Source organism: Oncorhynchus mykiss, chromosome 7 (genome assembly GCF_057628025.1).
Source record: "Oncorhynchus mykiss isolate SJ-2025 chromosome 7, ASM5762802v1, whole genome shotgun sequence".
NCBI classification, from domain to species: domain Eukaryota; kingdom Metazoa; phylum Chordata; class Actinopteri; order Salmoniformes; family Salmonidae; genus Oncorhynchus; species Oncorhynchus mykiss.
The window spans coordinates 58,369,318-58,486,654 of NC_143028.1; the positions used below are offsets into that span (position 1 = coordinate 58,369,318).

A 117,337-nucleotide genomic window follows, 5' to 3' on the forward strand; every position below is an offset into this window, starting at 1 on the left:
ACAAAAATACTAAAATGTGGGCTTTGGGGTGAATACTGTGGGTTCATTGATCACTCGACCTCTGCAATTAGCATTCCATCTCTAACTCTCAATCCGTTTGGTCTCAAGTTGAACACACATCATACAGATACTTTATTAGAGTCAGATAGAAGGTGAGTATGTATTTCTCTATGGATACTGGGTGTGAACAGGAGCTGAGGCAGTTACAAAACCATTTTGGGTGGAGGTCAGCTAAGTAGAGTGAGCTCTAATATAGGACTTCCACTTTCTCAGCTGAAGTGAGGAGACAATGGGATAAAAAGAGAATCAGAGTGTTCAGACAAGCCTTGGGTCGTTCGGTCTCGGAGTCAAAATAGAATCTCAGTGATGAACTATAAATAGAGTCTGAAGCTGCACTTCGGTGAAAACAGTCTAGACATTACTTTAATTTCAACAGATATTGATCAAGTATAACACAACAACAAATCATGACCCAGTGCCTCATATTTATAATATACATTATGTGCATCCATATAAGGGTATGAATATTGGATGTGCATTTTCACATATGCACACACACACACACATTTTCTCATGTCATAGAAGCTATTAAAAATGAAAATGCTATTACCAGTAAAAAGTGAGTACAGTGGCCTATTTTAAAGAGGTTGTACAGGGTAACTTCTTTCCCTTTCTGTAATTTAGGCTCAGGCCTACATATTATGGGAAGAGTGATGCTGCAACCTCTCTCTGCCATTTGTAAATAGGTTCTCAAACACTTACTTCATGCTCAGTTATCATAAGTTCTCTGAAATTACACCACTTTCAATAGAAACTATGGAGGTTGTCGGTCATGTAAGGGACATGGGACATGACAATCCTAGCTTTCGAGAACCCATGGGGCCTGTCATGCCAAATAGTGTCCCCTCTACGTCACATTGTTATTCGATAAACTATTAGTGTCCGGTGTGACAACCTAATGATTCAAATTTTGGAGATCATTACAAACTAAATGATGTTATTTTCATCATCGCTATGCAAACAAGGCTGATTTCCGAGACAATTTTGCTGTTTAAACAAGTTTGTTTAGCTAATAAAATGGAAACATTAATTTGAACTACTTGTGGGCATCTTGTTATCATTACAACATGAAATCCCTGTCTTAAACGTTGCTACGTTGCAGAAATGGCAAAAAAAACATACTCTGCTTGACACATTAAAGTTACATACATTACAGATCATGAAGTCAGCTAATTTCCACTCTATTCATATGCAAATCCATTTGATTCATACACTGGCTTGTCTGGCTGTCATGTTTTTATCTTAAACTACACTGAAATAATATAATTTCAGTAGTCCTCTATTTTTCTATTATTAGTAGGTCCTAGGATACGACAATGAATAATGTGGAACAAATAAATACCATCAAAAGATACCTTACAACTTACAATAATGATGAAACTTAGATCGTTTTTGGTAGTTATGTCATTAATTTATTTTCACATATTTTTTGTACACTCACATGGCATTCATAGACTAAAATACTGAATTCTGGTGTGTGGAATTCTGCCTATCACTTGTTCTCAACAGGCAGCCAGTCTCAGAAGGGGGACTTGAAGAGGGAGACAGCAAAGTCCAGGAACTGCTGCTCTCTTTGTTCTGAGTGTTTGCAGTGCTAGTGTTTTTAGTTCATCTGTGGATCTCACATATTATGTGCCCAGAATGATAAGAGCAAGAAAACTCTTAGCAGATAATGACAACATGACAACAACAGTAGCTGTAGATGACGTAATGAAAAGTTGGAGGGTGGTTGGTAATGGAGGACATAAGGTGGATCCACGTCTGGGTGTTGGGCAGAACCCCTAGGTACTGGAGAACAGGAGCAGAGTTAAAATGAAAAGGGTAGGAGACAGAGAAGTAAACAAGCAAACACACAGGTTACACTTTACTGTGAGAAAATTTGATGGATTACTGCAGCGTTACAACATAAATTAACAGCGGGCAATCACTTTTCCTGGTCAAAAACCTCCACATCTGTCACGAATCCCGCCGAAGATGGTGCCTCTTCCTGTTCGGGCGGCGCTCGGCGGTCGTCGTCGCCAGGCCTACTAGCTGCCACAGATCCCCTTTTCTGTTTCATTTAGTTGTGTCTGATTAGTTGCACCTGTTTTGTGTTTAGGTTGTGATTGTGAGCTATTTAAACCCAGTAAGCCCGCCGGCTTTAGTGTGGGCTTGTTTCTCTGTTTGTTTTGTGGATGTGATATTTTCTGTATTTCTCCGGACTGTTTGTTTGTGTCCTGTTTTTGGGCCGGTCATTGTATGCGCCTGGTGTTTTGGCGTGACCTACTTTTCTCCGGAATAAATACAGTTGTCCTTTACCCTCTGCTCTCTGCGCCTGACTCCTAGAAGTCGTAACAACATCCTTCTCAGTCTGTGCCTGAAGGTGGTACTCGAAGGCGTTCTAATCTGGATCGACAACTTCCACCACATCAGGTGGGGTTTCAGAGATCTGAAAGTAAGTTATAATAGCAAAAAAAAAAAAAAATAGCAATAGACAAACACTAAAAGTCACTCACAAATTTGAAAGACTACAGTATATGCAATAATTCTATATACAATTGCATTGTTTACCTTAGACAACAGCTGCGGCTCCCATCCATACTTGGCCAGGATGCTGCTGTTGTGTGCAAAGAGAATTACCTTCAGGTTGTTCTCCCAGCCTTCCTGGTATCAAGGGACTTGCCCATGGCAGTGTTGAGGGTCTGGTTTGTCCATCCACCAAACCTGGTGGAGGGGGTAGAAAAGCGATATCTATTGACAACGTAAGATATTAAAATATGTCTGATTATGTACCATGGAATAACAAATTGTAAAAAACAAATAAAACAAACCATTGTTGACAGAATATAACATTTTACATCCGTACCTTGTTCATGACCTCGGTCACTCAAGATGACCTCAGGAGAACCGTGGGTGCTGAAGATAGTCCACTATCGCCTTGGAGGTGGCCTCGCTAGTCTCGTCCTTGATGGGTTTCATACAAAACAAAAATCTATTTTTGGTTCCAAGCACCCTTTTTAATGGGTTACATTAGGGAATTTAGAGTTAAGCACATACTCTTCCTTTACTGACCTTAATGGGCATTGCCTCCACCCACTTGGAAAGTGATCGGTCGCTGGAAGACACCAGCTGTTGCCATTCCTGGATTTCGTGAAGGGTCCAATGAGTTCCACCCCTAACATTTAAAAAGTGTTAGAGAGAAGATGACTTTATTCTTACCTGTATCTGTGTCATACAGTCTGCAGATTTTTGTATTTGTAAGGATACTGACACACACACACACACACACACACACACACTATAATATTGAACTATGCTGTGGTCAAAAAAATAAACCATTCCAAAACAACTTACCAGGGCAAAATTTTAATTGGGAGACTTACCGATCATGTGCCATGGTGAACCGATCATGTGCCATGGTGAAACAACTTTGATGGGCTTTATCTCCAGTGCCAGTCTTCGCCCTCTCAAGCTTCTGGCAGGCTAGACAGGGTACTGACCTTTAAGCAAAAAGTGACAAATGTAAACATTGTGTGCTCTCTGATATGACATTAATTGAAATCATAATCATTTCAGATATAATAGATACCTCCCACTCCCTCCTTTCTCTCTCATTTTCTTCCTCCCCCCCCTGTCTGTCTAATGAAGACACCAAGTTTAAACCTATCCATTTGATTGATCAGGTTTAACTTATAGCTAGACACCTCAATATGACATACATATAACTGTATCAGTGGAGGCTGCTGAGGGGAGGATGGCTCATAATAATGTCTGGAATGGAGTCAATTGAATGGCATCAACCACATGGAAACAACGTGTTTGGTACCATTCCATTTACTCCATTCCAGACATTATTATGAGCCATCCTCCCCTCAGCAGCCTCCGCTGAACTATATGTATAGCTAACAACTACTATAGCTAACGTTAGATGGAAAATGGTTGTTGAAAAATTGTTATACATAGCTAAATATGTCCAGTTATCTAATTGAAGTTAACTGCTTAACGTTACCCTGAATTTCTCTGAATGTTGCGCCTCTTGTCGACATCAGTGGTGTCTTCATAGTACTTCCTCAGGTTGGAAAGATAAAAGAAAATCTCCTTGAGGGTTGCCATTGAAGCGCAAGCTACATACAAACAGAAAGCTGCAACAACAGTTATAGTAGCTTGCTTGCTATCTAGCTAGCTAACGTTAGCTTAGCTAAATAAAACTGTCTGGCTAGGCATGCTGAGGTATAGAAGTACAGTATCTAGCAACGTTGATCTATAAAAACAACAAATTATGTATTCCTATTTGACAATATGCACAAATACATGGTAAAGAAAGTGTTCTCTTTCCAGTCCTCTGAGGCAGCAGGTAGTCACCGTCAAATACACCGTCCTTAGAGAGCAATTTTGAGGTAATAATTTTGCGCGGACTAAGCGAGCGTTTTAAACGGTGAACTATAACTCGAACTGCCCGCATCCCCTACGAGGTCAAATAGAGCCAAGCAACCAGCATAGCAACGGACGCTATGGTTCATTACGTATTCCGGTCAGAATTTTGCAAGTTCAAGCAATAGCCCTAGCAACAGAAGCTAGAATGTATCGAATCCTATTGTGACGTAGAGGTTGGACGCTATTTGGCATGACAGGCCCTCTTTTGGGTTCTCAGTTGAAAGTATGGACCACAGATGGTTCCAGGTGAATTACAATCCCCAGACTCTATTTGGAACTTAACTTTCATACCAGCGAGAACGAATCTTTCAAATACAGAAGATACACGTACTGTATGCAGTTTAGCAAAGTTGCATCTGGCTATAACAGTCTCCTGCCGAGATATGAGACATCTTCTCACTTTGTTGCTGGCATTTCCATTGGACCATTCTATATTTCTGGTTGCAAACACGTGTTACTCAAAACACAGCCAGGTGCAACTTTGATAAACTGTTTACAGTAAGTGTATCTTCTGTATTTATAATTCATATGAAAGTTAAGTTCCAAATGTTTCCAAAACTGTATCGCAAGGCGTATTTTAGTTTAGATCTAGCATTTTGGCAGCGTCGGGCATTTCTCTCACAAGGCTAAAGGGTACGTCCAATGACCCAATGTAATACAATGGAATTGGGAGTCATGATATGAGCTAGCTAGACACCACCCTGCACACAGTCTAAAAAGTCTGACAACCAATTATTGTGTAACTGAATAATTTGAGCAAGGCTAAAGGAACAGATGCAATGCCATATCAAGCTGCCAGCACTTTTAAATTAAGTTTTAAATGGGTTCATTTTCGTTACAGGTAGGCTATAATTTAATGTCAATGTAAATGCACCCACGATTTTTGCGTGATAAAGTAGGTTGATGGGAGCCAATAGCATGCCCTGGGGCTAGGCCTATTGCATTGCTTACCTTGGATGCTGTGAAGGTACACTTTTAAACCAGAGCGAAGCTGTTGGTCGTCGACCCTTTCCAACTGATTGAACACTTTGGCAAAGTTGTTCTGTACAGTTTCATGCCGCCGTACCTCGGCCCGAATCGCATTGCAAAGCGATAACTTGTTACTGCTGTTCATCTTGACACCTGTCTCCGGAGATTACAGGCGCGTGATTGTCATTCGTTTTCCAATTGAGCGCGCTTCTCCAAACACTTCAAGCAAGGCTAATCGAACCTTTGCATTTAGCTTGAGAACGTCTGTCTGTAGCCTACATCATTAATAAAAAAAAATACTTTATTAATTTCAGCAAATTTCCTGTTGCATGTTGAAATATCTCCGTTTGTGCCTTACAATGTCTACTTCCTTGTTTTAAAGCACCGCATTAATGGTGATGAGTTTTGTTTTGTCCTCGGAAAATATGTGACACCATATGAAGAGAATATGTGTGTGCAGTGTGTGGCTTTGTTGCTATACATATGAAGTATATGGCATATCATATGATATGTTTCAAGTTTTAATGTCACGTGCACAAGTACAATGAAATGCCTTTCTTGCAAGCTCTAATACTAAAAATAACATAAGGTTGAACAAAAACACACGATAAATAAGATATGAGAAGAACACGAGAAAGTAAGTAAGCATACTATATCCATGGTCAGTCAGTTCCAGTACCATATTTACAATGTCCAAATCAAAGAAAATTGTAACATGCTCCGAATACAACAGGTGTAGTAGACCTTACGTGAAATGCTTACTTATACAAGCCCTTAACCAACAATGCAATTCAAAAAATGGAGTTAGGAAAATATTTACAAAATAAGATGAAGTAAAAAATCTAATTAAAAGTAACCCCACTCACCATCAATTCTCGTTGCTGCGACTTGCTTGCTAGTTGAGATTTCACTAGTAATGTCAAGGGCGGGTGTTCGGCAACGCCATTGCGGACCCAAGCCAAATATTTTCAGACTCCTGAGGGGGAAAATGTGTTGTCTTGGTGTGTTTGGACCATGATAGTTTGTTGGTGATGTGGACACCAAGGAACTTGAAACTCTCGACCCGCTCCATTACAGCCCTGACGATGTTAATGGGGGCCTGTTCAGCACTCTTTTTTCTATAGTTCACGATCAGCTCCTCTTGTCTTACTCACATTGAGGGAGAGGTTGTTGTCCTGGCACCACACTGCCAGGTCTCTGACCTCATCTCTATAGACTGTCCCATCATTGTCGGTGATCAGGCTTACTTACCACTGTTGTGTCGTCAGCAAACTTAATGAGGGTGTTGGATTCGTGCTTGGTCACCCAGGTGTGGGTGAACAGGGAGTACAGGAGGGAACCAAGCACGCACCCCTGATGTGTTGTTGCATACCTTTACCACCTGGGGTGCCCCGTCATGAATTCCATGATCCAGTTGCAGAGGGAGGTGTTTAGTCCCAGGGTCCTTAGTGCCCACAAAGCTGATCAATAAGCTATGTTGTTGAACGCTGAGCTGTAGTCAATGAACAGCATTCTCACATAGGTGTTCGTTTTGTCCAGGTGGGAAAGGGCAGTGTGGAGTGCGATTGAGATTGCGTCATCTGTGGATCTGTTGGGGCAGTATGCGAATTGGAGTGGGTCTAGGGTTTCCAGTATGATGGTGTTGATGTGAGCCATGACCAGCCTTTCAAAGCACTTCATGGCTACCGACTTAAGTGCTACGGGGCGGTAATGATTTAGGCAGGTTACCTTTGCTTTCTTGGTCACGCGGACTATGCTTGAAACATGCAGGTATTACAGACTCGATCAGGGAGAGGTTGAAAACGTCAGTGAAGACACTTGCCAGTTGGTCCGTGCATGCTTTGAGCACACGTCCTGGTAATCCGAATGGCCCGCGACTTTGACCTATTTTAAGGTCTTGCTCACATCAGCTACGGAGAGCGTGATCACACAGTCGTCCAGGAACAGCTGGTGCTCTCGTGCATGCTTCACTGTTGCTTGCCTCGAAGCGAGCATAAAAGGCTTGTCTGGTAGGCTCTCGTCACTGGGCAGCTCACGGCTGGGTTTCCCATTGTAGTCCATAATAGTTTGCAAGCCCTGCCACATCCGACGAGCGTCAGAGCCGGTGTAATAGGATTCAATCTTAGTCCTGTATTGACACTTTGCCTGTTTGATGGTTCGTCTGAGGGCAATGTGCAGGGATCCTTGAGTCAGTTATCGCATGGTTGACCTGTGTAAATCGACTCGAGCTTCGCAACAATATTAGCTGTCATAAGTGTACAGCCGGATAATAATTTACAATAATTCCAAATATGGTTAGGAAAAAAAGACGTTGCGCAGTGGTCTAAGGTAGCTGTAGCTGTGTTCGAGTCCAGACTCTGTCGCAGCCGGCCGCGACCGGAAGACACATGGGGCAGCGCACAATTGGCCCAGCTAATCCGGTTAGGGGAGGGTTTGGCCGGCAGGGATGTCCTTGTCCCATTGCGCACTAGCGACTCCTGTTGCGGGCCGGGCGCAGTGCACGCTGCCATGGTTGCCAGGTGCACAGTGTTTCCTCCAACACATTGGTGCGACTGGCTTCCGGGTTAAGTGGGCATCGTGTCAAGAAGCAGTGCGGCTTGGTTGGGTTGTGTTTCGGAGGACGCATGGCTCTCGACCATCGCCTCTCCCGAGTCTGTACGGGAGTTGCAGCAATGAGACAAGACCGTAACAACAAATTGGATACCACAAAATTGGGGTGAAAAAGGGGTAAAAGTAAAAAGAAATGTAAAATACAAACAATTATAATTATAAATCCCAAAGCATATGTGTTGACATATGCATGGATATATTTGCAATATTTGATCATTTATTTGTAGTACATGGTCTCGACCATGATGATTGGTTGAAATATATAATTGTTGATATATCTAAACCAATGACAGACAAGTGAGAGCCTCTCTCACCACGCCCACTGATATTGACAGAGACAGGATAGAGGGTTGTATTGTTGAAAGAGTGAGCGGTGCTTCCTCAAGCTTCGGTTTCGTGAAAGTAGACAAAATAGTGAACAACGACCAGAGGGAAATATTCCTTGTAGTTGGCAAAGTTAGATAGAATATCTTCAAGATGGTTTGTGGGGGATTTACGTGTTCTAAAAATGCTCTTTGTTCTCTCAACGTGGTGTACATGGTAAGTGTCGCTAACTGGCTGTTGCTAATGTTTCCAGCTAACGTTAGCAAAAGAACGATGATGCTAACAGTGGTAGCAGCAGTACTAGCACAGAGCTAACTAGGATCAATGTCCACTATTGTTTCACTGAGATTTAGCTAGAAGCAAACAATGGACTCCAATTTACTGTCATCTGCAAATGTTGTCACTATCAACAAGTTAGCTACTAACATTTATCTATGATTTCTGAAGGAGTAACGTTAACCAGCTAACGCTAGCTATGATATGATTTCACAAGATATTGAAAATGATTACACAAGGATGTGTGGCGCTCACAACAGGCAGAACGTGACAAATCATTTCTGATGATTGACTTGATTACCCGTTAGAGGTTGAATTGTATTTGTGTCGGGTATAAACATGATGGAAGGGTAGCTAGCTACTGTACGCTAATTAACATTTGATTGTATTTGTACCCATTCAGAGGGCATCAGATATGCTCTAGCTAACTCTATACTTTACGTTTGTCAGATGACATAGCTGATTCTGTTGACAAGTGACGGGTAGCTAGCTATGTCACAGACCTCGTGATAGTAAACATAGACAACAGCATTATCTCTGTAATGTCAACCACAGCCATAACTAGAAATTATCTGTATGTACGAGTCATTTGAGGGTTGAAACTCCAGTCATCATACATAGCTAACTGTTATTGTCCCCTTTAATGACCATAGCCATAATAATACGTTTCATTGCATTGCTACTGCACAGGGAACACATTGATATAAGATTAATTATATTGCTGCACATCTTGACAAGTGTTCAATCAGATATCCTGTGTTGGAAAATCTAAATGGTTTACATAGTCAATTTACACATAGCACTGACACACTTACCTCCCCAGACATGCCACCAGGGATATTTTCAAAGGCCACAGGTCCAGAACAAATTCAAATAAACATACAATATTATACAGAGCCAAGATTGCATGGAACTTCCTTCCATCTCATATACCGCAAGTGAACAGCAAACCTGGTTTCAAAAACCAAATAAAGCAACACCTCACAATGCTTCTCCCCCATGTGACATACCTTTTGTGTGTTTGTACTGACATGTATGTGTAACTGATAGATGCACATGGACACTATATGTTAATGTTTTTAAATGTATGTAAATTGTAAAGTATTTTGTCTGTAATGTCTTTTTCATCATGCGTCAATCCTAGTAAGGCTAGCTTTCGCCATTGGTATCAGCTAATTGGGATCCTAATAACATTAACAACAAAATCTCATGTATCAAATCTGTTGCATACGACTTGACACAATTAGATCATAGACATGTGAAGGTCTTGTGGAAAAAATAAATGTTAGCCAAGCACACATTCACAATAAGGTCTTGTCTCGTACCTAGAAGGTATATACCCCCTGACTGTTTTGCGGACAACCATTTTAAAATAGCAACCAATAGTCTCTGTGTTCAAGGTGCATATTAGATTAGCTAGGCCAATTTTCTTTTTTTTCTGGTATAGCCTGGTTGTCACTAATAAAGGTTTACTTGTAGTTCATAGACACCAAGATGGACAAAAGTGTGCGTGCGTACGGGCAATAGTCAGTGTCCGTTTCTTTGCTCATGATTGTATGTATTAGGGATTCATATTTCCCCGAAAATCAACCAAATTACAATCTCCGGGAATAATTCATATTTATCCTATGGGTCCTGGGAAATACTGAAAAGATTATAAGTGCCCATTTTAAAGCGTTTGAAAGCTAGATATGGTCACTATGCCAGGGTTCTCCTCAAATAATGGGTGCTGCACTGCCTTGTCGGCTTGGCTGCACCACTATGTAAAGATTGTAAGTGTTCCCGGGACAGTCCCGGGATCCCGGTTACTCATGTTATTCTCTAGTGTGTAATGTGTCAGTGTTTGTCTCATTCTCCCCTCACTTAGTTTCTCTTTCTTTAACCCCAGTTGGTTGGTCTGTTGCTGATTGGCGTGGCAGCGTGGGGGAAAGGCTTCGGCATCGTGTCCAGCATCCACATCATCGGCGGGGTCATCGCTGTGGGCGTCTTCCTACTGCTTATCTCCATCGTGGGTCTCATTGGAGCCCTCAACCACCACCAAGTCATGCTCTTCTTTGTATCCTTTATATAAAGGGCGTTTACAATCGCAACACACTTTACAATAAAACAATACAATTAAGGAGATCTTCACTGTTGGCCCTATTCATACCAGTATGGGCAGGCAGAGTTGGTCTATAATGTTCCAACAGTCTTTGGTATGGGTCACTGTGCGAGTTTCGTTTTACTTGACTGAATATGGGTCAGTAGTAAAAATTTATTCTCTCAGTCTGTGTGTGCAGCCTTTGAATGTTGGTCTGGTTCCTTGACTGCTTCTCTCTCAGTACATGGTCATTCTATTCCTGGTGTTTCTTTTCCAGTTTGGTGTGTCCTGCTCCTGCCTGGCTATTAACAAGGGACAGCAGGTGTGTGTGTGTGCGTGCGTGTGATCTCTTCCAGCTCCTGTTTTCTATCTTATGTCCCATCGCTCTCTGTCTTTCTTATTGCACACTGCTCTCTATATATGAACGTGTGGTTGTCCCTTGCCTACTTCCGGCGCGTTCCTAGGAAACTATGTATTTTTTATGTGTTATTTTTTACATTGTTACCCCAGGTAATCTTAGGTTTTATTACATACAGTCGGGTGGAACACTTGGATATAAGAGCAACGTCAACTCACCAACATTACGACCAGGAATACGACTTTCCCGAAGCGGATCCTCTGTTTGGCCTACCACCCAGGACAATGGATCGGATCCCAGCCAGCGACCCAAAACAACGGCGCCGTAGAAGGGGCAGACGGAGCGGTCTTCTGGTCAGGCTCCGTATACGGGCACATCGCGCTCCTGAGCATACTACTCGCCAATGTCCAGTCTCTTGACAACAAGGTAGACGAAATCCGAACCAGGGTAGCATTCCAGAGAGACATCCGAGACTAACATTCTTTGTTTCACGGAAACATGGCTCACTCGAGACACGCTATCTGAGTCGATACAGCCATCTGGTTTCTTCACGCATCGCGCATTTCTCTGGTAAGAAGAAGGGCGGGGGTGTATGCCTAATGATTAACGAGACGTGGTGTGATCATAACAACATACAGGAACTCAAGTCCTTTTGTTCACCTGACTTAGAATTCCTCACAATCAAATGCAGACCGCATTATCTACCAAGAGAATTCTCTTCGATCATAATCACAGTTGTGTATATTCCCCCCCCCCCCCCCCAAGCAGACACATCAACGGCCCTGAAATAACTTCATTGGACTCTATGTAAACTGGAAACCACATATCCTGAGGCTGCATTTATTGTAGCCGGGGATTTTAACAAGGCTAATCTGAAAACAAGGCTCCCCAAATTCTATCATTGTGCTACCAGGGCTGGCAAAACCCTATACCACAGTTATTCTAACTTCTGCGACGCATATAAGGCCCTCCCCCGCCCTCCCGTTGGAAAAGCTGACCACGACTCCATTTTGTTGCTCCCAGCCTATAGACAGAAACTAAAACAGGAAGCACCCGCGCTCAGGTCTGTTCAACGCTGGTCCGACCAATCGGATTCCACGCTTCAAGGTTGCTTCGATCACGTGGACTGGGATATGTTCCGCATTGCGGCGAACAACAACATTGACGAATACGCTGATTCGGTGTGCGAGTTTATTAACAAGTGCATCAGTGATGTTGTACCCACAGCGTCTATTAAAACATTCCTAAACTAGAAACTGTGGATTAAACTGAACGCGCAAACCACTGCTTTTAATCGGGGCAAGGTGACCGGAATCATGACCGAATACAAACAGTGTAGATATTCCCGCCGCAAGGCAATCAAACAAGCTAAGCGTCAGTACAGAGACAGTGGAGTCGCAATTCAACAGCTCAGACACGTGAGATGTGGCAGGGTCGACAATCAATCACGGACTACAAAAGAAAAACCAGCCTCGTCGCGGATCACGATGCCTTGCTCCCAGACAGACTAAACAACCTTTTTTCTCGCTTTGAGGACAACACAGTGCCCCTGACACGGCCCGCTACCAAAACCTGCGGGCTCTCTTTCACTGTAGCCAACGTGAGTAAAACATTTAAACGTGATAACCCTCGCAGGCCCAGACGGCATCCCCGGCCGCGTCCTCAGAGCATGCGCAGAACAGCTGGCTGGTGTGTTTACAGACATATTCAATCAATCCTTATCTCAGTCTGCTGTCCCCACATGCTTCAAGAGGGCCACCATTGTTCCTGTTCCCAAGAAAGCTAAGGTAACTGAGCTACATGACTACCGCCCTATAGCACTCACTTCCGTCATCATGAAGTGCTTTGAGAGACTAGTCAAGGACCATATCACCCCCACCCTACCTGACACCCTAGACCCACTCCAATTTGCTTACCGCCCCAATAGGTCCACAGATGACGCAATCGCCATCACACTGCACAATGCCCTAACCCATCTGGTCAAGAGAAATACCTATGTAAGAATGCTGTTCATCGATTACAGCTCAGCATTTAACACCATAGTAAACTCCAAAGTCGTCATTTAGCTTGAGACCCTGTGTCTCGACCCCGCCCTGTGCAACTGGGTCCTGGACTTCCTGACGGGCCGCCCCCAGATGGTGAGGATAGGTAACATCTCCACCCCGCTGATCCTCAACACTGGGTCCCCACAATGGTGCGTTCTCAGCCCTCTCCTGTACTCCCTGTTCACCCACAACTGCGTGGCCATGCACGCCTCCAACTCAATCATCAAGGTTGCAGACGACACTACAGTGGTAGGCTTGATTACCAACAACGACGAGACGGCTTACAGGGAGGAGGTGAGGGCCCTCAGAGTGTGGTGTCAGGAAAACAACCTCTCACTCAACGTCAACAAAACAAAGGAGATGATCGTGGACTTTAGGAAACAGCAGAGGGAGCAGCCCCCTATCTACATTGATGGGACAGTAGTGGAGAGGCTGGAGAGTTTTAAGTTTCTCGGCGTACACATTACGGACAAACTGAAATGGTCCACCCACACAGACTTCAGGAGGCTGAAGAAATTTGGCTTGTCACCAAAAACACTCACAAACTTTTACAGATGCACAATCGAGAGCATCCTGTCGGGCTATATCACCGCCTGGTACAGCAGCAGCTCCGCCCACAACCGTAAGGCTCTCTAGAGGGTAGTGAGGTCTGCACAATGCATCACTGGGAGTAAACTACCTGCCCTCCAGGACACCTACACCACCCGATGTCACAGGAAGGCCAAAAAGATAATCAAGGACAACAACCACCCGAGCCACTGCCTCTTTACCCTGCTATCATCCAGAAGGCGAGGTCTGTACAGGTGCATCAAAGCTGGGACCGAGAGACTGAAAAACAGCTTCTATCTCAAGGCCATCAGACTGTTAAACAGCCATCACTAACATTGAGTGGCTGCTGCCAACATACTGACTCAACTCCAGCCATTTTAATAATGGATGTATGTAATCAATTTATCACTAGCCACTTTATATAATGTTTACATACCCCACATTACTAATCTCATATGTATATACTGTACGCTATACCATCTACTGCATCTTGCCATCTTGATGTAATGTATCACTAGCCACTTTAAACAATGCCACTTCATATAATGTTTTCATACTCTACATTACTCATCTCATATGTTTATACTGTACTCTATACCATCTACTGCATCTTGCCTATGCTGTTCGGCCATCACTCATTTATATATTTGTATGTACATATTCGTATTCATTCCTTTACACTTGTGTGTGTGTGTGTATAAGGTAGTTGTTGTGAAATTGTTAGGTTATATTACTTGTTAAATATTACTGCATGGTCGGAACTAGAAGCACAAGCGTTTCACTACACTTGCATTAACATCTGCTAACCATGTGTATATGACAAATACATTTGATTTGCCTTGTGTGTTACAGTCTTTGCCATTCCGCAGCACTCCTGTCACTGTCCTCACCTGTGTGTGTTTGGTCTCCAACCCAGGTGAAGCTGTTGAGTGCTACCTGGGCATTGATGAGCAACGACACACGGCTGGGCGTGGAGAACAAGTTGAACTGCTGTGGGCTGCTGAGCAACAACCAGAGCAAAGAGCAGTTCAACGAGGACGTGAAACTCTGCAATGCGGTGAGGGAGACACACCAGTTTGCTCTCTGCGCTCAGCCTTTAAGGCCTTTCTCTCTGGATGTGGTTCTCTGCATGTGGTTTAAGCCACTCTGGTTACTCTCTGCCCTCAACAGCTTTCCCAACCTGTCTTAACCATTACAGATCAAAAACAAAACCAGCACTGGACTGCCTATTATAGGTAGAAAGAAATAAATAAAAAAAACCAGGATCGCAGTAGACCGTAATCTTATGGTTGGCCTTTTACTCTTTATGCAGATGCAGTCGTATGTTTGGACTTCCTCTCTTTATGTGATTGTTGTCTCATTGAAGGCTTTCTCGCTCCCTCTCTGTGTAGCCCTGTAAACATGGCGGGGAATGTTTCAACTGTGGGGACTTGATGCTGCAGCACGCTGCAGAGGCTCTGAAAATCCTGGGTGCAGTAGGACTCTTCTTCAGCTTCACAGAGGTCAGGAAACCGCTCCTGACTATACCTATAAGAGCTAAAATACACACATCACAACACTCGCACTCATCCCTAAATGCACAAAGGGGGGAATTCCGACCTGAGTTAAGCACATGTAAATGGTTTGTAATTCTCTTTTTTATGCACTTTTCTCTCCATGCGTATTCTGACCTTGAACTTAAGCACGAGAATAGCATACTATTCATTTGGGTGGAGATTTAAGAAATGACGATGTCACACTGAATTCTGACCTTGACTTAATTCCCCTCATAATTCCACCACCTTTACGCGCGATTACTAAGGTTGAGCAACACCATCTTTATTTTTTCCCGGAAGAACTAACACCATACTCCATGCACTGTAATTTACAAATTGATAAAAGCTAGGTAAATGAGTAAGCCATTTGGATAAGGGGATTGTAAATATAAATTACAATTGTTTGAGATCTATTTTATCTTATGATCACTGGAGACATGTGAAACCAGATATATGGCAGCAAACTGAATCATATCAACATATTTCCTTTTCTACAGTGAAGTTATGAAATGTTGGTTTTATACAGTAACTTGGGATGAAATTTGGAGGCTCAAGCAAAAGGCCTCTGTAGCCATGCGCAAATGACAGTATAGCGCCAAACCTATAGAGTTGATTTATGATTTCTACAATGTTTTAATTATAAGGCCAGACTTTTCAGAATTATTTTTTATGTTATTATTATTATAATATTTTTTTTGTATTGTGTTAGCTGCTTTCGGTAGCCACCATCAGTTATAGCCAGTCTATTTGAGTCATTATGGAACTCAGATCACACGTAGCAGGTTAAACCTGGAGCCTGGCGCACTGTTCACAATGACTGGATTTTGTCACCATAGTTGCATGATTATTAGGGTCGATTTATAGGACTACTGTTCAACCCCTATTGTACACTTTTTTTCACCTTCCAATATTTCATGGATCGAACGATTTGAATATGTAAACTTTCAGGATGAATCAAACCACTATTTGATTCACAAATGTATTTTGTGCGTGAAGGCTCTCTAAACCAGCTTTTTATTATTCATAAATACTATCCTAACGCTAAATTGTATACAAGATCAGAGCTTCTTTTTTTTTTGCCCAATTGGTGCTGAAAAGGAGACGCGTGTATATTTACATGGCTTTCTTTCATTGAGCCCTAATATTCTGAATTGTTCTCCATTTATTTTAGTGAATCTGTCAAATTCTAATTTAAAGGTAATCCATATTTAAAGGGATGGCTTTAGATAAATGTACTGAAAACTCCATCTGTTGGCCAGCAAGTGGGAGGGTTTTCAGCGGTTTAATTAAATATATTCAGCAGGCGCAAGGGCCCACGCCTGTAAAGCCCATTACACCGCTGCATAAGGTAAATCTGAATACAAACTACGGAGAAGTGTGTGAGAAAGGCGTACATTTCCTTGGTCTGAATCGGGGCCCATACAGTACAGGTGAACACTATCACCATATACAGACACACATACACACTTCTCATGAATGTTGTTCTGTTTCAGATCTTGGGTGTGTGGCTGGCTGCACGTTACAGGAACCAGAAGGATCCAAGAGCCAACCCCAGTGCGTTCCTATAAGAGCAGAGCGTGAAGAGGTCCACAAGTTACGCACCATGATATAGACATACACCAGGGTACCAAACATGCACACACACAAAATACAACATTGGAGATACACAGATGTGCCAATATGAAAAGAACAACACACACTCGCAGCCTGATGCCAATTGACAAGCCACTAAGTACCTTCTGGTTCTCACATGTGCATACACCCGCACTGGGGAAGAAAAGGCCATGTTGGTCTGTACAGTTTCTTCTCATGTATGATAGGATTGTTCAACAGCTTTTTTTTGTATAACTTCTGTATGTCAGTGTTTCTCAACCTCTGGTCTGTGGACCTGCACTGCTCTTTGGGATAATGGGGACCACTCCCTCAGATGCTAATACTTATTTACTTTGTTCTTAATTAGAAGTTTTAAACAACACAGTTCTCCAGAGGTATATCTGGTTCATGTTCATTAGAAACCAAACAGAAGAACATGTACAGAAACAAGGAGGGACCTGCACTTTTCCAATAAGAAAGTTTTTATTTTCCTTTCTACGTTTTGCTACGGTGTGCTCTAATGAATATGAGCCTGTGCTCACTAGTCCCTGGGACCAAACCAGTTGAACGACCCCATTCAGAGACCACTCTCCCTGTCTGTCCATGATGTGGTTAGACTACACAGACGCAGCACCCTGTGCACCAACTACCAGCATAGCACTGTGTGTGATGGCATACACAGAATTTATCTTATTTTAACCAAGAAAAATCATTTATAATTTAAGGGTTTTGTCTATGCCACAAAATGTTGCAATTGTGACAATTTTACATAGTAGGCTTCTATTCATTTTTAACAAGATGTCATTATGTGCGGTGTGGCCATCAATATTTCTTGACAAAGAGAGGTGCCATATAGATCATGTCATGTTAGTGCCTCGGGTGGGAATTAGATTTTGTGCCAAACTATTGATTAAGAGGGGATACTGAATTGGATAGTCTATAGCTACATTTCTCTTCCTTTGGAGCTAAAACATAACACTTTAATGGAGTTAAGAATGATGAGACAGTTCAGACAAATGTGGGTGTAATTCAGTTAACCCCCCCCATCCATCCATTCACATAACACTTTAATGGAGTTAAGAATGATGAGACAGTTCAGACAAATGTGGGTGTAATTCAGTTAACCCCCCCCATCCATTCACATAGCACTTTATTCAACATGCATATGCTCCTGTATAATATTACATTTGTTTTGTTTGTGGTACTATGGACACTAGGGGGCGTTTGAACCTGAGTAAAAGTTGTCATTAAACAATTCATCTGGACCACCAGAGTTAATTGTGGAGATGCTATGGGAAATGCAACATGTTTTTCTCACATCTCTCCTTGGCCTGTCCTGATATGCACCACCATCAAGTGCAGCCAGTTTCAAAAGTTGAGACAAACTGTAGTCTGGAGATTGTAACACTTTGATTAGGAATATACAATGAAGGGAAATGTAGAACTACAGCACAAAGCAATGGGCAGCACAGTTTTTGGATGATCTAGCTTAAGTGGTGTTCCACTACCAGTCTTCATATATTGACACAACCATTTCAACCATCTGATCCTTTTCTGTGCATATTTGTTTCCACTTGATCTATTTTGTAATTAACCTGAAAGTGTTTTCCTAGTGGCACTTTGCCTGATTTTATTTATTTGCCTGTCATTGGAGGAAATCATTTTCTATGGCCTAATTGTTGCGATCTTGGAGGAAGTTTAAAACTAGGGATGTGCCTGTAGCTTTTAACCACCTGCCTAAATACTTAGCATACCAGTGACTGTTCACAACAATTGTCAATTTACAGTGTCTTAAAACTGAGAAGAGTTGAGGAATGAGTTTTATTAAGTATTGCCCTTAATGGTAACCCTGCTAAAAGCCTTTGGTTGCACAGTGCCTCTGCACAGCAATGGGTTGTCAGAGTTAGTATGTTAGTCCCGTGGCACTTCCAAAGGCTGTGAGACTGCCACTATACGTCCTGACTCAAGGTTTTAGTTCCCCTAAAGTTTGTCCATGATTGACAGAATGACTCATGCTCACCCTCAGTGATTATGACAATGACTCAGCTTCCTGTTGCTTTTCACCCAAATGGCACCCTATTCCCTATATAGTGGACTGCTTTAAAGTAGGGCACTATATACGGAACAGGATGCCATTTGGGACTCAAACGTTCCTACTGTGGACTTGATTGCCTGCTTAACCTTAAGGTTTCTTTTTTGTGCAACACGTTTTTCCTATTAAATGTCATGATTCAGGAGCCTGGCTTGTTCAGTCATTTCATTCACTTCTCTGAATTTATAAATCTGAAGTCATTTCAGATTAAAGAAGCAAACAAGACATTAATTAACACACTTTGAATTAACCTAGAAATTGAAAAGGGATATAAAATGTACAGTTAAATGCCTGTTAGTTGATTGGAGCAGCTTTATTAGTCTTTGCAACACTGATACATTGGGATGCTTGGTACAGAAAAACACATTTGGCCTGTAAACCTGTTCAACAAATGCCACTTAGCTACTGTGTTCATGTGTGAATTTACAAAAATACATTAAGCTTTAATATTAATGACAGTTATTCCGTGTTGTGTGTATGGGTGCACATTTCACTTGGGGAATGAACGAGTCAATCCCTCTTCAGGTTCATATCCATATGGTCCTAAAACCCCACTTCTCACCTTACATTCTCCAGGTGGTCCACTGGGTGTGACTAGCTTGTGTAGTAAGAGTTTTTTTTTTTTTTTTTTTTTAAGGACCCACAACAGGAACCTGGCCTGAAATGCACTGAATGACAATTACACAAATGGAGTCAGGGTTACCATTCCTCATGGTACCGTCCTTCCATGTCATTAACTGCATTTCAATCATTTGTCACTTCCTCCTCATTCTCCTGGAAGTAAGGATGTTCTAGAGCATTCAGGGCAGAGATTCTTCTTAGAGGGTCAAAAGTTAGCATTTTCTGTGGGAAAAACAGAACACTTGAGTTTAAAAATGTGAATCAAGTAAGACAATTACAAGTAGGGTTTGTCCTATCTTGTATAGGCCATAACTTTATTTCGTTAATCATAGCTTTTACAAGCATTGGTCTGGATAATAAAATAATACTCTTTTGGCCAGGATTCACACTAACCCAAGTGGATGCTGGACCGGTTTATACAATTCTACCATTTTGCATTTCAATGCTACCAAAAAGTTTATTTTCAAACCGAATACCTTCCACAGCTGGTTAGAAAACCAAGAAGTCTCACCAGCAGCAACTCTGTCCCCTGTTTATTGATCTCTGGTGCGTAGTCGGTGATTGGGCCGGGGCTAATAGGACTGAAGTTGTGTCGTGAGAGGGTGACATCAGCAGGCCACTCCTCCTCAGGTGGCAGGCCAATCACACTGTGGAATGGCAGACAGGAAGGTTCAAGCCAGCCAGTCAGACAAGCATTGAATTGACAGAAGACTGATCCAAAGTGACAAGATGGTTACGTCCCAAATGGCACTTGTCAAAAGAAGTGCACTATATAGGGTGCCATTTGGGATACAAACAAAGAGATTCCAGCCCATACTCACTTGAATATCTTTCCCAGTTGGTCCACTTCAGAGTCTCCACAGAACAATGGTCTACATGAGAGAGTTTGGATTTGGGTTAAAGTGCTGTTGGCCAATTTCCCCAGCTGTGAAACGAGCAGTACCGTCTGTCTATTATATGCCCCCAAATGTCCCCATTTTATTGTACCGACCTATGGCCATGTCTGTGGGAGATTACAGTGGCCTGGCTGACCATTCTGTGTAGATTGGTGTGGCCTGGTCGTTAGTGTGGGACCATAATGATAAGAGAAGAATCCCTGAGTGCCACAGCAGTAGTCTGCTATACTGCCATTTGACTACATGGTGGCAGCATAATCACAGAAATGAGTGCTCGGTCACACTACAGCCAGAAACAAATTGGGTTTGTCTTGCTCCATATGTGACTCGTTCCAGGAAACTAGGCATATGTCGCTACTTCACAGGAGAGCCATTTGAACAAACATTTATTTTTTTAAATCAAAATGTGTTTTTTGGCAGAAATGCCTTCTGAAACACGTGAACTTTCATGTGCCTTAATAACAAATGTGTATGCCATCTGTAAATACGAATACAATTGTTAAATTACAAGCCTATCTGGTAAAGCCACAAAAAAAGTGAACAACCTTCTCACTAACCATGATTGGCTGGGATTATGAGTGGGCTGGACATGCCGAGAGGAGTTCAGATTGGTCTGCCATACAGAAGGTTTCTGTCTAATTGAGCTGATAAGTCTGTTGGTAATCCTGTCCTTCTACACATTTCTGCCATCATATGCTATCTGGGGGCCCCGGGGCATGTACCCTGGGTGCCTGTTTGATAATCTGGCCATGAGTGTTAACTTTGCCGTGTGGAATATTATCGATAAATCCAATGGGAATCATGTTAGAATGTCAGATTAAGGGCCTCCCGAGTGGCGAGGTGGTCAAAGGCACTGCATCGCAGCACTAGACCACCTTTATTCCACACACAGAGACGTGTACAAAGTTCTCCCCCCATTTGGCAAATCTGACCATAATTCTATCCTCTGGATTTCTGCTGTCAAGCAAAAACTAAACAGTGACTCGGTCAATAAGAAAGTGGTCAGATGAAGCAGATTCTAAACTACAGGACTGTTTTGCTAGCACAGACTGGAATATGTTCTGGAATTCTTCTGATGGATTTGAGGAGTACACCACAACAGTCACTGGCTTCATCAATAAGTGCATCTGACGTCATCCTCACAGTGACCCTAAATTCATACCCCAACCAGAAGCCATGGATTACAGGCAACATCCGCACTGAGCTAAAGGCTAGAGCTGCCGCTTTCAGTGAGCGGGACTCTAACCCGGAAGCCTATAAGAAATCACGCTATGACCTCCGACGAACAACAAAAAACAGGCAAAGCGCCAATACAGGACTAAGATCGAATCGTATTACACCGGCTCTAGTTCTCGTGCCCAAGAAAGCGAAGGTAACCTGCCTAAATGACTACCGACCCGTAGCACTCACGTCTGTAGCCATGAAGTGCTTTGAAAGACTGGTCATGCTCACATCAACACCATTATCTCAGAAACTCTAGACCCACTCCAATTTGTATACCGCCCCAACGGATCCACAGATGATGTAATCCCTATTGAACTCAACACTGCCCTTTCCCACCTGGACAAAAGGGCGGCAGGGGTGGTGGGTACCCTAGTGGTTAGAGCGTTGGGACAGTAACCGTACATTGACTCTGTATCGGTACCCTCTTTATATAGCCTCGCTTGTTATAATTAAACAGCAGCAGTAAAATGTTACTTGTATTTTCTATTTTTTACTTAACCAAGCATTGTTGGACATCCAGCCAATTTTATATAATTGGGACGCATTGGAGTCAACATGGGCCAGCATCCCTGTGGAACGCTTTCGACACGCTCCATGCTCTGACCAATTGAGGCTGTTCTGAGGTCAGGGGGGTGGGGGGGATGCAACTCAATATTGGGAAGGTGTTCTTAATGTTTTGAACACTCATTGTACATTACGAGTCTCAAAAGATAAATACAGGTATTTCCCAGTACATCAAATAAGCCTTCACAAGCCCTGACCACTCACTTGCGTCGGAACATCTCAGCAAAGATGCAGCCCGTGCTCCAGATGTCCACAGGTGTTGCGTAGGTGGACTGGAGCAGGACCTCAGGAGGCCTGTACCACAGAGTCACCACCTGAGAGTCATGGAGGAGAGAGTTGGTAGTATTATGAATGCATATTAATTTTAATGCATGAAAACTGAAATCTGCCATACCGAATTTATACCAGCATGTCACCTGTGCAATTAGACGCAAAAATAAAAAACACTCTAGATCACCTTTACTCCACACAGAGACACATACAAAGCCCTCCCACATCATCCATTTGGCAAATCTGACCAGAAGTCTATCCTCCTGATTCCTGCTTAAAAGCAAAAACTCAAACAGGAAGTACCTTTGACGAGCTCAATACGGAAGTGGTGCTATGAAACGGATGCTAAGCTACAGGACTGTTTCTCTAGCAAAGACTGGAATTTGTTCAGGGATTCATCCTGTTTGTCTATGCTGATTGCCTAGTCACTTTTACCCCTACCTACATGTACAGATTACCACAACTACCACCCCTGCACATTGAATCAGTACTTATACTCTTTGTATATAGCCTCGTAATTTTTTTGTGCTACTATATCCTTTTATTTTTTGCACACACAAAAATACTGTCTGCATTGTTGGGAAAGGGCTCATAAGTAAGCATTTCACCATAAAGTCTACCCTGTTGTATTCGGCACATGACAAATAATTTTTTTTCATTGAATATTTAAAACATACAATATACTTGCAGTGAAGCCGCTCAACAACTACATCACATTAGTGATGCAACCAGGGTCAACGTCCTGCTCAAGAGCACGTCGACAGATCTCCCACAAGGTCAAAAACGGGGACCTGAACCAGCGATCCCTCAACCCAAGCTCCCAAACGCCAGCCCTCCAAGACCCCCCCAAGTGTAAAGCATAAGTAAGCATTATGGTGAATGCACAGAGACCCCTTCAATGCTCAACCATAGTGTGTGTCTTCCTACCACAGGAGTGAGGGCCATGTGGTAGCTGTAGATCCTTGCCAGTCCAAAGTCGGCCAGCTTCACCTGACCACGGCTGGTGACCAGGATGTTCTCTGGCTTCAGGTCCCGGTGCACCACGCGGTTCGAGTGGAGGAATGCCAGGCCACACAGCAACTGACGCATCAGGTCCTAACACACACAGGGGGACACATTTAACCTGCGTACCATGCTCAACCCACTCAACAGTCTTCCATCACAACCAGCCAGGTAGAATGAGAGGGAAACCTATACTGACTGTACAGCTGGTCCTGTGTGTAAACAGGCCTGGATAGGGCTGTGGTGGTCATGAAATTCTGTCAGCCGGTGATTGTCAACTGCCGGTCTCACGGTAACTGACAGTTAAATAACAAACACATTTAGCAACTCCTAGCTTCCACGCATAGCGTACCAGCCATTGATGCAGACCTTTGGAACATATACATTTTAAAAAGTCTAATAAATCCATGTAATATAACCTACACTATCACAATAAATCCATTACATATTTTAGACGGGTCTAAAGAAACATGATATGAAGAAAATGTCATCTACTTCAGAAGAACAGAATAGCATACTCTGAGTTGTCCTTATGTTAGGCCCTGATCTGGCTATGCCATTTTTTTTTATTTAACTAGGCAAGCCAGTTAAGAACAAATTCTTATTTACAATGACGGCCTAAACCGGCCAAACCCTGAAGACGCTGGGCCAATTGTGCGCCACCCTATACTCCCAATCATGGAGTATAGGGTGAAACAGGTCCCTCTATATGCTTAATTTAAGTTATTTATGCAACTTTTGTTGGCTGCATGATGCGACTAATGTTCTGCTTTGTTTCCTGCACAGGCTGTGCACACTTCATCAGTCTCTCATTCACAATTTGAAAAGCACTTGACAATGCCTCGAATTTCCTGGCGGCATCCCCCTAGTGTGGCCGTAATGACCCCTAAAAAAATCCATGCTTTTTGCGACCAGTGGCTGTTGTGCCCTTGGGCTGAATATAATCATTTTTATTCCCTTCTCCCGGCTGAGTGTTTCGAAGCACCTCTCACTCAAAAAAATGGCTCTCTCAGATATCGCAATTCTAATTAGCCAATGCCCGTCACGTGATCGGGTTCTTCTCACAGGCATCTATCTCAGCTCCGAAGTAGGCAAGTGAAGACATACATCTGGGTTGCAAGTGCACGCTTCCTTCTTATCAAATTCTGAGATGTTAGAAGAACTGTCCACATTTCCCTTGTCGTCAGCCAACAAGACGAGTCGGCCTAACGAACAACAAAACCACTAGCCTATGTCAATCTACTAACCCCCATAGTACAAAAGTTGACCTATTCTATTCATCAGTGGATTAATGTGCTTAATTTTAAAAGTAGTTATTTGGCCACTTTAGTTGTCAAATCAAAATCAAATCAAATTGTGATACAGTTGTGATACAAACCTTATTAAAACATACAGGCCGATGGGCTAGGCTACATGAAGTGTGGGACTATGATTTGAAAAGGTCGCAAAAAAAGGCATGCCCCATTTTCTGCCTTACTGCACACAAGCTGGGCATCATTCACAAGTGATAGGCTAATATTGTCACTCAACAGACTATTGTTGATTAAATATTGTCTTTACAAATACTAAATAATATATGTGTGAAATTTGTTTTGATTTAGAATGGACCATTATCATGCACCTGTCTCGGAACAGGGGCCCAAAAAAAACAACATGTAATCTATACACTTAAATAGTGAATGGAGGACGCTTTTCCTGTGGTTAATTTTCATGCCAGCCAGGTAGGCTATACTCCTGTTGTAAAGCGAAGCAATGTGCTTAATATTAGGAAAGTTGAGAAATAAATATAGTAGGCCGAGCCTATAGAGAGCTGATGGGATCCTCCTAATTTTAATTAAGGCCATCAAAACTCGTTTCACACGCATTTCCATAGCCTATAGAAACGTTGCGCAATATGAGCTCATGGGCTCTCAAAGAGTTTGATTAGATTTTTGATTACATTGATGTCAGAGTGATTAGAGGGACAATAGAGCCTGGTAGCAAGGGTTAGGCTACCAAGCCTTGCCTAATGACCATCAGCAGCATTAGAGCTTGGAGAAGCCTAGTTAACGTGACTAAACGGTCACGTGGAATTTGACTGCGGTCATGACTCGTGACTGTCGGTAAAATGGTCACTGTAACAGCCCTAGGCCTGGTTCCATTTCAGTCCCTGGCCCCTAGACCTTACCGCTTCGTTAGCAATGTGGCAGAAGTTCTACTTCAACTATTGGAGGTATAGTACTGCTATCCAAACGCTTCTGATTACCAAACAATGCAGGTGTGTGGAGCCAAAGAGCAGGGACAGTCTTGGTCAACTGACAACAGCCAAAGTAGGTGGAAGATCATGCAAGTGTATAGTGTTGGGTGGACTACCTCTTTAACATGGTTTACATGCAGACGACACCATTCTGTATACTACTGGCCCTTCCTTGGACACTGTGCTATCTAACCTCCAAACGAGCTTCAATGCCATACAACACTCCTTCCGTGGCCTCCAACTGCTCTTAAACGATAGTAAAACCAAATGCATGCTTTTCAACCGTTCACTGCCTGCACCCGCACGCCCGACTAGCATCACCACCCTGGATGGTTCCAACCTAGAATATGTGGACATCTATAAGTACCTAGGTGTCTGGCTAATCAAATCTAGAGTCGGCTTTCTATTCCGCAACAAAGCCTCCTTCACTCACGCCGCCAAACTTACCCTAGTAAAACTGACTATCCTACCGATCCTCGACTTCGGCGATGTCATCTGCAAAATAGCTTCCAATACTCTACTCAGCAAACTGGATGCAGTTTATCACAGTGCCATCCGTTTTGTTACTAAAGCACCTTATACCACCCACCACTGCGACCTGTATGCTCTAGTCGGCTGATCCTCGGTACATATTCGTCGCCAGACCCACTGGCTCCAGGTCATCTACAAGTCCATGCTAGGTAAAGCTCCGCCTTATCTCAGTTCACTGGTCACGATTGCAACACCCACCCGTAGCACGTGCTCCAGCAGGTGTATCTCACTGATCATCCCTAAAGCCAACACCTCATTTGGCCGCAATTCCTTCCAGTTCTCTGCGGCCTGTGACTGGAACGAATTGCAAAAATCGCTGAAGTTGGAGACTTTTATCTCCCTCACCAACTTTAAACATCTGCTATCTGAGCAGCTAACCGATCGCTGCAGCAGTACATAGTCCATCTGTAAATAGCCCACCCAATCTACCTACCTCATCCCCATACTTTTTTTATTGATTTACTTTTCTGCTCTTTTGCACACCAGTATCTCTACCTGCACATGACCATCTGATAATTTATCACTCCGGTGTTAATCTGCTAAATTGTAATTATTCGCCTACCTCCTCATGCCTTTTGCACACAATGTACAGTGCCTTGCGAAAGTATTCGGCCCCCTTGAACTTTGCGACCTTTTGCCACATTTCAGGCTTCAAACATAAAGATATAAAACTGTATTTTTTTGTGAAGAATCAACAACAAGTGGGACACAATCATGAAGTGGAATGACATTTATTGGATATTTCAAACTTTTTTAACAAATCAAAAACTGAAAAATTGGGCGTGCAAAATTATTCAGCCCCTTTACTTTCAGTGCAGCAAACTCTCTCCAGAAGTTCAGTGAGGATCTCTGAATGATCCAATGTTGACCTAAATGACTAATGATGATAAATACAATCCACCTGTGTGTAATCAAGTCTCCGTATAAATGCACCTGCACTGTGATAGTCTCAGAGGTCCGTTAAAGCGCAGAGAGCATCATGAAGAACAAGGAACACACCAGGCAGGTCCGAGATACTGTTCTGAAGAAGTTTAAAGCCGGATTTGGATACAAAAAGATTTCCCAAGCTTTAAACATCCCAAGGAGCACTGTGCAAGCGATAATATTGAAATGGAAGGAGTATCAGACCACTGCAAATATACCAAGACCTGGCCGTCCCTCTAAACTTTCAGCTCATACAAGGAGAAGACTGATCAGAGATGCAGCCAAGAGGCCCATGATCACTCTGGATGAACTGCAGAGATCTACAGCTGAGGTGGGAGACTCTGTCCATAGGACAACATATATTGCACAAATCTGGCCTTTATGGAAGAGTGGCAAGAAGAAAGCCATTTCTTAAAGATATCCATAAAAAGTGTTGTTTAAAGTTTGCCACAAGCCACCTGGGAGACACACCAAACATGTGGAAGAAGGTGCTCTGGTCAGATGAAACCAAAATTGAACTTTTTGGCAACAATGCAAAACGTTATGTTTGGCGTAAAAGCAACACAGCTGAACACACCATCCCCACTGTCAAACATGGTGGTGGCAGCATCATGGTTTGGGCCTGCTTTTCTTCAGCAGGGACAGGGAAGATGGTTAAAATTGATGGGAAGATGGATGGAGCCAAATACAGGACCATTCTGGAAGAAAACCTGATGGAGTCTGCAAAAGACCTGAGCCTGGGACAGAGATTTGTCTTCCAACAAGACAATGATCCAAAACATAAAGCAAAATATACAATGGAATGGTTCAAAAATAAACATATCCAGGTGTTAGAATGGCCAAGTCAAAGTCCAGACCTGAATCCAATCGAGAATCTGTGGAAAGAACTGAAAACTGCTGTTCAAATGCTCTCCATCCAACCTCACTGAGCTCGAGCTGTTTTGCAAGGAGGAATGGGAAAAAAATGCAGTCTCTCAATGTGCAAAACTGATAGACATACCCCAAGCGACTTACAGCTGTAATCGCAGCAAAAGGTGGCGCTACAAAGTATTAACTTAAGGGGGCTGAATAATTTTGCACGCCCAATTTTTCAGTTTTTGATTTGTTAAAAAAGTTTGAAATATCCAATAAATGTCGTTCCACTTTATGATTGTGTCCCACTTGTTGTTGATTCTTCACATAAAAATACAGTTTTATATCTTTATGTTTGAAGCCTGAAATGTGGCAAAAGGTCGCAAAGTTCAAGGGGGCCGAATACTTTCGCAAGGCACTGTATAAACATTGGCAGTACAATGGCCTTACTGAAAAGCTCAGTGACTTTCAACTTGGCGTCATCATAGAATGCCACCTTTCCAACAAGTCAGTTCGTCAAATTTCTGCCCAGGTCAACTGTAAGTGCTGTTATTGTAAAGTGGAAACGTTTAGGAGCAACAACGGCTCAGCCGCAAAGTGGAAGGCCACACAAGCTCACCGAACGGGACCGGTGAGTGATTAAGTGCGTAGCGCGTAAAAAAAACATATCCTTGGTTGCAACACTTCCTACCGAGTTCCAATCCAAACTGCCTCTGGAAGCAACGTCAGTACAATAAATGTTAGTCTAGAGCTGCATGAAATGGGTTTCCATGGCCAAGCAGCCGCACACAAGTCTAACATCACCATGCGCAATGCCAAGCGTTGGCTGGACTGGTGTAAAGCTCGCCGCCATTGGACTCTGGAGCAGTTGAAACGCATTCTCTGGAGTGATGAATCACGCTTAACCATCTGGCAGTCCGACGGACGAATCTGGGTTTGGCGGATGCCAGGAGAACGCTACCTGCCCGAATGCATAGAGCCAAATGTAAAGTTTGTTGGAGGAGGAATAATGTTCTGGGGCTGTTTTTCATGGGTCGGGCCCCTTAGTTCCAGTAAAGGTAAATCTTAACGCTACAGCATACAATGACATTCTAGACGATTCTGTGCTTCCAACTTTCTAGTTTGGGGAAGGCCCTTTCCTTTTGGTCATGTAGTGTATTTATTAACATGGTTTACGGGGACCTAATAGGTTATATTTAACATGGTTTACGGGGACCTAATAGGTTATATTTAACATGGTTTACGGGGACCTAATAGGTTATATTTAACATGGTTTACGGGGACCTAATAGGTTATATTTAACATGGTTTACGGGGACCTAATAGGTTATATTTTACATGGCTAACGGGGAACTGGGGGGCTTCTTACTTGGATGCGGCTGGGAGGCAGTCCTGGGGCGGGGGCCTTCTCTAGGTAGGTCTTAAGGTCCTGGTCCACGTGCTCAAACACCAGGGTGACTTTAGTCTCCTGATCCGTCCTCAGGGTAGCACACACGTCCATGAGCCTGACGTACACACAAACACAGAACACACACGCCCATGAGCCTGATGTACACACAAACACAGAACACACACGCCCATGAGCCTGATGTACACACAAACACAGAACACACACGCCCATGAGCCTGATGTACACACAAACACAGAACACACACGCCCATGAGCCTGATGTACACACAAACACAGAACACACACGCCCATGAGCCTGATGTACACACAAACACAGAACACACACGCCCATGAGCCTGATGTACACACAAACACAGAACACACACGCCCATGAGCCTGATGTACACACAAACACAGAACACACACGCCCATGAGCCTGATGTACACACAAACACAGAACACACACGCCCATGAGCCTGAAGTACACACAAACACAGAACACACACGCCCATGAGCCTGATGTACACACAAACACAGAATACACACGCCCATGAGCCTGACGTACACACAAACACAGAACACACACACCCATGAGCCTGACGTACACACAAACACAGAACACACACGCCCATGAGCCTGACGTACACATACAGAGTGTGTGAGTGATATGCACACATCCCTAACTTTCACACTAGTGCTGGGCCATCCACAACCCTAGATAGAGAGCAAGCCCATTGTGTGTGCTGCTCTCAAGGGATTTAATTTAACCTGCACTACAGTTCAGGTAACATTTCAGCTGCCATGCCTTCTCAGAGATTAGTCATTATTGTGGTGCAGGTTAAAATCCAATCACCTGACAGCAGCACACATACCATGTGTGGGATCGCTCTTAATACACAGTCAAACAGACAAGTTTATGGTAATTCATCATTATCTGAATGAGAGGCATGCCATGGTGAGTCCGTCGCTAGCTAATAACCTTTATAGAACCTACTTATCAAAACATACCAGTCAGTCTTTAAGCATTACCCAGTTCTGTGGCTATGTGGGCGGAGGGTTGTAGAGATACAGGTGATCAGGTCAAAACTGAAGTCTCAGGCTACAAGTCACAACAAAACCAACACCGACTGTGTGATTGAGAGCGTTTGTGACTGTGTTAATGTGTTTGTGCATGTTTATGCAGCTCAAAGGCGCTATTGGTAGAGAGGAACAATTTACGTGTATGGGTGTGTTGATTACTTTATGGCATTCATTCCTTTTTTAAAGTACTTTTTTTTCTTTCCCTTTTTCATGATATCCAATTTGTAGTTACAGTATTGTCCCATGGCTGCAACTCCCGTACAGACTCTGGAGAGGCAAAGGTTGAGAGCCATGCGTCCTCCGGAAAATGACCCTGCCAAGCAACACTGCTTCTTGACACACTGCTCGCTTAACCCAGAAGCCAGTTGCACCAATGTGTCGGAGGAAACACCGTAACGCTTGCAACCGTGTCAGCGTGCATACGCCCGGCCCCCCACGAGTCGCTGGAGCGTGATGGGACAAGGACATCCTGGCCGGTCATACAAGCAAACCACACAGTCCAAATGTGCACTTCACATTTCCATATCTGAAAACTCATGTAATTTACAGCATCAACATTTATGATCGCTTTACAGTATCAACAATTCCAAGAATGACTTGTCATACCCTGGGTCGTTCTGACATTAATTAACCTGTTTGTCGTATTGTGAAGAAAATTTGCCTCGGGAACCCACACTTGAATGCACTCATGACTCCATTCCATACGCACCAAATTACAATTTGTTTGTCTGGAGTGCCTTGTGAAACACTATGATCGTATTTTATTACTTAGCTAGTCATTTTGGCAAGAAGTTTTCAAATGATGCCCAGCTGACCCAGATTGCAAATTATAATAAAACGATTTTGGATTGCGTAAACAGTAATTGTGTGATGGTGGGGATGCAGGACTGTGTTCCAAACAAATATTGTGCTTGCCTCAGTTCCTTCATGGCAGAGCTAGGAGAGCTAAAAAAAAACACCTTATAGTTGAAGGCTCTTTCCTTGAGTCATAAAAGTGCATTGAAATGACTTAGGAACTGTGCACAGTTTGGAGAGGTGTGGCCACTTGGAGACACCAGTTAGACCTTTTTTCCCTCAAACCCTTGAATTGTTCTTTCTTATGTTGCACCTACCCCAAAATGTACATGAATCTACTGGCATTTGAAAGCAAGAGTATGTAACCAGTATGTGTGTTTATCGGTCATCAAAGGCCTAGGTGTAGGTGTGTTGGTTTTCAGACCTCGAAAGAAGTCTCTTTACATTCCAAATGGGGTTGAGGCTTATACCGAGATCTACATACAAGTTGCATGGAACGTGAACTCATCTGAAAACTAGACCCCTTTCCTGGCCTGAAAACATTTGACAATCTTTGATTTTGGTGTGAACTATCACTTTAAATAAAGGTTCAATGAATGAATGTGTTCTAACTTGACCACGTTGGGATGGTCAAACTGCTCCAGTCTCTTCAGCAGGGCCACCTCTCTGACTGTGGAGATAGGGAGGCCATCTTGGTCCGTCTGGACGCGAACGCTCTTCAGAGCTACAAACTGGCCGCTCTCCAGGTCCCGAGCTTTGTACACCGTCCCGTATGCACCGCCTCCGATCTCTGCCACCGGCTCGTACTGGACCTCACTGCCCTGGGCCATGGCCTGGCTGGCAGACAGAAAGAGAAAAATAGGTACGGTGTGACTACAATGTCCTTCTACAGTAAGACACTGTCCCCTCCCTGCCACGTGCTTTCCAAAATAGAGGTCCACCTGTCTTAGGTCCAGCTCATTACCCCTCCAACAACCTTTCACCTTCTAGAGCACTGGACCTCATTAGCTGGGGTAACCTCTGCATTCCAGAGTGGAAGAAGCTGTCAGAAAGATTGTGTATGTGTTAGTGATGCGCGGGTTGACTCATAACTCATGGACAGTTTAGGGTCACTACTGTGTGGCTGAAGGGCGGGTGGGTGGTGAGTTGTATAAAGAGAAACAATACCTTAAACCCACAAATGTATAATTCTTGTGCAATTCATATAGGCTACATTGAAGTTTTTCTGTCATTATTTTAGGCTATCTGGTATTAGTGCATAAGCCTAAACGTTATGGCTTAATTGTAAACACACCAAATTGCCTACACCAAATAATGCTTTTGGGAACGGGCAGAAAAAGTTAATATAATTCCACAGAGGCAAAAAGGTCATTTTCGAAGTTTAACTCAATGAGACAAAAGCTGCAAAAGGAGAGTTGAAAATAAAGAAAAGGGAGAGCCAGAAAAGTAATGTTTGGAAAATATTTGGTGAAGTGGTTAAAGAGGATGATAGCAGTGCTGGCTGGCTATGTTATGTTTGATGATTGTGAGGCGCTATACAAATTCGACAGTCACAAGACGGGACTTGAAATAGGCCTATGGCATGTCAAAGGAACTGTAGCCTACTGTTTAGATGGGTTAAATGGAAACTGAAATCTAAAACACTATTTCAATAGAGATTCACCATATATAATGTCTAGGCTTAATCTGGGTCTGGGAAACCAGTCCTTAATGTTTTTACCAAATTGCCATCCTTAGCTACTCCTAGAGCCAGCAAGTATACAATGGGTAGTCTCCTGGTTGACAACCAGGCCAGGAAGGGACATATAACAAATTGGTATTTTTTCTATATTTAAAATGGTTCAAACAATGGTACATCAAATACATCTGAAATATTTCCTAATTCCTAATATTCTACCCAAGAAAACAAAAGGTTGGACAACTTTCATTGTTAATTTACCTATGTCCATATACAATGGTAATAACCATCATGTAATATGTAGTTGTCCTAGTATTTTATCACCAGAATAAACTTCTAAGCAAGCAAAATTAGGTAACGCTAGCAAAATATTGGACAGAACTTGTGGCATAAGGCAGGAAAACGAAAGCCCCCGCCCCCCCCGAAACGTGTGATTCCTCCATAACTCTTTTTTTGTTAATTAAATCAGTAAACACAGAATCGATATGCCACAATAACTCTAAAACGCAGTTTAAGACGTGCCAAAAAATATTTAATCATGGTTCCACACTTCTCTTTGGCATGGCAAACATTTGTAGAGGCAATAGGAAATCCATGCACCAAGTTGTGCAGAACTTGTGTGGTCAGGCCTATGATCTGACACTAGTGCCCCCAAACTAGCAGAAATACATTGCAACTAGCGACATCTGGTTTTTAAACATATTTACAAGATGATGTGAACAGTGTTTTAACTAAATTGGATCTAATAAGCTACTTACCACGTTTCTTGATGTTTTCGTTAACGTTAACTGGCTATACTGCTACATTTAGTGCATGAACGAAAACATGTTTTTCACTTGGTTCTTTAGTATCAAACTACATTCGAGATAGGTCGCACATAGATTTCACACTAAACTTGCGGATGTCTTCGATCAAATCCTTCGATTTAACTTCGGCCTTACTTCACTTTTCTTAAAACAGGCAAATCACTTGGTAGTGGAGGCGCTTCCTGTCGCCTTACAAGGCGGAGCCAAACATCTATTTACCCCCCCCAAAATAATCATGACAGCTTTAACATATAACTTAGCCACCCACTAAGTAGTTCTGTTGTATGATACATCTGCCAATTAGCCTACATGTTCAAATGTTTATAAACGTTATGAGTGAGTGAATCTTTAATAAATAATTAATTCTATGACATGCTAATTATTGAACTTTTTTTTCTCATGTAAAACATTACCTGGTTTATTTCCTTTATAGACAATTTACACTAGAAACATTGAAGAAGAGTTTGTGACTCAGGTCTGCTCCGGCGCGCGCAGAGCTCCGCGAGTGATGAATGAGGACCGCGCACCAAACCCCTCCCAGCTCTTCATCGCGCTGCTATTGGCGGATAACTGCTGTTGCTAGGCTCATCTACTACTCTGGTTTGCTGTGAGAGCCCAAACCCCCATGCATTCCAAAGGAAGTATTCAGAATGAGTTATTCAACTGAAATGATTCTGTATATTCATTTGGTTAGTGCTCTCCGTGATCTTGGGATGTCCATACCCTAACCCTATCTGTTTATTTTATTTTATTTGGATAACCATTAGCTTTTGCAGAAGCATCCGCTACTCTTCCTAGGGTCCACAAAAAAACACAAAACATGACAAGACAGTCATTTAAATGTAAAATACGATATACAAACAATACAACAACAAAAAAGAATACAAACAATACAACAACAACAAAAAATACAAACAATACAACAACAAAAATGATGTGTGTGTTAGACTGTGTGTGCCTGTGTTTGTGTATCCTGCCGTTCCATGAGGTGTTATTTAATCCGTTTTTAAAGGTAATTTTGCTGTTTGCTTGAGTAATTGGAGATGGAAGGGAGTTCCATGCAATTATGGCTCTGTATAATACTGTGCGTTGCCGTGAATTTGTTTGGACTTGGGGACTGTGAAGAGAGACCCCTGGTGGCATGTCTTGTGGGGTATGTATGGGTGTCTGAGTTGAATGTTATTTGATTATGCAGACAATCTGGAATTGTCATCACAATAATATTTCTAATAAAAACTAGAAGAGAAGCAGTTAATCTCTCGTCGACCTGACTGGTATGCATGTTGTTGATTTCAGTTCTGTATGTGCAGTTAAGGGCAAGGCATGCTGCTCTGTTTTGAGCCAGCTGCAGCTTTGGTAGGTCTTTCTTTGCTGCACTTGACCATATTACAGGGCAGTAATCAAGATGGGAGAAGACCAGAGCCGGAACAACTAGTACAGGTGATTTCTGTCGAAATCACAGAACATATTTTTATAACAGACATACCCCTCTCCATCTTCACAACAACTGTGTCAATATAACTTGCCCATGATAATTGATCATCCAATGTTATACCTAGGAGTTTATCTTCCTCAACTTGCTCAATGGTCACACACTTTATTCACAGCTCCAGTTGAGGTTTAGGTCTTAGAGAATGTTTTGAACCAAATACAATGCTTTTAGTTTTAGATCTGTACATAAGACCAGTTTATTACCATTCTTATACTGATTGTAACCAGTAGTGGAAAAAAACTCAATTTTTTTTAAATACTTTTGATACCTAAGTACATTTTAGCAACTATACCTAGACAAGATCCCACAAAGCACAAAGGGGAAATGGCTGCCTAAATATGATCCCCAATCAGAGACAACGATAAACAGCTGCCTCTGATTGGGAACCATACCAGGCCAACATAGAAATATAATCACCTAGATGACCCACCCTAATCACACCCCGACCTAACCAACATAGAGAATAAAAAACTCTCTATGGTCAGGGCGTGACATTCCAACTGGTTTGAAATTGGGAATGTCCTCAAATTGTTCAGAGAACATTAAGAAACAACGTTCTTCTTTGAGAATTTCAGTACTTCAGCATAACGTTTCCTTCAGGTTTCCTTATGGTTCTATTTAAAGTCATGTTCTCACATTGTTCCAAGAACATTAAGAAAATATCCCATAAAAACCACAAGAAAACTTTAGTAACGGTCAGAAAACGTTATACGAATTTTATTTAAAAACATATACAGTGCTTTCAGAAAGTATTCATACCCCTTGACTTATTTCAGATTTGTTGTGTTACAGCCTGAATTAAAAATTGATTAAATATACTGAACAAAAGTACAAGCACTACATGTAAAGTGTTCAGTCATATGTTTCATGAGCTGAAATAAAAGATCACAGAAATGTTCCATACGCACCAAAAGCTAATTTCTCTCTAATTTTGTACACAAATTTGTTTACATCCCTGTTACTGAGCATTTCTCCTTTGCCATGATAATCCCTCCATCTGACAGGTGTGGCATATCAAGAAGCTGATTAAACAGCATGATCATTACACAGGTGCACCTTGTGCTGGGGACAATAAAATGGCACTCTAAAATGTGCAGTTTTGTCACACAACACAATGCCACAGATGTCTCAAGTTTTGAGGGAGTGTACAATTGGCATGCTGATTGCAGGAATGTCCACCAGACATGTTGCGAGATAATGCAATGTTAATTTCTCTACCAACGTCGTTTTAGAGAATTTGGCAGTACGTCCAACCAGCCTCACAACCGCAGATCATGTGTAACCACGCCAGTCTAGTATGGCATCGTGTGGGCGAGCGGTTTGCTGTTGTCAATGTTGTGAACAGAGTGCAGTGGTGGTGGGGTTATGGTATGACCAGACATAAGCTACGGACAATGAACACAATTGCATTTTATCGATGGCAATTTGAATGCACAGAGATACCGTGACAAGATCCTGAGGCCCATTGTCGTGCCATTCATCCGCCGCCATCACCTAATGTTTCAGCATGGTAATGCACGGTCCCATGTCGCAAGGATCAGTACACAATTCCTGAAAGCAGAACATGTCCCAGTTCTTCCATGGCCTGCATACTCACCAGACATGTCACCCATTGAGCATGTTTGGGATGCTCTGAATCAACAGCGTGTTTCAGTTCTCACCAATATCCAGCAGCTTCGCACAGCCATTGAAGAGGAGTGGGACAACATTCCACAGGCCAGAAACAACAGCCTGATCAACTCTATGCGAAGGAAATGTGTCGCACTGCATGAGGCAAATGGTGGTCACACCAGATACTGACTGATTGTCTGATCCAGACGCCCCTAATTTTTTTAAAGGTTTCTGTGACCAACTGTAATATATTTCAATTGACTGATTTCCTTATATGAACTATAACTCAGTAAAATCTTTGAAATTGTTGCACATTGCGTTTTATATTTTTGTTCACTGTATATTTTTTCTCTCGCCCATCTACACACAATACCCCATAATGACAAAGTGAAAACATGCTTTTATGAAAATTAAATACAGAAATATGTCATTAACATCCGGATCCACACCCTTGAGCCAATACATGTTAGAATCACCTTTGGCACCGATTACAGCTGGAAGTATTTCTAGGTGAGTCTCGAAGAGCTTTGCACACCTGGATTATACAATATTTCAACATTATTATTTTTAAATTCTTCAATCTCTGTCAAGTTGGTTGTTGATCATTGCTAGACAGCCATTTTCGTCTGGTGAAGGAGAAGAGGACCAAGGTGCAGCGTGGTAAGTGTTCATTTTAATAAACTGAACACTGAAATGAAAAAATTAATAAAGAGTGAGAATGAAAACGAAACAGTTCTGTAAGGAATACGCACAAAACAGAAAACAATCACCCACAACCAAAATGGGGAAAACAGGCTACCTAAGTATGATTCTCAGAGAGACGGAGAGACAGCCTGGTGCATGGGACTGCCACCGGAGGCCTGGTGCGTGGAGGAGGCACGGGATGGACCGGACCGTGGAGGGATACTCCCCGTAGCCCGGCAAGTTCGGCGGGGTGGAACAGACCGAACTGGGCTGTGCTGGCAAACCGGGGACACCGTGCGTAGGGCTGGTGCCATATACCCCGGGCCGGTGCCATATACCCCGGGCCGAGGAGACGCACTGGAGACCAGATGCGCTGAGCCGGCCTCATTTCTCCTGGCTCGATGCCCACTCTAGCCCGGCCGATACGAGGCGCTGCGATGTAGCGCACCGGGCTATGCCTGTGCACTGGGGACACTGTGCGCCTCGCAGCATAACACGGTGCCTTCCCGGTCCACCTCTCTCCACGGTAAGCACGGGGAGTTGGCTCAGGTCTCCTGCCTGACTTAGCCACACCCAAGGTCAGGACGTGACACAGTGTCTGTTCAAAAGCAGACTGAACCAGGTTTTCCTCTAGGATTTGACCTGTGCTTAGCTCTATTCCATGTATTTTTTCCTAAAAAACTCCCTAGTCCTTGCCGATGACAAGCATACCGATAACATGATGCAGCCACCACCATACACATACTCAGTGATGTGTTGTGTTGGATTTGCCCCAAACATAACACTTTGTAGTCAGGACAGTTAATTTCTTAGCCACATTTTTTGCAGTTCTACTTTAGTGCCTTATTGCAAACAGGATGCATGTTTTGGAATGTTTTATTCTGAACAGTCTTCCTTTTTTCACTATGTAATTTAGATTAGTATTATGGAGTAACTACAATGTTGTTGATCCATCCTAAAAGTTCTCCTATCACAGTCATTATACTCTGTAACTGTTTTAAAGTCACCATTTGCCTCATGGTGAAATCCCTGAGTGGTTTCCTTCCTCTTCATCAACTGAGTTAGGAAGGACGCATCTATCTTTGTAGTGACTGGGTGTATTGATACACCATACAAATTGTAATGAATAACTTCACCATGCTCAAGGGGATACTCTATGTCTCTTTGTTTGTTTTTGCCCGTCTACCAATAGGTGCCCTTCTTTGCGAGGCATTGGAAAACATCCCTAATCTTTGTGGTTGAATCTGTGTTGAAATGACCTTACAGGTAATTGTATGTGTGGGGTATAGAGATGAGGAAGTCATTCAAAAATAATGTTAAACACCTATTATTGCACACGAAGTGAGTCCATGCAACTTACTATGTGACTTGTTAAGCAAATGTATACTTTGAATTTATTTAGACTGCTATTACAAAGGGGTTGAATACTTCTTAACTCAAGACATTTCAGCTTTTCATTTTTTATTAATTTGTAAAAATGTCCAAAACCATAATTCAACTTTAACATTATGTGGTATTGTGTGTAGGCCAGTGACACAAAATCTCAATTTAATCCATTTTAAATTCAGGCTGTAACACAACAACATTTGGAAAAAGTCAAGGGGTGTGATTCACCGTGAATACTTTGTGAAGACACTGTACGTTCCGTTCTCTGCATCAACAAAACTCTCTCTATCCTCTATATTGTTAAGAGTGTTCAGGTGTGTTGGCCATGGCCACTAATTAACTACACCGGATCTTAATGAGTGCTCGTTTCCTTTTAAATGGGGTATGTTTGAGTAGACTGAAATTAACAGCTTTGTTTGAGTTTAAAAAAAACATGGCATACTAGATCCTTCCTGGTGGCTCAGTGGACTAATTCCATGGATTGAGAACAGAAGATCATAGGTTTACCTCTCACTGATGCCGTGCCACAATAAAAAATAAATGTGTTTGCATGATTAATGCTTAGGGAAATAAATGTCTTTCTGTGCTTGGAGTTCAAAACAGTTAAGCTAGCAGTGTTGTTAAAAGTCTTATTGAAACATGTTCTCAGAACGTTATTTAATTATCTTCAAATAAACTAGAATTTCCACTCTCAAAACATTATTAAAACCCCAGGAAAACTTTCAGGGAACCATAGTAAAACATTCTGAGAACCTCATTAGCAACTTAAAAATGTATGTTCCCAGAACAGGAAAAATATTCACTTCCATTCTCAGAACGTTTAAAAAACGTTTGCGTTTTAACATTTAGGAAACATATGGCTTTGTTCCCAGAACCAATGGGAAACCAAAAGCCTACGTTCCCACAACTCCCAAGGAACTAAATGTGCTAGCTTGGCACAAAAACATTTCTCTAATACCTTCAATGCTGTTCTATTTGTACTTAAGTTAACCGGGCTTCTTAATGATCCTATTATATACTTCATCATGACCCAGTTGGGTCTGAACACCTATAACGATAACATTCTGAAGGAGGGAAGCTCTTGTCTTAGTAAGTTGCCAACACCATGGTGAAGTTGGGTGCTCTCAGGCAAACGAGCACAGGGCCCTATCCTGTCTGCTGGGCCTCCAGTGGGCCCTCTGCCAGGACCCTCACCGCCATGCTGTCCCATATGCCAGGGTATATTTCACTCAGAGTGGCTGGCTGTAATAACAGTTGCGGTAGCACCACTGAGTTGGGATGACCATCTGTCCACCAGAGAGCTAACAGGGCCTGGGCAGCCTGCAGCCTGTAAACTACTAGACCAGAGAGTAGAACGATCTCCAGTCAGTTTGTTTGAGGGACCAAGATTATCCAGTAATGCCTACTTTTAAGTACTCTTATAAGTCATTCTGTATCCTATTTTGTATCATTTTCACTTTTAGAGTTTATTATTCCACTCTATTTGTTTGTTTCTGATGGTAATATATCTAAACCACAGCAAATGACAAAGAGTAGTCAGGCTGATCATTGATTTATAAGGACCCACAATAATGGGAAGAGGATAATTGGGTGAGAAGTTCAGGGCCAGGGAAGATAAGTCTTGGTGAATGTAGTATTTCTGGTAAACAAGCTAGACAGCTGAACTGAGAGAGTTTTCTTTGTACTTTGAACACGCTGCCTTGCCAGTACAATCTGTGTGCATTTCGTGTGGGTGACGTGGCTGAGTGTAGACAGACTGTACTCAGCCAGGGCGGTGTGTGTGTGTGTGTGTGTGTGTGTGTGTGTGTCTGTCTGTGTCTGAGTCTGTGTGTCTGTGTGTGTCTGTGTGTGTTGGTTTGAGTGTCTAAGTGTCTGTTTTGTGTACCTGTGTCTGTATCTTGTCAGTGTTTTTTTGTGAGTGTCTGTAGTCTTCTAGTGTGCTGGTGTGTGTTATTATTCAGACTGATGGTCACAAAGCTGCTCAGCCCTTTGCAGATAACCTATGAGACATAATGGTGTTGCTTTGTTCTTGACCAATAGCCAATATTACTAATGTCTCTATGACATAACCACCACCCTCTTTCACCCTCTCTCTTTGTCCATCTGTTCCTTTAAATTTTACACTATCTTTGTTAATCTCTTCCTTTGAATTTTACACTATCATCTTTCTTCCTTTTGTTGTTTCTGCTTTCTCCCACGGTAGTTATCTCCCAATTACTTAGCTAACATTGTGTGCTGTAGTGGTGTCTCTCCCACTGACAGAATCTCAGAGTTAGCCTGCCTGGACAATCCACTGGCCTTTTCAAAGGACATTACATTTGACATTTATATTTAGCAGACGCTCTTATCCACAGTCAGTGCATTGATGTTGTAGTCAACAGTTAGCCTGTTGATGTCAACTGACTGAGCTTATTTAAACTTCATGTTCTTAAATAGATAGTATGAAATGTGATGTAGGCCTACCTATCGGTTGTTGATTTTTTTTAACACTCATACAGACAGTGGTTGTCAATTTTCCATTGTAGACTCTAAACCTAAATCTATTTTTCTCTCTACTTCTGGGTCTCCCTGTCCTCTCTTGGCTCTTGTCCTCCACACAAATGATCTAATTTCAGCACTAATATGTCAGCATATAATGAACTGTACTGGTTACAATTATCTTTAACACTCTTGTTTCATCTGTTTAATTGATTAATACATTTAGTGGATGGGAGAGTGTGAAAATACTTGAAGTCACTGAAAAGTTTGTGTTATATTGTAACGCTGAGTATAAAGCTGAGTTATTGAAGTTTAAAAAGTAGGCACATTAGTGATCATGACACACAATGTTTTGAAGCTGGGTGCATCCATATACTGGAGAGATCCATTTTAATGTGGGCCTCCACACAGTTTGCCCTTTATCATGAGTTTGATTAAGAACCCATTCTGTTTTACAACAATGACGACCTGTCGACTGTTGCAGTGGGAAGATGAGGATTAAAAATGACGTAGTTTAAAACTGCCAGCAGGTTGATTTGATAGCAATCAAAACCAGTATCAGAGGCCAGGTAAGACATTGGGTCAGGACACAGGGGTAGCCTACTCCTCTATCCAATTGGTTTTAGTATTACATGTTTTGTTTATTTTGGTTGCGTTTTCCTATTGGTAAAGGGGAATGTTTTTTGTACAGTTTTGTCAACTTTGGTCCCTCAGGCCCAGGAGGGACCTTGCTACCGAATGTTAGAATTGAATGGTCTTCATTTCAGAACCAAGGACAGCGTCCGTTAACCGGATGCCCCCAGGTGGACTAGGAGCTTCTAAAAGCACTGGGTGAATAAATGGAAGAGGAAATACACAAAATGGCCTAACAAAAATCTCTGATGGATAATTGTTTGATTCCCTAAACATATCTTTTGCTAAGCAAAATTGTTTTTCTTGTCACGTGACCATGGAAATGCTTGCATATTTTATATGAATTATTATTTTAATTTTCTTAAAATAAAATAATGTGCTTAAATACTTGTTTGTTTTTTTCCTGTTTCCGTAGGCGAGTTTGGTAGTTTTGTGCCTTACAGAGGAATCACTAAACTGCTTTATTTTTCTGCTAATTTATTATTGAGTTTAAATCTGTGTACACGTGGGTTCGGTTCCATATAGGCTGCTGCATGTGGAGCCGACAGAGAGCATCCGCCCCCTTGAGAGTTCGATCCGGGGTGCCTCTCGGCGGGGGTCCGGCCCCGACAGACAGCGCTCACAATACACAGAGGCTTTACCCTCCTCACATCCTTGCTTTCATATCTCTGTGACTAATGTTTTCATATCCCTGTGATTCAACTCTAATCTAGTTATGGCATGGTTAATCTATTCAGTCGTTGGATGCTGCTTGGCCAAGTTCTTTGAAATTCGTTCATCATTTTCTTTGTGTCATTAAATAACACATGGCTGAACTTCATGAAAGAACACAACAGTGGTTGGGTAGCCAGTGAAGCAATGTGTATTATTACAACATTCATGTAAGCCAAGAGCCTAGTATCTGTTTAGATGATAGGCCTAGACTTGTTTGAGAGAACGTTGAATAAACTATGCACAGGCATATGTAACAAGAGAGAGACATTTGAGAGAAGGTTCACCCCATGGAAGTGGCAGACTACTAATATCAGTCCCTGTCCTTTGACATTACATACACCGTTTAGATTTCCCGGGATACACTGACTAGCACGTGGCCGCAACGTCACATGAAAATCAGAACCTCGGATAGCGGCTTCTGCCAATGCGCAGCCATACGGCAGATATTTTTTTCCTTCGCGGATAGACTGAGGAAGGAATAATCATAGGAAAACGAGGTGACAACAACGATACAAAAAAACACATATGTGTTTCAATTAGGCTAGCATGCATTTTTATGGCAGGATCCTCTGTTTGTCCGCCCACCAAATCAATTTCGATGGAGGCACTGCTGACAGAAGCGAGTATGTATACAATGCCACGTAAAATAGCGTTTTATTGTTGTTGAATGAACGTAATTAGTTATTGGTAGTAAACGAACCCGTTATTTGGTGGCAAAGTTGATCTGGCATGGCGATGTAATCGGTTTGCTTCGTTCCCATACTCTGGGGAGTTATTCCCTGGCATCTCTGTTCTTCCTGGTGTGTGTTTTGCAGGAGTCGCTGCAGGAAGAACAAAAAACAGCATGGAATTTCAATGGCAAAGGGATGTGTGTTCTTCTACAGGTTTTTGGTGTCTCGTCCTATCCTGTTTAAAATGCGAACACGTTGGATAGTGAAGTGGCTCTCGGACTTATGTGGAGAGGGAACCGTGTGGGACATATTCTCTATCTATCAGCCAGAAAAAAAAACAGTGAGGAAACAGGGGAAGAGAAAAATACGGTGTTCTGAAGTCTAGCATGCCATTGAGGGACAAACAAAAGAGATGGTTGTCAACTGGCCTTTTTTGTACGGACTAAACAGATGAAAGCAACACCCAAAAATGACTCAGTGGAATTACTGATGACATAGCGACATCTGTTTTTTAATAACATTGTATATTATCCCTGAGCCTTCAACGCTACCCGCTCCACTCTATCTTGCTCCCTCTCAGCTTGCGATATAATTTTCTTTCAGAACCTTGGACAGCTCCCGTTAAACGCAAGCTTTGCCATTGTGCCGTAAGTGACTGGATCGAAAATGTTCATGAGGGGATTCAGTTTGATCCTATTGCTGTTTGGTTGTGCTCATCGCTCACACTGAAAGCTATCGGGAATTGTTGTATCGGCATCCGTTGAATCCCAAAAGAAACTGCCCATCCATGAAAAACTTCCGCATTGTCTATCGGCTACACATGGTAACAGAGAAAATGTAACAAGGAGTGATACAATCTATTTACATTGTAATATTTTGATTTCCGTTGACCAATATATTTTGGTCGGCAGTCATGCTTTTTATAGAAACCTCTGATATTTTTGTTTTGATAGTATAGCCCATAGCTAGAGAAGGCGATTTGAACCAAATAGGTTTGCACTTTGTAATAATAATAGGCTACTTACAAAGCCCATTTTGGCTCTCAAATCGTGCATAAGAAATGCCTGATTTATACAATTCAATTTATTGATACCTTCTATTTCACCCTACAGCCCCATTTTGCCTATGTGGGCTAGTTCATGATGTTAAAGTACCGGATCCGTATGTTTTTCAATGAACTGAAAGTGCTGGTTTTGATGCGGTCTGGCTTAAGACGGGGGACCGATTCTGACACAAACCCAGACAGGCGAACAAGCAGCATGCGAGGGCTCGGGGTAGGAGGCTGCGGGTGGCCACCCTTCGACTGCTCTACCCGGGACGACGAAGAAGAGTACTATGGCACCAATCCCCGGCCGCGGAGCCTGGCATTCGAGGAGAAGAATGCGAAGCTCCAAGCGAGCCTGGACACTGTATCGCTCACAAGCAGCTTGGACAGTGGCATGCGCTCACCGCAGTGCCGAATCTGCTTCCAGGGCCCCGAACAGGTAGGCTTTCCTGTCCTTCACCTATCTATCCACGTCTAGGCTACAGTTCCCTAGGCCCCTGTTGGTTACCTATCGTCTCCCCATTGTTTCCAGGGATATGCCTGTAAGTCCCTTCAAGGCTTCAAAGTTGGTTCTTCACATGTATTTCAGGTCTATACATAAGCCCATACTGCAGGGAAGCTCAGGTATCACCCACCGTATGGGCTAAGGAAAACAAGCATGTCTTTGATCAGGGCAAATACCAAACTTTTCTACAATAGATAAAGTCAACCTTTGTCTCCAAAGACCCCATAAGAGATACATTGGCTCCATGCAGACTGTTACGTTCTCCTGGAATCCAGAATAACTAATGCTGATACAAAGCTTTTAACTAAAACTTTGTTGACATGTTTCTGCATCCTCATGTTCCCGCTGCAGCCCAAACAGACAGTGATACAGCTTCCTCCCATTGAGGAGCATAAGCAGGGTTTTCCTTCAGTGACTAACAGTTACTCCAGTTAAATTTAAGCTCTGCAATTGTGACCCCATTAGGGTGCCACAAGTTTGGTTTCATGAAGCAACTCATGAAACATAAAATCTGTAAATGTCTCCAATGGGTCAAACTTTCACAAAGTGTTATAGAGAATTTACATCATGGATGGCTATCAGTGCTGTGCCAATGTTAAACATTATTGTATTGTTATCCTGTTTGAGGGACAGTTTTCAATAGACAGCACATTTTTTTTCAAAATAGTTGTTCGTATTTGGTTCCATACATTGTTCCATACACATATTGTTCCATACATACAGTACATGCAGTACCTGTCAAAGGTTTGTACACACTTACTCTTTCCAGGGTTCTTATTTATTTTTATTATTTTCTACATTATAGAATAATGTTGAAGACATCACAACTATGAAATAACACATATAAAATCATGTAGTAACCAAAAAAGTGTTAACCAAATCTAAATATATTTTATATTTTCAATTCTTCAAAGTAGCCACCCTTTGCCTTGATGACAGATTTGCACACTCTTGGCATTCTCTCAACTAGCTTAATGAGGTAGTCACCTGGAATGCATTTAAATTAACAGCTGTGCCTTGTTAAAAGGTCATTTGTGGAATTTATTTGCTTCTTAATACATTTCAGACAATAATTTGTGTTGTGACAAGGTAAGGGTGGTATACAGAAGATAGCCCTATTTGGTAAACAACAAAGTCCATATTATGGCAAGAACAGATCAAATAAGCAAAGAGAAATGACAGTCCATCATTACCTTAAGATTTGAAACTCACTCAATCCGGAAAATGTCAAGACCTTTGAAAGTTTCTTCAAGTGCAGTCTCAAAAACCATCAAGCTCTATGATGAAACTGGCTCTCATGAGGACCGCCACAGGAAAGGAAGACCCAGAGTTACCTCTGTTGCAGAGGATAAATTCATCAGAGTTACCAGCCTCAGAAATTGCAGCCCAAATAAATGCTTCACAGTGTTCAACTAACAGACACATCTCAATATTAACTGTTCAGAGGAGACTGCGTGAATCAGGCCTTCATGGTCGAAATGCTGAAAAGAAACCACTACTAAAGGACACCAATACGAAGAAAATACTTGTTTGGGCCAAGAAACATGAGCAATGGACATTAGATTAGTGGAAATCTGTCCTTTGGTCTAATGAGTCCAAATTTGAGATTTTTGGTTCCAACCGTTGTGTCTTTGTGAGACGGATGATCTCTGCATGCGTAATTCCCACCATGAAGCATGGAGGAGGAGGTGTGATGGTGTGGGGGTGCTTTGCTGGTGACACTGTCAGTGATTTATTTATAATTCAAGGCCCACTTTACCAGCATGGCTACCACAGCATTCTACAGCGGTATGCCATCCCATCTGGTTTGGGCTTAGTGGGACTATCATTTGTTTTTCAACAGGACAATGACCCAACACACCTCCAGGCTGTGTAAGGCCTATTTAACCAAGAAAGAGAGTGATGGAGTGCTGCATCAGATGACCTGGCCTCCACAATCACCTGACCTCAACCCAATTGAGATGGTTTGGGATGAGTTGGAACGCATGAAGTGAAGGAACATCAGCCACCAAGTGCTCAGCATATGTGGGAACTCCTTCAGGACTGTTGGGAAAGCATTCCAGGTGAAGCTGGTTGAGAGAATACCAAGAGTGTGCAAAGCTGTCATCACGACAAAGAGTGGCTACTTTGAAGAATCTCAAAAATAAAATATATTTTGATTTGTTTAACACTTTTTTGGTTAGTACATGATTCCATATGTGTTATTTCATAATGTTGATGTCTTCACTATTATTCTACAATTTAGAAAATAGTTTTAAAAATTTAAAAAACCCTTGAATGAGTCCAAACCTTTGACTGGTACTGTAAATACATACATACTGTACATAAATACATACATGTTGTTTTATATATTGTGCCAATGCAGATCTTTTCAGGTTAAAACAGGCAGTGGTTCCACCACCAAGAAGCAGATAAAGATTAATACTGTAGCTATATAACAAGTAGTGTAAGACACTATGAAGAAAACAATTGCTTTAATATTTATTGCTCAGAATTTTAAACAAGGAACAATAACCTGTAGGCCTAAGTGTACAAACATAGATTTTTTTTACATAGTTTGCATAAATAGCACAGGAGGTTGTTGGCACCTTAATTGGTGAGGACGGGCTCGTTGTAATGGCTGGAGCGGAATTAGTGGAATGGTATCAAATACATCAAACACATGGTCCTCCTCTCAGCAGCCTCCACTGATAAATAGAGATGGATAATGCTAGCTAACTCCTGTGCATACCTCCTGTGCATACCCGGATATCTCAGAGGCCTTTTCGTGTGTCATGTTGCAGATAACATGGGTAGAGCAGAAGTGCTTTCAATAATAATCTGATTGTTATGATTTGATTCACTGTCAGTCTGAACCTGACACTACTGTGTGTCAGCTAACCCACTGGGCACAGACATCATTTCATTGTCTAGTTTTGTGTTACATTTGGTTTAGTTATCAACAAACATGAATTTACATGAAATCAACAAAAAATGTCACCATGTCATTAGATTTAGGTTAAAAGTTAGTTGATTTTTTAAAAACTTCTCTTACCCAGTGGGAAGATCCTGTGACTTCATCACAGGCAGAAAGGAAAACACAAATAACGTCAAAAGAAGTGTGAAGGACCAACGATGACAATAGGACATCCATCAGATTGAATACAGTAGGACATACAGTAGATACATTGAAATACAGTAGTAAAGTGCATCATGGGGTAATGCATTTAATGACATTTGCCCATTTATCATGACATCGAATCACAACTAATCAACAAAGATTCTTGTCTGTGCAAAATATTTGAAACATTGGCAAGAAACACATACAAAAACAACCCTTAAAAGTCTATTAGTGATTGTGGAAAATGTATTTTTCTCAACCAAATACTTTTCTTGTATACTTGAGTGAATGAAATTAAAATATGTTTTGTTAGAATTATTTGACTATTTGTTTGTTTAAAAGCAACAAAAAAAAAAGCCTGAGCTACGTCTCCCAGTAAGCGAGCCTTGGGCTGTAATATTATAGATAGAAACAGTCTCTGTTGCAGCACCATGTCCCATGATATAAGCATCCACTGAGGGAATCAAATGAGACAGAACCCCTGAATACTTTTAATTAGCCTTGGTGGTGTCCTTTGAAAGGAGGCACGTGGATCCATTGATAGAACGGAAATGACAACATTGTGTGGAGTTGATTTATAGGAGTGTCGTGATGGGGACTTACTGTGCAGGAGAATAAGAGAGATGAAGAGAGGACTGTGGAGTCTGCAGAAACCCTGTAGCTAGGGGTATAGTGCCCTAACCTTATCACAAATCTACATACAGTGTATTATTCCACCGCTGCACTGGGGAATGATAATCCTTTCAAACTTCTAACTGTACATGTATATTAAATGGGTAAAATGTTCTCATTAGTTGAAAGACTGCAGATAAAGAAAAGCTTAGGAAGGGGGTTTCAAATGGGAGGTCGAGGAGTCTCTTATCCTAGATGAGAACATGTTTTGAAAGTGTAGCAAGTATAGTTCTAAGAACATCCTTGAAACAGCTGGCTATAGCTCTATGTTATTTGCAGTGAAGTGGTGGTGGTGGTGCACGTGTATGGACCCAGGCTCTGCTGGTTGGAAAGGGCTGATGTGTAAGGCATTGGACTGCAGGCAGAGTCTGACATTCATCCAACATCACTGGAGAGACATGCTCATGGAACCTATAGTGCCCACAGTGGATTGTCAAGATGGACAACTCCCACATGCAATCCCATGGTTTTAGCTGAAGCTCATACCATGAAGATTGTACTCACTCCACCCTTTGTCTTCCTACACATTATTCTATATACCTGTGTATTAGTTCTCTAAATAGAAACGATACAGAAAGTGGTCATTATCATATGGGTGGAAGAATCTGATCACCTTGTGCATGAATAAATATATGCTGTTTTTTTTCACACTGGTCTAGTCAGAGAGGAATGGTGTAAATCATGTCCCCGTCTGGTGTTTCTGGAGCAGTAGTAACTCTGGAATTATGCACATGTCAAAATATGTGTGTGTACGTGTGTGTTTGTGTGCGAGTGTGTGCCAGTGTGTGAATGCATGCGTGAGAGTGTGTGTGTGTGCGTCTCATTTATATGGTACATCCCAAATTATATGGACCAGGGCGAGAGCAAGATCATAAAGTAGAGATGATAAGAGATGGAGAAAGAGAATGGGAGAGGGGAGGGGAAATATACAAAAGGGCTTCAGAGAAAAGGGGGGAGAGAGATGGACAGTAAGGTAGAAGAATAGTACCGTGGGGAAAGAACAATAGAATGGGGAAAAAGGTGATGAAAATAAAATGAATATTTTAGGCATTCTCTTATCTCTTTAAACCACATGGTTAATTGAGAACCTACATTTTTTACATTTGCCTTTGCAGCTTTTGTCATGATGATTCTGTGTAAGCTATTCACAAAGACTACTCTTTGGCTTTGATATTGTTACAGTATGACATTTCCATGCATCAGCCCATTCTATAGCTAGGTTATATTCAACTTGATAAACACTTGAATGCCAGTTATTTTTTCAATTCAGGAAGTAAACTAGAATTCCAATTCCATTTCCAAATGTTTCTCATTGAAAGCCATTGAGGGAACAAGCAGAGTATTTGGAAGCGCACAACATTAATCACATACAATACCACTACAACAACTATATCACTCCTCTATAAGAGTTTCTCTAGTACAGTCCCAGAAAAAAGAGTGATATGTAGCACCATTTGTCCCTGCAGGAGAACCCTGTGAAAATAGGCTCCAGATAGAACCCCTTTCAGGTCAGATAGAAGCCTTTTGAGTTCCAAATTGAACCTGGGTTCCAAATACAGATGTAGGATCTTATTTTGAGGCAGTTTGCCACAGCAGGAAAATTACCCTGCAGCAACAGGAAATGTAGTATATGGATTATAATTAATGGATATTTTTGTAGTGTTTGATACATTTTTTTGTTAGGGCAAATCAAGTGTGACATTTCAAAAGTGGAAATTGCAAACTTTAGAAGCCTAAACCAAAAGTTTGCATTTCTCAGCAACACAAGAGTGACATCTGTAGAGCCTGTTAAAGGGTGCTATTTAGAACCAGAAATAGTTCTATCTGATCTTAAATTATTCTGTAGGGGAATCTTTTTGTAAAGGGCTCCTCTATAGCAGGGGTGGGCAGCTCCAGTCCTCGAGGGCCTGATTGATGTCACACTTTTTCTCCATCCCTAGCAAACACAGCTGATTAATGAAATTACATTCTGAACTGAAGATCATGATTAGGTGATTATTGGAGTCAGGTGTGTTAGCTGGGGCAAAACTGTGACACCAATCAGGCCCTCGAGGACTGGAATTGCCCACCCGTGCCTTATAGGGACAAATGGTGCCATATAGAACTATTTTTTTTCTGAGAATGTAGTCTATTCTCTCCTCTGTCTCCTCATCGATTTCTCAGGTTAAGTGTCTCAACAGATGATGGCCCAGCCTCTCTGGCGTTTGCCATTTACCTTCGACAAACACAACTAGCCACCTCATCAGGTGGTATCAAATATTCATGCTCATTAGCAGGCCACCCTCCAGTGATGGGGGTGACTCCCTGTTGACACTGTCAACCTGAGACGGAGAGATGGACATGCTGTGTCACTGTGCATCAACCTGGCCTGGGCCTGTATTCACAAAGTGTCTCAGAGTAGGATTGCTGATCTAGGATCAGGTCTACCCTGTCCACATAATCTTATTCATTATGATCATAAAGGAAAACTCCCTCCTGCTCTGAAACTCTTTCTGAATACAGGCCCTGATGTGTGTCATGTCATGTAAACTGTCTGTCTCAGCCTCTCACATTCTGTACCTTTATTGCTTTCTCTGTGTATTGTTTTTCTTGTATCTGTCGTTTCTATCTTTCCCCATAGTTCTACAATTGTTGCTTCTGTTCTTCCATGTTCCATACTCCAAGCTTCTAAGGCTGTTGTGTGCTATTATACCTGGCCTATAAGTACATTTCCTTGGTTACTAAAAATATGTTGTTGGCATGAAGGGTATGTCATGCCTTGGTCCATCAATAACCTTTGATTAATGATAATATTATCACCTAGGGCCATATGTATCAAGAGTCTCAGAGTAGGAGTAGGAGTGCTGATTCAGGTAAATGTTTTCCTTTTTTATCACAATGAATAGGATTACATGGACAGCGAGAACCTGATCCTAGATGAGCACTCCTACTCTGAGACACTATATAGACATGGCCCCTTATCTGCCTATCTATAGCTTCCAAATTATAAAGACATCCTCCGCATTTCATAGTCATGAGATTATCACTCCAGCTCACAACATTGCATCAGGCTTATATCAATATCAACAGGCGACACCATTGAATTCATGAAGACATCACTGTTACACCGATCTCCTGGTATCTTTCAATCATAATGTCATCATTGGTCCACCTGTCTCTCCATAACATCACATTAACAAAGACCATTGGTTCACCTAGCTGTCCACTTTATTTGATTCATTAAGGCATTATGCCCAAGGAGCAGATTCACGTACCCTTGACTTACCCCGTTTAATGTTGCTGGTGCTTTTTTGCCCCAGTCCCTTCCGTCCTTGCCAGCTGAACCATCAACTCGCGTGGATATTTACATGCCCTGAAACAAATCATATTTATATAACGTTGTTGTGATGGGCACTCTGTGCGTGATTTGAGATGGGAATCAAGTTTGGTCCCAGCCATGCCCCACACCCCCTCCCATCCCCCACACGCACCCAAGCCCCACACGGCCACTCCCTTCCCTAACCCCATATTCTTTATCCGCCAAAACATCATAGGGACAGAAAGGCAAAGATACATACTGTCACGTTCTGACCTTAGTTATTTTGTTATGTCTTTGTCTTAGTATGGTCAGGGCGTGAGTTGGGTGGGTTGTCTATGTTCTTTTTTCTTTGATTTGGGATTTCTGTGTTTGGCCTGGTATGGTTCTCAATTAGAGGCAGCTGTCAATCGTTGTCCCTGATTGAGAACCATACTTAGGTAGCCTGGTTTCACCTTTGAGTTGTGGGTGCTTATTTCCTGTTTAGTGTGTTTGTCGTTCACGTAACGGTTCATTTGTTATTATTGTTTTGTTCAGTGTTCTAGTACGTCATTAAAAGCTATGAACATTTACCACGCTGCGCATTGGTCCTCCTCTCTTTCTCCCAACGATGAACGTTACACATACAGTACAATCCAGCTAACAATTGTTGGTTCTCAGAATGTTCATAGGTATTTCTATAATAGATTTGTATCTGCGTATTCAAGGAATGATCATGCCAGATACATTCCATGAATAGGTCAGAAACGTTTTCATAACTCCGTGGAGACATTCTTTGAAAATGTCATTAGCATATGAAGAGAATGTTTTCTATTGACCATGTCTGTGAGCATCAGATGCTTGCTGAGACTATTCCTTGATTGACGATGAATTCACTGTTGCTCAATTACTACACCCAGACATCTTACTTTATTCTTACTGAACCCCAAGACTGCGATACACTTGCTTTCAGGTTTGAAATACAATAAAATTTTCACAGAATGAACAACAAGGAGACCAATAACACTATTCAATGCAGAGAACAAAATATGTGCAATAGGGGTGAGAGAAATTAGTCATACTATTTTGGATTACTTAGAGGATTGATCACAGTGGAAAAAACTCCCTCTGTGATGTCACTACTATTGAATGAAGGCGCTGACCAGCACTGACAGACTGATTACTCCACATAAAATACGGCCATGAAAAATTTACCACATTAAAGCTCAAGTGTGTTTTGCAAGTGTGCGTGATGGTAGGGTTTTCATGGCACAAGCCATTGGCTTTCAGGATGGCCATGCCACGCTGACAAACAGGCAGTGAGCTGACTCACCGTCCACCCCTTCCTCCATCCCCCTCCCTCCCTTCATCCGTCCTCCCCTCCGCCTCTCTCTCCTCTCTTCTCCTCTCCCTCTCTACAGCAGCCCTGTGGCTATCTGGAACACACAGAGAGAGAGTGAGAGAGAGAGAGAGAGAGAGAGAGAGAGAGAGAGAAAGAGACTGCAAAGACAGAGCTTTAACTAAACTCACAATAACATGGGCTTGCCAGAGAGAGGAGAGGAGACATAAGAAGTGAGAGATGGAGAGAGGGGGAGAACAAGAGAGAGAGAGAGAAAGGTAGCGGGAGAAAGGGAAACAATGAGAGAGGGAAACAGGAAAGCGAAAGGAGAGAAAGAGAGTGAGGGGGGAGAAGGAAAGGGGGATGGGAAGATAAAGCTGTTTGCACTTTAGGCATTTAGAAAAGAGCAGGAAAACGAATGGGAATCATTATCGCTGTGGTAATGAGAGCATTTACAAAAACATACAGGCTTATTCCAACACACTCCTCTGGTAGCCACTGTCTTTTCATTCATTATCCCTGTTACATTTAGCTGTAATCCTCACAGCCAGCCCTTACCATTACACTCCATCTCCGTTTTTCTTTATCCCTCTCCTGCCCCATGTCTGCTTTCTCAAACCCAGACAAATGACAACAGCAACAACAACAACAACGATTGTACACAGTATGATGATCAGAATTGTGCTCCAAACATATCTAGACTTTCACTGCTACTAATACTGATTTTATTTTTGAAGATATATCCTGTGAGTCTGTTTTTAGGAATGGTGTCAATGATTTTCATTTAATATAACGTTAGGGTAGTTCGGCGGGAATCTGGATTAGCAGCAATGCCATTCTCTCTCAAATCATGTTCCACGAGTACACATTCTTTAAATCAATACATTCTTGGCATTCTTATTTACATTTTTGAAAATATTTTCTGGAATGGTGCCAATCATTTCCAATTAATGTGGGGGCTATATCTGGATTAGCAATGTCATCCTCTCCCAAATCATGTAAAACTATACATTCTCTCCCATGAACATCCTTGATTATCAATCATGAGCTAAGATCATTCTCAGCATTTAACAATTTCCTTTCATGTTCTGTGCTTGTGTACAGTAACCATAATGCAAACTTCAATGCCCCCGTCACTTATCCACTGACATTTATATGCCTCTTACTGTATACACCTGCTTCCATCACACAACATGGCACTTAACCTTTATGTACAATTACTGTACTCAATTTTGTAATGTGTTGTAGTGGGCTATCCTGGCGAATGTATACCATCTTATTACCATGGAAATGCTTGTCCTCTTCCATCCTCCATCCTTCCTCTACCACAGTGAATAATGTCCGGCACTTGATGGCAGGACATAATGGAATGGAATCAATTATCTGACCCTGACTTCTCACCTCAGCCAGTTGCTATATGACATCACAATTTTAGAAAGCGATCCAGGGATATTGCTAGATATCAAGTTGTAGGTGTACTCATGTGTGTCTCAGATGACAGATGGAATGGCAGAGGCTGTACAAACAACACCCTTATTCAGTGGGACAAATAAAGAGAAAACCCTGTGTACAGCAGTGCGTCTAGAAGTCCAGGTGCTGGTTTTGGCAGGAACAACTAGTATTCCAAAACAAGTGTAAAAATCCCACATGTTTTAGAACATCCGTGTCAGCTTCACCAACCATTCAGTGCTTACCCAGCTAAAAACGAACATTCCCACATAGAGAACGTTCCCTTTAGGTTTCATTAGGTCATTAACTAACGTTTTCAGAGGAATGTTCCTGTGATGTGCAAGGAATGTTTCCAAGAGACCATTCCCTTAATGTCAAATAGAACTTACCCAAAACGTGGTTACAATTTCTCAGAACTTAAGATATTAATGTTATAAACACATTTCATAGGAAGATTGTAAGAACATTCATGTGTCCAGTTTTCTGTGGGTTAGGAGAATATTCCCCTAACTGTCACGTTCTGACCTGTATTTCCTTTGTTTTGTATTTATTTAGTATGGTCAGGGCGTGAGTTGGGTGGGCAGTCTATGTTTGTTTTTCTATGTTTTGGGTTATTTCTATGTTTCGGCCTAGTATGGTTCTCAATCAGAGGCAGGTGTCATTAGTTGTCTCTGATTGAGAATCATACTTAGGTAGCCTGGGTTTCACTGTGTGTTTGTGGGTGATTGTTCCTGTCTCAGTGTTTTGCACCAGACAGGGCTGTGTTTGGTTTTCCACGTTTGTTGTTTTGTAGTGTTCGTGTTTATCTGTTTTGTTATTAAACATGAATCAATATAATCACGCTGCTTTTTGGTCCGCCTCTACTTCACCACAAGAAAACCCTTACACCACCAAATATACACAGAACATGGTTGGCATGTTATCAGAATATAAAATAAGGTTTTAGAAACATTTCAAATCAAATGTTATTGGTCACATACACATGGTTAGCAGATGTTAATGCGAGTGTAGCGAAATGCTTGTGCTTCTAGTTCCGACCATGCAGTAATATCTAACAAGTAATTTAACAATTCCCCAACAACTACCTAATACACACAAATCTAAAGGGATGGACAAAGAATATGCACATATAAATATATGGATGAGCGATGCCCGAGTGGCATAGGCAAAGTGCAATAGATGGTATATGGTACAGTATATACATACAGTGGGGCAAAAAAGTATTTAGTCAGCCACCAATTGTGCAAGTTCTCCCACTTAAGATGAGAGAGGCCTGTAATTTTCATCATAGGTACACTTCAACCAACTCGAGAGAATGAAGATAGACTACTCACCCGCGCCACAGATTATGGTCAACAAGCTGAATTTGAACATTCATGTGTCCAGTTTTCTGTGGGTTAGGAGAATATTCCCCTAACTGTCACGTTCTGACCTGTATTTCCTTTGTTTTGTATTTATTTAGTATGGTCAGGGCGTGAGTTGGGTGGGCAGTCTATGTTTGTTTTTCTATGTTTTGGGTTATTTCTATGTTTCGGCCTAGTATGGTTCTCAATCAGAGGCAGGTGTCATTAGTTGTCTCTGATTGAGAATCATACTTAGGTAGCCTGGGTTTCACTGTGTGTTTGTGGGTGATTGTTCCTGTCTCAGTGTTTTGCACCAGACAGGGCTGTGTTTGGTTTTCCACGTTTGTTGTTTTGTAGTGTTCGTGTTTATCTGTTTTGTTATTGTTGTAGTAGATAGTAGCTACTATCTTGTCTCATTGCTACAACTCCCGTACGGGCTCGGGAGAGACGAAGGCTGAATGTCATGCGTCCTCCGATACACAGCTGCGCATCCAACCCGGAAGCCTGCCGCACCAATGTGTCGGAGGCTACACCGTGCACCTGGCAACCTTGGCTAGCGCGCACTGCGCCCGGCCCGCCACAGGAGTCGCTGGTGCGCGATGAGACAAGGAGATCCCTACCGACCAATCCCTCCCTAACCCGGACGACGCTAAACGACGACCTCCCGGTCGCGGCCGTTTACGACAGAGCCTGGGCGCGAACCCAGGGACTCTGAAGCCACAGCTGGCGCCCTTAACCACTGCGCCACCCGGGAGGCCCCTAGAAGCTTTACACACCGGAAAAGGCTGCTGCGTTTATTGACTCTCTCGGGTAAATAACTTTACGCTGCGGCTTTGCAGCATTGGATAACTTCACTCAAGTCTGGTCATGAAGCAGTGATGTGAGTTCTCAAGTGCTCTTGTTCAGTAACATTATTTGTATTATTTTTATTGCTACAGTAACTGCCATCATAGCTCAGACTGAGATCTGTGAGATCTGTGCCTTCAGAAAGTATTCCGACCCCTTGACTTTTTCTACATTTTGTTACGTTACAGCCTTATTCTAAAATGGATTAAATAAATCTTCAGCAATCTACACAGAATAACCCATAATGACAAAGGGAAAACACGTTTTTAGAAATGTTTACAAATTCATAAAATAAAAAACTGAAATACCTTATTTACATAAGTATTCAGACCCTTTGCTAGGAGACTTGAAATTGACCTTAGGGGCATCCTGTTTCCCATTGATCATCCTTGAGATGTTTCTACAACTTGATTGGAGTCCACCCGTGGTAAATTCAATTGATTGGACTTGATTTGGAAAGGCACACACCTGTCTATATAAAGTCCCACAGTTGACAGTGCATGTCAGAGCAAAATCCAAGCCATGAGGTCGAAGGAATTATACGAAGAGCTCAGAGACAGGATTGTGTCGAGGCACCGATCTGGGGAAGGGCAACAAAAATTGTCTGCAGCATTGAAGATCCCCAAGAACACAGTGGTCTCCATCATTCTTAAATTAAAGAAGTTTGGAACCACCAAGACTCTTCCTAGAGCTGGCCACCCAGGCAAACTGAGCAATCGGGGGAGAAAGGCCTTGGTCAGGGAGGTGACTAAGAACCTGATCGTCACTCTGACAGAGCTCCAGAGTTCCTCTGTGGAGATGGGAGAACCTTCATAAAGGACAACCATCTCTGACGCACTCCACCAATCAGGTCTTTATGGTAGAGGAATGGCCAGACGGAAGCCACTCCTCAGTAAATTAAAACCTGCTCCAGAGTGCTAAGGACCTCAGACTGGGGCTTAGATTCACCTTCCAATAGGACAACGACCCTAAGCACACGGCCAAGACAACACAGGAGTGCTTTGGGAATAAGTCTCTGAATGTCCTTGAGTGGGCCAGCCAGAGCCTGGACTTGAACCCAGTCGAACATCTTTGAAGAGACCTGAAATAACTGTGCAGCAACGCTCCCCATCCAACCTGACAGAGCTTGATGATGGAACAAAAAAAAGAGACAAAAACACGTTTTTTTATTTGTATTATCTTTTGCCAGATCTAATTCGTCTCCAACATTAATTTCACATTTCCACAAACTTCAAAGTGTTTCCTTCAAATGGTATCAATAATATGCATATCCTTGCTTAAGGTCCTGAGCTACAGGCAGTTAGATTTGGGTATGTCATTTTAGGCGAAAATTGAATAAAATGGTCAGATCCTTAAGTTAAGAAATTCTTTTTTGAAATATGAGTTTGGTAAGTCTGTGGCCCCAGACTCATGCGATGGTGCCTGGAGAGCAGGCCAGCAGCGGAGAATATCCTCTCCACACTTGCAGAGCCACTGGGGATGCTTAACACCCGTTTGGCCCTCTTGCTAGGCTGGGCAGAGATGCATAGTTCTTTTTAAAAAATGTCTATAGGTAGGCCTAAATGTTTTTAGGCAAAATAACCCAATCAAAATGGAAAGCTCCTTGAACGTAGGAATATGTCTGGCCTACTGGGCTATAATCAATTATGGCCTATTGAGCAGCGCTCAACGTTGGACTCTCTCCTAACACAGGATGCTGACAAGAAAATAAGATTTGTCAAAAGCTTTATGAACATGGCGATAAACCAGGAAGATATTTGGCATGCCTAGCTAAAAAGAAAGTAGACTCCCATTCAATTGTTACTATTACTGATTCTGATGGCAACCATTTATATTAAAATAAATGGATAAATTAGTAATTTAAGAAATGTTTTGCAAATCTTTGTGCCTCAGAACTGACAATTGATGCACCCAAACTAATGCAGGACTTATTTTCTAAGATTGAGCTCCCTACTATTTCCGAAGAACAGAGCTCTCGCCTCAATGCCCTTATTTCCAAGGTAGAATTCATGTTTGCAATTGAGAATCTGCAAAAAATATATATTTTTGAAAATGTATCCTTCTTTAACTAAGTCAGTTAGTTAGTTGAGAACAAATTCTTATTTTCAGTAAGATTATTTTCAATAACAGCCTAGGAACAGTGGTTTAACTGCCTCTTTCAGGGGCAGAACAACAGATTTTTACCTTGGGGATTTGATCATGCAACCTTTCAGTTACTAGGTTACCAACGCTCTAACCACCTGCTGCCCCAAAATGGCAGGGCACCAGGACCAGACAGGTTTTGTAGTGAGTTCTATAAGGAGTTCCATGGCCTGATCCTTGATCCAACTCTGAGGGAAACTAACATATCACTTATTCTCAAAAGTTGTTCCTCGTACAGACCTATTGCCCTTCTGAACGTGGATAGAAAATTGCTATCTAAAATCCTTGCTGCATGACGAGAGGACTTATTGCCACTAATTGTGAAAGGGGACCAAAGTGGCTTCGTTAAGGGAAATAACGTCAGGCGGCTTCTTAATGTTATTCAAGTTCTTAATGTTATTCAAACCTATCAACGAAGTGTTGTGGATGGTCTTGTGCTCTCCGTAGATGCTGAAAAAGCATTTGACCGGTGTGGAATGGTCTTACCTATTCTTTGCACTGACTAAATTTAGTCTAGGTGACAACTTTATAGAATGTGTTAAGGTTTTATATGATGACCCTCAGGCTGATGTCCTTACTAATGGGCTAAGGTCAAATAGCTTCTCCACACACAGAGGTACTAGACAGGGCTGTCTTTTGTCCCCTCTCCTATTTGCGCTCGCTGGCCGAGGCCATCAGAGTAACGCACGCTATATAGGGTCTGCTCATTGGTGACGTTCATCATAAAATAAGCTTGTATGCTGATGATGTTTTGATATTCATCTCTAGCCCTGAGACTTCAATTACATCTCTTGTTAATATTATTGAATTATTCAGTGTATTCCCAGGCTACAAGATTAACTAAATCAGAGGCTATGCCACTTGGTAGTTTTAGCTTTGTACCTACTACCGCTCCCCCCTTTCCTTTTAAAATGGTCTCCCTCAGGTTTAATGTATCTGGGTATTTTCGTAACTCCCAAATTCTAGCAAATGTACAAAACCAATTTTGTTCCATTATTTGACACAATAAGACAGGATCTGGAGTGCTGGAACTCTCTTCCGATTTCATTATTGGGTAGAATATCCCTCTTGAAAATGAATATTTTACCTAGACTACTTTACCCAATCCAAATGATGCCAGTCTTACTTTCCAATAAGGTAATAAGATATTTAAAAGGCTGGTTAAGTTCTAGGGGACTTGGATCTGCCCAATATGAGCTTTTATCAATGGTATGCCCACTTAAGTTATATTTCTGACTGGATTACAAGTGATGACTCCTCTATTTGGTTAGATATTAAGACTTATTTTTCAAAAAAAAAAAACTTGCATAATCTTTTATTTTTCAGAAGCTTCAAATCTGTAAAAGATTTCTGCAATAATCCCATCACACTTAATACACTCAAAGCATGGAGGTCAGTTCAACATTTTTTGGGAAGGTCCAAACTAACCTCTGCTCTTACCCTGATTCTTAACAACCCAGATTTTGGACCAGGATTGCTGGATGCTGGCTTTAACATTTGGTTTAATAAGGGTTTAGGCAGACAAAATAAATTATTCACTGATAAGATGTTATTGTAATTTGAGCAGATGAGAAACAGTGACTCCCAAAACAGGACTTTTTCTGCTTTCTACAAGTCGGACATTATATTTTGAAGAGCACCACCTTGATTGGCAACCCTGATGTATCTGTCATTGAAATAATGTTTTTTTTCTTAAAAAGGAAAATGTATGTGAGTGTATTTTATGATGTTTTAAGGTCCTTTTCTACTGTTAACACACAGGGGGTCAAGCAAGTGTGGGAGAAAGAATTGTCTGCTACTATTGACGAGGTGACGTGGGAGGACATTTGGCGATATGCAAAAACAAGATCTGTAATCGTACTAGAGCAATCCAATTAAGAATAATACACAGATTGCATAGATCCCTGAATCACAGACATGCTTTTAGCATGCTCTTCCTCTTCTCCTCAGTGTCTCAAATGTAAAACTGATACAGGCACCCTAACACATTGTTTATGGTCATGTTCCAAAGTACAAAGGTACTGGTCTAATGTTCTTCAAGAAATCCTAGGGCCGACCTAGAATTGGACCCAGTTTCTTTACTATTAGGTCTCCCTAGTAGGCATGTTACTTCTGTGGGTAAGAGGAGGCTTTATAACATCCTTACCTTCGCAGCGAGGAAAACATCCTCTTACAGTTGATTAGTGACAAGGTCTCTTCTATTAAAATTGGAGTAAGATAATATTTGAATGGGTTCCATTTGAATATTTGACTTGTACATTACATTCTAAAATAGACAAGTTCTACAAAGTTTGGGGACATTCTTTTATTTACCTAGAACCTGATTTATCAGCTATTATGCTGCAAGGATTTTCTAAGAATGTCTCAGGATTACACTGTATGTTCCATGTATTTCACATAATTCCTTTATTTAAAAATGTGTGTTTAATTTCTGTCTGTCTGTTAATTTAATTTTTGTTTTTTGTTATTCTTATTTTATCTTTATCTGTATCTCTTAATGTGGGAGAAAATTGTGAAATTCCAATAAAAATACTATTCCAATAATTACTGTAAAAAATGAACATGCACAATGTAATCATGTATGTCAAAATGTGTCAAAAATGTACGTTGAAAACACTGTATGTTAAAAACACTGTGTGTGTGTGTGCGTGTGTGTGTGTGTGTGTGTGTGTGTGTGTGTGTGTGTGTGTGTGTGTGTGTGTGTGTGTGTGTGTGCGAGTATCCCCAGTGCTTAATTTGTAAATCGGGAGGTGCCGGAACAAAAAGTGAACGTGAGAGGGCGGTGACCTCGGGAGTGCTGAGGTACCGGAACGCATGAGAAAACAAAATCACCTTTATAATAAAGCATTGCATGCATATCATCACATTTGAGTAGTTGCATAGAACATAGAGTAGAGGCACTTACAGAAGTTGCAAACATGGGGAACATTTTTATTAGCCTACGGTCCGGGAAAATGTTGGCCTTTTATAAACGCATTTCATGCAATTATACGTCATTTTACATGTCTGGAGACAATGGCAGAATCTTTTTTAATACCGCAAAAATGATTGAATTGCCAGGCTACATTGACTGACAAACTGAGAATTTGAGATCAATAAAAACGACCTTGTCTTGAATCCATCAATAGCCTAGGCCTAGCTGTGTGAAGACACACATTGTAGGACAAAATATGTCGCCAAGAACACAGTGGCCTCCATCATTCTTAAATGGAAGAAATTTGGAACCACTAAGACTCTTCATAGAGCTGGCTGCCCGGCCAAACTGAGCAATTGGGGGTGAAGGGCCTTGGTCAGGGAGGTGACCAAGAACCCGATGGTCACTCTGACAGAGCTCCAGAGTTCCTCTGTGGAGATGGGAGAATCTTCGAGATGGACAACCATCTCTGCAGTGCTCCACCAAACAGGTTGAGCACTGGTCTGATGAAACTAAGATTGAACTCTTTGGCTTGAATGTCAAGCTTCACGTCTGGAGGAAACCTGTCACCATCCCTACGGTGGAGCGTGGGGGTGGCAGCATCATGCTGTGGGGATGTTTTTCAGTGGCAGGGACTAGGAGACTAGTCAGGATCAAGGGAAAGATGAATGGAGCAAAGTACAGAGAGATCCTTGATGAAAACCTGTTCCAGAGAGCTCAGGACCTCAGACTGGGGTGAAGGTTCACCATCCAATAGTACAACGACCCTAAGCACACAGCCAAGACAATGCAGGAGTGGCTTCGGGACAAGTCTCTGAATGTTCTTGAGTGGGCCAGCCAGAGCCCAGACTTGAACCCGATCTAACATCTCTGGAGAGACCTGAAAATGGCTGTGCAGCGACGCTCCCCATCCAACCTGACAGAGCTTGAGAGGATCTGCAGAGAAGAATGGGAGAAACTCCCCCAATACAAGAAGACTTGAGGCTGTAATCGCTGCCAAAGGTGCTTCAACAAAGTACTCAGTGAAGGGTCTGAATACTTATGTAAATGGGATATTTCAGTTTTGTGTTTTTTTTATTAGTCATTAAGGGGCATTGTGTGTAGATTAATGAAGGAAAATAACGATTTAATACATTTTAGAATAAGGCTGTAATGTAACAAAATATGGAAAAATCTTGGTGGGGCAAATTCCCATAATTTTTTTTATACATGCCAGCAAAGTCACTGCACAACACAACACAACACTAAACAATACATTAATTAGACTATAACAGTGAAAAACGGTGCCCGCAAGCTGTTAGGGCCTACATAAAGCTGTCCCAACAGCAGAGTCCCAACAGCCGTTCCAATGCCTTACCACTATTATAGCTGCCTTGTCTTGCAACGAAACAATTAATTCAGCCTTATTAATTGCCTTTAAAAAAAGGCTGACTTGCTTAAACAAATGTGGTTTCTACTGAGAATTCAGATGCACAAACTATGGCATAAGGGGACGACGAGTGGATAAAAGGCAATCCGTAATTTCCATTAAGACATTAATTAGCGAGCTAGGACGGACGTAGTCAATATAACTATTTGTTCAGCACTTTTGAAATGTACAGTGACAGACTTCAGAGTATGAGCGATTCTTACAGTGTTCTCTGTACACCAAGTCAGAACCGTAGGATAAATAAAGGGGGCATATAAGCAAACAATGAAAGCTATTACAGAATTCGATGATGATATTTCTCTAAAACAGGCTATAGGCTACATGTGCTCCACCAAGTCAGAAGAACAGTAGGCTAAATTATGAGGGGAAACGGGACCAAATTATTAGGAACAGGCACATAGGCTACGAACAGTTTACTACACAACATACACTTAGTATTACTTTCTTTGCTACAGTATATCATTTACATTATTTATGCCACATCATACAATACATTTATGGACTCACCTTGTTGTGCTCACTTGAACAGGAAGGTGGTGCTGCAGTCCTTCGTGTGGGGCAAATTTTGTCATTAAACTTTGTCATCAAAGTCTGGCATTCTCTGGATTTATGGTGTTTTCAAGACAACTGGGATCTTGGAAAAACAAGATTGAATCATGATGTTAGTGATCCTGTACACCTGCACATTAACTCGGTACCGGTACCCCCTGTGTATAGCCTTGTAATTGTTATTTCATTGTTGCTCTTTTATTTTTTACTTTAGTTTATTTAGTAACGACTTTTTTCTTAACTCTTATTTTTCGAAAAAATGCATTGTTGGTTATGGGCTTGTAAGTAAGCATTTCCCGGTAAGGTCTACTACACCTGTTGTATTTGGCGCATGTGACAAATACAATTTGATTTGATTTGAAGTCAGAGCTCTAGAAAGAGGCCCATGGATGAGTTGGATGACCATTCAAAATGTATTTTCCCAGTCGGAGCTCGTTTTTTTCCAATTTCATAGCTGTCATGAACTCAACTGAAGTCAGATTCCAGTTGTTTTGAAAGCGGCTGGAATGACAGCACGGCCAATGTTGAATGTTTATCCTTTTAAGCTTGGAAAAGAGACCCTTGAGGGCTCCCGAGTGGCGCAGTGGTCTCAGTGCAAGATGCGTCACTACAGTTCCTGGTTGAAATCCAGGCTGTATCACACCTGGCCGTGATTGGGAGTCCCATAGTGCAGCGCCCAATTGGCCCAGCATCGTCCGGGTTTGGCCGGGTTAGGCCGTCATTATAAATAAGAATTTGTTCTTAATTGACTTGCCTAGTTAAATAAAGGTTCAATAAAAATAAAATAATAACAATAATTCAACCCGGACCTGGACCAAACATCCAATCCACTGAATAGCAGGCTAGTGGTTGCTTTGCAATGCTTGCAGTTAGCCATAGATTCCTTCCAAACCACTCATTGTTGAATTTGCGATTTCTAACTTGTTGTGTAATGTTTATGTCCAATGGCCAATGAGCACCGATGCATTTTATCTATAACTTCTCTTCATAATTTCTCTTCATATGACAAGGGTTGAAAAGGATTTGCCAGTAGATTGTCGACATGATTCTTGATGATGCCTTCAAGCTTGCAAGCTAAAATTTTGGAAGTATGATGTTGACATGATGAGTCCAATCAAAGCTACTGTACATATTAGAAGATTGGACATAACTTTATCTGTGGTCAATGACATTGAGCCTTCTTCGATGGCCACTTCTAATGTAACTCTATGGCAGCACCCAAGAGGCTTACATTTTCGAGCTCTCCCTGTTGATTTTGCGGTGACATAGTGTCCCCATGAGTGACAGAACACTGAGCCAATCATGGTGCAACTAGAGAACATAGCCAACCCCTATGCTCCGTATTTCCCTTCCAACCCCACCATCACAGACAGCACTGAGCGAGGCTGAAACGCCTGCATTTTCGAGCTGCCTTACTCAAGAAAGCAAACATTAGACCATGTTTGTATGTGGCTTTATTAACTCAATTATGTTTATTTTTATTTTGTACATTGTTTGCAAACTGGTATCTGACACGCATTAATGGGAAATTAATATGCTTTTAATTTTTTTTTTTATGAATGATTGGTCGCCACTGATTGTATTAGAAATATTGCAAAAAAACTTTTTTGTTGTTGTTTTTTTACTGACAGATATCCACCGCGTTCCCGACTGTAGGCTATTCCTTGTTATTGGGCTACAGTCAACAGCTAGGCAATATTTTTTTTAAAAAAAGTTATTGATCCCCTGTGACTAAATTATAGGCCTTCTCATGGTGTAGTAGGCTATTTTGAATGATTTCATTTATTTCTGAACAAAGCAGTACTTCTATAATTTTGGAAAATGTATATAAATTCATCGGGGGTGCTGAATATTAGGCCTTGGCTGAAAATCTGAAAATCTACTTTATCACATTATGTTTTTTGTGGGGGCAGGAGAATTAACGAAGAGGCAACTCAAATTCACTTTGATCACTTTTATTAGAATTTTTACATTGCAAAATGTGAAAATAAATGTTCATGCCACAAGAGGTACGGGATATAGCCAAATACACTACTGGTCAACACCTACTCATTCAAGGGTTTATATTTATTTTTTTACTATTTTCTACATTGTAGAATAATAGTGAAGACATCAAAACTATGAAATAACACATCATGTAGTAACCAAAAAAGTGTTAAACAAATGTAAATGTCAGGTGCGTGAATGAGGACCCAAAAGCGAATTAACAAACAGAGTTTCTTTAATGATGAACACACGTGGGCTCAGATGGACAGGTAGATTCCGACAGGACAGGACAAGGTTGCAGCAAACACGATGATAGTCTGGTTCAGGCATGAGACACACAAACAAGAATCCGACAAGGACAGGAACAAAAACAGAGAGAGATATAGGGACCTAATCAGAGGGAAAAAGGGAACAGGTGGGAAAAGGGGTGAATGAGGTAGTCAGAGAAGACAAGGAACAGCTGGGGGAAAGAGGGACAGAAACGGTAACCTAGTACGACCAGCAGAGGGAGACAGGGTGAAAGGAAAGGACAGAAACAAGACAACATGACAATACATGACAGTACCCCCCCACTCACCGAGCGCCTCCTGGCGCACTCGAGGAGGAAACCTGGCGGCAACGGAGGAAATCCTCGATCAGCGCACGGTCCAGCACGTCCCGAGAGGGAACCCAACTCCTCTCCTCAGGACCGTACCCCTCCCAATCTACGAGGTACTGGTGACCACGGCCCCGAGGACGCATGTCCAAAATCCTACGGACCCTGTAGATGGGTGCGCCCTCGACAAGGATGGGGGGGGGGGGGGAGACGAGCGGGGGCGCGAAGAACGGGCTTGATACAGGAGACATGGAAGACCGGGTGGACGCGACGAAGGTATCGCGGAAGAAGAAGTCGAACTGCGACAGGATTAATGACCCGAGAAATACGGAACGGACCAATGAACCGCGGGGTCAACTTGCGAGAAGCCGTCTTAAGGGGAAGGTTCTGAGTGGAGAGCCAAACTCTCTGACCGCGACAATATCTAGGACTCTTAGTTCTACGCTTATTAGCAGCCCTCACAGTCTGCGTCCTATAACGGCAAAGTGCAGACCTGACCCTCTTCCAGGTGCGCTCGCAACGTTGGACAAAAGCCTGAGCGGAGGGGACGCTGGACTCGGCGAACTGAGATGAGAACAGCGGAGGCTGGTACCCGAGGCTACTCTGAAAAGGAGATAGCCCGGTCGCAGACGAAGGAAGCGAGTTGTGGGCGTACTCTGCCCAGGGGAGCTGTTCTGACCAAGACGCAGGGTTGCGAAAAGAAAGACTGCGTAAGATGCGACCAATAGTCTGATTGGCCCGTTCTGCTTGACCGTTAGACTGGGGGTGAAAGCCGGAAGAGAGACTGACGGAAGCCCCAATCAAACGGCAAAACTCCCTCCAAAATTGAGACGTGAATTGCGGACCTCTGTCCGAAACGACGTCTGACGGAAGGCCATGAATTCTGAAAACATTCTCGATGATGATTTGTGCCGTCTCTTTAGCAGAAGGAAGCTTAGCAAGGGGAATGAAATGAGCCGCCTTAGAGAACCTATCGACAACCGTAAGAATAACAGTCTTCCCCGCTGACGAAGGCAGTCCGGTGACAAAATCTAAGGCGATGTGAGACCACGGTCGAGAGGGAATGGGAAGCGGCCTGAGACGGCCGGCAGGAGGGGAGTTACCGGACTTAGTCTGCGCGCAGACCGAACAAGCAGCCACGAAACGACGCGTGTCATGCTCCCGGGTGGGCCACCAAAAACGCTGGCGAATGGAAGCAAGCGTACCCCGAACGCCAGGGTGGCCGGCTAACTTGGCAGAGTGAGCCCACTGAAGAACGGCCAGACGAGTAGGAACGGGAACGAAAAGAAGGTTCCTAGGACAAGCGCGCGGTGACGGAGTGTGAGTGAGCGCTTGCTTTACCTGCCTCTCAATTCCCCAGACAGTCAACCCGACAACACGCCCCTCAGGGAGAATCCCCTCGGGGTCAGTGGAGGCTACTGAAGAACTGAAGAGACGAGATAAAGCATCAGGCTTGGTGTTCTTAGAGCCCGGACGATAAGAAATCACGAACTCGAAACGAGCGAAAAACAGCGCCCAACGCGCCTGACGCGCATTAAGTCGTTTGGCAGAACGGATGTACTCAAGGTTCCTATGGTCAGTCCAAACGACAAAAGGAACGGTCACCCCCTCCAACCACTGTCGCCATTCGCCTAGGGCTAACCGGATGGCGAGCAGTTCGCGGTTTCCCACATCATAGTTACGTTCCGACGGCGACAGGCGATGAGAAAAATACGCGCATGGGTGGACCTTGTCGTCAGAGAGGGAGCGCTGAGAAAGAATGGCTCCCACGCCCACCTCTGACGCGTCAACCTCGACAACGAACTGTCTAGAGACGTCAGGTGTAACAAGGATAGGAGCGGATGTAAAACGATTCTTGAGGAGATCAAAAGCTCCCTGGGCGGAAACGGACCACTTAAAGCACGTCTTGACAGAAGTAAGGGCTGTGAGAGGAGCTGCCACCTGACCGAAATTACGGATGAAACGACGATAGAAGTTCGCGAAGCCGAGAAAGCGCTGCAGCTCGACGCGTGACTTAGGGGCGGGCCAATCAATGACAGCTTGGACCTTAGCGGGATCCATCTTAATGCCTTCAGCGGAAATAACAGAACCGAGAAATGTGACGGAGGAGGCATGAAAAGAGCACTTCTCAGCCTTCACAAAAAGACAATTCTCTAAAAGGCGCTGGAGGACACGTCGAACGTGCTGAACATGAATCTGGAGTGACGGTGAAAAAATCAGGATGTCGTCAAGGTAAACGAAAACAAAGATGTTCAGCATGTCTCTCAGGACATCATTGACTAATGCCTGAAAGACAGCTGGAGCGTTAGCGAGGCCGAAAGGAAGAACCCGGTATTCAAAGTGCCCTAACGGAGTGTTAAACGCCGTCTTCCACTCGTCCCCCTCCCTGATGCGCACGAGATGGTAAGCGTTACGAAGGTCCAACTTAGTGAAAAACCTGGCTCCCTGCAGGATCTCGAAGGCTGAAGACATAAGAGGAAGCGGATAACGATTCTTCACTGTTATGTCATTCAGCCCTCGATAATCTATGCAGGGGCGCAGGGACCCGTCCTTCTTCTTAACAAAAAAGAACCCCGCTCCGGCGGGAGAGGAGGAGGGGACTATGGTACCGGCGGCAAGAGCTACAGACAAATAATCCTCGAGAGCCTTACGTTCGGGAGCCGACAGAGAGTATAGTCTACCCCGGGGGGGAGTGGTTCCCGGAAGGAGATCAATACTACAATCATACGACCGGTGTGGAGGAAGAGAGGTGGCCCTGGACCGACTGAACACCGTGCGCAGATCGTGATATTCCTCCGGCACCCCTGTCAAATCACCAGGCTCCTCCTGTGAAGAAGAGACAGAGGAAACAGGAGGGATAGCAGACATTAAACATTTCACATGACAAGAGACGTTCCAGGAGAGGATAGAATTACTAGACCAATTAATGGAAGGATTATGACAAACTAGCCAGGGATGGCCCAAAACAACAGGTGTAAAAGGTGAACGAAAAATTTAAAAAGAAATGGTTTCGCTATGATTACCAGAAACAGTGAGGGTTAAAGGTAGCGTCTCACGCTGAATCCTGGGGAGAGGACTACCATCCAGGGCGAACAAGGCCGTGGACTCCCTTAACTGTCTGAGAGGAATGTCATGTTCCCGAGCCCAGGTCTCGTCCATAAAACAGCCCTCCGCCCCAGAGTCTATTAAGGCACTGCAGGAAGCTGACGAACCAGTCCAGCGTAGATGGACCGACAAGGTAGTGCAGGATCTTGAAGGAGAGACAGGAGTAGTAGCGCTCACCAGTAGCCCTCCGCTTACTGATGAGCTCTGGCTTTTACTGGACATGAAGTGACAAAATGACCAGCAGAACCGCAATAGAGACAGAGGCGGTTGGTGATTCTCCGTTCCCTCTCCTTAGTCGAGATGCGGATACCTCCCAGCTGCATAGGCTCAGCTCCCGAGCCGGCAGAGGAAGATGGTAGTGATGCGGAGAGGGGAGCAACGGAGAACGCGAGCTCCTTTCCACGAGCTCGGTGACGAAGATCAACCCGTCGCTCAATGCGAATAGCGAGTTCAATCAAGGAATCCACGCTGGAAGGAACCTCCCGGGAGAGAATCTCATCCTTTACCTCTGCGCGGAGACCCTCCAGAAAACGAGCGAGCAAAGCCGGCTCGTTCCAGCCACTGGAGGCAGCAAGAGTGCGAAACTCAATAGAGTAGTCTGTTATGGATCGATTACCTTGACATAGGGAAGACAGGGCCCTGGAAGCCTCCTCCCCAAAAACAGATCGATCAAAAACCCGTATCATCTCCTCCTTAAAGTCCTGATACTGGTTAGTACACTCAGCCCTTGCCTCCCAGATTGCCGTGCCCCACTCACGAGCCCGTCCAGTAAGGAGAGATATGACGTAGGCGACACGAGCAGTGCTCCTGGCGTAAGTGTTGGGCTGGAGAGAAAACACAATATCACACTGGGTGAGGAACGAGCGGCATTCAGTGGGCTCCCCAGAGTAACACGGCGGGTTATTGATTCTGGGCTCCGGAGATTCGAAAGCCCTGGAAGTGGCCGGTGGATCGAGGCGGAGATGGTGAACCTGTTCTGTGAGGTTGGAGACTTGGGTGGCCAGGGTCTCAACGGCATGTCGAGCAGCAGACAATTCCTGCTCGTGTCTGCCTAGCATCGCCCCCTGGATCTCGACGGCTGAGTGGAGAGGATCCGAAGTCGCTGGGTCCATTCTTGGTCGGATTCTTCTGTCAGTTGCGTGAATGAGGACCCAAAAGCGAATTAACAAACAGAGTTTCTTTAATGATGAACACACGTGGGCTCAGATGGACAGGTAGATTCCGACAGGACAGGACAAGGTTGCAGCAAACACGATGATAGTCTGGTTCAGGCATGAGACACACAAACAAGAATCCGACAAGGACAGGAACAAAAACAGAGAGAGATATAGGGACCTAATCAGAGGGAAAAAGGGAACAGGTGGGAAAAGGGGTGAATGAGGTAGTCAGAGAAGACAAGGAACAGCTGGGGGAAAGAGGGACAGAAACGGTAACCTAGTACGACCAGCAGAGGGAGACAGGGTGAAAGGAAAGGACAGAAACAAGACACAACATGACAATACATGACAGTAAAAAAATATTTTACCCACCCTTTGCCTTGATGGCAACTTTGCACCCGCTTGGCATTCTCTCAACCAGCTTCATGAGGTAGTCACCTGGAATGCATTTCAATTAACAGCTGTGCCTTGTTAAAAGTTAAATAGTGGAATTTCTTTCCATTGTAATGCGTTTGAGCCAATCAGTTGTGTTGTGACAAGGTAGGGGGGTATACAGAAGATAGCCCTATTTGGTAAAAGACCAAGTCCATATTATGGCAAGAACAGCTCAAATAAATAGAGAGAAACGACAGATCATCATTGCTTTAAGACTTGAAGGTCAGTCAATCTGGAAAATTTCAAGAACTTTGAAAGTTTCTTCAAGTGCTGTCGCAAAAACCATCAAGAGCTATGATGAAACTGGCTCTCATGAGCACCGCCACAGGAAAGGAAGACCCAGAGTTACCTCTGTTGCAGAGGATAAATTCATCAGAGTTCAGTAGAGTTACCAGCCTCAGAAATTGCAGCCCAAATAAATGCTTCACAGAGTTCAAGTAACAGACACATCTCAATATCAACTGTTCAGAGGAGACAATGTGAATCAGGCCTTCATGGTCGAAATGCTGCAAAGAAACCACTACTGAAGGACACCTATAATAAGAAGAGACTTGCTTGGGCCAAGAAACACGAGCAATGGACATTAGATCAATGGAAATTTGTCCTTTGGTCTCGAGTCCAAATGGGAGATTTTTGGTTCCAACCGTTGTGTCTTTGTGAGATGCTGTGTGGGTGAATGGAGGATCTCGGCATGTGTGGTTCCCACCGTGAAGCATGGAGGAGGGGGTGTTATGGTGTGGGTGTGCTTTGCTGCTGGAACTGTCTGATTTGTATAGAATTCAAGGCACACTTAACCAGCATGACATCCCATCTGGTTTGGGCTTAGTGGGACTATCATTTGTTTTTCGACAGGACAATGACCCAGCACACCTCCAGGCTGTGTAAGGGCTATTTGACCAAGAAGGAGAGTGATGGAGCGCTGTATCAGATGACCTGGCCTCCACAATTTCTGACCTCAACCCAATTGAGATGTTTTGGGATGAGTTAGGGTGCAGAGTGAAGGAAAAGCAGCCAACAAGTGCACAGCATATGTGGGAACTCCCTCAAGACTGTTGAAAAAACATTCCAAGTGAAGCTGGTTGAGAGAATGCAGAGTGTGCAAAGCTGTCATCAAGGCAAAGGGTGGCTATTTGAAGAATCACAAATATAACACTTTTTTGGTTACTACATGATTCCATATGTGTTATTTCATAGTTTTGATGTCTCCACTATTATTCTACAATGTAGAAAATCAGGGGATGTCCTGACAACTGACAACTGATGCACAAATGTACAAACGTTCCCATGAAACGTGTCTAGAACTTTAATATTTTGCGTTCTGAGAACATGGCAACCATGTTCTTTGTACACTGTCTATACAAAAGTATGTGGACATCCCTTCAAATTAGTGGATTCGGCTATTTCAGCCACACCCATTTCTGACAGATATATAAAATTGGGCACACTGCTATGCAATCTCCAAGCTCCGTGACTTTCAAAGTGGCACCTTCATAGGATGACACCTTTCCAACAAGTCTGTTCGTCCAATTGCTGCCCTGCTAAAGCTGCCCCGGTCAACTGTAAGTGCTGTTATTGTGAAGTGGAAAAAACTAGGAGCAACAACGGCTCAGCAACAAAGTGGTAGGCCACACAAGCTCACAGAACGGGACCGGCGAGTGCTGAAGTGCGTAGTGCGTCTCTCCTTAGATGCAACACTCACTACCAAGTTCCAAACTGCTTCTGGAAGCAACGTCAGCACAAGAACTGTTCGTTGGGAGCTTCATGAATTGGGTTTCCATGACCGAGCAGCCGCACACAAGTCTAAGATCACCATGCGCAATGCCAAGTGTCGGCCGGAGTGGTGTAAAGCTCGTGGAAATGCGTTCTCTGGAGTGATGAATCACGCTTCACTAACTGGCAGTTGGGTGAATCTGGGTTTGGCGGAATCTGGGTTTGGCGGATGCCAGGAGAACACTACCTGCCCCAATTTGCCACCTGTAAAGTTTGGTGGAGTAGGAATAATGGTTTGGGGCTGATTTTCATGGTTCGGGCTAGGCCCCTTAGTCCCAGTGAATGAAAATCTTAACTCTACAACATACAATTACATTCTAGACGATTCTGTGCTTCCAACTTTGTGGCAACAGTTTGGGGAAGGCTCTTTCCTGTTCCAGGATGACAATGCCCCCGTGCACAAAGCGAGGTCCATATAGAAATAGTTTGTCGAGATCGACGTGGAAGAACTTGACTGGCCTGCACAGATCCCTGACTTCAACCCCATCAAACACCTTTGGGATGAATTGGAACGCTGACTGTGAGCCAGGCCTAATCGCCCAACATCAGTGTCCGACCTCACTAATGCTCTTTTGGCTTAATGGAAGCAAGTCCCCGCAGCAATGTTCCAACATCTAGTGGAAAGCCTTCCCAAAAAAGAGGAGGCTGTTTATAGCAGCAAAGGGTGGACCAACTGCATATTAATGCCCGTGATTTTGTAATGAGATGATCGACGAGAAGGTGTCCACATACTTTAGTAGTATACGTTTGTGACATTGATGGAATATTCTCCTAACACTTAGAAAACTACACACAGGAATGTTCTTGCAACGTCCCATAAAATGTCTACGACATTAATGCTGTTTATTCTGAGAACATTGTAACCACATTCTAGATAAGTTATATAGAAATGTTCTCAGAAGGTTTTTGCTAACATAGATAGAATGTTCCCTTAACAATTGCTAAACTGGACACTCAAACATTAGGGGAGCATTATGGGTAACATTACAAAAATGTTCTCTCTCCCTAGAATTCACAGGAAGTTGGTGGCACCTTGGGGAGGACAGGGTCATAGTAATGGCTGGAATGGAATTAATGGAATGGTATCGAGCTCATAAAACACATGGTTTCCATGTGTTTGATACCATTCCATTCACTCCATTCCAGCCATTATTATGAGGCGTCCTCCCTTCAGCAGTCTCCTGTGCTAGAATTGTTAGCTGGGTAGTGCCTGGTCCCATGGTTTGCAGGCTTATAGCAACCATTTACTAACAGACTGGATTCAACAAATCTAGTAATTATCCACACCATGCTTAGCTGAATCAGGTATTCTAGCGCTGGTATGGATCAAAAGTCTAGGATCAAAATATTGGAGTTGTTGTCCATGCCTTCAGGAGATACAGTGCCTTGCGAAAGTATTCGGCCCCCTTGAACTTTGCGACCTTTTGCCACATTTCAGGCTTCAAAAATAAAGTTATAAAACTGTATTTTTTTTGTGAAGAATCAACAACAACACAATCATGAAGTGGAACGACATTTATTGGATATTTCAAACTTTTTTAACAAATCAAAAACTGAAAAATTGGGCGTGCAAAATTATTCAGCCCCCTTAAGTTAATACTTTGTAGCGCCACCTTTTGCTGCGATTACAGCTGTAAGTCGCTTGGGGTATGTCTCTATCAGTTTTGCACATCGAGAGACTGAAATTTTTTCCCATTCCTCCTTGCAAAACAGCTCGAGCTCAGTGAGGTTGGATGGAGAGCATTTGTGAACAGCAGTTTTCAGTTCTTTCCACAGATTCTCGATTGGATTCAGGTCTGGACTTTGACTTGGCCATTCTAACACCTGGATATGTTTATTTTTGAACCATTCCATTGTATATTTTGCTTTATGTTTTGGATCATTGTCTTGTTGGAAGACAAATCTCCGTCCCAGTCTCAGGTCTTTTGCAGACTCCATCAGGTTTTCTTCCAGAATGGTCCTGTATTTGGCTCCATCCATCTTCCCATCAATTTTAACCATCTTCCCTGTCCCTGCTGAAGAAAAGCAGGCCCAAACCATGATGCTGCCACCACCATGTTTGACAGTGGGGATGGTGTGTTCAGGGTGATGAGCTGTGTTGCTTTTACGCCAAACATAACGTTTTGCATTGTTGCCAAAAAGTTCAATTTTGGTTTCATCTGACCAGAGCACCTTCTTCCACATGTTTGGTGTGTCTCCCAGGTGGCTTGTGGCAAACTTTAAACAACACTTTTTATGGATATCTTTAAGAAATGGCTTTCTTCTTGCCACTCTTCCATAAAGGCCAGATTTGTGCAATATACGACTGATTGTTGTCCTATGGACAGAGTCTCCCACCTCAGCTGTAGATCTCTGCAGTTCATACAGAGTGATCATGGGCCTCTTGGCTGCATCTCTGATCAGTCTTCTCCTTGTATGAGCTGAAAGTTTAGAGGGACGGCCAGGTCTTGGTAGATTTGCAGTGGTCTGATACTCCTTCCATTTCAATATTATCGCTTGCACAGTGCTCCTTGGGATGTTTAAAGCTTGGGAAATCTTTTTGTATCCAAATCCGGCTTTAAACTTCTTCACAACAGTATCTCGGACCTGCCTGGTGTGTTCCTTGTTCTTCATGATGCTCTCTGCGCTTTTGACGGACCTCTGAGACTATCACAGTGCAGGTGCATTTATACGGAGACTTGATTACACACAGGTGGATTGTATTTATCATCATTAGTCATTTAGGTCAACATTGGATCATTCAGAGATCCTCACTGAACTTCTGAAAAGAGTTTGCTGCACTGAAAGTAAAGGGGCTGAATAATTTTGCACGCCCAATTTTTCAAAAAGTTTGAAATATCCAATAAATGTCGTTCCACTTCATGATTGTGTCCCACTTGTTGTTGATTCTTCACAAAAAAATACAGTTTTATATCTTTATGTTTGAAGCCTGAAATGTGGCAAAAGGTCGCAAAGTTCAAGGGGGCCGAATACTTTCGCAAGGCACTGTATATAGAGAGATTTAACAGAATACTGTCTCTGTTTTCCTTCTCTGTCTCCTGCAGGGGGAGTTGCTGAGCCCGTGTCGCTGTGACGGATCTGTGCGCTGTACCCACCAGCCATGCCTCATCCGTTGGATCAGCGAGAGAGGCTCCTGGAGCTGTGAGCTCTGCTACTTCAAGTACCAGGTCCTTGCCATCAGCACCAAGAACCCACTGCAGGTACAGTGTGTGTCTGTGTGTGTATGCGTGTGTGCTTGCGTGTTTTTGTGTGTCTACAAGCACTGTCCCCTCCTCAGGAGTTCCATATCAAATCTAATGTTTTGTGTGGATGCTAAGCATATCGTCCCACTCGAATGCTCCCAAAATACTTACAGATATAACAAAACAAATCTTCTTGCCTGTGGCTGCATGACATCAGTGCACAGATAATTATCTCCACCAAAAAGACACACATTGATCCACCGACTCCCCTCTCTCTTTGTCTCTATACTTCTCTCTCTCTCTCTCTCTCTCTCTCTCTCTCTCTCTCTCTCTCTCTCTCTCTCTCTCCCCCTCCACCCCATCCCCTCTCCCTCAACCTCCCCCTCACTCTCTCCAGTGGCAAGCCATCTCTCTGACTGTGATAGAGAAGGTGCAGATAGCAGCCATTATGCTGGGTTCTCTGTTCCTCATCGCCAGCATCTCCTGGCTGGTGTGGTCGTCCTTCAGCCCCTCGGCCAAGTGGCAGCGCCAGGACCTGCTCTTCCAGATCTGCTATGGCATGTACGGCTTCATGGATATCGTTTGCATAGGTGAGCTAGACGGTTCTATGACGTAGACCTCACTGACATACTGTCAAAGATAAACATACGGTTTTGTGATTGCAATTGCAGGTATGATGTGTAGAGTTGCGTATGAAAAGAAAGGAGAATACTTACATGCTCCCAGAGTTTGAATGTAGGAATGGTGGTTGAAACGTTCCAGTGTTCCAGTAAGACTTGAGGTGTGTGTGTTAGAGAATGTAAGTGAGTGAGAGCAATTTGTTTGTTTTGGTCTTTGTTTCTCAGAGAGGTCGTAGCCTGTGTGATATGTCTCAGGTGAAAATGTACAACCACTTCTGAAGTGCCTTGAACATCCAGACTGTTTAAATATTTACAGCACACTTGTGCAAAGGTAGCCTATGATACTTTCTGCTTGAAAGAGTTTTTTTCTTACTTTCTCTCCCGTCTCTGCGTCCTTTCATCTGTTTCCCTCTTTGTCTGGCCATTCACATTCTGCAATCTTTCACCTCTCTCTGTCTGCTTGCCTCCCTCCATCTCTCTTCTATTCACCGTCTCTCTGTCTGCTTGCCTCCTTCCATCTCTCTTCTATTTACCGTCTCTCTTTCTCCTACCACTTGTATCACTCATGCTTGTCTCACTTTCATACCTGTGCTCTCTCTCTTCTCCCTCTTTCTCTTCCTCTCTCTCTTACTCCTTCCTAATTTTCATGTCTGTCTGGATTCTCTCTCCAGGCCTTATAATCCACGAGGGATCGTCAGTATACCGGATCTTCAAGCGCTGGCAGGCAGTGAACCAGCAGTGGAAAGTACTGAACTATGAGAAAGCCAAGGACCTGGGCGACCCCATCAGCTCCAGCGGCAAGTGTGGGGGGCGTGGGGGTCGAAACCCTCCCCACGAAACCCTCCCCACGGCTGACAGGATGGGCCGGACAGGCCAGCGTGTTAGGACTATTCTCAACCACCACTGTGGCTACACCATCCTGCACATCCTCAGCCAGCTGAGGCCCAGCAACCCTCGCATCAGACCCACATCCAACCGCGAGGTGGTCATGAGGGTCACCACCGTATGAGAACGGACCCAGCGGGGGTGGTGACGACAAACATAAGGGCGTGGATGCAGACATCCTGCTCCTGATAAACCCACCCTACGGACACGAGGGGAGGGAGAGCAGCACAGTTAAAGTTACAGTCACAGACAGTAGGACAAAATCATTAAGAAATAATTAAGAAAGAAAAAAGAAATAGCTCTGATTTAAAAAAAGCTGGAGGACTTTCTTTCACCAGCTGAATTACATAAAGCATTGTCATTATTCCTGTTCGTCTGTTTTCTAAGAAAAAATTGCAAGTGTTATTATTGATTTAGATTTTATAATCGAGAGCAGGTTAAGGAGGAAAAATGGAAAGGGACAATTTTTTACATCTGCCCCCACCAAACGCATACCACCAATGATGACTTACATCTCCTCCCCCTCCTCAACCCCCTCTCTCACTCTTCAAGGTGTCTGTGACAGACATTCTCTGTCCACCTGTAACACCTGAACTGTCCCTGTGGCGCAAAGCATACCGGGAACCACCTAAAGAATGAGCAAAAACGTGCAATAAAACAGTATAAAGAGATATGATTGACATGGCAAAATAAATGAGATTCCAACATTACAATGCATCTTCTGCAATAAAGAAACCTGTACATGTCATGGTGAACCCCTATGTGATGTCACAGCTTTATTGAACCCCTATGTGATGTCACAGCTTTATTGAACCCCTATGTGATGTCACAGCTTTATTGTACACAATGTTTGATATCAATATTGTATGTTCTGTTTTCTTCATTTACTGTGTGAAGTTGTGTGATTGGTACCTGGGAATATTTGAGTATTTGTTGAGGTTAACAATACAAGCTAGGTAAATATTAATAATTTGAGTTGATCAACTGGAACAGATTCGTTTTGTTTTTCATGGTTTGAAATATAGGCCTGGCAATGCTGAGAAAATGTTATTGACAGCGCTACAAACGGCTATATCAAACCACTAATACAGGACTTTTAAAGGCCTAGTGCACTCATCATTCTTTTTATTCTTATTTTTTGATTTCCGATTTTTCAGGGGGTTCTGCAGCACCTTTAGCACCCTTACTTCCCGGGGCTAGGTGCTTACCTCCATCAACTGGAATTGACATGGAATCAGAGCCCCATCTGCAAATGGGTATGGTAAGTATTCAAGTGAAGAATGGTGTGTATGATATTATGGCCTTTCACAACAGAAATGTTGATGCTTTGTTAACCCTCTAATACCACATTGTCTGTAGTCTGACTGTTGTTTACAGAATGCTGGACCATGCTATGCCAGGCCTACGCGTTAGAGAGGACCACTTATACCCTCTGTGTTTTTGAAAAACAATTATTTTGAAAGCGTTTCCAATTCAGTAAATGTGGAGTAGGCCAACAGATGGCGACAAAATGACCAATATAAAACATTGATGGTCTGTTGAAGTTCTCTGTAGGCAGCAATACGTATTTTGATTCCGTTAATATAATGAATGGTGAAAAATGCAGAAATCGCAGACCTGGTTGCTAAAATGTTTATGGTTCGCCTAATTTCAGCTTAAATGACAAACAAGTCATGTGTAGAGAATCGTTGTACCATCTAAACCGCTGTGGATTATCTTTTCAATAATATTGCATTTTCAGCTGTTTGAAGCTGGGGGCGGCAGGGAGCCTAGCTGTTAAGTGCGTTGGTCCAGTAAGTGACAAGTCACTGGGTCGATTCTCTGAGCCAACTAGGTGAAAAATCTGTTGATGTGCCTTTGAGCAAGGCACTTAACTCTAATTGCTCTTGTATTTCGCTCTGGATAAGAGTGTCTGCTAAATGAATCAAATGTTTGTATTTGTATTTATTATGGATCCCCATTAGCTGCTGCCAAAGCAGAAGATAACATTCCTGGAGTCCAGCAACATTAAGGCAGTTATAAACAATTCAAAACATTTTGCAACAAATTAAGTGTGTTCCCTCAGGCCACTACTCTACTACCACATATCTAGAAAACAAAATCTATGTATCCGTGTGTGTATAGTGTGTATGTTATCATGTGTGTGTCTGTGCCTGTGTGTGTGTGTCTATTCACAGCTGTTTCATAAGGTATATTTTTATCAGTTGTTTTATCTGATTGTAATGTTTGCATGAGTTACTTGATGTGGAGTTTCATGTAGTCATTGCTCTATATAGTACTGTGTGCCTCCTATAGTCTGTTCTGGACTTGGGGACTGCGAAGAGACCTCTGCTGGCATGTCTTGTGGGGTATGCATGAGTGTCTGAGCTTTGTGCTAGTAGTTTAAACAGACAGCTCGGTGCATTCAACATGTCAATTCTTATCACGAACACAAGTAGTGATGAAGTCAATCTCTCCTCTACTTTGAGCGAGGAGAGATTGACATGCTAATTATTAATGTTAGCTCTCCGTGTACATTTAAGCAGTAGCATGTAAATCTTGGTGGGGCAAAGAAAGAAAGTGGGATGCATGCCAGCAAAGCCAGTACACAACACAACACTAAAGAATACATTAATTCCACTATAACAGTGACAAACGGTGGCCATAAACGGCCTACATAAACTGTCCCAACAGCAGTCCCAACATCTTACCACTGCTACACTTGGCTTTCAGTGGAGCCAGTTCATTCAGCCTCATTTACTGCCTTTAACAGAAAGCTGATATGGCTGACTTGCTTTAACAAATGTGGTTTCTAATAACAATTGAGATGTACAAACTATGGCATAAGGGGACGACAAGCGGATAAGAGGCAATCCGTAATTTCGATTAAGACATTAATGAGCGAGCTAGGACGGACGTAGTCAATATAACTATTTGTTTAGCACCTTTGAAATGTACAGCGACAGAATTCAGAACATGGGCCGTTCTTACAGTGCTTTCCTTGTACACCAAGTCAGAACCATAGGATAAATAAAGGGGGCATATAAGCAGACAATGAAAGCTCTTACAATATTCGATATTTCTCTAAAATAGGTTATAGGCTACATGTGCACCACCAAGTCAGAACAGTAGGCGAAATTAAGAGGGGTAAAGAGACCAAATTATTAGGGTGAGGCACATGGGCTACTAACATCTTACTACACAACATACACTTAGTATTACTTTCTTAGCTACAGTATACATATCTGCCTGGCATATTACATCATTTATGCAGCAGCATACAATACATCTTTGGACTCACATTGTTGTGCTGTGCTCACTTGAACAGGAAGGTGGTGCGGTGGTCCTTTGTGGGCAAATTTTGTCATCAAAGTCTGGCATTCTCTGGATTTATGCTGCTTTCAAAACAACTGGGAACTCAGAAAAAAACAAGATTGAATCATGATGACGTCATTGATCTTCAGGTCATAGCTCTAGAAAGAGGCCGGATTTACAATTCCGAGTTGGATGACCGTTCAAAACTTATTTTCCCAGTCAGAGCTCCTATATTCCCGACGTTCCAGTTGTCTTGAACTCACTGAAGACAAGTTTTCGCTGTTCCAAGTTAACAGTTGTATTGAGCACGGCACAAATCATGCTTCATTGACAGCATGGTCAAAGTTGAATGTTTATCATTTTAAAGTTGGAAAAGAGCCCCTTAATCCCAGATTTGGGACCACACACCCACTTCACTGAAAAACAGGCTAGTGATTGCTTTGTAATGCTTGCAGTTAACGTTAGCCACGATCACTGATTCCTTCCAAACCACTCATTGTTGAATTTGCGATTTCCAACTTGTTGTGTAATGTTTATGTCCAATGGCTGATGAGCACCGATACATTTTATCTATAATTTCTCTTCATATGACAAGGATTTTAAAGGATTTTCCACTGGATTGTCGACTTGATTCATGATGATGACTGCCAGCTAAGATTTTCAAAGTATAATATTGACTTGATCAGTCCAATCAAAGCTACTGTACATATTACGTGATTTGATGTCATTTTATCTGTGGCCAATGACCTTGAGCCTTCTTGGATGGGAACTTCTAATGTAACTCTATGGCAGCACCCAAGGGACTAGAATTTTCTAGCTCTCCCCTTTGACTTGGCGGTGATGCAGTGTCCCCATGAGTGACAGAACACTGAGCCAATCACGGCGCAATGCTCCGTATTCTCTGCTGGCTGCCCCACTACCACAGAAGCACTGAGCTAGGCTGAAACACCTGCATTTTGGAGCTGCCTTACTCAAGAAAACAAAAAAGAGACCATGTTTGTATGCAGCTTTATTAACTTAGTGATATATATATATATATTTTTACACTGTTTGCAAACTGATATGTGACACGTATTAATGCCAAAATAACATGCAAAACAGGCAAGCCTGTGCAAAATAATTCCCTGAATGACGGGTTGCCACTGCATTTGAGGTCCAATTGTAATTTTTCTAAGTCCCTCTTTGTGGCACCTGACCACACGACTGAACAGTAGTCAAGGTGCGACAAAACTATGGCCTGTAGGACCTGCCTTGTTGATAGCAATGTTAAGAAAGCAGAGCTGCTCTTTATTATGGACAGAGCTCTCCCCATCTTAGCTACTGTTGTATCAATATGTTTTAATCATGACAGTTTACAATCCAGGGTGATTCAATTTCCACATCATTCATTACAAGATTTACACTGAACAAAAATATAAACGCAACATGCAACAAATTCAAAGATTGTCTGATGATTAGCTGAGAGAAATCGATAATAAAAAGATTGTGGATTAGGGCCTAATTAATTTATTTCAATTTGAATGATTTCCTTATATGAACTGTAACTGTAATTTGTGTAAGTGCCCCCTACACGTTGAACGCACTTGCTGAAAGTCTGTTGTTAATTTGTTAATTTGTTTACTGTGAAATAGCATTGTATCTGGTCGAACACTATTTTATCCAAAAGTTTTCTAAGGGTTGGTAGCAGGCTGATTGGTCATCTGTTTGTGCCAGTAAAGGGTGCTTTGCTATTCTTGGGTAGCGGAATGACTTTTTCTTCCCTCCGGGCCTGAGGCCACACACTTTCCTATAGGTTTAGATTAAAGAAATGGCAAATAGGAGTGGCGATGTCATCCGCTATCATCCTCAGTAATTTTCCATCCAAGTTGTCAGACCCAGGTGGCTTGTCATTGCTGATAGACAACAACAATGTTTTCACCTCTTCCACACTCACTTTACGGAATTCAAAATTACAATGCTTGTCTTTCATTATTTGGTCAGTTATGCATGGAAGTGTCAGTTCAGTATGTTGTTGGTATGTCATGTCTAAATTGGCAATATTAGTGGGTTTTGTGATGAATGAGCCATCTGATTTAATGAATGGAGCTGAGTTCGCCTTTCTCCCGAAAATTTCATTTGCTGTTTACTATTGTTCTTTATCTTTGTTTCATAGTAAAGTTTCTTCTTCATTTTGTTAAGTTTAGTCACATTATTTCTCAATTTACAGTACGTTTCCCAATCGGTTGTGCAGCCAGACTTATTTGCCATTTATTTTCCCTCATCACTCTCAACCATACAATTGTTAAATTCTTCATCAATCCACAGGGATTTAACAATTTTTACAGTCATTTTCTTAAATGGGTGCATGCTTATTATGCTGAACAAAAATATAAATGCAACTTGCAACAATTTCAAATATTTTACTGCGTTACAGTTCATATAAGGAAGTCAGTCAATTTAAATACATTCTTTAGGCCCTAATCTATTGATTTCACATGACTAGGAATTCACATATGCATTTGTTGGTCACAGATATCTTTAAAAAAGGTAGGGATGTAGATCAGAAAACCAGTCAGTATCTGGTGTGACCACCATTTGCCTCATGCAGCGTGAAAACATCTCCTTCGCAAAGAGTTGATCAGGCTGTTGATTGTGGCCTTTGAATGTTGTCCCACTCCTCTTCAATGGCTGTGAGAACTTGCTGGATATTGCCGGGCATTGGAACATTGTCGTACACGTTGATCCAGAGCATCCCAAACATGATCAATGGGTAACATGTCTGGTGAGTATGCAGGGCATGGAAGAATTGGGACATATTCAGCTTCCAGGAATTGTGTACAGATCCTTGCGATATGGGGCTGTGCATTATCATGCTGAAACATGAGGTGATGGCGGCGCATGAATGGCACGACAATGGGCCTCAGGATCTCGTCACGGTATCTCTGTGCATTCAAATTGCCATCGATAAAATGCAGTTTTGTTCATTGTCCGTAGCTTATACCTTCCCATACCATAACCCCACCACCCCAATGGGGCACTCTGTTCACAATGTTGACATCAGCAAACCGCTCACCCACATGACTCCATACACGTGGTTTGCGGTTGTGAGGCCGGTTGGACATACTGCCAAATTCTCTAAAATGACGTTGGAGGCGGCTTATTGAACAATTAACATTATTGATTCAATTAACATTGAATTCTCTGGTCGGAAAAGCTCTGGTGGACATTCCTGTATTCAGCATGCCAATTGCACACTCCCTCAAAACTTGAGACATCTGTGGCCTTGGGTTGTGTGACAAAACTGCACATTTTAAAGTGGCTTTTTATTGTCCCCAGCGCAAGGTGCACCTGTGTAATGATCATGCTGTTTAATCAGCTTCTTGATATGCCACAGCTGTCAGGTGGATGGATTATGTTGGCAAAGGAGAAATGCTCACTAACAGCGATATAAACAAGTTTGTGCACAAAATTAGAGAGAAATGAGCTTTTTGTGCGAATGGACAATTTCTGTGTTATTTTATTTCAGCTCATGAAACATGGGACCAACACTTTACATGTTGCGTTTATGTTTTTGTTCAGTGTAGTAACTGGAATAAGCAATTTCCTAAATGTGTCAAGTGCAGCGTCTGGTTGGTCCTCCTTACACATCACAGACCAGCAAATATGCTTTACATCTTCAACATAGGAATCACTACAAAACGTATTGTATGACTTCTTATTCACTATATTAAGCCCATCCTTTGGAACTTAGTTTTTTCTAGATATGGCTGATATATTATCACTACATCCGGTGGATTTGGATACTGCTTTAGAGTAGATATCTGTAGCATTAGTAATGATGTGATCAATACATGTGGATGATTTCATACCTGTGCTGTTTGTAAATACCCTGGTAGATTGACTGATAACCTGAACCAGGTGGGCATCTTGATGAAAGCCAGTCAGTATTTAGGTCACCCAGAAAATATACCTCTCTTTTGATATCACATATATTATCAAGCATTTCACACATATTATCCAGATACTGACTTTTAGCACTTGGTGGTCTATAGCAGCTTCCCACAATAATAGGCTTTAAGTGAGGCAGGTGAACTTGTAGCCATGTTACTTCAACAGCATTTAACATCAGATCCTCTCTAAGCTTTACAGGAATATGACTCTGAACATAAATGGAGACACCTCCACCATTGGCATCCATTTCTCTTCTGAAGATGTTGAAACTATGTATTGCTACTACTGTATCATGAAAGGTATTATCTAAGTGAGTTTCAGAGATAGTCAGTACATGTACAAAAGTAAAATATGCCAAAATGAAACTTAAGAACGGAAAGCATAGAAATAGCACACAAAACAAATGTGAATTTGGTTGGGTCACCCAAAAGTTAGATATTGCAGCTTATAAGGAAGTGCATTGGAGATGTTGTACCCACTGTGACTATTAAGACAGATCGAAAACAGAAACAGCATATCCTTAAGGAATCCTTAATATTGAACAGGTAAAATAGAATAATGTCCAAATAGATGTGTCCCGGTGCAAATAAACTGGTATGCAACAGTTCTCTTTCATTGAAGTGAGAAACATAATGTAAACATTTGAATTTATACAATTCAGCAGTGGATCCATATTTATTAGCTATAGACGCGTTGGATGGTTTGTAGCACCACAACCAATTAGAATCCAGAACTTGTGATCGTCATCTGGTGACGTAAAAAGGAAGCGACCGAAAACGAACACCGTTAGAGCGAAGTACATGCGTCGTTGGTACATTTCAATCTTATCACTAAATACTTCAATTAAAAACAAAATGAGCGTGTCGATGCCCCAGAAGCGATATTACAGGCAGCGAGCCCACTCGAATCCAATGGCAGACCACACGTTTGAATAGTGAGTCACTCGTCATTCCGTTTGGTAAAAGGTTTAGCAAGCTAACTGTTAGCTAACGCATGTTGCCCAAGCTTCTAGTCGATGTACTACTTACTGTATGCTTTAATTCATTTCACCCCACAGCTTTATATAGCAATACATTGTCAAACGCAAAACGTTCTCTAAACTAGGTTGCTTTTACGCCTCTATGCTTCCGTGTGGAGTTTGCGTCGCTTGTTTAGATGCCAGACGACGGAACAGTCATTTTACAAGTCACAATGTTGAATAAACTCATTTGAACCTTTTCAAAATATCCATAGGAAAGTAAGTATCATTAAAACGACTTTACAAAACGCGTGGCTTATGGTTTGTTTATCACTTAACACAAGCTCACACATTACTAAGCGAAAAGTCTGTTTAATAAAACCTTTCTGTGGTTATTTTTTCCAAAGTTTCCAACGGCATACAGACCAACCAAGTGGACAACCAGCAGATTAAGTTCAAATGACAGTTTATACAACATTCTGGCTACACAAGTCCAATTGTGTATATATAAATCATTGCAAAAGACACATTACGAACATGTAAATGGAATAAAGGCTTTTCCTAATCTGCAAGCTAGCTTGCTTTTATGTCAGGAAGCTGGTATTAAAAGCTACTTTTTGTAAACATAAAGAAAGTACTGCATTGGATTAGAAGTCAATGTTGCTGATGTCATTTACATCCGTTTCACCTCGTGCTGGTCAACATTTGCTGAGGTATGTTGATTTCATACACACTTTTACCTATTTCACCATGACCTCTCAGCCCTGTCTGTCCAGAGGACATGGACTGGTCCCAGCTGTACCCGGAGTTCTTCAGCGACCACCAGTCGACCCAAAAGGCTGCACAAGTGGAGTTTGCAGACATCGGCTGTGGATATGGGGGACTTCTAGGTATGGGATGATCTTCTAATCCATGATATTTCCTCACCCTTGTTACCCTAACTCCAGTCTTTATCATTCTCATGCTTACTAACAAAAATACTCAACCATCAATTGTTGACGGGGGACTGTCTGCCCTACACTGAAATTATGTGAGTGAGATGGTCCTTTTTAGGTGTTGTTTTTGGTTGTTCCATCTGAGGGTGCTGTTGACTTAGAACATGGTCAAGAGATTTGGCTTGGAAGGTTCTTTCATTGTACACTCAGTAACCAGTTCACGAAAATGGCTGGATCCTATAGACAGTGAGTCACATGGCCTTGGCTTGTTATATAAAACAGGCATTGGGGCATTCAGTTACTGTTCGCTTGAACATTAGAAAGGCAAAAAGACTGACCTAAGCGACTTTGAGGGTGGTATGATCGTCGATGCCAGGCGCGCCGGTTCCAGTATCTCAGAAATGGCTGGCCTCATGGGCCTTTCACGCACAACAGTGTCTAGGGTTTACCAAGAATGGTGTGACAAACAAATAAAATCCAGTCAGCGGACGTCCTGTGGGTCGAAGGAGAATGGCAAGAATCGTGCACACTAACAGGCGGGCCACAAACATGGTGCAGTACAACAGTGGTGTGCAGAATGGCATCTCGGAAATCACAACTTGTTGGTCTTTGTCACGGATGGGCTATTGCAGCAGACGACCACACCGAAATCCACTCCTATCACCTAAAAACAAGAAGAAGCAACCTCAGTGGGCACGTGATCACCAACAATGGACAATTAAGGGCTTGTAAGTAAGTATTTCATGGTAAAGTCTACACTTGTTGTATTCGGCGCATGTGACAAATTAAGTTTGATTTGAATTGAGGAGTGAAAAAACATTGCCTAGTCTGACGAATCCCGGTTCCTGTTGTGTCATGCTGATAGCAGAGTCAGGATTTGGAGTAAGCAGCATGAGTCCATGGCCCCATCCTGCCTGGTGTCAACGGTACAGGCTGGTGACTGTGGTGTAATAGTGCGGGAATGTTTTTGCCTGGCACACGTAAGGTCCCTTGATACCAATTGAGCAACATATCCATTTCCCCGAAAGAATTCAGTCTGTTCTGGAGGAAAAGGGTAGTCCGACATGGTACTAGATGGTTGTACCTAATAAATTGGCCACTGAGTGTACAGTATATGTCTATATTCCTGGATTAGCTGAAAATATCATATTGTATAGTATTTTCTCTGTGAATTTTTATTAGGATCCCTATTAGCTAACGCCGTAACATTAGCTAATCTTCCTGGGGTCCAACACCAATTAATAAGACATTAGGAACAATTACAAATGAAGACTTTACAAACTATCGCCAATTTATTGCCTTACCTCCTTACTTCATTTGCACACACTGTATACAGATTTTTCTGTTGTGTTATTGGCTGTATGTTTGTTTATTCTATGTGTAACTCTGTTGTTTTTGTCACACTGCTTTGCTTTATCTTGGCCAGGTCACAGTTGTAAATGAGAACTTGTTCTCAACTTGCTTACCTGGTTAAATAAAGGTGAAATTAAAAAAAAATACTTTACAAACATTTAACAAGTAGACAATACAGACAATTAAAATACCTGACAGGAAACACATTTAACATTCAGTTGATGCTTTCTATTTCCTGTCCAGTCATATGGTCTATCACATTAGATGTTCTTTCTATTTCCTGTCCAGTCATATGGTCTATCACATTAGATGTTCTTTCTATTTCCTGTCCAGTCATATGGTCTATCACATTAGATGTTCTTTCTATTTCCTGTCCAGTCATATGGTCTATCACATTAATGTTCTTTCTATTTCCTGTCCAGTCATATGGTCTATCACATTAGATGTTCTTTCTATTTCCTGTCCAGTCATATGGTCTATCATATTAGATGTTCTTTCTATTTCCTGTCCAGTCATATGGTCTATCACATTAGATGTTCTTTCTATTTCCTGTCCAGTCATATGGTCTATCACATTAGATGTTCTTTCTATTTCCTGTCCAGTCATATGGTGTATCACATTAGATGTTCTTTCTATTTCCTGTCCAGTCATATGGTCTATCACATTAGATGTTCTTTCTATTTCCTGTCCAGTCATATGGTCTATCACATTAGATGTTCTTTCTATTTCCTGTCCAGTCATATGGTCTATCACATTAGATGTTCTTTCTATTTCCTGTCCAGTCATATGGTCTATCACATTAGATGTTATTTCTATTTCCTGTCCAGTCATATGGTCTATCATATTAGATGTTCTTTCTATTTCCTGTCCAGTCATATGGTCTATCACATTAGATGTTCTATTTCCTGTCCAGTCATATGGTCTATCACATTAGATGTTCTATTTCCTGTCCAGTCATATGGTCTATCACATTAGATGTTCTTTCTATTTCCTGTCCAGTCATATGGTCTATCACATTAGATGTTCTTTCTATTTCCTGTCCAGTCATATGGTCTATCACATTAGATGTTCTTTCTATTTCCTGTCCAGTCATATGATCTATCACATTAGATGTTCTTTCTATTTCCTGTCCAGTCATATGGTCTATCACATTAATGTTTAGATTTTTTCCTGAAGGTGGATTTACTTTTTCCCTGAGAAATATGGATTGGTAAAGAGTTCCATTCAGCTATGACTTTATATAAAACTGTAGATTTAAGGTGATTTGTCCCTGGGTTGTTTTAGATGCCCTGAATTTACCTGTGGTTTAGTGGTTATGCATGTTGCTAGTATGTACTACCTGGCCTGAAAATATAACATTCCTGAAGAAAATCATAAGACTGGATAGTAATTTGTTTTCAACGTGAAGCCATGAGAGATTCTGATGCATTTGGATAATATACGGTTAGAGCAATGAAGAGCTAATCTGGCAGCCCTGTTTAGAGCAATGAAGAGCTAATCTGGCAGCCCCGTTTAGATTAATGAAGAGCTAATCTGGCAGCCCCGTTTAGAGCAATGAAGAGCTAATCTGGCAGCCCCGTTTAGAGCAATGAAGAGCTAATCTGGCAGCCCCGTTTAGAGCAATGAAGAGCTAATCTGGCAGCCCCGTTTAGAGCAATGAAGAGCTAATCTGGCAGCCCCGTTTAGAGCAATGAAGAGCTAATCTGGCAGCCCCGTTTAGAGCAATGAAGAGCTAATCTGGCAGCCCCGTTTAGAGCAATGAAGAGCAATGAAGAGCTAATCTGGCAGCCCCGTTTAGAGCCATTTGGAGCTTGTCTTTCTTTGCTGCAGATATAAAAAAGTTCAAATGATTATGCCTTTGTATTGAATATACAGAGAAAATAACCTATAGAGATTAATGCAGGGAAAGCAATCTAATCGTATGTGTCACATGCACCAAATACAGCAGGTGTAGACATTACTGTGAAATGCTTACTTATGAGAACTTTCCCCAACAATGCAGAGTTAAAAAATATGAATAATGTGCAAAAAAGGAAACGGTAACACAATAAATAACGAGACTATATACAAGGAGTACTGGTACGAGTCAATGTGAAGGGGTACTAGGTAATTGAGGTAATATGTACATGTAAGTTGGAGTAAAAGTAACTAGGCAATCGGGATAGATATTAAACAGTAGTAGCAGCGTGTGAATGTGTATGGTGTTAATTTGCTTGTGTGTGTTGGAATGTCAATGTAGTATGTGTGAGTGCATAGAGCCGGTGCAAGAGAGTCATTGCAAATGGTAAGGGTAGCCATTTTATCAACTGTCAAGCAGTCTTGTGGCTTGGGGGTAGAAGTTGTTCAGGAGCCTTTTGGTCTCAGGCCTGGCGATACTGCATGCTGTGCGAATCGGAGTATGACTTTTCAACATTCAGTATCCTCTCTTTTTCCACAGCCATCATTATCATAATAGACTGTTTTAGTGGTTCTTGCAACTCTTTTTTGTCCACCTGTTCCCAGGTCAGATTAATAACCTACCTCCTCTCTGTCTCAGTGGAGTTATCCCCGCTCTTTCCAAAGCAACTGATTCTGGGCCTGGAGATCCGTGTCAAAGTGTCTGATTATGTCCAGGACCGTATCCGCTCCCTGCGTGCAGCAGAGACGGGCAGCTACCAGAACATCGCCTGCTTACGGAGCAACGCCATGAAGTACCTGCCCAACTTCTTCTCCAAGGGACAGGTACTTAACCGTTCCCTCCCCTTTTCTGTCATATTTTTCCCTTTTTTTTCTGTGAAGTGTACTGTGACAAATTTGTTTGTAAAATACACTTTAAATAAATGACGTAGCCAGAGACCATCTGGGGTTGTCAGCCACATAACACAAATAATATTTATTTGTATACACATCTGTCAAACACCTCACCTCTAAATAGTACTGCACTTAATCCCTTCAGCAAGTTTTCAAAATGTTTTGATGCCTGGCAAAGATGCTCAAATTCAAATGGTGTTTGCTACACTTTTGTACAGCTTTCTGACCATTGGGCATTGAGGGTTTGTGAAGCAATCCAGCATAGTAATTTTTAAATAAAGTGTCCTTCCTATCAACCACAATATAAATATTTCTAAACTTGAAATGCCCATGTCTGTTTTAGGTAGTTTACAGCCCTCTAGTGGCAACAATAGGAAGTGTTTTATCAGCAGCAGTAGGTATCAATCAATATGACAAGTTCAGAAACGTAGTTCTCATGTCTATACCAGAGAGTAACAATGGCTAATGATTTCCAAACCTTATGTCACAACTCAGAGATTTTAGTCTCTAATGAATTTCTCAACAAAGGTGAAGCCGTGCCAGTGACCACATGCCAGGCGTCACATCAGCTGAGCATACACTAATCAGTATTTTACAGCCTAATAGTGGAGGGTTTATCCTTTCAATTCAACCCAATTAATCAGAATGACTTTGATAAAACAAGCACTAGCTTAGCCTACATAGTGGAACCTCCAGTACCAGGACTGAGTAACCTAAATCAAACTTTGTAAAGCACATTTAAAATCGCAGCACCAATTAGTGAAAAAATAAAAGTGAAAATATTACATGTAAAAGCAAATAAGAAATGATAAAATGTCACATTTTCCTTCAACTTCTTGTTGGAGTATAGCTCCTTGGCTGGGTTTGAATAGACACATTGACACGATGTGAGACATAGCAGACAGTAGTACATCAGGTAGGAGACAGTAAATGTGTTGATCCCGGAGGCTGACAACTGAAAGGAACGCGAAAACTGTGCAGATTTTATCTATGGAAGAAATAGCCCCACGGTACTATTTTTACCGTCTTGGCTGTAATGACATCATTGAGACCTGCCCATTCTGTGTAGAGGATTAAGTGCTTTGGAAAAACACAGACCGACCGACACACACACACACTCTCTGTCATATGTACACACATAAACGGGAGCCCCTGAGCGATATTTGCACACCCACATGCATGATGTCGTGTGGGTAGAAATGGAGCTATACTCCCCAATATGTCTTCTCTCTTTGTTTCCCCTCAGTTTTTTTTTTCACTGTGCCAGAGCACTAATTAAAGTGTAGTTTTTTTTTTCCATTTTGTGTAGAGCGGGGCCATCTCAACCCCCCTGGGGCGACGGCAGTCCTCTGTGATTATCCCCCCGTTTTTCTGTCTTTACATTATTTATTTGAATGAATAAAAAATATTGACCTGGAACAGTTTGTAATATTGCAACCAGACTAATAGTTGTGTACATCTTGTGAAGGGAGGGGGACTTTATCTTAGTAAAAATCCCTTAGAGGGAATTTCCACCTTTACAATCCGGGCTGCCTGACAACTGATACAAACATATTATGAGAACTACAGAGAGCTGACTCTATAATAACTTGATAGACTGGTTTGAATAATAGCCACATTGATACATTGGTTTGATACAAGAGAATATTTAGCACCATAGTCCTCGTTTTCACAAACTGAGAGAGTAGTACCAGAGAAAGTAAAAGCTGGAGGACTTAATTTATCTTTGTTTCTTCACTGAGGTCAGTTGAACTTGAGATGCCTGGTCTGTCTGTCTGGTCTTATTTGCATTGTGACCATTTTGTTTTGTTGATTTCTCTGTTCAGCTCAGTAAGATGTTCTTCCTGTTTCCTGACCCGCACTTCAAGAAGACCAAGCACAAGTGGAGGATCATCAGTCCCACTCTGTTGGCCGAGTACGCCTACACACTGAGAGTAGGGGTAAGGACAGCGCATAGTACCCCTACACACTGAGAGTAGGGGTAAGGACAGCGCATAGTACCCCTACACAGAGAGTAGGGGTAAGGACAGCGCATAGTACGCCTACACACTGAGAGTAGGGGTAAGGACAGCGCATAGTACCCCTACACACTGAGAGTAGGGGTAAGGACAGAGCATAGTACCCCTACACACTGAGAGTAGGTGTAAGGATAGAGCATAGTACCCCTGCACACAGAGTAGGTGTAAGGACAAAGCATAGTACCCCTACACACAGAGTAGGTGTAAGGACAGAGCATAGTACCCATACACACCAGAGTAGGGGTAAGGACAGAGCATAGTACCCATACACACAGAGTAGGGGTAAGGACAGAGCATAGTACCCATACACACCAGAGTAGGGGTAAGGACAGAGCATAGTACCCCTACACACCAGAGTAGGGGTAAGGACAGAGCATAGTACCCCTACACACTGAGAGTAGGGGTAAGGACAGAGCATAGGACCCCTACATTTAAATGTGTCATTTAGCAGATGCTCTTATCCAAAGCAACTTACAGTTAGTGCATACATATTAAGATAGCTGGGACAACCACATATACACAGGCATAGCAAGTACACTTTTCCTCAAAGTAGTCGAGGTGAGGAGGGGGATTATTTAAGATACTGTTTGAAGAGGTAGGGTTTCAGGTGCTTTCAGAAGATGGGTAGGGACTCTGTTGTCCTAGCTTCAGTGGGAAACTGGTTCCACCATTGGGGTGGCAGGATAGAGAACAGCTTGGACTGGGCTGAGCGGGAGTTCCCTCCCCTAGGGGTGAGGGCCGAGAGACCAGAGGTGGCAGAATGGAGTTCTCTGGTTGGGGTGTAGGGGCAGTTCCTCTTGCTGCTCTGTAGGCACACACCATGGTCTTGTAGTGGATGCGAGCTTCGTGTGGAAGCCACTGGAGTGTGTGGAGGAGCAGATAAGTTGCAGGGGTTTGATGGCGCAAGCGGGAAGCCCAGCCAACCGCGAGTTGCAGTAGTCCAGACGGGAGATGACAAGTGCCTGGATTTTCCTGTGTGAGGGAGGGTCGTACTCTACGGATGGTGTAGAGCTTGAACCTGCAGGAGTGAGTCACTGCTTTGATGTTTGCATAGAACAACAGGGTGTTGTCCAGTGTCACGCCAAGGTTCTTTGCACTCTGGGAGGGTGACACTGGAGTTGTCAACTGTGGTGGAGAGATCTTTGAGCGGGCAGGCCTTCCCCGGAAGAGAGGCTCCGTCTTGTTGAGCTTGAGGTGGTGGGCCGACATCCAGGCTGAAATATCTGCTAGGCACGCAGAGATGTCAGAAGGGGGAAGGAGAAAAGTAGTTAAGTGTCATCCACATAGCAATGATAGGAGAAAGACCATGTGAGGATATGAAAGAGCCGAGTGACTTGGTGTAGAGAGAGAAGAGGAGACGGCCTAGGACTGAGCCCTGGGGGACACCAGTAGGGAGAGTATGTGATGCAGACACAGATCCTCTCCACGGCACCTGAAAGGAACGGCCTGCCAGGTAAGATGCAATCCAAGTGTGTACAGAGCCTGAGACACCCAGCCCTGAGAGGGTGGAGAGGAGGACCTGACAGAGCCTGAGACGCTGGAGAGGAGGATATGATAGTTCACGGTTTTGAAGGCAGTGGATGGATTTAGGAGGAGGAGAACAGAGGAGAGAGCGTCAGCTTTGGCAGTGCGAAGAGCCTGAGAGAAGAGCAGTCTTGGTTGGAGAAAGAGGTCAAGACGTAGCCTATACACTGAGAGTAGGGGTAAGGACAGAGCACAGCGTATGGGAGGGGGGTTCATCAGGGGCACCCAAAGTCAACATTTGATTTAGGTAGGTGGTTGAGCAATGGCTCTTCAGTTCCCTTTTCCAACAGCAAGACATATGATACATATGAGAGGACAGTACTAGCTACATTGCATACATGGCCTGGAATTGACTTAACCCTCACTTTCTCTCTATCCTGCTCATTTGTCTATCCCCCCCCCATGTTTCATACCTGTCAGATTTGTGTGGGGCTCTTGGTGTCGGTTCACTGTGGCAGCGAGGAGAGACTGAGGATTGGGAGAACAATGGGAGTCTTGTGTGTGTGCATGTGGGATTTTAATGTGCTCACGTGCGTCCGTCTGTAGGCTCTACCATTACACTCAGCAGCACTGACACAGGGCCCATGCCAGACACTGATCTCCTCTGGGGGGGTGGAGAGGAGAGCTGTCTAGAGAATTTCCTCTACGGCAATTTAGACTACAACATCGATCCGCCCCGAACACACTCACACACCTCCATCACACCCTCCCCCGCCTCCATGGCTCCCTACCTCCTGGCCTCAACTTGAACGCTACATCACTGAACTAACATGAGGGCTCTGTGCAAATCTATGCCATCGCTTAGTTTTCCAAGAAAGCCCTGTTCTAATTATACTATCTGTCCATGCTCCAATGTAAACTACAATGACACAGGTTATAAACCTTGATGTTGGCGTTGGGTTATTTCTGTCCTTTTGAGGAAAAAAAGAAACCTTTGCTCTTCAAAGTATTTAAGGTCACCACACTAAGGCATGTTTCAAAGAAAATGTTATTGGTTAAATGCTTACTTATGAGCCCGTTCCCAAAAATGCAGAGTTAGAAAGTGAGACAAATAGTAGCACAATAAAATAACAATAACGAGGCTATATACAACAAGTATCAGTACCGAGTCAATGTGCAGTGGTACGAGGTAGTTGAGGTAATACAGTATGTACTGTACATGTCGGTAGGGGCAAAAGTGACTAGGCAATCAGGATATATAATAGAGTAGCAGCAGCATATGTGAAAAGTGTGTGTGTGGGGTCAACATGCATGTGTGTGTGTGAGCTTATGTAGTGTGTGTGTTGGTGTGTCAGTGTAGTATGTGTGTTCATGGGTAGCGTGAAGTGAGTGTGCATCGAGTCAGTGTAGTATGTGTGTGTTCATGGGTAGCGTGAAGTGAGTGTGCATCGAGTCAGTGTAGTATGTGTGTGTTCATGGGTAGCGTGAAGTGAGTGTGCATCGAGTCAGTGTAGTATGTGTGTGTTCATGGGTAGCGTGAAGTGAGTGTGCATAGAGTCAGTGTAGTATGTGTGTGTTCATGGGTAGCGTGAAGTGAGTGTGCATAGTCAGTGTAGAAAAAAATTGCAATAAATAATAAAGGGGGTCAATGTAAATAGTCCAGGAAGCCATTTGATTAACTGTTCAGCAGTCTTATGGTTTGGGAGTAGAAGCTGTTCAGGAGCCTTTTGGTCGCAGACTTGGTCCTCCGGTACCGCTTGCCATGCAGTAGCAGAGAGAACAGTCCATGACTTGGGTGGCTGAAGTCTTTGACAGTTTTTGGGGCCTTCTTCTGACACCGCCTGGTATAGAGGTCCTGGATGGCAGGGAGTTCGACTGCAGTGATATACTGGGCCGTACGCCTACCCTCTGTAGCACCTTGTGGTTGGATGCCGAACAGTTGCCATACCCAAGTGGTGATGAAGCCATTCAAGATGCTCTCAATGGTGCAGCTGTATAACATTTTGAAGATCTGACAAATCTTTTCAGCCTCCTGAGGGGGAAGGGATGTTGTCGTGTCGTATTCACGACTGCTGGTGTGTTTGGATCATGTTAGGTTCTTACTGATGTGGACACAGAGGAACTTGAAGCTCTCGACCCGCTCCTCTTTTCATGTAAAATGTTGAAAGTTAATGGGAAACCAAGGTCATATTCATTAGTACACACTGTTTTGCAACGGAAATGAGTTTATTGGACAAGTTCAGGTACTCCCTCCCCGTTTCGGTTAACTTTTTTCCGTTCGTTTGCTATCTAGTGAATACAACCCAGTATTTGTTCTCTGTCTCAAACTAGATTGATACTTAGAGTAAAGCTAAGTCAGTTTGTATGATGATTGTGTGTGTCAGTCACAGGCTGCACTGTAAAGGAGCTTAAAGTGACCGTTCACTCTAAAATCAAAATTTGTCAGATTTTTGCAGACCTCGTGGTTTAATTTTGATGATCCCGCTGTATGCCTCAACCCCAAATGAATATAAAGATTTGACGCGGATTAAAATGAGTACCTTCAGAGACTAAATTTAGTTGTTTTAAGCTAATTCCTGGCAGTTTTACACATTTAGCCATGACTGTTCTTGTGCTATCTGAGTGACTCAAACTTTCAAACAAAATCAATGGGGACCCAATACTACGAGAATTACTTCTGAATGCATCATATAGGGAATTTTAGATTCTCCCTGACTGTCTAGTTTTTACTTAGGTGATTGTTAGTTCTTATTTAACAATATATTCGGTCCATTATATTTTCTACATACTTTATATCTGGTTGTAGTCTTAAGTTTACACTAAACGTTTACCATTAAAAAAAGTATTTATTTGTATTTATTTTTTTTACTAAACAAATAGCGGCCCGCCCTTGACTTTTCTATGCAGAAAAAAACCCTGGCCTTATATGGTGCTTGTTTTTCCCATTCATTTGGAATTGAGTAACAGATTGTGGGACGTGGACTCATCTAAACATTAGTTTGAGGGCCGGCAAACCGTGCCAATCTATCCTCCAAACGCCGGCTTTGAGGGTATTATCACTTTTATATGACGGGTTACCAACATATTCAAATAATGATTTACATATTTTCATAAAAAATGTTGTTTTGATGAATTTATTCCTACTATTTAATCCGTCCACAAGATGTAGTCCCGACACAAATCTAGGGTTGTTACCCAAGCCGGCTGGTCGTTCGTTCTATCGGTTTGGTTGCTAGAGATGCGACCCAGTCGTTCAGTCTTTTTGTTCTGTATCAATGGACGCGACCGAGTCGTTCGTTCTAAATGTCCCATTGCCATACTGGCTGGCAACGTTCTTATCCCTTACTTGCTAGCTAGCCAACTATGGCTAACTTACAGTCACGTCAAAAAGTGCAGCCTGAATAACAGCAAAGTAGCTGCATTTGAATTTGTTTAAGCTTTTTTCTATTGATATTTATTTGGATACATCCATAACAATGAGCTAATGAGGCATGGATTTCAGCTGGAATAGAATATTTGCTCACTCGTCGGGACACTTGTTCAGGGGAGCTAGCCAACAACACAGCTAACACAATCACTTAAAACTCAAGTTGGATAGACTGCAAACTAGCTGCACTTGATGCAGTTTATTCAAAATGGTGTAGCTTATTCATGATTTCAACTGGCTGAGAAACGCTGCCTGACTGTCTCGTCCCGACACGTTCATTACTATAGGATAGCTGGAGATTGAATTTTAATATTGTAACAATGTTGCAAATGTCAGAGACAGACAGCAAGGTTTATACAAATCGGAGCTGTTAAAAAACGAAATGTTAGTCTAAAAGAAATGTGAGAATGTGTAGATGCTTTTTAAGGTGGAGATCAAGTATAAATTGCCAAGTTGGGCTGATGAGGCAGCGGATTGCGCAGTCAGATGGAGCAGAGTAAATAGGCATTTTAACATCATCGATTTAGCCACTGGTAACTTGTGGAATAGACACCAGCTAGAATGCGGTTTTAACTGCATTCAGGATTAGTCCCACCCACTGTATAAACTTTAATTATGAGGACATTGTGTTTAACTCTTGTTTTGTGTTTCCCAGGGTCTGGTGTACACCAACACAGACGTGGAGGAGGTGCATCTCTGGATGGTAAAACACTTCAGTGAGCATCTGCTGTTCACACGGGTCCCCGATGCAGAACTGGTACGATGACCGACATTTTAGACAGTCCTTCTCAACAATTAATATTGATTCTGTTTTTACTTATGTAATACTTTGTCATAATATTTGTCATAGAGAAGCCAACCTTGAACCCCATATAAGCAAGTGAGAAATTGATTGTAACAAAGAAGTGAAACTCCTTGGGCCGGAGTTACACAAAGCAATTTTCATGCAAATCTGGTTGCTTGTAACTGAATTGCTTCTTGATTGCTTTGTGAAACACCCCCCCAGCAACTCATTTGTAACTTGTTTGTATCCAGTTGCAACTTTTCCACTTTGTGCAACTAGTTGTGTACAACAACAAATCAAAGCAAATGCTTTTGTAACACGATCCATTCGAAGGTTCAGAAACTCTGACCCAGTTGTCATGTCAACAACACAGCTGTCAGTGCTACAGTAAACCCGCGATCAAGGTGGACACAAGACATTAGGTAGCTAGTTTGATAAAACAGTGCTGGCATTTAAGTTGTACACCCAGTATTTTGTCTAAATCAATCATACAATAATTAAACGGTTGGAGAAACAAATGATTTGTGAAATCATGACGTAATGCAGCAGATGACAATGGGTGAGTTTAGAATTCTCAAACCATATGGAGGAATGATATGACAAAAGCAGCTTCAATTTGATTGGCTGTTGCATTTATTCTTGTATCAGCAAATTTTCTTGTAATTGTCACTTGCAACCTGCAACTAAAATTGTGTGAAAGTTGCTAAGCATAACTCCAGCCTTACGTTCAGAACTAGATTTTTGTGATGTCCAACAATCTTCCTACCTTCCAATTTGGAAAACATTGTCAACATACTTACCAATATCATACCATTTTTAAGCCGTCACAAATATTATGATTAGGAAACCTGGTAAATGAGACAATCGACAAATAGTAATTTTACTATTAAAGCCCCCAAAATAGTCATGGTAATTTTGGGGTGGCACTCTTCAGACCCTTCAAAATTGTCCCTTTGTTTGGCAGGTTGATGATGTCATCATCAGTCGCTTGGGAACATGCACAGAGGAGGGGAAGAAGGTGCAGAGGAATGGAGGGAAGAACTACCTGGCAGTTTTCCGGAGGGTAGAAGACCAAAACTGAAACCCCAGTATTAGACATCTCAGATGGTTAAACTTAACATTTTTCCTTGCTGATAGGAGTACCAGCTCTTCCCATGCAAGGACAGAAAAATGGATGACCAAAATGACTGCTAGCAAAGATTGTCTATAATATTGGCAAGATAGTCAAGTGACCCCTCTAACAATGGAAATACATGTCCTCAAAGATGGAAGGCAGGCCGGAGGAGGCGAGATGAGGTGGGACCATTCGAGGCAATGAGAGAGCAGATATGTGTGTGAACAACATGCCATAGAGATATAAGACTCGTCTTTGTATCTATGCCATAATAGCGTCTGTGACAGCTTGGGCATCTCCATCTTTAAAGTAGTCCATTTTTATCTTCTTCATTGGCTGATTGCTCCCAACTAATAGGAATCCCCACCCAGTTGACTACTACTTTAAAATGGTGTAAGCCCTCAATTGCAATTTCCATGCTAAAAATGGTTATATCCATGATGAGTCCTCTATCACTGACAACAGGCTGAAATGTTGCCGAAATGCCATGTCCACTTGTATCCGTTTATTCGTAACAACCAAAACAATTACGAAACTTCTATTAGATAAAATAAGCCATACGTAGCAAATAATCAATAAAAAAAAGTGTTTACCAAATTCGACACTCATTGACCTTCATACAAAGATTCCTAACTTGGTGGGCTTATTTTCATGGCTGGATTTTGGGCTGAATAAAACCTCTCACTTTGCCTCTTCCTCTCTACTGCTAGGTTTTCTCCAGGGGTAAAACTGGGCTTGTTCATCCCGATTGGTGGACAGTAATATGAATGTGTGGTCATTGGTCAAGGGTTTAAATGGCCAAACTGAAGCATCCACCATGACCTTTTGATTCTCCATTTTATGTATTGTTTTTTTGACTTATGCAAGAAGATCAACACTTTAGCCATTATTTATACTCAAAACCTGTTACTAATTAGACTGCTCACAAAGGTGTGCTAAATTGGAGATTCATCTGCAATGAAGCTTTGTATTGATTCATTATACTTTTATGACAGGCATGAATAAATATTTATTTTTCTCATGCCACTTTTTTCCCCCACCTTTTTAATTGTGGGATGCAATCACTTGTTCCGACCATCTGCCAAACGTTGACTGCTATTTTGGGGTTTTGGTTGAGCCTCCAAGGCTTTTTCTGTTCCAACTTGACAAGGGAAGTGTTGGTTTTGGCTTAGAGCCACTAGTGTTGGAGACTTCACCCTAAATAAAATGAGAGAAACATTGAAGTATAACAGTCATAGTTTGAGGGAGACCAGGAAAGGCTTCAGCTAAAACGTAGAGGCTTCTTCATTATCTGAAAAATCTGGAAGCTTTGCCAAATAATGTTAATTGCAATTATTTAATGCAAAAGTGCATTGACTTCTTTCTGCATGTTACAATGGATGACACAGCTAATGGTATCCCAAATGTTTTGCAGACAGTAAAGTTTATTGAATGATGTGTATTGTCTGTAAATGTACTTAAGAATGCACTTGCTGTCTGAGACCTACAAGAATCATCCCATAACATATTCAGTTGGCTCTGTCCTGAGCAGGGAGAGAGGAGATTGGAGGCATCTGCTTCGAGCAGCATCTGTGTTCTAAATGTCACCCTATTCCCTACATAATGCTCTACTTTTAACCAGTGCCTTATGGGCCCTGGTCAAAATTAGTGCACTATTTAGGGATTAGGGTGCCATTTGGGTCACAGCCAATGGGCCCGTTTAAACTTGAAGTTGGACTTTGCCAGGACTTTGGTCCTTTCAATCCACACTGGTATATTATTCCTGAATCAGGATCAAATGTGTTCATTCAGCACACCTTGGACCATATGGTTTGAAGCATGTCTGTAGAAAAGCCAGAAACGGGATGGTGCAGGTTTGAAATGAGCCTGTTCTACCGCTGCAGGGGGTGTTGGCTAGGAACAGGACAGCACATGCCTCAATAGAGGAACTCCACAGTCAGGAAACCAGGGATGGATACAGTCTGAAATCTCAGGTTCCCTTTCAGTACTTTGGTACAACACAACTATGGGCAGTCTCACTATACCAACTTTGATTGAAGAAAAAAAATCCCACCTGACAAGGCCAATGAAATCGGTGCCTTGTGGAAGCCCCGCCTTCCACAGGTAATAAGCGTGAGGCTCAGATTAATTCCTTAAATTCTTCTGCTCTTCACCTCATTGTGAGCAGGAACGATTCAAATCTAATTTTATTTGTCAAATGCCCCGAATACAAATACCGTGAAATGGGATGCCCTTAACCAACAATGCATAGTTTTAAAAAAGTAAGAACAATTTGCTAAATAAACTCAAGGAGAAATAGTAACACAATAAAATAATAATGAGGCTATATACAAAGGGTACCGAGTCAATGTTCGGGGTACAGGTTAGTCAAGGTAATTCAGGTAATATGTACATGTAGGTAGGAGTAAAGTGACTATGCATAGATAAGAGTAGCAGCAGTGAATGTGGGTTTGAGTGTCAGTGTAGTATGTCTGATTGTTTGGTTAGTGTCCAGTGTGTGTACATGGAGCCTGTGCTCCATGAGAGTCGGTGCAATAAATATGAATAAAATAAGGGTAGTCATTTGCTTAACTGTTCAGCAGTCTTCTGGCTTGGGGGTAGAAGCTGTTAAGGAGCCTTTTGGTCCCAGACTTGGCCCTCTGGTACTGCTTGCCGTGTGGTGGCAAAGAGAACAGTCTATGACTTGGGTGGTTGGAGTCTTTTGACAATTTTTAGGGCTGTCCTCTGACACTGACTAGTATATAGGTCCTGGATGGCAGGAAGCTCCGCTCCAGTGATGTCCTGGGCCGTAAGCACTACCCTCCGTAGTGCCTTGTGATTGGATGCCGAGCAGTTGCCATATCAAGTGGTGATGCAACCAGTCAGGATGATCTCGATGGTGCAAATGTAGAACTTATTCAGGATCTGAGGTCCCATGACAAATCTTTTCAGCCTCCTGAGGGGGAATAGGCATTGTCTTACCCTCTTCACAACTGTCTTGGTGAGTTTGAACCATGATAGACCCTTAGTGATGTGGACACCAAGGAACTTGAAGCTCCACTACAGCTCCATTGATGTGAATGGAGGTGTGCTTGACCCTCCTTTTCCTGTAGTCCACGATCAGCTCCTTTGTCTAGCTCACATTGAAGGAGAGGTTGTCGTCCTGGCACCACACTGCCAGGTCTCTGACCACATCCCTGTTGGCTGTCTCGTCGTCTTGTGATCAGGCCTACCACAGTCGTGTCGTCTGCAAATATAATGATGGTGTTGGTGTCGTGGGTGAACAGGGAGTACAGGAAGGAACTAAGCATGGACCTCTGAGACGCCCCCGTGTTGAGGGTCTGCGTGGCGGATGTATTGTTGCCTACCCTCACCACCTGGGGGTGGCCCGTCAGGAAGTCCAGGATCCAGTTTCAAAGGGAGATCTTCAGTCCCAGGGTCCTTAGCTTAATGAGTTGAGGTGTGAGGACTATGGGTCGGTAGTCATTTAGGCAGGTTGCCTTGGTGGTCTGCTTGAAACATGTAGGTATTACAGACTCGGTCAGGGAGAGGTTGAAAATGTCAGTTTAGACACTTGCCAGTTAGTCAGCGCATGCTCTGAGTACGCGTCCTGTTAATCTGTCTGGCCCTGCGGCCTTGTGAATGCACACATTCTTCTGGAGCAACTGGTGCTCTCGTGCATGGTTCAGTGATGCTTGCCTCGAAGGAGCATAAAAGGCATATATCTTGGCTGGGCAGCTCCTGGCTGGGTTTCCCTTTGTAATCCGTGATAGTTTGCAAGCCCTGCCACATCCGACGGTGTCCAATTTAATGTCCAATTTGCCAAATATTGTCCCGAGAGTAATGACTGAAAGGGAACATAACGTTATGACTAACTACTGTTCCCTGAAGGAGGGAAACAAAGTACAACACCAGTTTGGCCCCGCACCGCCTGTTCCTGGGCTTGATGAAGAGCGGTACTGAATTGAAGGAATGAATCCGAGCCTCCCGCTTATTACCTGTGAAGACGAGGCTTCCAGCAATGCGCAGATTTCATTGGCCTTGTCCAACTTGATTTTAGGTCTTTAATCAGACACAAAAGTGCGACTCCCCAAAGTTGTTGTTTCCCTCCATCAGGGAACAGTAGCGATTAACCAACGTTTGTTATTTTTTGTTTTTTAAACAACTAATTGACCAATGTTGGTTCAATTATTTGAATTCCTTTTCGGGAATTCCTTTTTTTTCTTTGTGAGCTCAATGCGTACATCGCACAGTTTCTCTAGTGATAAATCAGATCCAGCCTGAACTGTTCTAATATTCTATATAGTTTAGTGCATAAAATGTGGTAATTAACTAGAATGAGCATAATCCATTGCGCATCTACTTGTCCGGTCTTTCTTTTACGACTGCTACTGAAGAGAGAAGAATGCGTGATCGTGAGGTGATTGAGGGCAGCCGTTGCTTCGCAACCTGAAAATACATGCTCTATAAGTCACAGGTGTCAAACTCATTCCACGAAGGGCTGAGTGTTGGCAGGTTTTCAGTCCTCCCTTGTACTTGATTGATGAATTAATGTAAGTAATTGGTAAGAAACTTGCCACACCTGGCTGCCTTGTCCTTAATTGAAAGGAAAAAACTCAAACCTGCAGACAGTAGGCACCTCGTGGAATGAGTTTGACACCCCCGATCTAAGTGATTGATAGTTGGTATTCAGCAGTCATAAAAGTATGCTTTATTTACTTTGATCACAAAATTGTGATTTTGTCAGAAATCATAGGCAGCAGCTTTATAGAGATGACTTGGAATTAAATAGTAATCAAATAAAACAAATGTAATACCTTTTTAAAGTAATGTAAATAAATGATGGTTAATAAGTAATACGCCGTAATGGACAGTCACTACCATCAAGGGACTTTTAAATGTTTTATTCTTTGTTGTTACATCATTCAACCCACATGAAATTACCTCAAAAAGCACTAATCCCTCAGCACTAGTCATAACGGTATGATCTTTCCTACACACGCATACAGAGTAAAACAATTCCCCCAAATCTCAAAAGGAACCATTGACAACCTGTTCATTGTGTATATTCATATTCATATTATTTTTAGTGATTTATTACTTTCAAATGATAATTTATCCCGCTGCTGGCATTGTGCCAATCATAAGGATTCCCACCCCCCTACCCAAGTTTATATTCTGACTTGAAATGCATGTGCCCTACTCAGACTTTCACGCTAAGCTCCCATTGATGCATGATCTACTCGTACGTTTGACTTACATGCAGGTATCTAAAGTTATGATTCTGCTTTATATAACCAACAACTGAGCTGTATCAATGGAAAGCTATGGCTTGGCAAATGCACACTCTTAGAAGAGTCAGATGCCCCATCCCCACTTCTAGTCTTCCACTTGTATGAATATCAGTTTTACCCTCTGCTATTTCTGTTTAGGCTATATGCATGGACTTTACATACCAGGTTCCATATACTGGTTTTAGCCCGCACTAAGAGCACTACTTCTCACACCTGTTCCAGTGCCTCAACCTCTTTTCCACTTTTCTAATTATGTGATATCGCTTTTAGTCCCAAACATTCTGCATTACATGTTTGTGGGACCTAAGTATGTGACACAGACTGTACAGTGACATTGGGATGGACACATTTTTGCTGGTTTTAGCTCTGTACTCCAGCACTGTGCAGACTGTCAGCTATAATTTGAGGGTATTTTCATCCATTTAGAAATTACAGCAATGTTTGTACCTAATCCCCACATTTTAGGGGATCGAAAGTATTAGTACAAATTCACTTATCTGTATTAAAGTAGTAAAGTTCAGTTTTTGGTCCCTTATTCATAGCACACAATGACTACATCAAACATTTGACTGGAGTTACTTTTATTGTAAATAAGAATACTGTTTTTAAACATCTACATTAATGTGGACGCTACCATGATTATGGATAATCCTGAATGAATCATGAATAATGAGCGCGAAAGGTACAGAGACAAAATATCATACCCGCCAAAAATGATAACCTCGCTTGTTATTGTAATGGTGAGAGGTTAGCATGTCTTCGGGGTATGATATTTGTGCGCCTGTGACTTTCACTCATCATTATTCATGATTAATTCAGGATTATCTGTAATCATGGTAGCATCCACATTAATGTAGAATAGTTTAGAAACATATTCTTATTTACAATAAAAGTGACTGCAATATGACACAATACATTATTTATCATTCATTTCTGTTGTGCACAAAATCATCTGAAACACAACCAAAACAAACAGCAAATGCATCCAACAGATTTGTTGATGTCATTAGCCAGTCCCAATGTATGGTCAAACCTCGTCTGGGTCTCTCGCTCTGCGTTGAGAAGTGAAGAGACCAGGCTGTCCACAATACACTTGGGCACGGTCCTCAGCAGACCTTTACCCTGGTCAACATTACCATGGCATGCAGAATCCCATACATGTGTGTGTCTCACAGGAGATATTCCAAGCCAATTGTGCCTGAAATCCACAGCCATTCCTAAAACCCAATCAGCATTTCTCTGAATATGCAGTCAGCCAGCAATGTTTTAACACTCCTTCCTGTCAGTTCCGTGTATATTCAATTATTCCCTATGCATATGGTTAACTTCCAGCTGGGGAACCACAAAATAGCCAGCAACACACACACACACACACACACACACACACACACACAGCCAACCGTATTTGCAAACACATAGCCACACACAAACACACAGCCAATGTGTTTGCTCTGACATGTCCCCCTTCTATTCCCATGCAGTTGCAACAGGAAAACTGTTCAAAAGTGCCACAATTTTCTTAACTAGTCACCAATAAGTGCTTTTGCCCTGTCTGTCAATATTGTAAGATTGATTTTGCATGTTTTCATGCAGAATATATTATTTTGTGATTGTCAATGATATTAACATTAGTTTTTTGAAATTGCTGTTGTCCATAACTGTCATCTACCTATTTCTTTCATTAGTTGTTTTCTCACTTACACCTGACTGCGTGACATTTTTTTTTGAGCTTTTGAAGTATCCCAGGACTCAAAGAGTTGATTTGGGTGTGGCTCTAGTTCTGGTATTGACCCTGTGCTCTTGGCAAATCAGGCTGATGGGTGATCTGATTTTCCTCTGCCAAAGCTAAGTAAGTAGAGGAGGTTGTTTTCCTCTGTGTAGGGTCAGTATGAGCAGAGGACACATTTCTTCGAATGGGTAAACATATGACAGGGACAGTAATGAATCGGTATGTCATGGCAGAGGTGCATGATGATCTACTGCCAAATGGTTCATGGAGTTCTTGGCTTTCAGAAAACTGAGTCACTGACCAATAAAGCCAGGAACTTTGTGGAACGCCAAGCCAACCATTACTCATCGAAACAAAGTACTTTGTACATCCAACTATTTTACTTTGGTATTGACATTTGAGCCCTGAAGAAATGGATGGACAGTTGTTTAGCTATATTTTATTCTTATTTTTTGTTACCTTTATTTAAGAAAATGTTTTTTTTTTTCAATGACGGCCTAGAAACAGCCCTTTTCAGGGGCAGAACGGCAGATTTTTACCATGTCAGCTTGGGGATTCGATCTTGCAACCTTTTGGTTACTAGTCCAACGTTCTAATCACTAGGCTACCTGCCGCCCCAATAGATATACAGTTGAAGTCGGGAAGTTTACATACACCTTAGCCAAATACATTTCAACTCAGTTTTTCCACAATTCCTGACATTTAATCCTAGTAAAAATTCCCTGTCTTAGGTCAGTTAGGATCACCACTTTATTTTAAGAATGTGAAATGTCAGAATAATAGTAGAGTGATTTATTTCAGTTTTTATTTCTTTCACCACATTCCCAGTGGGTCAGAAGTTTACATACACTCAATTAGTATTTGGTAGCATTGTCTTTAAATTGTTTAACTTGGGTCAAACATTTCGGGTAGCCTTCCACAAGCTTCCCACAATAAGTTAGGTGAATTTTGGCCCATTCCTCCTGACAGAGCTGGTGTAACTGAGTCAGGTTTGTATGCCTCCTTCCTCGCACACGCTTTTTCAATTCTGCCCACAAATATTCTATAGGATTGAGGTCAAGGCTTTGTGATGGCCACTCCAATACCTTGACTTTGTTTTCTTTAAGCCATTTTGCCACAACTTTGGAAGTATGCTTGGGGTAATTGTCCATTTGGAAGACCCATTTGCGACCAAGCTTTAACTTCCTGACTGATGTCTTGAGATGTTGCTTCAATATATCCACACCATTTTCCTACCTCATGATGCCATCTATTTTGGGAAGTGCACCAGTCCCTCCTGCAGCAAAGCACCCCCACAACATGATGCTGCCACCCTGTGCTTCACGGTTGGGATGATGTTCTTTGGCTTGCAAGCATTCCCCTTTTTCCTCCAAACATAATGATGGTCATTATGGCCAAACAGTTCTATTTTTGTTTCATCAGACAACAGGACATTTCTCAAAAAAGTATGATCTTTGTCCCCATGTGCAGTTGCAAACCGTAGTCTGGCTTTTTTATGGAGGTTTTGGAGCAGTGGCTTCTTCCTTGCTGAGCGGCCTTTCAGGTTATGTCGATATAGGACTAATTTTACTGTGGATATAGATACTTTTGTACCCGTTTCCTCCAGCATCTTCACAAGGTCCTTTGCTGTTGTTCTGGGATTGATTTGCACTTTTCACACCAGTGCGCGTTGATCTCTAGGAGACAGAACACGTCTCCTTCCTGAGCGGTATGACGGCTGTGTGGTCCCATGGTGTTTATACTTACGTACTATTGTTTGTACAGATGAATGTGGTACCTTCAGGCGTTTGGAAATTGCTCCCAAGGATGAACCAGACTTGTGGAGGTCTAAAAAATACAAATCTGAGGTTTTGGCTGATTTCTTTTGATTTTCCCATGATGTCAAGCAAAGAGGCACTGAGTTTGAAGGTAGGCCTTGAAATACATCCACAGGTACACCTTCAATCGACTCAAATGATGTCAATTAGCCTATCAGAAGCTTCTAAAGCCATGACATAATTTTCTGGAATTTTCCAAGCTGTTTAAAGGCACAGTCAACTTGGTGTATGTACATTTCTGACCCACTGGAATTGTGATACAGTGAATTATAAGTGAAATAATCTGTCTGTAAACAATTGTTAAGAAAATTACTTGTGTTATTCACAAAGTAGATGTCCTAACCGACTTACCAAAACTGTAGTTTGTTAACAAGACATTTGTGGAGTGGTTGAAAACAAGTTTTAGTGACTCCAATCTAAGTGTATGTAAACTTCTGACTTCAACTGTAAATATGTAGTTTTTTCTCTCTCTAAAGTAAAAATGGAAATTACTTTTCTATATTGTTTTTTTTTTGATCAGCCAAGCCTTTCCTTCAAAATGGCTCTCCATGTTTTGACCTAAGACTTAGAAACTCAGACTTTTGCTACTATGTTCAGTTTCCCCAAAAAGCTTGTCCATTTCATGTAACATCCATAACATTCTTATTTGCTTTATTTCTCTAACATAACATTTAGAGGTCTGTTTTTGGGGGATATACAGTACCAGTCAAAAGTTTGTACACACCTACTCTTTCCAGGGTTTCTCTTTATTTTTTTACTATTTTCTACATTGCAGAAAAATTGTGAAAACATCAATGAAATAACACATGGAATCATGTAGTAACCAAAAAAGTGCTAAACATATGAGATTCTTCAAATTAGCCACCCTTTGCCTTGATCGCAGCTTTGCACACTCTTGGCATTCTCTCAACCAGCCTCACCTGGAATGCATTTCAATTAACAGGTGTGCCTGGTTAAAATGTAATTTGTGTTATTTCTTTCCTCAATGCGTTTGAGCCAATCAGTTGTGTTGTGATAAGGTAGCAGTGGTATACAGAAGATAGCCCTATTTGGTAAAAGACCAAGTCTATATTATGGCAAGAACAGCTCAAATAAGCAAAGAGAAATGACAGTCCATCATTACTTTAAGACATGAAGGTCAATCAATCCGGAACATTTCAAGAACTTTGGAAGTTTCTTCAAGTGCAGTCATAATAAACCATCAAGCTATGATGAAACTGGCTCTCATGAGGACCGCCACAGGAAAGGAAGACCCAGAGTTACCTCTGCAGCAAAAGGATAAGTTTATTAGAGTGACCAGCCTCAGATTGCAGCTCAAATAAATGCTTTATAAATAAATCACAGAGTTCAAGTAACGGACACATCTCAACATCAACTGTTCAGATGAGACTGTGTGAATCAGGCCTTCAAGGTCGAATTGCTGCAAAGAAACCACTACTAAAAGGACACCAATAAGAGGAGACTTGCTTGGGCCAAGAAACACGAGCAATGGACATTAGATCGGTGGAAATCTGTCTTTTTGGTTTGATGAGTCCAAATTTGCGATTTTTGGTTCCAACCGCCGTGTCTTTGTGAGATGCAGAGTAGGTGAATGGATGATCTCGGCATGTGTGGTTCCCACCGTGAAGCATGGAGGAGGTGTGATGGTGCTTTGCTAGTGACACTGTCAGTGATTTATTTAGAATTCAAAACACACTTAACCAGCATGGCTACCACAGCATTCTGCAGCGATACGCCATCCCATCTAGTTTGGGCTTAGTGGGACAATAATTTGTTTTTCAACGGGACAATGACCCAACACACCTCCAGGCTGTGTAAGGGCTATTTGACCAAGGAGAGTGATGTAGTGCTGCATCCGGTGGCCTGGCCTCCACAGTCACCTGACAACCCAATTGAGATAATTTGGGATGAGTTGGACTGCAGAGTGAAGGAAAAGTAGCCAGCAAGTGCTCAGCATATGTGGGAACTCCCAAGACTGTTGGAAAAGCATTCCATGTGAAGCTGGTTGAGAGAATGCCAAGAGTGTGCAAAGCTGTCAAGGCAAGGGGTGACTACTTTGAAGAATCTAAAATATAGTTTGACTTGTTTAACACTTTTGGTTACTACATGATTCCATATGTTATTTCATAGTTTGTCTTCACTATTATTCTACAATGTAGAAAACTGTAAAAAAAAGAAAATTAAAACCTTGAGTAGGCGTGTCAACTTTTGACCGGTAGTGTGCACAAATATTAATTTCAATTTTGTTTTTACATTGTGAGACATTAAAGTTCTGATTTTGCGTATATACAGTGCCTTGCGAAAGTATTCGGCCCCCTTGAACTTTGCGACCTTTTGCCACATTTCAGGCTTCAAACATAAAGATATAAAACTGTATTTTTTTGTGAAGAATCAACAACAAGTCGGACACAATCATGAAGTGGAACGACATTTATTGGATATTTCAAACTTTTTTAACAAATCAAAAACTGAAATTGGGCGTGCAAAATTATTCAGCCCCCTTAAGTTAATACTTTGTAGCGCCACCTTTTGCTGCGATTACAGCTGTAAGTCGCTTGGGGTATGCCTCTATCAGTTTTGCACATCGAGAGACTGACATTCTTTCCCATTCCTCCTTGCAAAACAGCTCGAGCTCAGTGAGGTTGGATGGAGAGCATTTGTGAACAGCAGTTTTCAGTTCTTTCCACAGATTCGATTGGATTCAGGTCTGGACTTTAACGGCCATTCTAACACCTGGATATGTTTATTTTTGAACCATTCCATTGTAGATTTTGCTTTATGTTTTGGATCATTGTCTTGTTGGAAGACAAATCTCCGTCCCAGTCTCAGGTCTTTTGCAGACTCCATCAGGTTTTCTTCCAGAATGGTCCTGTATTTGGCTCCATCCATCTTCCCATCAATTTTAACCATCTTCCCTGTCCCTGCTGAAGGAAAGCAGGCCCAAACCATGATGCTGCCGCCACCATGTTTGACAGTGGGGATGGTGTGTTCAGCTGTGTTGCTTTTACGCCAAACATAACGTTTTGCATTGTTGCCAAAAAGTTCAATTTTGGTTTCATCTGACCAGAGCACCTTCTTCCACATGTTTGGTGTGTCTCCCAGGTGGCTTGTGGCAAACTTTAAACGACACTTTTTATGGATATCTTTAAGAAATGGCTTTCTTCTTGCCACTCTTCCATAAAGGCCAGATGTGTGCAATATACGACTGATTGTTGTCCTATGGACAGAGTCTCCCACCTCAGCTGTAGATCTCTGCAGTTCATCCAGAGTGATCATGGGCCTCTTGGCTGCATCTCTGATCAGTCTTCTCCTTGTATGAGCTGAAAGTTTATAGGGACGGCCAGGTCTTGGTAGATTTGCAGTGGTCTGATACTCCGTCCATTTCAATATTATCGCTTGCACAGTGCTCCTTGGGATGTTTAAAGCTTGGGAAATCTTTTTGTATCCAAATCCGGCTTTAAACTTCTTCACAACAGTATCTCGGACCTGCCTGGTGTGTTCCTTGTTCTTCATGATGCTCTCTGCGCTTTTAACGGACCTCTGAGACTATCACAGTGCAGGTGCATTTATACGGAGACTTGATTACACACAGGTGGATTGTATTTATCATCATTAGTCATTTAGGTCAACATTGGATCATTCAGAGATCCTCACTGAACTTCTGGAGAGAGTTTGCTGCACTGAAAGTAAAGGGGCTGAATAATTTTGCACGCCCAATTTTTCAGTTTTTGATTTGTTAAAAAAGTTTGAAATATCCAATAAATGTTGTTCCACTTCATGATTGTGTCCCACTTGTTGTTGATTCTTCACAAAAAAATACAGTTTTATATCTTTATGTTTGAAGCCTGAAATGTGGCAAAAGGTCGCAAAGTTCAAGGGGGCCGAATACTTTCGCAAGGCACTGTATGTAATGTCCATAATGCTGGAATCACCCCAAGTGTTATATCCTATTGAGAAAAGATTTGTCAAATTAATGAGACTTTCATGTGAATTGATTTGAATGAAATTCTACTTAATTAAAAAAAATATATCACTTCAGTTCAATTTAGATTCTGCTTCCTGTGGGGTGTGGCCAATTTAAATGTGGTGTTTAAATTAATTCAGAATTGGCTCCAATGCTAAGGTGCGCACACACACACACACACACGTGTATTCACACACACTCACACGTGTCTCATTCCCATAGGTTTGAACACATACAGACACACTCCTGCCAGCGCCCAGACAGGCATGCAGCAGCCATGAACTTTCACACACTAGTCTGGGCACTGAGCCAACACGGTACAGGGAAACACCCCCACCGTGCTCCGCTCCGCTGCGCTGCATAGCAAACAAGCTCTCCAACTGGGCCAAACCAATGCTCAGCACTACACTGCACAATGAGCCCTATTCTTCCACAGGATTTTTTATTTTTTTTATAATCAATATTAATCTCCTCGTTCAGGCCCGGAATTTATTAAAATGTCTGGTGAAAGAAAGGAAATGTGTGTGGTCCAGCTGCCACCAGTGTACTTAGTTACCAATAGTCAGTTATCTTGCATGAAGAATTGGACAGGACCTAAGATGCCTATCCTAACATAAGCTGTGAAACCATGGTACATTGATGCCTATATCTGAGATGACAAGAAGTGCACCGGCGGGAATGGAAACTTGGCTCCTGCTTGTACAGAGGTCCACGCAGCCATCAATATGCAACAGGAGAGCAGACAGACAGAATTTGATGACCTATCATAATGTCAAACAATTATGAAACTCTGAATTGCATAATAAAAATATTATTAAAAGGAGGGAGACCTTTCCAATTTTTTTTCTCTCCCCAATTTTGGTCTTTAATGTAGGGCCTACAGACAAGTTCCTTCCACTTGCCTCCTCCATTTTTGCAGTAATGCTGCAATCAGTTGATTGTAATTTTGGATAGAGCAGAGCAGGCATTTCCATATATTTTTGTTATCTCAATGTATGACATTCCACCAGTCCTATTTACAATATCATTAACAAAAATGAAACCTTTTTATTTTTTCTATTATTATTATTATTATTATTTTTTTTTAATCAATTATATATTGAGTTTAACCATAATATTTGTTGTAATATTTGTTCTGTCATTTCTGGTGGATAACACTGAAATTGCAACCAGCTTTCTATAGATCATTTAAAAAAATATAAATATTTTCAAGATGATTTCATTTTCAAATAACGGAAAGTGCGAGGTTGTAAATAAGGCAAGTTTAAAAAAAACATTTTTTACACGGGCTGAGCCATTCTAAATAATCTGCTGGAGAACCAGTTCGGATGTAAGTATACATTTTCTATGACTAAAGCCTTTGAGAGGTTCATTGCTTTAATATTTAATCATTTTAATCCTACGAATTTATATTCATTATATAAATAGGCCCATTTCATTTTGTTGGGCTTGCCGTTCCATTTAAAGTAGAATATGTTTTGCTCATATAATTTTAAAAAAACAAGTGGTTCGGTGTAAGCAAGGCCATAAGTAAATAGGTCAACTGGGATATGACTAAATCATTGATAGACAGGTATTTACAGTTGAAGTCGGAAGTTTACATACTTAGGTTGGAGTCATTAAAACTTGTTTTTCAACCACTCCACACGTTTCTTGTTAACAAACTATACAAACAAACTATAGTTTTGTCAAGTCTTCTTTGTGCATGACAAGTAATTTTTCCAACAATTGTTTACAGACAGATTATTAAACTTAGAATTCACTGTACCACAATTCCAGTGGGTCAGAAGTGTACATACACTAAGTTGACTGTGCCTTTAAACAGTTTGGAAAATTTTAGAAAATGATGTCATGGCTTTAGAAGCTTCTGATAGGCTTATTGACATCATTTGAGTCAATTGAAGGTGTACCTGTGGTTGTTTTTCAAGGTCTACTTTGGGGAAAATCTAAATAAATCAGCCAAGACCTCAGAAAAAAAATGGTAGACCTCCACAACTCTGGTTCATCCTTGGGAGCAAATTCCAAATGCCTGAAGGTACCACATTCATCTGTGCAAACAATAGTACACAAGTATAAACACAATGGGACCACACAGCCATCATACCGCTCAGGAAGGAGATGCATTCTGTCTCCTAGAGATGAACGTACTTTGGTGCGAAAAGTGCAAATCAATCCCAGAACAACAACAAAGGACCTTGTGAAGATGCTGGAGGAAACAGGTACAAAAGTATCTATATCCACAGTAAAACGAGTCCTATATCGACATGACCTGAAAGGCCGCTCAGCAAGGAAGAAGCCACTGCTCCAAAAGCGCCATAGAAAAGACAGACTACGGTTTGCAACTGCACATGGGGACAAAGATCATACTTTTTGGAGAAATGTCCTCTGGTCTGATGAAACAAAAATAGAACTGTTTGGCCATAATGACCATCATTATGTTTAGAGGAAAAAGGGGGAGGCTTGCAAGCCAAAGAACACCATCCCAACCGTGAGGCACCGGGGGTGGCAGCATCATGTTGTGGGGGTGCTTTCCTGCAGGAGGGACTGGTACACTCCACAAAATAGATGGCATAATGAGGTAGGAAAATGGTGTGGATATATTGAAGCAACATCAAGACATCAGTCAGGAAGTTAAAACTTGATCGCAAATGTGTCTTCCAAATGGACAATGACCCAAAGCATACTTCCAAAGTTGTGGCAAAATGGCTTAAGGACAACTAAGGTATTGGAGTGGCCATCACAAAGCCCTGACCTCAAACCTATAGAAAATTTGTGGGCAGAACTGAAAAGGCGTGTGCGAGCAAGGAGGCCTACAAACCTGACTCAGTTACACCAGCTCTGTCAGGAGGAATGGACCAAACTTCACCTAACTTATTGTGGGAAGCTTGTGGAAGGCTACCCGAAACGCTTGACCCAAGTTAAACAATTTAAAGGCAATGCTACCAAATACTAATTGAGTGTATGTAAACTTCTGACCCACTGGGAATGTGATGAAAGAAATAAAAGCTGAAATAAAGTGGTGATCTTAACTGACCTAAGACAGGGAATTTTTTAACTAGAATTAAATGTCAGGAATTGTGAAAAACTGAGTTTAAATGTATTTGGCTAAGGTGTATGTAAACCACCGACTTCAACTGTAGATTTCCATGGTAGCAAGATCTTATCTATTTTTACTAACTTTATATTAACATTTATTGTAGTGAGAATTTATTTACTTCGAGATATGAATACCGAATATGTCTACTTCACCGTCAGAACATTTTATTGGTAAACTACACGGTAATGTAAAAGTTGTATTTTTTTGCGATCCAATATGGTACACTTATCATAGTTTGGTGGAATCCAGAGGTTCCAAATCCAAATGATCTAGATCCTCTGAGTCTGTGCAAGGATCCAGATTGCGGATTTAAAAGAAAACATGAGTCGTCTGTGTACAATGATACCTTTGCTTTCAAGCCTTATATTTCTAGCCCCTTGGTATTATTGTTGGATCTGACTTTAATAGCCAACATTTCGATGGCCATAATAAATAGATATGCCGATACAGTACATAACTTTAACCCATTGTATAAGAGATTCTCCAAAATGTAAATATTCAAGGCATTTATATATAAATTGAAGTTGTACTTTATCAAATCAAATTGTATTTGTCACATGCACCAAATACAAGAGGTGTAGACCTTACAGTGAAATGCTTACTTACTTAACACTTTTTTTTCTCTTAAATCATTGGTGGTGAAGTAAAAAATAGAAAGTAAAACTAACAAATAATTCAACAGCAGCAGTAAAATAACAATAACGAGGCAATATACAGAGGGTACCGTTACAGTCAATGTGCGGGGGCACCGGTTAGTCAAGGTAATTGAGGAAATATGTACATGTAGGCAGAGTTAAAGTGACTATGCATAGATAATAAACAAAGAGTAGCAGCAACGTAAAAGAGGGGTCTGGGTAGCCCTTTGATTAGCTCTTCAGGAGTCTTATGGCTTGGGGGTAGAAGCTGTTAAGAAGCCGCTTGCCGTGCGGTAGCAGAGAGAACAGTCCATGACTAGGGTGGCAGGAGTCTTTGACAATGTTTAGGGCCTTCCTCTGACGCCACCTGGTATAGAGGTCCTGGATGACAGGGAGCTTGGCCCCAGTGATGTACTGGGCCGTATGCACTACCCTCTGTACTGCCTAGCGGTCAGAGGGTGAGCAGTTGCCATACCAGGCAGTGATGCAACCAGTCAGGATGGTGCAGCTGAAGAACCTTTTGAGGATCTGAGGACCCATGCCAAATCTTTTCAGTCTCCTGAGGGGGAATAGGCTTTGTCATGCCCTCTTCACGACTGTCTTGGTGTGTTTGGACCATGATAGTTTTTTGGTGATGTGGACACCAAGGAACGAGACGCTTTCAACCTGCTCCACTGCAGCCCTGTCGATGAGAATGGGGGCGTGCTCAGTCCTCCTTTTCCTGTAGTCCACAATCATCTCCTTTGTCTTGATCACGTTGAGCGAGAGGTTGTTGTCCTTGCACCACACGGCCAGGTCTCTGACCTCCTCCCCATGGGCTGTTTCATTGTTGTTGGTGATCAGGCCTACCACTGTTGTGTCATTCGGAAACTTGATGATGGTGTTGGAGTCGTGGCTGACCATGCAGTCATGAGTGAACAGGGAGTACAGGAGGGGACTGAGCAAGCACCCCTAATGGGCCCCCATATTGAGG

At 42.2% G+C, this 117,337-nt stretch overlaps 5 protein-coding genes across 12 annotated transcripts; 3 read left to right on the top strand and 2 right to left on the bottom strand.

Annotated features, from left to right (window-relative positions):
* Positions 1-1,449: 1,449 nt before the first annotated feature.
* LOC149982616 (uncharacterized) lies at positions 1,450-5,839 on the bottom strand. 4 transcript variants are annotated; one of them, XR_016497352.1, is made up of 6 exons: positions 4,049-5,839; positions 3,423-3,539; positions 3,112-3,214; positions 2,906-3,003; positions 2,680-2,763; positions 1,450-2,488 (listed from the first exon to the last, which is right to left on the bottom strand). XR_016497352.1 is itself a non-coding variant. In XM_090241490.1 (5 exons), the coding sequence occupies exons 1-4, from the start codon at positions 4,150-4,152 to the stop codon at positions 2,938-2,940; spliced, it is 390 nt and encodes a 129-aa protein (XP_090097616.1). In that variant the 5' UTR covers positions 4,153-5,839; the 3' UTR covers positions 1,450-2,763; positions 2,906-2,937. The 4 variants fall into 4 exon arrangements, 2 of the variants coding, with proteins under 2 accessions (XP_090097616.1, XP_090097618.1); XR_016497353.1 differs by having other exon boundaries at positions 3,444-3,539; positions 4,049-5,825; XM_090241490.1 differs by having other exon boundaries at positions 1,450-2,763.
* Positions 5,840-8,068: 2,229 nt separating this feature from the next.
* LOC110528218 (tetraspanin-31) lies at positions 8,069-19,049 on the top strand. The gene is made up of 6 exons (XM_021610081.3): positions 8,069-8,592; positions 10,541-10,708; positions 10,974-11,054; positions 14,601-14,741; positions 15,076-15,186; positions 16,713-19,049. The coding sequence occupies exons 1-6, from the start codon at positions 8,530-8,532 to the stop codon at positions 16,785-16,787; spliced, it is 639 nt and encodes a 212-aa protein (XP_021465756.3). The 5' UTR covers positions 8,069-8,529; the 3' UTR covers positions 16,788-19,049.
* A 149-nt stretch (positions 19,050-19,198) lies between these two features.
* Positions 19,199-34,332, bottom strand: LOC110528217 (cyclin-dependent kinase 4). 4 transcript variants are annotated; one of them, XM_036983810.2, is made up of 8 exons: positions 34,185-34,332; positions 31,900-32,124; positions 29,393-29,528; positions 23,407-23,574; positions 22,414-22,523; positions 20,347-20,397; positions 20,037-20,172; positions 19,199-19,747 (listed from the first exon to the last, which is right to left on the bottom strand). In XM_036983810.2, exons 2-8 carry the CDS (start codon positions 32,115-32,117, stop codon positions 19,649-19,651), a joined length of 918 nt encoding a protein of 305 aa, XP_036839705.1. In that variant the 5' UTR covers positions 32,118-32,124; positions 34,185-34,332; the 3' UTR covers positions 19,199-19,648. The 4 variants fall into 4 exon arrangements, with proteins under 4 accessions (XP_036839705.1, XP_036839704.1, XP_090097619.1 ...); XM_036983809.2 differs by having other exon boundaries at positions 33,724-34,278; XM_090241493.1 differs by lacking the exon at positions 34,185-34,332 and adding an exon at positions 33,727-33,962.
* Positions 34,333-43,103: 8,771 nt separating this feature from the next.
* LOC110528219 (E3 ubiquitin-protein ligase MARCHF9) lies at positions 43,104-78,530 on the top strand. Its single transcript, XM_021610082.3, has 4 exons — positions 43,104-44,924; positions 76,140-76,295; positions 76,675-76,867; positions 77,569-78,530. Exons 1-4 carry the CDS (start codon positions 44,580-44,582, stop codon positions 77,904-77,906), a joined length of 1,032 nt encoding a protein of 343 aa, XP_021465757.1. The 5' UTR covers positions 43,104-44,579; the 3' UTR covers positions 77,907-78,530.
* Positions 78,531-85,733: 7,203 nt separating this feature from the next.
* On the top strand, positions 85,734-101,286 carry mettl1 (methyltransferase 1, tRNA methylguanosine). Of its 2 annotated transcripts, XM_090241495.1 has the most exons (6): positions 85,734-85,940; positions 86,727-86,854; positions 90,789-90,973; positions 92,869-92,982; positions 98,607-98,708; positions 99,700-101,286. In XM_090241495.1, the coding sequence occupies exons 1-6, from the start codon at positions 85,807-85,809 to the stop codon at positions 99,814-99,816; spliced, it is 780 nt and encodes a 259-aa protein (XP_090097621.1). In that variant the 5' UTR covers positions 85,734-85,806; the 3' UTR covers positions 99,817-101,286. The 2 variants fall into 2 exon arrangements, with proteins under 2 accessions (XP_090097621.1, XP_021465759.1); XM_021610084.3 differs by lacking the exon at positions 92,869-92,982 and having other exon boundaries at positions 85,742-85,940.
* Positions 101,287-117,337: the final 16,051 nt, after the last annotated feature.

Coding starts and splice junctions, on each gene's coding strand:
- LOC110528219 (XM_021610082.3), top strand. CDS start 44,580: ATGATGTTAAAGTACCGGATCCGTATGTTTTTCAATGAACTGAAAGTG. Junction 76,296..76,674: donor GCACCAAGAACCCACTGCAG/GTACAGTGTGTG, acceptor CACTCTCTCCAG/TGGCAAGCCATCTCTCTGAC. Junction 76,868..77,568: donor CATGGATATCGTTTGCATAG/GTGAGCTAGACG, acceptor TTCTCTCTCCAG/GCCTTATAATCCACGAGGGA.
- mettl1 (XM_090241495.1), top strand. CDS start 85,807: ATGCGTCGTTGGTACATTTCAATCTTATCACTAAATACTTCAATTAAA. Junction 85,941..86,726: donor GCAGACCACACGTTTGAATA/GTGAGTCACTCG, acceptor ATGACCTCTCAG/CCCTGTCTGTCCAGAGGACA. Junction 98,709..99,699: donor GGGTCCCCGATGCAGAACTG/GTACGATGACCG, acceptor TTTGTTTGGCAG/GTTGATGATGTCATCATCAG.
- LOC110528217 (XM_036983810.2), bottom strand. CDS start 32,117: ATGGCCCAGGGCAGTGAGGTCCAGTACGAGCCGGTGGCAGAGATCGGA. Junction 23,575..29,392: donor TGCCTCCCAGCCGCATCCAA/GTAAGAAGCCCC, acceptor TGTGTGTGTTAG/GACCTGATGCGTCAGTTGCT. Junction 20,173..20,346: donor CAACTGGGAAAGATATTCAA/GTGAGTATGGGC, acceptor GCCATTCCACAG/TGTGATTGGCCTGCCACCTG.
- LOC149982616 (XM_090241490.1), bottom strand. CDS start 4,152: ATGGCAACCCTCAAGGAGATTTTCTTTTATCTTTCCAACCTGAGGAAG. Junction 3,540..4,048: donor AACATTCAGAGAAATTCAGG/GTAACGTTAAGC, acceptor TTTTGCTTAAAG/GTCAGTACCCTGTCTAGCCT. Junction 3,004..3,111: donor TGGAGGCAATGCCCATTAAG/GTCAGTAAAGGA, acceptor AAACCCATCAAG/GACGAGACTAGCGAGGCCAC.
- LOC110528218 (XM_021610081.3), top strand. CDS start 8,530: ATGGTTTGTGGGGGATTTACGTGTTCTAAAAATGCTCTTTGTTCTCTC. Junction 8,593..10,540: donor CTCTCAACGTGGTGTACATG/GTAAGTGTCGCT, acceptor CTTTAACCCCAG/TTGGTTGGTCTGTTGCTGAT. Junction 15,187..16,712: donor TCTTCTTCAGCTTCACAGAG/GTCAGGAAACCG, acceptor GTTCTGTTTCAG/ATCTTGGGTGTGTGGCTGGC.